Source organism: Chroicocephalus ridibundus, chromosome 8, assembly GCF_963924245.1.
Source record: "Chroicocephalus ridibundus chromosome 8, bChrRid1.1, whole genome shotgun sequence".
NCBI classification, from domain to species: Eukaryota; Metazoa; Chordata; class Aves; order Charadriiformes; family Laridae; genus Chroicocephalus; species Chroicocephalus ridibundus.
Window position 1 is genome coordinate 16,707,795 of NC_086291.1, and position 125,255 is coordinate 16,833,049.

Here is a 125,255-nt window from a genome sequence, read left to right on the forward strand (position 1 = left end):
CTCTAATTACTTGAGCTTCCAGCCGTGCCGCAGCATAATCTGTGTAACGCCCACAGCAAAGACCCACAGCACTTCAATACAACACATTTCAGACAGATATCACAGCGGTGGGGATTCTGAAAGCCCATGTATATTTACGAGATTGCATCCATTTTTCAAAGTAGATTTTTCCTTGTTTAAATCCCCCCTCCCAGCCTTCCTTCTCATTGCTAAAATTTGTTTCCTAAATGCCGTATTCTTCTGCAGAAAAAAAAAAGACTCAACTGTACATAAAAACCAAGTATTTAAAGTCAAACTTCCGGGTTTTTTACACTGAGCTGTAAGAACTAAAATGACTGATTTTTTTTTTTTTAATCTATTTTTGGATGGGCTTAACTTTGTGTGTTTCCAAACACCAGTTTCTGCTCTGAAACACCATTCGCGAGGTCATTTTCAGTGTTCTTCCACTTTTGTCTGGCAAATTCCCCTGTTGTCTAAATAGAAAAGAAACACAGCTAAACAGGATATACTGAGTGTAAAAACAGAATTTGCATGGGAGGGACAAGGGCAGAGGGAAGTCTGAAACTAAAATTACTCCAACTGGCTTTTTCAAACTGTGTTTCCAAGGTGACAGAAACCCCGCTATTGCAAGGTTGCTCATTTGTTTTGAACAGTTGCCAGAATTTTGATCTAATTTTTAGTTCTGAAAAACTAAAATTATCTCCCTCCTTCCCAAAATAAAACTCAACCAACCCAACACAACAAAACAGATTTTAACTGCGTAGAGGCTTCTAGCGTTGCAACCAGCAACAAAGGAAAATCAGGTCAAATTGTAAAGCTGCCAATTTTAGCATCCCTTTGGAAGAGGTATCCCCAGATAGCACATTCTAATCACACACATAGTTCATCAAGTATCACAGGCTAAATTATATGCTTAGACCTCGTTACAAGCTTGCAGCCTTTCTGAGCTGACGCTTCTGGGACAGACAGGGGCAACAGGCACAAACTGGAACATAGGAAGTTCCGCCTCAACGTGAGGAAAAACTTCTTTACTGTGAGGGTGGCAGAGCACTGGCACAGGCTGCCCAGAGGCGTGGTGGAGTCTTCTTCTCTGGAGACATTCAAAACCCACCTGGACGTATTCCTGTCCAGCCTGCTTGAAGTGACCGTCCTCTGGCAGGGGGGTTGGACTAGATGATCTCCAGAGGTCCCTCCAACCCCGACCATTCTGTGATTCTGTCTGAGCATCTGTCGGCAGGTCAAAGCCTGCGGCTGTGGAGGGAAAACTTTGGGGGCCACGCACACAGAGAATGTATTTCTTCACACCTCCATGTTCACTACCCAATATTTAGGAAAAAAAGCAAACCCCCCCCTCAGCAAACACCGAAGACCGCCCCCTGCATCGCTCTGCAAACCACCCCAAAACGGGCAGTTGGTATCAGCAGCTACTGATGCAGTAAAGCTGATGCGCTGTTAACTACAGTATAAAGTCTCGGAGCTTTCACACCTAGAAATCATTAGCACCTTGTCTTAGGATTCAATGCCCTCTTTTGCAGAGCACGTTTTCCTTCTTTAAGGACAAAACCTGTAATGTTCAGTTTCTTCCCCAGTCCTGCCCCTTCCTCCTACCAACACTCTGCTCTCATAGAAAACCCTCCAAAAATTTGACTCGGAGTCATTTTACCCCTCTACTTGGTCTGCTTCTGAAGCACAAGGAATTAATTAATGCTCTAAACCAGCATTTTTTTGCGTTTTAAGCAGCGAATGCCCTTAATGAAGGTATTTACCTGCTTTACCTGAACGACCCCAGAGAACGATGCCCCTAATGTTATCTCCTCTCTCTCCCTCATCACGCCCTTACCCCAACTCTGTCGCAGCTGAGCAGGCTTTTGGGTCAAGTACCGTGACACAGCTCCACGGAGGATTCACTCCCTGAAGTGGGACTTTACCGGCTCTGTCCCTCGCGTCCCCTGCAGCCCTCACACCTCTTTCTTTGACCGTGGAAGGGGTTGGCCCATAACGCTCCCAGGGCCCTGAGCTTTGCCCCGCACAGGAGCGGAGCCTTCAAGTAATTTTGACTTTTAGTTATTTAAAACAGTTTGAACCGCCAGCAGCCTCTAAATGGAGACAGGTTTACGGATCGTTTCAGCAGAAACCTGTGTCTCCAGGATCCAACGCACAGAAGCAGGCCCCAGGCAGGGTTGGTTCCACTGAGCTGCCTCCACCTCCTCTGCCCACGCCATGAAAACCAGCTGGTGACTCACAAAAGCATCCTGGTGGCTTTTCTGGTTCCACACATCATTTGAGAAGGGCAACAGTTGTTGTGGATGGAAGTTAAGGGCTGTTTCCCAAGGCATTTCCTTTGCCCCGTTACTTCCCGTGCTCAGCGCCGCTGCCGTTACCTTGGAGACCAGCACCCACTGAAGCAGAATCTGCTCTTTCAGGGTCTCCTACAGAACTGGTTGAGTCTCAGCTTTCACCATTCAGACGTCCTCATGTTGTAGTCCTTAGAGACTACTGCCAGGCAAGAGAGCCAAGATCAAAGAGAGCATCGATTTCTTGTCCGGAGGCAAAAGCGGCAGTGACCATAGCTGGGTACCGGAGTGCTGCTCCTGCCCCGCGGGGACTCCCTCGCCTCTCTCCAACTGGCTCCCTTCTCAGATGACATGTGAGGCATCAGCTCTCCCTGCTTCTCTAACTCAGGGTACTTCCCAGAAACCCGAAGTCAAACTACTTCTCGTTCGCTGTGCCAAGTCTTGCCAGCACTTAGTGTGCAATGTTTAGGAATCCCATCAGCAAACGTACCCAAAGCATCGAATAAAAAGGGAATGATGCATTTTTAATCTTCAAAGCACTCCAAAACAAGTACTGCTGAATCAATTGTCTACCGCGAAGGACGCTGAACGTGGCCTCTGTGTTTCTGTCTGAAAAATAGATCCATCCCTTCTGCTTGTCCGTAGGAGATAGAGAGGGAAGCTCCAAAGGCTTTTAGCCCAGTCAGCCGGGGCGAGCCCCATCTCGTTAATGCAGCTATGACAATGCAAATCTATGCATCTCAGGCACTTTTAAGATGCCTGTCATACTGGCTTGTGCTCTCCCTGACAGATTTGCCTACAAAATATATATTTTTTTAAATACATTGACAAATGTTAACCCGAAGCAGAATTTTTCTTTGCCTGTCAGCAAAGAGCATCTGGAAATGATCAATCTCTCTCTCCACCTTGCTCAAATGCCCTCAGGGAGAAATTCATCTTTTAAGACAACTACATTGAAATGAAAAAAAAAAAAAAGTTTTTGTAAGCTTGCAAAATTCAGATGCTAGTAAGTTTTCCTGAGAAGAAAGCATGGGGGGAAGGGAAAGGGATCCATTCTTTCTAGGAGTTAAAAACCACAAATCGCTTTCCTTATTCTACTGCTAGGTGCAAAAAGGCTTCAGCCTCTGTCAAGAATCAGAGGCTCAATGCTATGGCCCCCGGCAATGTGAATTCACGTGTATGATTAGCTTCAGATGCAATAGACTTTTCAATGCCTGTCGTGAGGTTCATACACAGCTGAGCTTCATACACACGTATGGATTCTCACAGGAATGAATGCAGCATCTCTAAGAAGAAATATTACCGGTCTGGGAACTGCGGACAAGCAATGATAAGCACTGCAATTTACTCTCGCTCTCATTCTCCACCACCCCCTGTAGTTAATACAAGAACCAGTGAACCAGTTAATTAAAAAAAAAAGAAAAATAAGGCCAGGAAAAAGCTAATTTTAGCAGGCAATATTGGTGTGCTACCAAGAGCACAGACCTTGCTTTGCATACAGTTGTGTTTTTCCCAGCAAGGCGTATTTTTGGCGCGGGGGCACGTCCCGGAGACAGCGTGGCTGTGCGTGTGCAGCGCTCCTCGCACAGCCGGGGTGTGACCGCAGAGGTATTTCGGTTTGGATCCGGAGCCGCTTTTGAAGTGACTCTCCCTATCGGGCGGGCAGACTCCGCTCTGGTTTTCAGAGTGCACCAACTGGATTCCTTTCAGATGAAACTCAAACCAGGAGATGCCCTCCAGGAGAGCATTTAGTGCGCTCGGACTGCTGCTGGGCATTGAGTCTACGAAGCAAAGCCCCCAGCACTGACCAGTTCACGTTACAGGCGCTCTCCTGTTGTGCCAAACGACTTACTAATGTAAATGTAGCTGCAGATTAAAGAGCACCCCGTGGTATAATATCAGAAATAGAATTAAAGCAGTTATATCACATATAGCTTCTCAACAACCCTATAGCATTAATGACGAGCATCAGTAAACCTGCTTATTCTGCAGTAAAACCACAACAACTAGTTATTTAACAAATAAAACCCATATATAATATAATTGAAGAAAACAAACAAATTTTCAAGATGGACCTGACCTTCTGAAATGGATTTTTTCCCAAGTACCAGGAAAGCGAACTGCTTTTATTTCTGGTTCTTAATGCTCAAGTGCATATGCGCTATCTGGGCCAAAAACACAGGACTGATGGAAAACCATATAGAGTTTCCTGGCAATTAGTGCTGTTGTTACTTAATGTGATAGCTTTCCAGATTAATTTCTGCAGAATGCAATTAAAATCTGTGGGGCTTTTGCAGAATGAGAAGGAAAAAGCGAAAATCAGGGCCTGCAAAATATTCCCAACGTAAAAGGACTGCTTCATTTAAGCCCTTTCACATTACTTACTACACTCTGACTTCGCGAGCAGGCAGTGAAGACGACTGCGTAGCTCCCAGCGCTGCTGTTCAGCGGCAGACAAGGCAGGCGCGTGGAGCAGCCGCAGTTCAAGCGGAGCTGCCGCCCACCATGGGGCACATTCGGCCCCTGGCAACCTTCACCCTTTAAGCAAATCACATTGTGTATTTCCACAGAGAAAAACACCGTTAACTTTCAGCTTCGTGTGTTGCCAAAATCCTGTGAAAAATTAAATACGAGGTCTTTTAATTAAAAGCCTAAACACATACAGTGGGTCAGTTCTGTCTCTAGGGCCCCCATTTCTTCTCTCACGTATAATGGTAGTTTCTCTTCGTTGCTTCTGAAGAGTCTTGAGGAAAAAAGTTGGTTTTAAGTGTTAATTTACTTCTGAGTGAACTGCAGGGCCTGACTGTTAAATCCTGTCCAGAGTTACCCCAGTACAACCCAACCCAATCCTCAGCAGAAGTCTGCTCCAAGGGAACTTGGAGGCAGCGCAATGGAGCAGGTCGTTTTGACCAGGCAAACTGCCCACACAAGTGATGTCTTTTGCTCAGATTCTGTCATTTAGCTTAGAGTTATTTAATTTTGTTTTTTAAATGACATAAAATGTTATTTCCCTCTGCCATGCCACAACCAGAGAACCAAGGCAAAACCTGAGATAAACCACATTTTATAACTCAGAATGCATCATCCTGAGCCATTCACACCTATGCTGACACGGGAGTCCTTGCTCTGTACAAACACAGAACTACAAACCATAGAGTTGCTCGAGAGGATTGTAAGTTTCCCCAAAATGGAGAACATAATAAACTCCTTTGTTCAACCACATATTTTTACCGATTTGTACTGATTCGTTAATGCACGGAGCTGCCAGCGCTGGCAGGGCTGGCGGTGCTCGCTGCTCGGCTCTCTTCCCTCCGCGCGCTGCTTTAAAGCTGAGAGATCCGCCAGGAACTGTGCGGTCTGGCTGGCCGGCCTGGGGCAGCTGATGGGCTGGCTGACCTCGGGGAAGGTGCATTCCAGCATTAGTTTTGTAACTTTCTACGAAATAAGTTTATGAGTCCGAGTTAGATAAATGCAACTTTTCAAAGCCAGTTCTTCCTTACTTTTTTATTTTGCAGGAATTGGGGAGTTTGAGTGTTCTTAAATTTAAACCAACCATTACTCTTTCAATCACAAGATGATAAAACCCTTGTTCTTGGGCTTTTCCCCACTAAGTTAAAAACTTTGAAACTCCAGAATTAGTTTGTCCTAAATAGAAATTTAGCATGGCTTTTAACCATTCATTATTTTTATACTGGTTTTCTCTGTTGCAGAAAAATACACCCGACTTAAACTGTGCTTACCAAATTATTTTTTCATTGTGAACCACCAACGTAAGAATTATTTTTGAAAGAGAAAAGATTACAGTAACTCTCCCCAGACTGCATTCAAAAAGTATTTGAAATTTACAGGGCAAAAGCAGTTTAGAAAGCCTTTGTGGTACTACGAAAATCTAGAGCAAGATACCAAGAAAGCAACAAAAAATAGATGTGTACTGATTCAACAGACACTTAATGAAGTATTAGAATGAAAATAAGAAGAAAATAGTCTGTAGTTTAAAGCAGCACCGCAAATTCAAGCAGGCGTTATGGCAGCAGTTAACAAAAGCACCCTCTACTGGAGCAGCACAGCTGAAAAGCCAGCAAAGGTAGGAAGTAAGAGCTAAAATATTGCAGGACTTCATTTGCCCGGTGGTCTCGTGGATGATTTTGCCAACGGAGCAGTGCACGTTTCTACTGCCCACGTGATACTTTACTGACCCATCAGCTGTCCCAAAAAAGGCTGAGAGAAAACAGGGAAATAGGGAATCCCCAGCAGGAGGATGGGGATAATATACACCTGGGATCCTGACAAGGTCAGACCAAATTTTATTTGCTGCTGGCTCTCGACCATTCGAGAAGCCCTGAATTTAGATGTACACAGTCTGTATCAGGTAAGTCTCCCTGGTTCATCGGCATTGGAATCCCTTAATGACACGGATTCTACTTATTTTCATATTGCCAGCTTGAGGTGTCAATTATGCTTCTGTGGGGAAATAATACAAATAATCTAAAGCTTGTAACTGTGCGTTGCCATATATAAGTCTATGCACTGCTTTATATAGATACTTTGAAAAATGTCAGTTTATAAGATGTAAGCAGTATTTCATTACTACGTCAAAGATCATGGTGACATGGCTTATTTAAGCTGTCAGAGAGATATAGCTTATTTACAACCATCCAAGAGGCATGCACAAAGGTTCCTGTGGAAACAAGTCGCTTGACAAGTCACTAATGGTAAGCAAAACCTTGGATCTTATACAAAAATCAGTATTAGTAACTATTAAACCAGCACGTTTTTAAACAAGTCTTTGCCATTGCCAACCTTACAATTACATTAAATAATACAACTCTCTGAAACATTTCAGACAATATATAAGCTCTTAGTCTCAAAAAAATACTATTTTATCAGTCCTAAGGAAGGGATTTGTGCATTTCTTTTAGGCATCTTATAATTACAACAGAAAGCGATACTTTTTCTGGACCAGAAGCCTAACAGAGAGAAGCGGTTGTGGCTTTTTTTTGTAAACCCCTTCTTTAGGTCTTTATTAAGTAGTTGCGCTCCTTCCTACAAAAGAAAGGTCATTAGTAGTCCCTCACATCACCTGGTCTGGTTCCTCAAGGCACCCCTTACTACCATGTGCCACAGAAGTTACTTGTTTAACAAAACTGGATCATGTTCTGCTTCCAACAGACAGGCTCCCCGATCACTTTTGCTGGCAGCCTGCTGCTGGGGTGGGTGGTGGGTGGTTGGTTGGGTTGGTTTGAGGCGAGTATGTTAATCCTCTCCTGGTAAATTCCGTGGTTTAGCTTTAACTCCCCATTACACTTTCCTGGGGTTACCCTGTATTAATCCTGTATTGGTTTGCATATCAGTCCATCTAGAGGAAGAAACAGATGGTGGGAGAAGTTAAGCAAAGGGTTGCAAAATCAATGTTTGCTCCAAAGAATAGGTTCACCTTGTTAGAAGGCAGCAAAACAGAGAGTACTTGCATTGTTGCTCACAGCTACAGCAAAGCAAAGGTGTGATTTATCTTTTGAAGCTACCACAACGAAAGCATTCTAAAGATGAAGAGCACTTCATCTTCTAAATGAAGAGCACTGATAAAATTATTTGATAAGGACCACAACCGCTTATCTCCATTCATTGAATTCATTGCATTCTTCTGCCAATCCAGCTCCGCAGGTCCTGGCTTCCCTGAAAATTCCTGCTTTTTTCAGAAGTGCCCTGAAGAAAATAGTTCAAAGGGACCAGCAGCATAAACCCATTCCAATCTCTGGGGCGACTCTGCCTTCCAGGTCCAACTGATCTTTGCACATTTCTACCAGCAACACAAATTCTGTGGACTCCTCTGAAGACGCCGTTGCTCCCGTCGGTCTGTGACTCTATGCATGAAGAGGTAGCTCGCTGGAATCTCTGTCTTTCATTACCACCATTTCTTGGTTCCTAATGATATGACTTACAAACTTTTCGAATGCAGTCCACTGCTACCAGCATATTTGTGTCAGGAACAGAACCATTTCCTGAGATTCCCATGTCCCACGGGAAGCAATGAAAGCTGGGCAATGAAAACGCAGCGTTTCTTTCAGCAATTTTCTGTATTTTGCCAACATTTGACTCCACAGAAATCCTGCTTTTGTTTCACTCTTGGCATTTTGAGGCAGCTGCAGACTGCCCTGCTAATCGCCGCCTCTTCTTGCGTCGTTCTTTAAATTTCAACACAGCCAAAAAGCGCCTTCAGCAGTAATGGAATCTGATTTCTTAGCAAGGTGCCTCTATTTGCTCAAGGGTTTTCTAAGCACATCCCATGCTAGTCGTCTTCTTGAGAAGTATTTCGCTTTGTAATGTTTGCCCTCCTGTGAATTAGAAAGAGAGAAGTCGGTGTCTCCTCCTGAGCACGCCTGAGCAGCCATTTCCACTCTGTTGCTGCTAGAGTGACTGCTTTCTCAACAAGCTCACCTCCATAGCCCACCGGCACGGCCACGATTCTGCCCAGGCTTGATGGTGCTGGGATTTTCCCAGCTGTTTGGAAACCAACCTTTCAGTATTTTCCAGTCTACCAAGTAATTGTGGGTGTCCTTACACATTTTCTCTCAAAATGGAAATGTTGCAGAGCCGGAGACGTTGCCAGAGGTCCCTCTCAACGGGTACCGCCATTTATCCTTGAAGAACGGACACTGCAGTGGTAATCAGCTTCCACGCTTTTAACAGTCCTGCATTGTTCTCATGTCAAACCCACACCCAAAGCAAAAGTACAAACTTTTGTACAGTAGTCAAAGGGGTTTGGGAAAAAAAATAAAAAAAAATGAGCAAGCTAAGTCTGAAACAGGCGCAAGAGCCATTCAAGCCCGAAAAGAAAACCCAAATTGTATCCTGCTGGTGGCTGAAAGCATGACATCTTTTCACCCAAATTCTGCCATGATTTTGCAAGATTAGCAAGCTGGCAAATGAGCTTCCTGACACCAGAGAAGGTCAGAGACAGCCAGTGCGGCACAGCTTCTGTTTCTTTCTGTTGATAAAAAAATCATCCTCCTGCGCTGATTACAGGTTCAAGATAAATTACCCTTTGTGGAACACACTGCACTTCCCTGGATTCACTTCCAGGTTGGCAGCCTTAAGCTTATCACAATCCATTTGTAAATGAATCAGTTCTTCAATAGAGTTAGCATGTGTCAATCCCTCGCACAGGAATAGCAGACTAAGGGAGGGATACCCTGCAACAGCCTCTCCATTAGCATTTCCAGGAGGAAGCACTGCCTGTTCTGAAAGCCATTATCCTCAACAGTGGTACTTTTATCCCAATGTGAATTCTGCTTTTCCTTCCTGCAAGATCATCCTGCCTTTCTTGGAAGTTCAAGTAACGTAGCTGCTATTGTGCCAGCATCTGGAGGCAACACGATGGATGTGTTTGTTGTGAATTAATTGCCTTCCAGACACCGTTTTTCTAATCTTTACAAATCTTCAAGAGAATTTTCTCAGATCAAACCTGAACACATTTTTTTACTGCCTTTTTCCCCCCCCCCCCCGTTACACATAATGATCACCATCACATTTGATTCATCTTAAAAACAGTGCAATGATGAGTTAATAGAAGGCTCATTTTCAAAGCCAATCTTCCCCATTTGTCAGCGGGGGTGTATGTTCGCTGTCACTGTCTCCTCTGGAAAGACAATCCAGGATAAACTGTTCTCTAGTCAGAGATTTTTTGAACATCTGAGCTATCACTTTATTAAGTGTTCACTCATGCATGTCACTGATGCACAGAGTAGCCAATTTTTCATTATTATCTGCCTAAAACTGAGGAAAACCCACAACTCTGTTTCTTGTTCCATCAAGCTTTGTCCTTCAGCTTCTTCGGAGTCTTTCCCTCTTCTACTTCCAAAACAAATGAGAATATCTTATTGCTCATTTCTTCACGCTTACCTAATCTGCTTCCATTAAGCACTGCACCATTATCAATTTTTCTTGTTTTGTAAATCTGTGTCACTTCTAATCATGCCAAAAGAGGACGGAGAAGACTTGAATCCCCTTTTGGGTACTGTTGGATGTACCCCTATAATTGCACGGCTTACGGTGACCGCGTCTTTCCTCATAGTGCTCTCTCTGGTGACTTACTGAGGAACTTGAATGATGGCTGGTAATTTTACAGCTTCGTAGCTATGAATGCCATGGATGCGTTATCACTAATCTTGACCTAGAAGCCCAATTCCAGATGAGCGTTTATAATTTAGCCTATTGCCCATTTTTCTTAGAACCTGAATAAGACCTTACAGATCCTTGGCAAAATCAGCAGGCTTTCTCTCCTTTTCTTCCTCTCCTTGCTAGTAGCTATATTCTGTCTCGCTCAATCCAGCTGTTTCCAAACAGCCTCTTTGTACAGGCTATGGATACCTTTATACAGGCTTATATAGATATATAAGTACTGCTTAGTAAGTACCATATTATCAAAGCCAATCACTGGAAACGTTTTGTAACTTTCCAGCCATTTTCTCACCACAAATAGGATTTTAGCATTTTTTCCACTACGGGGAGTTCTGTAGTTGTTTGCATTACAAGTCCCTAATGATACAAGCACAACGTTTCTTTTATGCAATCTCATTTACTTCAGTAAAACGCACATGCTGTCTGTTATCTCTGAACTCAGAAAGGTCAGTCCCCTCCCTGCTCTGGGCTTTTTTGTATGCTCTGTACGGCAAGAAATCTGACTTGCTTCAGAAGCTGCAGCACTAAGCACTTCTCTCATCATCTTCCCCTGAAGATGACGCACTGAAGCTTCTCTACCAAAAAACTTGCAGCAGCAGAACCAGCCCACCCAGATAACTCAGCTTCACACAGCCTTGTTTCAGATGTCTCACTTAAGAAAAAGCATAGTTGCTTTTGCCATTTCTCCTGAAGAGGGAAGCTGCCACGGTCACTGTTTACAATGAAGATTTCCTCAACCTGTAAATAATACAATTAAACATTTTTCTTCCAGACTAGCCATGCTGGTTTCCTTGGAAATTGAGTATCGGTGTTAACGTCAAGACAACTGGATACCCCATGTATCAAATGATCCGAAAACAAAAGGAGTGATTAACGCCATAACTTCCCGAGCTGCCCCACAGAACAGCAGAACGAACAATACAAGGACAAAAGCCTCCTGGGTCATGGCAGTCTGGGGATGCATCCTATTTCCACAGCTGGTGACATTAACCTTCACCTGTAACGCTCTTCAAGGAGTGCCTCAATAGCAAACAGAACTGTTACAAGACTTGAGAATTAGGCAGTCCATTGAACTGTGTACCTCATGTCAAATCCCTCCCATTTCGAGAAATAGCACCATTCATCCCACATAACCCTGGAATAAATCCTGTACATATAGGACAGCAGATTTCACAAGAAGTGTCTTGCTAGACATACTGTAATGTGCAACTTGTGCCAGGACACAAACCGAACCTCTGGGAAACTGACCGAACATCTGATCTTCATATCTGAACAGGGGCTCGCTGCTGTTCCCTACCCTCAGCTCTCTATGCCAGCTATAGTATAAACACAGTCCTGTTAAAAAAGGAGCACAAGCAGTCTTTTTTTTTTTTTTCCTACCACATTCTCTGAAGATTAGCATCTTCAACCTAGCTACGTTAGGACAGCAGATACAGAGAAAAAAAATAGATTCATTCAGAGAATCTTTTCATTCAGAGACCTCATGCCTTCCGCTCTGCAAGAAAAACATCCCTCCTTTCCCCATAAGCGAAGCTCACAGAAACAGTCTGATCCCAGACGACCAGGACCCAGAGACCAGCAGCCACCCGAGGAGCTTGTGGCAGTCCACATCCCCAGGCGGATGATGTAAGGCTGCGCCACCTGCATGGAGACAGCTACGGGGAAATCAGCAAGGAGTGGCTGCGGCGTCTGCAGGTAGAGAAGGATCCAGAAAAATCATTATCACACCGCCTGGCTGGAATCGCGTAACTTTTTGCTAACCTCATATACTCACTAAAAATGAATGCATTTTTCGATATATTGAGGTTCAAAAGATTTTTTTTAAAAACAACTTTTAAAAATATTAACATCATATTAGCACATAGACATACAGCATCTGTTCTGCCAAATTAAAGCTAATCCAAGACAGAAGGAAAATAAAAATTATAAATGGCTAAATTAAAAGTTTAATTACATAAGCTTCTATTAGTAGGCCTAATCTCACTGCAGATTTCCTAAGGCACAGAAGCTTTATTTGAAAATAAACCTAAACCGGCCTTCCCCTCAACCCAGCTTTGCTGGTACTTTTTCCATATCCAGACCCAAAAATCCCAGCAGCAGCACATCACAAATGCAACAAATCCTGACTAGCACTTTGAGAAGATTAACAACCGTTCGTACTGAAATAAATACAATTTGGCAGTAAAGACTCTATCGCAGCTTTGTCATATTTTTTTTTTCTACATAAATATCTAGATTCTATTTTCAATTTTAGGAAGAATGCGTTAAATGCTTCAATTCTTCCTGCATCAGTTAGTCTAGTATTTCACTGATGCAGATCACATAACACCAAAACTAATTATCAAATATTAAACTCCATTATTAGGTCCATGGGTTTTTTTCAGTTTGCAGCTGTATATTTATTACAAACAAAACCCTGAGGAATCTGTTGTGTCATAAGAAATACATCACTGAAATGCATACAGTACAGAATTCACCCCTCCTGTTCACCAAGCATGCAATGCAATGTCTATACCGCACACGTTTTCAAATGTAGTTTTATTCCAGTGACATATTTGCAGTCTGTACATACATACATCAAAACAACATTATGCAAACATATCACAGGGCAGTACTTAAAGAATCTTTAGTATATACTCCTTTATAAAAGGTTTTGACACAATGGAAAAGTCAACGTTACCAGGTTTCTTGATAAACAAAATACCACGAAGCCCTGTAACCTGCACCTGCATCAGCACGAGTATCCATCACAGTGGATCCCTCTTCTAAATCCCCCTTTTAAAGAAACAGGTTTAAATTTTGTTCAGTAGACGAGTTCCTATCACAACACTGTCCATTTAATTTTGTGCTTTCCAAAAGGCAAGCATACTACAGAAATAAAATTCCCTACCCGACAGGAGAGAGAAATTCAGTAAACATGTATTTGTTTCCCATTCCAGCAGAGAAATGCAAGTTCATTGAAATTCTCATTATGGCTAAATCCAGCACGCCGTGCTTATAACTTCTTCTTCTTTGTCTGCTCCCCAGCGTCCAGTTTACGTTTCTTAGCAGAGGCTGGTTCATCATCTTTTTCACCATCTTTAAATAAATGATAGAGTTAATCAAAGTCAGCAAAGCCAGTATTTTCCTCTTATACACCATCCTTACCCCAGAACAACTGACTTAACGATATCTGAGAAGCCTAGAAAAAAACCCCGCAGTAGTATTAACTGACAACATCCTCATTTTTGGAATGTGGACAATACATGGGCAGAATAGCAATGATTACTTGTTCTAAGTACCACAGACCAGTGAGGATAACTAAGAAGAGGCCTTATTATGCTGCTGTACAGTACCTGTTCTAAACAAATATTATTTGACTAGATAAGACAAAAAACTAGAAAATGACATTTTAGCAGCAGAAAGTAACATCAAGGTCAATTAATAGTTTATCTTCTTAACCTCTGGATGAAGGCTAACTAAGAGAAATGTGTACAGGGAAAAAAAAAAAGCACACAGAACACACGGAGCAAGATAAGAGTCAGAAAAACTGCCACTGGGGAACGACCACACAGAAAAAAGGAGCAAGACAGCAAAAAAAACCTTCCTTTGGAAAAGGTGTGATGACAACTGGCAAACCAAAGCGTTATTGTGTATTCTGAAAACCCAGAATCTCTTCTTCTGGTTTTGTTCTCTTGCTTGTTACTGGCTATTCTTTCTCCAGCACCTTTTAAAAAAAAATAAGTCCTCCCTCCTGCCAATTATGTTTTTATTTCCTAGACTACCATTACAGCTTGTACCATGCTTAAAAGTGAAGAGGATTGTAAATATTTTCTTCAGTAATCTGTCACATGGACAGGTTTTTTTAATTCCCCTCTCGGCCGCCAAGTTTTACAAACATTATAAAAATAATCTGCCCTACATCGACACCCCAAGTCAAGACAGCAGCGCTTAAAGATGCTCTCACGCCGCTTTCTGTTTTAGTGGTACCATGCCTGAACCTGCTGGTTTCTTATAAGTGCAGTTCTACGCTCTTTAATCGTTCCCCGTTTCCACTAACGCCACTGGAAGGGGAGCAGAGGAGCTGCTGGAGAGACTACGCTGATCCTAGGAAAACCAGAGATCCTAGGGAAACCCGAACGCTTCCAGCCACCCCCGCGGCTCTCCCCTCAGCGGCAGGGGGGATGCAGGGGCGGCCAGCAATAACCTCCTCCCAGCTGCGGGCAGGGAGGGCGCCGCCCGCAGAACCCCCCCACTCCCCGTTTGACCCCCAGCGCCCGTGAAAAGCCCCAGGGCAGGCCCTCACCCGACGCCAGGGCTTCCTGCTCCTCGTCCGGCAGGAACCGGGCCTTGCCGGCCTGCCGGGGCGCGTCCTCCCCGTTGTCCTCGTAGATGTTGGACCACTTTATGGCCATGTCGAGGGCAGGGGTCGGCGGGGGCTTCTTCTCGGGCGGGCTGTAGCTCTCGGGCGGGGGCACGGCGTTGCTCTTCCACACCTTGAACTCCTTGGGGGGCTGCAGGAGAGAGCCGGGCACCCGTCACACCGGACCCGGGCACCCGTCGCACCGGGCCTCGGCTCCCCCACCCCCGGCCTCCCTCCCCTTCCCTCCCCGGCCGCCCCCCGCACCTCCTCGGGCGCCCGCAGGACGCGGCTCTCCCAGTCGATCTGCTTGTTGAGCGGGTTGTAGAGGAAGGCGGGCGGCTGCGACACCCTTCGGAAGAGCTCGTCGGGCGGCGGCAGCCTCGGCCGCCGCCCCGGGCTGCCCCCCGCCGCCGCGCCGCCCCCGGCCCCCCGCTCGTCGGGCTGGGGCTCGTCGGGCTCCGAGTCGGAGCTGGAGCTGCCATAGGCCGCGAAATAGGCCAGCGGGTCCTCTCCCTCCGCCGCCATGGCGGGGCCCTGCCGCCGCGACACCGCCCGCACGGAAACCGGCCCCGCGCCGAGGGTTCCGGCCTCCCGGCGGCACCGCGGCCCGGGGAGCCCCGCCGCCGCCGCCGCCAGCCCTGCTGCCCCCCGGGACCGGGCGGGCCCTCGGAGGAGAACCCCCGGGTTTGTGTGTGGGTGCCAGGCTGTGCGTGGCGAAGGGCACGCAGCAGCAGGAGGTGGAAAAAGCGGCGCTTTCTGCGGCCGCCCTGGGTGGGGGGTGCGGGCTTCACCCCCACTAACGCGGGGATTTTCCTCTCCCGGCGACCAGAGACAGACACAGAAAATCAGACGTGAAACCGAGGCGTCCTCCATTTCTCCTTTTTTACACCTGCGGGCCGAAGTAGAGAGAAAACCCGTTTTCCTTGATGTTCCAGCATCAGCTAACCCAGGGCAGGTGGAGCTTTGGCCGTTGCCTGTCCCGTAACAGCTTAGGCGGGCACGGAGGCTGTCCTGACCTTACCAAAACACGTTTTTCCACTCTGTTGGAAAAAGTTGGTACTAGACTTCCCGTGTCAACAAGGCCCATATCTCTGTTTTTGCATCAGCTAAAATACTTACCAGCGCTGTTCAGGCTACTGAAGGTCCTGTACTACCACGGAAGCGGGACAAGGTCTAAGGAAGGGGCTTTGCTTATAATATGATAAATGCCTTTACTGTAAAGATACTAAAACATGTCCAGCTGATCTCTCAAAATCGATACTATAATCATTATTCTGAAAGAAACCCTACACACAAATTATGATGAAAACAAGCACTGAAGTGAGCCTCCACCGTCCCCGCAACATTTGCAAATCCTTTTTTGAGTCATGCTCCTCCGCACTCAAAGGTTTTGTTTCTCCCCCGCTATTAATAATAATCTTAATTTTAGAATGAAGTCAATATATGCATGGCTGAAAGCAACACTTCTCACATCTTTAAGAAGTTGGGAAATCGAGCCATTTGGAAAAACAAAAGCAAGAATCAGGTTAGCAATACTAGTCATGAACCACAGAGAGCGTAGTTAAGCAGCCGAGGTCTTAATTTCGCATGTGTGTTTTCCCTACGCGCTGCTCCTGAATGCAGTCCTACAGGCACCGGTGTTTCACATTAAGTCAGTCTTTCCACCACAGACAAACCTCTCCTAACAAGAGAGTGAGAACAAACGCCTCCCGCACACACAAAACCAAACCCACACATCCAGATACCGACACAAACTACACTTACAACTACTCTTACAACCCATACATTTTAATAATGAGAGAGGCAGACAGGAAAACAGGCAATTGTACAAAAGAATTTATTCCAAAAGTTGTGATAGAAATATTTCAGTCTTTTAAAAAAAAAAATGCACATTATAAACATTTGGTAAGATAATACATTCATTTAATGTCTCAGGTTAATAGGCTCCATGGCAGGAGCGATCCCTGCACAGGTAGGCTCCCTGGAGTCTGCAGGGCAGGCAGCTCAGCTCTCCTGGTCGAATTTACATCTGCAAGGCTGGCCTCACCCCGAGCTGATGCTCCTTCAGTTAAGGCCAAGCTTGCTCACTCCCCTCCCTTTACAAGAACCCAAGAATGGACCCAAACCTCAGCACAGCTCTTTAGGTGGTTACAGTGGGCATTTAGACAAATTTTCAGACATCCCAAGTATGTGCAACTACACTTCAGTTAATGGAAGAGAGGGATTTAAGCCTACCCTTAATTTAATGTTAGAAAGCAAAATTTGCTTGCATATTAAGGCACTTAACTTCCAGAGTGCTTCCTAAACCAAGCAGTTTTGTTGAAGAGCATTTCCACCGTCCCGACAGTCTATGACCTTAGATGCATACAAGAAAAACAAGGACTTCTATAAACACTAAACAGAAGCCCCCATCTTTATTGAATGTAAGCTGTTTACATACTAAGTATGGAGTGTAGTTGAACATTGCAGTTTATTTTAACCTACTTCCAAAACCAGAGTAAACATGAAAAAAAAATAAAAATTAGACACTATATAGAGGTCCTGCCGATGGCCTGTCTCCACAAAAGGAGCAGTTTAGGAGTATTACCTGGCTTTGAATTTGAATGGAATTACACAGCTATAGCACTGGGTGAGTGCCAAAATAATTTAAAGCCTTAAATACAAAGCTACCCTTTGATATACTGAAAACGTCCCATCGCTTTAAAGTGTAGTACTGCAGAACACAACTATACATGTTTCCAAGTAAGAGTTCGTCTTCGCCTAGTAATTTTAAAGTTAATAAGCCAACTTCACAAAAAGTAGATTACAACTCAAGAGTAGAGTCTGAGAGGAATACAGCATGTTACATTGTGTCAAGAAATGAGAACCTTACCATGTTGAAATAGTTTAAAATGCATTTGACTCTAAACAATTTGAAATGTAAACCTGCCTATCTGCTTTGAAGAGTAGGTATCTGAAGTGCAACGCTTCCAAGCGTCCTTCAGGTATAGATACTTTTTTGCTACAGGACTCCTCCTCTACTTACCTACTGGGACAAAACATACAAGCTTTGCTCTTTAACAGCATCGTACAGTAACATTTTCTTACAGCCCACATGATGCTGTTACAGCAGTTTACATTCCTTTTCCAGTACTACTGAGAATTTACATTTAAAGTGCATCTCAAATCAGAAATCTCTAACTAATATACAAGAATAATATGTTAAGACTTGTGGAAGTATATTTGCTAACTCAAATCACCGTGACAACGAGTGCTTTTTGATTTACTGGTAGGACAGAGAATTAAGTTCAGACAATTAATAGATTTCTTGCAAATAAGTATAGCTACAGATTTGGCCAGATCCGTGTGGTTTCTTGCAAATGGAGCTGCACACACATACATAGAGGGCAGAATTTATCCTACAGAGAAACGTTTAAAATTTGGTAAACGAGTTTAAGCTTTTTTTGGTAAGTGAGCTTAAGCTTTTAGTTCAGAAAGTTATTTTTCAACACTTAATACTTTTCCTAACCATCTTCCCCAATTCACTTGTCACAGGAACTTTAAGAAAAACCCCCCAGATTTCTTAGTTCCTGTAGGAAAAAAAAAAAAAAAATCTCTTTGTTCTATAACTGCATCTTCAATATCTGCAACTAAATGTGAAATCTTAAATACGTTGGTTTAAAAAAAAAACAAACCTTGGCTGGTGTAATACCATGATCTTTTGGAAGAAGGTCCCTAAAGAACATAAAAAAATCAAGCAGCTCCAGAGTCACCCAATAACAGAAATAACTACTCCTTAAAAAACAGTAAATAGCGTAGATTGTTTCCCCTGATTTTGCTAGTTAGCAGTTGAAAACATTTTTTTAACCTTTATAAGACAGCACACAAAGTTTCAGTACCATTTGGATGAACAGACAAAAGTCACTCCGTTCTTCACTGTGGCTGAAGAGAACGTGACCTTAAAGGCAAAAAGCAATTGTCACTTGAACTAGTACATGGTTCTTGCTGCTCTGCCTGGAGCTCTGGGGGGAGAGGGGGTCCGCCGGGGTCTCCAGGCCCTGGAAGGGTGGCTGAGAAAACAGCACTCTCCGCATTTCCCATCTCTGCAATTGGCAAATTCATTGAATGAAGAGAGACAGCAGACACAAATGCGGCGGTGCTATAATCTTCTTCTGGATGATGTATCTGAGTAGATTCTTTGTCTTTTGTTTTATCAAAAAAATTAGATTCATCAGAATATGATCTGGAAAGATTATTCGTTCCTCCATACAATGAGGTCATACAGGTGCTGCAGCTTAGACCTACGACAAAAAAACAGAGACTAGATTCAATTACAGTATGGTGCACTCTTAAAACTGTGCTCTGGTTCAGTATCAGTAAGATTGTCAAAGAACAATTGTCTCTACTTTTAACAGACTAACCTCTTCGTCTCACCTGTGACATCCCAATATTCATGACAAATTAAAAAGAAAACCATACAGGTTATCTAGGCTGATGTGAATGATTTCTCTATATCTTTGTATCAGCTACTATTTGACAAAGATGCATCATAATTTAAGCTTCCTTTTAGGAAGTCACTTTAGTCCTTCGACCCATCTTTTGACAGATTTTTCTCACTGTGTTCTTCAGACTTTTAAAAGCTTCAGCTACACGGTTCTATTCTAGAGTGGACTGCATTTGAAGGCTGTTTTACCTTAAGGTCTTTAATCTCTAGGGTTAAAAACGTCCTTTCTTCCTTCTTTCTTTCTCTTTTGATGGGCGTGGAAGGGGAAGTAAGGTTTTGGGTTTAGAAGGCTTATGCTTTTTTTATCTGCCTTAAAATATGAGTACATATAGTCACTTCAAGCTTTGGGGGTCAAAACGAAAACTCTCTACCTGTAAACGCATGCATGCGTTGTATCATACAGTGTCTAATTTTCAGTTTTTGGCATTGAAGGCATGCAGGAGAATTCCCCTCAGGTTGCATTTGCTGACTTATCTTCTGCAGAGGTGCAAAGTTTAACACAACCAGAGCATCCTGCCACTGCAGTAAATAGCTTCAAGAGAAATGCAAGATGAAAGATAACCACCTATTTTGAGTTCTGAATTAGAACCTCATAGGAAGCAAAACTGAGATGTGAAGACAGACTTATCCGTCATAACAACACATGATAGTGTGGGTTTTTTTGCAATTTGTTATTTATGACGTGTTCAGATCGTAAAAAGGCAAAGCCAGGATAAATGCACTAGTGTCTTAAACCCAAACTGGCAATACTTCCAAGAATGTTGTCCCAGACACTAGAGGATGCAATAAAATAACAAAAAATAAACCTGTACTAAGAAATATGACTTAAAGAGTCTGATTTTGCAGACCCTCAAAATAAAACTTACATCTTAAAAGATATTATTATAAACTTCTCACCTTTGAGAGCTTCAAGTTTTTCATTTTTGACTTTCAACACTACATCAGTTATCTTTTGTAACAGGAAGTTTTGTGTTCTTTCTCGTCTGATAGAGTCAATCAAAGCATCTAGTCCCTTTGGGTTTTCTGCTAAGTAGTCCAGTAACTTTCCAGTTTTTTTCCTACTGGAAGATCGAGAAGAAATTTCTTCTGTGTCCTCTCTGGTGAGTATTTTCTTTGAACGTAGGTAATCAAAGTGTCTCTCAGCTATGATTTTATCACACAGGTAAGGACGCATCCTTTCTAAAGCCTGCAAAACAAAAACTAGTATTAGCAAATCTTTCCATTTATTTAGAAGCCTCTATTTGAAACATATACGATTTTGATACAAGTTAATGAAACAATTTTTAAAGCTGCCACTGCGTTACCTAGCAGAGATTTTTCTCAGTATTAAAAAACCCCACGTATTAAAAAAAAAAAAAATATTACCCAATTTACTTTTCCCTTTCATTAGTTTTCTTTGAGTGAACTCAGGAGTTTTAATGCATATTAAGTAATAAGGTGAATACTTATGAAAACGTTAACTACATCAACTCTGTGATTATCACATTTCAGAACAGTCACCAAGTAGAAATGAAAAGAAATACCAACAAAAACCAATAGCACCTACTCACTGTGTCTGCAGACACACTCATTCTCACTGACTGACTGCCACATTTCCATACTATTTGCATCCAAGAGGCAAAACTACAAAATATTTCACTTATTTATGTTTTATGTACATTGAGTAAAAGCAGTCTCAGAGCAACAGCACAAATATACTCACTGTTTAAAAGGTTTGATAAATAAACAACCCTACTTACAAGTTCAACAGATGACAGGCATCCGAAATACGTGCACTCTCACCCACAGATGTACCTACTCTCAACAACTTTACTAGCTGCTTTTTGTCTTCAAATTGCCTTCTTTTGGCTTAAGATTTTATATTAAACACGTGAAGCAAGTTGCACACCTCTAACATCCTGCACAGACGACAGAGTTAGTGCAACTCTAGCAAAAGGAAATGGACTCTGCCCTCTGCAGCACAGCTTCAGTTTGCAAGCATAAACTGGTTGCTGAAATCCTCTCTATAAACAGCAAAAAGAAAGAGGTGGAACAATCTGTGCATGGGAGGGGACTCCATCATCTAAAGACCCTAACATATAGTCAACATCAGGCATGATGAAGCAGAGACATCTGTCTTGAGCATTTCAGCAGCAGTGTCACTTTGCATCTTCAGGAACTGTAACACCTAGTATCAGATCACATTTCCTCAGAGATCTTCTTCCTGGGGAAACATGCTATCTTTTGTAACCATACTCAACTCTAACCTGACTATCAGTTTATTTCTGAGGCAATTTTATAGGTGCGATGTCAGAACTAAAGACTGCCACATCACCACTTTGATTTCCTCCTTGGAAGATATAGCATCCTCTCCTACACTGACCAATTTATTTTCACAGTTATCAAAATAAACCCCAATCTTCCTCCACCTTGTTCAGAGGCTACATACAAGCACAAACATCGCCAAAATGTAAACAATATTCATCTTATTTCAATCTCTACATTAGCAAGCCTACTTGATATCAACGTGGAAACAGAATTAATGCATGTGTTCACAACTCTCTGGTTTCAGTATCTACTACTCTACGAAGATGAGTCACAAATAACATCTCTGCACTTGAAAAACAAGCTCTCATTTTTTATAATACTACAAAATTGGCAGTTTCTCCTGCCAAGATTTTTCACTGTGCAGAATTACACAAGAAGTCAGATACCCACTAGCTGAATATTACTGATGTCAAAAAACCACCCTCACAAGTGTCATTTGATTCAAAAAGAGAAAAAAAATATTTGAGAGCCAGAAGGAAAAACACCTTTACTTACAAGACATGTGAAGAGATGGAAAGAAATAAAACTTCTTTCCTGAAGAAAGTTCTCAAATATCCTCCTGCTTTTTGAGATTAAATTCCATAACATCAGCATTTAAAAAATAAAATTTGAAAAATGACTGCCTTATAGCCATTTACTAGCTCAGTCAATAGAAGCAGAGGAAAAGCTAGATATAAAGGCATACTCTAAGACAGACTATTTGAAACAGCAAACTACAGTCTGGGATACTGGTGCTAGGGAAAGCACCGATAACTCAAAGAAAAAACTTCCTGGATTGCTCCACTAAGTATAGCAGAGGATAAATGTGTTCTTCTAGTTGCTCTTCAGAATCCAACAAACACTAAGCTATCAATAAACAGCCTGTGGTTACACGGTTGTTAAAGAAAGCATCAGATGAGCATGCACGGAAGGAAAAAGGTGGCTTTTGGCAGTAGACTATCACCACTAGAATGAATACAACATAAAACCAAAAATGGAAGGGTGCAGCTCCTTGGTGGCTGATTTAAGATCAAGAAACACTCCCCGCTCCTCCTCCCCCCCCCAGCCAGATTAATTACATGATCCAGTTTAATGTGCAATCACGTTGGCACTAGTGGTGGCATAACTATGATAAGAGCAGAAAAGTGCAACAGCACAGCTTATATCAACTTAGGTTGCTCTGGAATGCACCTCAAGCATCCAATTGCAACAAGCCCATGCCTGGAAGGTTATGAATGTAGTGGGCAATGCAGATTTCTTCAGTTCCCATGGAAATCTCATCCTACCACCATGAGGATCAACCAACAAACTCTGAAATACAAGAGTCAGTCAACATTTCAACATTAGAAGAATAGGGCGAGTTGTTATTGAATAGAAAGGCTATTGTGTTTTGACTAACATCTTCCTGTAACGAGTCTTTCACTGTATGAAGCGTTATCAGTTCTGAATTTCCCTCTGCATTGTCCTTGTAGGTTAATCGTTCATGAGGGACAGAAAAGAAATGCATTAGAACAGAAGCTTAAATATACTTTGCTCTGTATAAATGATTTTGCATGGCTCACTGCCTCCTTCCCAGCTCTTGAATGCAAAACTCCAACCTTTATAATTCCTCCTCAAGACAAGTTTACCCAGACCAAGTCATCCTTGCAAGTTAGCTTTCTGAGATGTGCTGTCACATAATATACACAGAACTTCTGGTAATGCAGCACTTCTGTTTGAAGTGAACCTGTCAAGATTAACAACTTTGAAACAGCTAAGTGAGTTTACAGTGAACCAGCACTTTGTATCATGAAGCCGCAACATTTAAAATCTGAGAGAAGAAGCTCTGAAGTCAGATTTTTTTGGACTGTATTGTAATGATAACACTAATATTATTTCTTTCTACATAATAGGTTTCTATCAAGTCCTCCAATTATTATGGGAAAACCTATAAGGTTAAAGGCTGAAGCGAGACAGATGCAGTTCTGTGAGATGCAGATGTGAATTAGTCACTGACACAGATTAATGTACATATCATGTTACATATATAGACTGATTTAAGTAGTTCTTATATTTTTTTGGTGTAACTACTGGATGATAACTATTGCAGTATTACCCTGTGGTTCCACAGAAGCAAGTAATAACTTGAAAAACATGCCTCACAAAACTATGACAAAGCGTTTAAAGAAAACTATGTAAGCGTAAAGCTAGTAAGAAACCAAAACTGAACTCCAAACATTCTTTATCGTACTTTAAAGGAACATTAAAAAAACAAATAAGCCACAGAATCGTAGGGTTGGAAGGGACCTCTGGAGATCATCTAGTCCAAACCCCCTGCCAGAGCAGGGGCACCTAGAGCAGGTTACACAGGAACGCGTCCAGGCGGGTTTTGAATGTCTTCAGAGATGGAGGCTCCAACACCTCTCTGGGCAGCCTGTTCCAGTGCTCTGCCACCTTCAAAGTAAAGGAGTTCCTCCTCATGTTTAGGTGGAGCTTCCTATGCTCAAGTTTGTGCCCATTACCTCTTGTCCTGTCCCCAGGCACCACTGAAAAGAGCCTGGCCCCATCCTCCTGACACCCACCCTTTTAAGTATTTATAAGCGTTGATAAGGTCCCCCCTCAGTCATCTTTTTTCCAGACTGAAGAGACCCAAATCCTTCAGCCTTTCTTCATCACAGAGGTGTCCAAACATAAGACATTGTAAATGCCAAAAAAATGTCAAACATAAGACATTGTAAATTAAAAAGAGAAGCTATGGATGGTCAATAAATAATGGATAAACTGTGATTTTTTTTTTTTTTAAGTTATGCTTTTCAAATTAATGAATCACTTGTTGAGGTTGGTTAGCACATTGCTTGTTTCTCAGTCTAACAAAGAGATAAGTAAATCCAGACTGAATCAGGATGAAGTCTTCCCGCAGATTCCAGGTATCAGTGAATAAATATGGGCGGGGGAGAAACCCCAAAACCAGGATAGCGTAGAACAAAAAGCTTAAATATATATATGTTTAATTTAACTATTCATGCTTCGCAAGAGAGAATGTTATTAACACCAGGAGAAGCATATACACTTGCAACTAACTTTTGGATACCGTATTAATTACTCATCACTTCCAGTCCGCCTCCAAGCACTTAGTGTGGGCACAGATGGAGACGGTGAAACCCAAACCCTCGCCCTTAAAACGCCACCAAGGAGCGGAACGCTTCGAAGAAAACAAAAGAAACCGGAACTTTCAGGTGAACACCTGGCCCCAGGGTGAAGTTTCTGACCATCGTTATCGATCTTACACCGGGCAGCCCCCAACGGAGCCCAAGGCGGCGGGCTCGGCCCCGAAGTCGGGGCGTCCTGCCCGGAGCGCCGCTACCGGCGCTCCGGGCAGGACGCCCCGACTTCGGGGCCGAGCCCGCCGCCCCACACAAAACCCGCCCACCCCCGCGGGAAAGGCGGAGGGGAATTCCGTGCGGCGCGGCGGGGGCCCGGCCCCTATCGGCTCTCCCGCCTCCGCAGCGGCCTGCCCCCCGGGCTCTGACAGGGCTTCCGCTTCCCCCCGCCCGGGCCTCAGCCCCACCCCGGGGCACCGCAGCCTGCTCGACGGGGACCACCAGCACTTACGTCCTTCTTCACCTCGGCCATCTCGTCCTCCGTTAACAGCCGCCCCGCGGCGCCCGAACCCGAACACGGGCCGGAGCCTTCCATAGCGGAAACCCCTCCACTGCCGCCACCGCCGCCGCCGGGGAAAACCGCTCAGGGCAGCGCTTCCGCCCCGGGCCCCGCCCGCGCACGCCAGGCCCCGCCCCTCCCACGCACGGCCACCAATGGACGTTCAGGGAAGGCACTCCGCCCCCACCGCGGCACCGCCCAGTGGCGCGTGAGCGGAAGGGCGTCACTTCCCCTCTCCACGCGAAGGCGCTGGTTGAGTGGCGCCGCCTCGAGCCTGAGGGGGACGGGGCCGCGCCGCGGCGGAGAGCCCCTCCCAGGCGAGGGCTGGCTGCCTTTCTACCTTCCTGCCGGCTCGGCCCGCGGCGGGGCAGGCAGCGACGAACCGCCGGGCTCGGCGGCGCGGCTCCCGCCTCCCTTGCGGAGGCGCAGGGAGCGGCCCACTTGACGGGTTTAACCCTGCGCTTTTCCGGTACCGTCACCAGACTGTGGCAGTCGTCCGCGTCTGGAGCTCGCAGCTGCCTGCCGAAGGCGTTTTAACCACCCCCTCCGTTAAAACAGGTGTTTGGAAACCATGAGTGGGTGTGAGTGCCTCGGGTCTGCAGCTCCGGGGGTTACTAGTGCTCAGCGATGTGGTATGGAAAGGCTGCGGTTTATCTGCATGATGACGTACTCCTTACAGCATTTTAAAGATAAATGATTATCATCATCATCATCTGGGGACGGGGGCATTTACAACAGATTTTAGGGGCTGACAGTGGTCAAAACCCACAGCTGTAAAGGGCTGTCTCCCAAGGCTGCTGCAGGTCTCAGAACAAGCCAAGCTGTACGCCATGGAGCAGCCAGTAGCTCCCACTTCACCCCTCCAAAGGCCAGACAGCCCTGCGCTATCAGGCTCGGCTGCAGAGCCTGCTGCTGGTCCCAGCCCTGCCCTGCCCGGGAGCAAACTCTTGAAGAAAGGACAGAAGACAAAACTTAATTCATAGGTATTTTTTTCTCAGCTGTCAAACGTAAAACTCAGGCTACTGCTGCAGTCTTGAAAACTGCATTTCCAGCAGTTAAACATGAAAGCGTATAGAAGTAGAAGCAATCAATACTGGGTTTTGCTGTCAGTAAGGCAAAACTACCAATTTTATGACATTTTGCAAAGTCCTTTTGCTTGATATGCCTTGTTAATGCAATCGCGCTTCAAATATTAACTGCAATGATAGCTGTTTTACAGTGATAGCATTCCCAGCTTTTCAATAAACCCATTGGATAGCAAAGGTCCTGCCCAGAACATTTGAAAAACAAAGGACTAGTCACTGTTCTTACCTGATGACAGGGCTGATTTCTGTAGAGCTGGGTGTTAAAATAACAGCCAGTCTCCGAACTGGTTGCAAGAAAACGCCCAACCAGCTCCGTTCCCTGCCGCTGCTGTGAAGGACACTTCTGCCCAGTGAAAGCTCCTTCAGACGCCATCCAGCCCCGCAGACCAGATTGCTGGTAACCTGGCAGCACACATCTGCTCACAACCCGAATCTTGTGGTATTATTCCCACCCCAAGAAGCCTTTGTTTGCTGCAGTGCATTTGAATTTCTCAAAGCTGTCTGTGTATCTCTGGATTAAACATCTGAAATATAAGGTAAATGAGTATTTATTTCCTGTTTTCCTGCTCAGAGGGCTGCGGGGCAGGCCTTTTTTTTCAAGTCTAAGTGCCTACGTTGATCCTCCCTAATCTGCACAAGGCACCCAAATACACGGAAAGGTTTCAGATTCTCTGATGCTTCCAGCGAGCTGATCGTGGCACTTCTGAGATGGAGCCAGGCACCTCCCCAGCCCCCAACTCCCATCCGTGTTCATTAAACGAAATGCCTTCCAGCTCCTCCTCTTCAAGGTGAATTACGTTGTAGACTTTGCTGGCTCTGTACAATACTGCTGATAAAAATAGCTATTGTGCATTCTGGATTTAGAGAACTTGTTAATAACCTTGCTCAGTGAGAGGCACAGTTCAAAGCCACGCGATGTCTGGAGGGTTAGGCTTCTGGATTCCTGAGCCATGTATGAGACAAACTGAAATGAATTAACTTTAGCAATCAGGAAAAGAGCGTGTGGTTAGAGAATGCAAGAATAGCATATATTTTAGCAGACTTAATGCCAGTAAACCCTAACAGGATTTAACAGTCCAGGCAGCTGGAAGACGACTATTCTCAGCAAGAAACTCATTCCAGGAGGTTAACATCAATTCAATATTAAGAAGTGAACCTCAATGAAGAGTGAGTTAAAGATTATTTCCTTCAAGAGAGCTGGGAAGATTTTGGACACTGCATTGGTTTTATGAGTATGTCCATATGTAATGCCCATCTATAATACATCTCTAGAGTAAATTTCCAAATAAGTTTTGGAAACCGCTTACAACCCAGAGCTGTTCAAATCTTTCACAATATTGGTCTTCGAAGACGTTGTAATGCTGTCACAGTTTGTCAGAAGATGTCTGTGACTGGCTCCAGGTTTTCTTCCCCCTCTGCTCCCATTGATCAACCCCTCTCCAGGCAGCCTGTCCTTACTGCAGAGCAGAGGCCTCCACCTGGGAGCTTCGTGTGCTCCCATCCCATTCTGCCTCCTAGTCCTTGAATAAGGATCTGGGTCCTGCCTCAGGACAACCCCCTTTTAGAGCTGACAGGACCCTGCTGGCCCTGATGAGAGCGGTGGGGCCCTACACCCGCAATTCCCTAGGGAGGGCGAGGAAAGCTGCCAGGCAGAGAGAAGGCAAAGAGAGTTTGGTTCAGTTACAGATGGAGATCGAGGGCCTTGCCCACACTGAATGGATATCTGCAGCTACTGAATGGCTATCTGCAAGTTTTCATCTACAAACCCACAGCAATCAACCTAATTTTTGGGGGTGAGGTTGCTGAGAGCATCAGGATGTCTGGAGTTTATGATGCAGGAGACTGACTGAGGCTTTTTCACGAGGATGTATTTACAGTGGAGACTGAATTCATACACCCAAGTGCAGAAGTCTCTACTTGCCAAACTAACATTCTACATTCTACACTCCTTTTAAAATAACTATTATGCTTTTGCTTTTGAAGGTTTTGATATTCTATGAGGAACTTCTTAATGTGGCAAGTGGGAGTGGCTTGTATAGCTTTTGTTATTTTTAATTATTGCCATTTAGAAACAAATTCAATTAAATTAGTACCAGCTCTCTCCTCTAGATATGGTTACACAAAGATGCATGTAAATGCAGTACTTTACTATATTAATTGCACCAAGCTAAACGTATCCACAGTAGGCATATCACTGATTTAGACATATTAATATAAAAATCATACTTTTAAACAGTGTAGTTAAATTAGTACAAAGGCTGCATTTAAATCAGCCCTAATGAAATTTTTCCTTGTCCCTGCTTCTCCAGCAAGAAGAGTATTAGATTATGGTTTATTTAAAGTCCTATTGCTAGCAAAGTTGTTCAGTTTGGAAGTGATGTAACTCTTTTGCTACAGTACTGTTAATTTATGTTGGGTTTCTTAAGAAGTTGAAGCAGAAATATCGTGGCCTTGAACAATTGGATCTTGGATTGCCACAAGGTGGCACTGAAGGCCCATGAGCACTTACATTCCATGAAGCCTGGAGTAACTGCATTGTCTCCCGAGATCGTTAATCCTAGTATCAAAACCTAACGATATTAGAGCACAAGGGTACAAGCAGAGATTAGCCCCACATGCAGTATTTGTAGCAAATAACAAGTAGTATTTAGATATAAAACATGCGACCATCTGTCATGTTACCACAAAGCAATGTCTGAAATGTAGTCACCTCTCTTGACATCCTGGGGGAGAAAAGACACAAGAGCTACATGAATAATTTAACCATAACGGTCATGCCACCAAACCTTTGTAGTTTCACCTTTTGTAACTTACAATAAATACAGGAACTACAGATAAAATACTATACCACAGTAACATCTGTTTAGTTATCTTGGGTCTATAATTAAATTCTGTCACAATAATTGCATCTAGAACACAGAGGCAATATCCCCTCTATACATTATTCTTAAATGCAGAGTCTAAAATCATGATTTTTCTTGAAGAGTCAAGATTTCTTCTAACAGGCTTAAAGGTTTTAGCACTAGTGTCTATAATTGGCTTTATTTCTAGGCATGTAACAAGCTTCCAAATCAAAAGATGGCATGAAACAGTATTAAATTAAATGCATGTGCTTTCAGTTTCAAAACAAGAGGCAAAAACTACACAGTGCACAGTACAACTGACACTTTATTCCTTCGTGATGGGGATATATAGTATTGAAATTGCAAGAGTCACCAAAAAAAAATAAATCAAAGTGCAAACCTCTATTAGAACAGATTATGGAATGTATTGGTATTTTTGGCACAAAAAGTGGGGAACTATATACTGCAACAAGATTTTAAGTTTAATGAAATGTAACACTTCTGTGTTCAGTAGTCATATTTGTGCACTGCAGAACAATACAATGTAAAACAGTGACTAACACGATTCACATGCAACCCTATACAAGTTACATCATACGTCCAGTTAAAACTTTTCTGAAAATACATGTGAGGTCCAATGATACTTTGTTCACAATCACTTAACAAATACCATTCTTTAAGCAGTCTTATCTTTTCAGCTTCCTTATCGATAAAAGCAAAAATAGAGAATCTTAAATAGTAAATTGTTTTCCCCAAATGGTTCCATGTGAATGTTGATGTTGAAGTAATTTGGCTCTGACTTCATCGATATAACGTATAAGAAGCTGAATGAAATCAAAAGATTTTTTCCATATTTCACCCCCAATTTGCTGTGAACAAACAGCATTCTGCGCACTGACTTTTTGTTTTTAAAACTGGACATAGTGTTGCCTATGAGCTCTGCACCTATCACATGGAAATCAAAAAAATCAGAGCATAACTTCATACAGTGGCATGTATTTAAGACCCAAAAGGAGTATATTAGCATAGGAAAAAAAAATGCAGAAATGGAAGAATTCAAGTTTATCTTATAAGGTACAGTATGCATTCACATTCTCATTGCAGAAGAGAGACACTGTATTCACATTCTGGTGAAGAAAGCAACCCACACATCACAGCTCTCCCTCAACTCTTAGCAAAGATAACACCCGTGAAAGATCTATAATGCACGCTGTAGCTCCTTCATTTGAACTGAGTTAAACTGATTTTTTTCAAAGGAAAAAAAAACAACAAACCTTTGATGAGTAATTCAAGCCCCACTGCTGAGTTATTAACCTCAAGAACTCCTGCACTGGCCTCCTATGTCATATAGCCTGACCGTTGTTATCAACTGTTTTATGTGGGAGCTATTAGCGTTCAGTGTCTCATCTCCTTTTTTGGTTTGGGATTTTATTATTTATATTAATCGAGGATGATGATTTATATCAGGCATCTGAGAAACGTTCTGGTGACAAGATGTACAGGATGCCCATTAGATGCATATGTATCACAGCAGAAATGTCCCCACAACTGAATTCTTCTTTTGGGCAACAGAAAAAAATAACAAACAGCAAGAACAAGAAGCATTTGGCATGATTTTAGTTCTTAGTACCATACTACTAACTGAAGTGCTCTTAATGTTTTTGCTTTATAATGCCAGAACAAAGAATAATGCTAAAAGCGGAGAGATAAGGACAATCCCACTAACCAGCGGAAGTAACTTTTGGCTTTGGGCTAAGATGTAATTTAGAGCGTCTATGTTAGGAGGTTATGATACCTACTGAGACCGACGGAGAGAAAGCAGGTGTGATTTAGAGCACCTAAATTCTGTGCCTGAAGTTACAGTTTGAATACAACTTGAAATCATCGCCTGAGGGAATTCAGGTCCCTCAGCCGCTCCCTTGCTCCTTCTGTATATCAAAATGCAGCCTTGAAGGCAAGGAAAGCTAAATGGCAGTCGGTGAAAGACCAACCTCTCTGTCAACGCAGATGTCCTCAGCTCCGAGATCCTGACTCCCCCTCTCCCTCCCTTTGGGAGCCAGGGGGATTCATTGTCACCTATTCTATTGCTTTCAGGGACACAAGGTATCAACAAGGTCCACCACAAATGTTTCTCTTTTCTGCAGCAAGAAGAGGAGTCACCCTTGTCACCCTCTGGATCTACAGCTCCTGTTGACGGTCATCCTTCCAGCTCAAAATAAGTTGCTCAGGGCCAAAGCAGACCCCTCAGCTTCTCCTCCCTCCTGGCACCTACTCAAGGAGGGAGTGAGTTTAGGATAGTCCAACGTGGTTGGGATACTTTGGAGTGAACAGTGAAGAGGGAGAAGTACAGAAAAAGAAGACTCAAGTAGGAGAACTGAGGCAACAGAAGGCAAAATCACTTGGGGCTAAAAGAGGAAAGTGCTCATCGTGCCATAAACTAGAAATGAGAGTCTGAGGAAGGGAGAGACAGGTCAAAGGTAAGAGAGCGTGGAAGGAAAAGAAAAAAAAAAAAAAACCACAACAGAAAGTCTGAAAGACCAGTTGAATAGAAATCCCACAGCCTAATGCTGTCCCAGTGTAGCTGGATGCTGTGGCTCCCTAGCGAGAGCAGGGAAGAGGGACTGAAGGACATGGATCGGGACCTGGCCCCAGGAGGTGCAGGGACAAGTTGGGGGGATTCTGTTCCAGCTTTTCCAGCTTTGTACGACAGCTCCCACAGCTGCATACATTTTTAACAGAGTGCAGCTCGCCTCTAGAAGGTCACAGTTAAATACTACAGGGCCACTTTTTTGGCACAAAATCTTTGTTTATTGTCAAGTCATTTTAAAATGCAAGATGCTTTATCAGATATTTAAAAAGCACCAAAGGAAGGTAGAAAAAGTTTACATCCTTAGAGTCTAATCACCTGGGTCAGGCTTAAATGGTGGCGCATAGGAATGGAGGAGACCAAGGGGACACATTAGGAGACCCCTTTGGGACAGCACACAGCCACAAAACCAGCGCTTGCTGTTTGGCTGGCTCAAGACTTCCTGTGGGACACGCTGTCTTTTCACATACATTGTATTTGCTCGCCATTGCTCTTTCCCTCGTGATACCTCACGTCATCACAACATACAGTGTGCCCACAAAGCATTAGATGTGTAGTGGCAGCTGCCAGGAGGTTTCCTCCTCATTAGCCACTGAGATGAAGCCAGAGATATGCTGAGGAGTACCTACGGATATGAGTACTTGTATTTCCTCCCTTACGACTGCACAAAAAAGCACGCAGGTTTCCAAAGGACATCCAAGTGTGCGCTCGGTTAATACTGTTTGCTTTCCTGCAGACCAGATTGCCTGAGGCCCACCCCCCACCTCCGGCTCACTTCCTACTGTACCTTAGCAACACACCACCGGCGGTTCAGGAAAGGTGGAGGAGATGTCTAGGAAGTTGATAACATGTTCAGACTATTCGTCAGTCTCTGGAGATTTCCCACTACTGCCTCTGTTTGGGAATTTCTCCATCCTTAGTTTACAAATGATTTAAAAAGAAGCATGTGAACACAATGGGGCATGCTTCACTATACTGTGGTGAAAAAAAAGCATGACTCAGTGGGTAAACATGTTGTGGAATTTGCTGCAAAAATTATATTTGTTTTAACTGAATACCACAGTAAATATTCATGCAATTAAAAAAGATTGTTATTGTTCCAAGGAAAACTGCCCCAAGGACAGATAAAGTACAAATGCCAATCTTTCAGGAAAAAATAACTTCCCTTATTCACAAGCATAATCCAGGAATAGCTGTCCTTCAACTCCTCCTATCACCTTTTTCTTTTGGATTTTGCTAGTAAGTGGCCTCCAAAAGAGGAGTAAACAGAAAAGAGAGACACAAATATATAAAAAAGTAAACAAAGAGAATTACCCCCCCCCCATTTTAGATTACTTTTGTAGGTTTAACTTTTCCAAAACCATCTGTCTTTCATTTTTGTGGTCAGGGTGCTCCCTGGCATCTGGCCTTTTTAAAAACTCCTCTTCCATTCTCACCAAATTGAAAGTCATGGCATTATCAGCAAACTGGGTCCTGAACTTGCAAGATATATCTTGTGTGGCTGCGCTACTCTCTCTTTTTCTGTCATTCAAGTTTCCCAGGCAGACATTGCACTTGAACACTCCCGTTGGAGGAAGCTTTTTCTGCAGTTGCTACCTGGTGTCTGAGACTGATTCCAGCCACGACTCTGCCCAGCAGCAGCAACGTGATATGGCCGAGACAGGGAGCACAGACCATCGTCCACTGTGCCGGCTGCTGTACGGAAAGCTTCCCTACCACAGAAGATACCAAATTCAGGAGCCCACTGAGTTTTCTTCAGTCCCCCCTGATAGCTTGCATCACTGAAAGCAAAGAGGACCGAGGAAGGAAAAAAAAGGTGCAGAGCAAGGAAGCAAGAGAAAAAAGACAGGAGAAGGGAACAGTGTAAAGACAACAGAGGTGCTTGAAATGTTAAGAATTAGTTGGTTTTCATAAAATTTTCACACAGATATGTTAAAACACTAAAGCTAGGGGTTAGCCATTATAATTGTCTTCTGCTAGCCCATGGGACTAACATACTTCAGAGTTATGTGCCCCCCAAACCGTACATCCACCTTAAATACCATCTGCAAGGACATAATAAAAATACACAAAGCAAAAAATTTGTAAACAAGGGTTAGTAGCACAGTGGTACAGTAGATTGTCAATAAAAACAATAAAAGTGTGGATACAGATTCGTCTACCTTGTGTGTAACATTATTGCCAGGTACAAGGGAGGGACTCTGTAAACTCATAATTCTGAAGTCTTGTTAATAAGCACAGAGCAACAGGTGAGTGCCCCGTCTACTTTCTCCAGTTCTGTGTTGGCTATTGGGATCAGCATGTGGTCCTTCAGTTTTTCAAATACCTGTTTAGAAAAGAAAATGGAACAGAAATCGTTACATTTTATGTCTCTATTTTCCCTTTGCTCTAAGTGAATGAACAGAAACGGATTTATCAGTGGGTGCTAAGCTGACTCGTCACTTGTAATCAACACTAACATTTACAGTGTACGTGGCACTCTGGCTATGGGATTCACACATATCAACACTGCAGCGGGGGGAACTGTCGCTACGTCCAGTTATGCCGAAGAAGCACCGGGGCACAAGAGAGAAAGTAATTAAATCAGTAGGCGCAGATGAGAAGAGAGCCCAGGCCTCCCACCTTTCGCCATCTGGTATTTCCACAACGAGATACAAGAGCCCATTCTGGAAAGCACTCGGTTTCAATCCCCACCGGGATGCCGGTGGCCTCCCAGGCTCCCTAAGCGTGGCTCTCACCTTGGCGCTCTCTGGGTACTCCTCCGGGGCTCGGTGCAGCAGGACGTGGCCTTTGTTGGGAATGTTTAAGTAGACGCAGTTTGCTGCAGCATCATCAGGCACCGTCAGCTTGTCATAGCGGTGGTCGCTCATCTGTTGCATGGTCTGCCAAGGAGACACAAAGCGCAGCTATTTAGACCAAACACATTAGCAGCTCCAAACAAATGGGAGAACAGAGCCTTCAAAAAATAGCTAATTGTGATTGCCAAAGCCAACCAAGTGCCGTTTTGATATGCAGCAAGTAAGGAGATCTCTTTTCAGCTCTGCTCTTCAAGGAAGAATCGACTAACCCTAACTGAAATGAGCAGTAGAAAACCTTTGTGAAACGGTTCCCGCAAGCAGCAGGATTAAGCAGGGCACTCAGTAAGCATCCTCCGTAGGGTCTTTTCCTTAAGGAATGCGCATTCAGTATGCAAAACTCCTGCTCACATCGATGGAAACTATAGGTGCTCAGTACCTCCAAAAAAAAGCATCCATCACTCAATATTTATAAAATGAGCGTGAATTAACACAAACGGGACAGGAACAGTTCCCAGCCTGGACATCAGCCCAATCTTAATTCTTTTCAAGGACCTCCTTTCCGCTTTCCAGGCAGTTACTCTTTCACTAAGCACCTGTGCCGGGGAGCGAGAAGGCATGTCCGCGCTAATCCTCGTTCCCAAGGGGACAACACAATAACCTCCTCAGAACAGTAGAGCTGGTGGCTTTCCGAGGTTTGGGTTATAAATATAGAGCTCATACACAAATTTGGATCCTGGCTGGAATTTTGGAGACAGAGACTGTCAGCACACTAGAAGCCTGAGATCCTGTGTTTTGGATCAGGGTCAACTTTTTAATAAAGATGGGAAAAGCCTAGAGACAAGACGCCTGACTCCCCATTGTACCGTTCCAGCTTTACGTCAGCTTCATCCTGACAGAGACCTAGAATAATGCAGAACTGAACAAAGCTCAAAGTCAAAAACTTTGGTCCTACTGAAAGCCTAAGCAAATGCAAGCGTTTCAGTTTCTCGCTTAGCCCCGCTATGTTCCCACATACATTGCAAAGACGCAAACAGAAAGAAAAGGTTTTTTTTTTCAGCTTAAAAATACTCACACTAATATTATCTTAAAAATAAACCGATATTCTCATAACTACATTTTTCAACTAAATTCCCTTCTCAGGGAAACCCCACAGATTTACATCACATAGCAGAGAGCAGGCTTTGACTTCAGGCACAGTTAAATTAATCTTTAAATTATTTGCAAGTTAATTTGTACCGCTTCTCATCCATTAAAAAATATTATACAGAACTGAATTATAACGAGGATCTACAACACACTGGGAAGCAACAAAGCAACTCCCACTTGCACACACCTACAGTAATTCCTTTATAGGTCCTGGATCCGTTTTTCATGTCGTAGCCTGAGTCATCCACATCCCGCGGAGAACATGAAACTCACAACGAAGAATGCCGTGCATTCTTGAGGAAGTGTTATCAGATTGTCATTTCTTGTTCCTTCTGAAATTACGAAACTTTCCCAAGTTCACATCTACCTCCATAAAAGGTTAATGTGTTTTTCTGGGGAAAAATCCTTGCACCTTTACTTCACCGGATATGTTTTTATTACGGTGCTTACCATGGTTGACTTTCCTAATTATAATTTTGTTTCTGTTATGTTGCCAAGATGTATTTTATTCGATTTCCTTGATGCCGCAGACGTCTAGCAGCAGGTGACATGCTTGCACCCAGCGCAACTCTTCTCCCTGATAACCAGAGCCAGCAGACTCATCCTCTACCTGCAGCTTCTCTTTTCTTCCCTACCTAATCTTTTTAAGCCTGGATTAAGGAAACATGTTTATTAAATCTGCACTGAAATACACATAACAGTAGAGGAGAAGCCACCGCGCCTGGATTTCGCTCAGCTCCCAAACAATTCTGCTTTCTCCAGTCCTTGTTGGAAACAGAATTCTGATATTGTAGGTTTTCTGTAGGAACAGCTCATTCATCAGAGATACGTTGTGAATCACCGTGAAACATTTCCATATGAAATTACGAATGAATTCTTAAGCAGAAGGGTAGGGACACATCTCCCATTCATTCACTTCTGCAAAATGCTGAAGTGAGAACAGCAGCAGCAAGCAGAAATGAAGAACAAGTGGCAGGGCTCTAGCTGTGCCTCAGGAACCAGCTTCAGGCAGCCTGGGAGACGATGGCGAGGGCACCTTAGAAGGATTGTTTTCAAGATTAAAAAGCACAGAAATGGTGGCTGAATTAATTAAGGAACAAATGAGAAAAAATGAGCGGGAAAGTGAGATGCAGCAGCACAGGCGTTCGAGTACACAGCTGCGACAGTGGGAATGGGATCTCAGCTGGCTCGAACAACGTCGCAAGAAAGCATTTATTAGTAACTGGAGGTTTGACAATACAAGATTGCCCTCTTCCTCGGCTCTTAAGGTAAGAAGGAAATCATATTTGCAAGCTTCCATCGCTGTTACAACTATGCCTGTGTGTTGAAGTAAAATTTCAAAAAACACCTTCTTGAGAGAGCACCCAGGCAATAACACCCCAAATCTGCCCCCCGGGAGGCTCCGGATGCAGCTGAAATGCACCGATAGGACACAATCAAGTTATTTTAAAGGCCCGTGGGGTTCTCCATATTGGTATTATGTAAAGTCATTGGGCACATGTGCCTGGCCAGACAGGACTCCAGGGCAGAGAGATAAAAGCAAGGTCCTTTGATTGTATTTTCCATCAGATACACCCCAAAAATATATATTTTGGGGGAAACGACAAGTTTACAAAGACTATAGTGCTCGCACAATGCTTTTGCAGAGGGCTGGCTTTCTGCCCACAAATGTTGTACGACCAGCTACGTTAAGAGCCAGGCATTTCCCGCATGCCTAGTTTTTTCTGGGAATTTTCTTCAGCCTGAAAAGGGTAATTTTCATTGCGCATTCTCTCAGCCCTTAGTCATGCTTTCCTTATGTTGAAGTCATTCGCATAGCCTAAAATGCCTTTTCTATAGTTTTTTTACAGTGTGTCCTCAGACAACTGAGGTAATGGATAAGCTAAATAATCCTAAATATGAAGCAGCATTATGCATGAAGGAAAAATGCGTATGCGTTTAGGGCCTATTATCACTGACAGAGTTAAGATGACTGCATGCTCTTTTAAAACAGGCCAAGCCTAGTTACAAATTTTCCCCCTCCATGAGAGCTCAGCCCCTGTCTGAGCTCTGCTGCCATCCGGGACAGTGACCAAACCCACCACACCTGCAAATGCGTCTCTGTATCTCCAACACCCCACGAGCAAAACCAAACACACAGTCAATGTTCCTCTTGCTAATGTGGCAATGAACATCGTGCTTGTAAATGCCCGTGTCGTGTTGACAGAGAAGCAGAAGCGCAGATTTTCAGGGTCTGATTTTTGGTTTTATTAGCCCCTGCTCCCCTGGCCCCCAACATTTATTGCCCTGTCTCTGCCTGTTAGGTTCTTCCTCACTTCTTCATGTTTGGAGAAACAATGAGCACTGGAGAGAGAAAGCAACGGCCTTAGGGTTCGACACAAGAAAGCACAGGACAGAGCGGGGCTGGAGAGCTATGCCATGGTGCTACACGCCTGCATGCCGGGACTCAGCCTGCCATACACACATCGCCACCCAACAGCTTCTCAGAGTCTTCTTGAAAAGCAGCAGTGCCAACAGTCACCATGAAGAGTTGGCCAGGCTGACCAGAGGGGACAGAAGAGCAGAGCTGGAAGAGCCAGTGATCTAGCTTGAATGTCAAGATCTATCAGGAGTGTCATCCCATAAACGCAGACAGGCGGGAGAAATAACAGCGGGGTAGACTCAGCAGAAAGGGGACAAGACAGCCACTTTGAGCGGCATAAATTAAGGGAGAATGATCTAAGGCTTTTTGTCAGGTACTGAAATGTCTACTAGAGATACAGGATAGGATAGACCCTATGGATGCAAATACAGGATCCCACAAACACAACAGAACAACTGCAATCTAGATCTATTCAAAATGAGCAACGCCCCAGTCTGCCATGGTCAATACATCAAATTTCTTATCCCATACACAGCCAGAGCATGACTTTAGTTTCCACCTACCACCCACGTTCTCAGCAGCTGGGCTTTGGGCTCTTCCTCCCTGCTGCACCCTCTCACAGTCATGTTTTCCAGAAGGCAAAGTTCTTTAAGCAACCTCTCCCACCCTGCTCCTCGGCCTTTCCTGGCGCAGGACACCTTTTGCATCACCACAGATGTGATGGGTACTGCTCTGCCCCTCTGAACCACCTGGCGTCACGGCCACCTTGTCACCTGCCAGCCAGCTCTGCCCAAGGACCGCTGCAAAGGGAAACCACGACCTCAGCAGGGGAAAAGGAAGCAGCTTACGTTTCTTCTTGTCAAGAAGGCGAGAGGACGAACATCCTGCCTTTTGGAACAGGAACCCAGCAAGAGAATAGTCAAAGGAAAAAAAAAGCAGCAAAGGAATGGAAACACGGTCCCCATTTACGCAAGTCAAATGACATCTTCTCAGTCAGCCTCTGACCCAGCTGCTGTGGTGACTGCCTTACTGGTGATGACAAATACGTATTGAAAGGGACACTTTTGTCACCCTTTACAAAAGAAAAAATATATATATATAAATTGACTAATATATCAGTCTCTATTCTATAAATATATACTTTTAAGTCTATATCTTCCAAAAGACTCGAGTTTCCTGCATATATGCAAACAGAACAGCACTGACACTTAGTTAAACATAGTACATTTATTACAACATCTAACTTTAATTAGAAGAAAAACACAACTAGTTCCCTTTTTAAAGTAGCAGGTCATCTGGTACTCAGTTAAGACTTCTGTCCTCTGAGATGCTGTACAACCATAGTTCATAAAGTAATGGAAAATCAGGAGCTGGAAGTATGCAATATCTCATAGGAGCTGACCCAGAGCAAGCAAATATGAGCTAAAGGAAAGTGCACAGAATTTTATACATTGACTAATCTTCCTATCTATAAAGTTGAGAGCAGCAAAGTCTCATCTTTTTTTACTTTTTTATTTTTAGGGGCAAGTTGTCAATTGTTCTCTGGACTTCACTAACCTTTCTTTGTTGGTGCATTACAGAAAAGTCAGCATTCATCTGTACTTTCTGCTAATTCCCTACCTGATGTCATCCTCCTTGAGTTATTAATATTAGTAATCATTTCCACAGCAACCCATTGTGATAGCGTAAATAGAGGATTATGACTTCATGCGGGGAATAAGCAGAGGCACAAGTGATGAATTCTTAGGGAAGAAGAGATAATGTTTTCAGGCAAATTTGTGCATTACTAGAAGAGACAGACGCTATCCAAGCAATAGGAAGAGCAGCTTCAGATGAGCTGTTTCACGCTGCCTGGGGGGAAGGGATGCTTTCTAAGAAGATTGGATAGATGAAGTTTTCCCTGAGGTGCCCATTCTGGAGGCGCTTCTGTAGCAGAGCTGGGAACCCCTCAGCTTTGATGCAGGCAAGGGGTTCTCTCAGGCAGGGAAACAGTACTCGGCTTTTTAAAGCTGGCACACTGCAGAGACTTCGGTCATACAAGACAGAGTAAGAACAAAAGGCATTTAATCACCAGAACGGGGGCAAGCGCCAATGCTAGAACAACTCCTTGCGCCCAAGTCTTTGAAAGCACTGCTCTGATCACAGCTTTGGATATAGACCAAGGGCCTAGCTGCCCAAAAGAGACTCCTTCTATTTTGTCCTTAAGATGTGGTTTCAATAAGCCTCCCTTGATCTCTGTCAAAACAGTGTACAGAGCTGCATTTGCACTAGTGTCCTTCAGGGAATAATTCAGGGGATGAATGAGGAGCTCCACTCCCAATAGCAGATACTGAATGGGAGAATCAAGAACAAGGCAGAGCAATTATGTCCAACCTTTTATCAAAAGCCGGAAAAAAAAGAACGGTATTTGCTGAAGTCATCATATTGTGCTACTGTACATATTCCGATACACTCCTGATCATAACAAAATCCCATCGACTAATGAGGTTGGAGCGCAAGGACAAGCTCAGAAGCACAGATGTCACCAGCGCTGCGGGTCCCACTGGGCCAGGTCTGTCCAGGGGACACGAGGGCTTACAAGCTCAGCTGTGTTACCTGCTCTGCCTTGCACCCCTCCTGACAATGCCACTTAGCCCCGACATCTGCCATGGCCACACTGCCTTTGTAATTAGCATCTGTTTCTCTGTATCAACCAGGTGAAATCCCACATTTCACCGGGATGTGAAACTAGCAAGTACTCCATTATCCCAGATCTCAGAGGGAATATCCCAGATACACTGGACACAGAGATTAAGCTCAGGCTGTAAGAAAGGCTGAGAGGGTTTGGGTTGTTCAGCCTGGAGAAGAGAAGGCTCTGGGGAGACCTTATTGCAGCCCTTCAACACTTAAAGGGAGCTTACAAGAAAGATGGGGACAATCCTTTTAGTAGGGCCTGCAGCAAAAGGACAAGGGGCAATGGCTTTGAAGTAAAGAGGGAATTTATTTTTCTTTTATGATGAGGGTAGTGAAATACTGGCACAGGTTGCCCAGAGAGGTGGTAGATGCCCCATCTCTGGAAACGTTCAAAGTCAGGTTGGACAGGGCTCTGAGCAACCTGGTCTAGTTGAAGATGTCCCTGCTCATTGCAGGGGGGTTGGACTAGATGACCTTTAAAGGCACCTTCCAACCCACACTACTCTATGATTCTATATGGTGGGATGAGTGCTCTCTGCGTTGCAGCCCTAGGCACTATGATGGGTTTCCCACCTTCCTTCTAAGTCCTCTGTTCCCTTTTGAGATCCATCAGCAACCACCAGGCACCTGGCATTACCCAGGGGCAGCAGGGTCAGCTGGAGGCTTTCTCTGCCAGTCCCGTGGGGAGACCCTGGGCGTAGTCCTTTGTAGAGTGCCCGACATCAGCCTACCCAAAGGACAGCTCTCATTTCCCAATGGGTGAGAGAACAACTTCATTAGCAGGCACTTGCTACAAATACAACACTGCTTGCAAGGCAATAGTTGAGATTGCCAAAGCTGGGCACAACACGTGTAACTCTCAGATCCTTTGGGATTGCTACCAAGTTATCCAAAGGGTTACAGAATGGTTTGACTGTAGACATGGCTGCTTAAACCAAGGACTGTGTCCACCATCATCTGCTGCTGTCCAAGTCTTCACTCATCACAAAAAGAGGAGGGGATTTGTGCTCTACGAACCAACATGAACAGCCAAGGACAGAAATGTGGCTTTTCAGGATTTAGTATAGAGTGAAAGACTACAGAAAGGAGTGTGTAACAGACGCTGTGTCATGGTTCCCACTGTCATCTTGCCTAGCGTCTGTCTTTGCTGCTGGAACCTGAACTGCATTACGTCCCGGGCCAGTTCCTGCCCATCTGCTGTCCCAGCAAGACCCCAGGGCTGTATTCCTTGTTGTGGAAAAAGCAGAGCAGAGCTTTCGCCCGCAGCACTGCCCCGTCACCTCCTTATACCAGGGCTGTCATCGTCACAGCCCAAATTCGTCCTCATTCATGGTCACGGTAAAGGTCAGCGACTCCCACAGTGCAGGATCAGAGCCCAAAGGTGACATGTTTGGAGGAAATCCTGGCTTTACTGAGGGAACATAAATAATAATCCCAGGCTTTACTGGCTCAACAGCCATAGCCAATGTTCAACTACAGAGTTACGTGTAGGGAATTATGAACGGCTTTAACTACAGGGAATCAAATGCATGCTGAAAACAGCAGAGCAAAGTTTCGGACGTGACAGCCACTACAGGCCCCGGCAGTTTCTGCAGTTAATTTGTCTCTCTCTTTCACCCAGTTTCCTCGAGTGCCACTTTTCAGCTGCAGTCCAAATATTCTATACTTGCCAGAGCCCAAAGAGGATTTCACAGTTAAGATGTTGCTTCTGATTTATTATCTGCTTCTAGCATGTGCTCTATAATCCTAAACTCTGTGCACTCATTTCCCAGCCCACTTGCAGCGCTTTACGTTACACACACAGCACTAACTCATGATCAATTGCACTCTGACATATGTGAGCACCAGATGCAACTTCTTTTTCTACTTGTAAGGCTACATGAGTTGCTCCAGTAAGAACAATCAAGAAAAATTTCTCTTTCAAACAAGACTGTTAGTAGGAAGATAAATAATTTTAAATATAATTGTTAGCATAGCATGACATAGCAATGCACGTGTTGCCTAACCAGACACGCTACAGAACAGGAACAACTCAACTACTAGAGATAGTTAAAGACAGCTTAATCATCTTGCTTGTACAATTGCATTTCCAGAGCAGACATGGAAAACAGCAACAACAAAGGCGAGGTTTAAAATAACAAGCTATCGCAATAAAGGAGTGGCATGCTGGGCTGTGCCAGGCAAATGACAGAGTGGAAGCCCAGGGGACCAAGCTGCCACACAGACTGTGATGGGTAACGAGAGGAGCAGCTGACAGCACTGCCACAGCTCAGTCAATCCGGTGGAATCAGAAAGCAGCTTTTAATTCTGGGAATCAGTGCCTCAGAGATCCTATTGCAATTGCATTTCCACAAGACTGCGAGAAGCTGATTACCAACTCATTTTTTTTTTCCCTTTGGAGGCAAATGAACAAATACAAAGAAACCACAAAGGTCAAAAAGCAAGAATCCAAACATTAGAGGAAGCTAGTGATAAGCAGTGCTGCCAACCCTGTCATTTCCCAGGCAGGTGCTTTACCTATTTGTTTTCCAATAGTTTCTCTGAAGAGATTTAGACTCCTGGAGAAACAGCCAGAGGTTCCCCAGGATGAGAGCGGAATTGGATCCAATACACTGAGGAAGAAACACACTCTGGGTAACTTCATATGCTGCTCTGACTGTGACGTGGTGCCCGATGTAACCCGCCAGCTCACTGGGAGCGCGAGAAGGGCACGTGCTATGGCACGAAACTGCTGCTCCGGGCCAGAGCCCCCAGCCCCAGCTGGCAGGGCGCGAGCAAACACGGCTGTCACGCGCAGGTAAACGTGCTGCTAAATCTCCAGTGCAGAGAAACACGCAGAAAACTGACGCAGTTGATGTGTTTCTTAAAAGATATTCACCAACAAAGACTGCTAGATTATCTTGATAATCACCATTTTCTTTTTAAAATGTATCTGCTTTTTACTGTACCTTGATTAATGCTGGTATTTACTTGACATCTAGTTACCAGCAACATTTAATCAGCTTATCCAAAAAATATTTTTGGCTACAATAGCTAAATAGATGCACTGCAACTTGATTAGCCGAGCTGTGCAAAAGGCTTTAATCAAACTGATGAGTTCTCAGATTAGTCCTGGCTCAAGTTCAAATTGCGGCTCTGAGCAACCAGTATTGTACTTGACTTTTGTTCATGTTTATAAACACTCCATACAAGTGTAGGGCTGTCTGCATATCTGCAAACTTCATCAGGCGGCTCCTCACGATGCATTTCGAGTTTGAGCCTGAATATTTGGGATGGTGCATACTTCACAGGGAAAGATGCAGGGCATTTTCCATCCCCGACTAAATCAATCTCACAGCATCGGAACATCAGACCTTTACAACCAAAATCCAGTCTTCTCAGGGGAGAAGACACGGGTGACAAGCTGGGAATGTGCTCCCAGAGCTTCATGTAGTGGTATCTAATAGAAGAGTAACTTTGACAGCTTGTTCAAATGAATGAGCAAACTTAAAGCCACTCCAAACTATGTGGGACGCCAAGGGACTGTCCTCTTGTTTAGGAGCTCCTCTAAGCTCACGCGGAGCAATCAGGCTGCTATCCTATTCCCTTAATTGCTGCCAGGCTGCAAGTCTAGGCCAGCCAAGACTGCGCTTTCCTCCATAATTCAACCCAGGTCCAGCAGGGGAGATTCTCAGATTTGAAATGTCGGTTTTATCTTAGCTGGGGACTGAGACATTTTAAATCTTGAACTGTCACAAGATAAAAAAGAAAAAAAAAAACAAACCACCGTAACTCTGCCGAGCTCTGATTGTAAAAAAGATGCTGCTGGGAAATGAAGAGTCCTAGGATTATGCCTATAAGGAAAATGTGTAAGATCTGAAAAGCAAATGTGCAATGGAATACTGCAGCATGGCAGTAGGGACCAGAAGTCTCCTGGGCCTTCATCTTGCAAATACTCAAGGATCTTTTAAAGTAATAAATGTCACTAGCTTACTAAAGCTGAGGAGGTATACAAGATGTGCAGGATGGGTTCCTAAGCTCTTTGGGGGCCAGGGATGTTGATTTCAGAGTTACATACTATTTTTGTCGTAAATGTTCTGCCTGGCACAGATTCAGATCAGTAGCCTTGGGCACCGAGAGCAGTACTGTTCTTTAAAATAATTCATGCTTTAGAATCAGGGCAGGAGATATCAGTTGGGTTGCGTAAGTTGCATTTAAACTGAGCAGATTTCAGAGAGCTTTCTCAGTAGTTAAGCAGAGCTATCTCCACCCCTCCTCATTTACTGTAAGGGACACACAGGTGGCTTCCTCCATGCGTTAGTGATCATATTGCATCCAGGAGGCTTCTACAAAGCCAAAGAACAAAGCCTGCACTTAGGTTCTTATTTATTGGCAAAAAAATCAGTGTAATCATAAGCTGAAAATTTGGGACCTGCTGCCATCACTGAAAAGTAGATTTTGGTTTAACCTTTGAAGGCAATTCCTGATAAAAACGTGTAAGACGCTTAGCTGTAATGCTTTCAGACATGCTCTGGATTACCTGCGTCTTAAGCCAAACCCTGCAGGATGGTAGGTCCTAAGTGATCAAGGGGCACAAACTGCCTCAAGCTTCACTTCAAGTGAAGTCTCAGTTGCACTTCACTGTTTTGGTGCCCCAGCCAAAGTTCCTGCCGCAGAGCATCAGTGCCTGCAGCTGTGCTACCGTGCAGGAGCAGAGATGCTGATCTGTCGCGTGAGCTGTCTCATTGCCTATGTGCATAACCACATTCACGGCCTCAGGTGTCTCTGTGCCTACATCTCCAAGAAAGCTTAATTTGGTAGATCTGAACACACCCAGCAGGAAAGCTGGTAGGAAAGTGGCAGGAAAGCCACTGAGCCCAATGTAAACCACAGGAGCAATAAACATTTCCCACTGGGGATGATGGTGGTAGTACAGTGCTGACCTGCTACACAAGAGGTTACTGGTTCACAAAGTCTGCCAGCGAACAGAGACTCAGATTCACAAGGCCTCTTAGCCTGAGGATTCAAACCCACACCTTGCACTTTAAAGTAAAATGTTCAGAGACTCAAATTATTGGCAAGGCTGGGGTGAGACTGCTCTCCCTCCTTTCTGCTGTTCCGAGATCCTGGGACCAGAGATGAAAAAGTGTGACTAGGAAGGAACTGGACTTTGCAGCCAGGTGATGGAGGAAGGAGAGATGGGGCTCCTGCACTCTGGACCCTGCGGCTGGAGTTACTTACCGATCTTATCCAGAAAGTCTACACTGCAAAATGTCTACACAGGTCATTTTCGCAACAGGGATCAGACCCCTCTCCCTCCTCCTTCATGCCAAAACTTTTACTTACCTGCTGGCAATTTTAAAAGCCATGTTTCCTCCTGGCAACATCTGAAATAAACATCTCTTACTGCTCTGATGATATCTTGTTCCTCCTTCCTGTCGCACAAATTATCACCTTTTTAGTCAACAAAGCTGTAAGTAATAACCTGCATAATCCATTTTAACCTGTATAATCCATTTATTTCTGGAAGATAGCTAAAGCTAAATTAACATCACTGTTCTCTTGCCTGATATAAACATTCTTTAAGGTTTGTACACACAGGAGACCCTGAGATGTACTGATTTCCTCTTTCATTGATCTGTATCTATTTTAAAATTCCAGCATACTTGAGCAGAGATTAAAAACAAAAATCCCAAGTTTGTTACTCAGAAAATTTTCTTATGTGCTTTACCTTGAGGGCTTTCTGTGCAGCTTCACTTGATCCAATAGCAATCAAGTTTGGTCCAGCCATGCTGCAAAAGCTCTTCAGATGCAAAGCATCATGAACAGGGACTGTGGAGACAGCATAATCCTGTATGGGAGCAAAGAATGGTTGCTATAAATATTTTTAAATTGTCCTAGTTCCATAATTATATTGAGACAGTCCATAATTAATTTTACTCTCTGCAAATTAACAATAGCAACGTATCCCGGGGCACAGTGTCAACTGTTTAAGTATGACATACCCCTCTGGACCAGCTCGTCTTGTCTGGTGCACTGGAGTAAAACTCAGAACATGTTTCAAATATTACTACTCTTCAAATATTACTACTGTGCTGCAACTGTAAAGAAATACATTAAAATGTAAAACTAAACAGTATGTACATAAAACCTCTCCAGGGACCAGCAATTAGCATATGTTGCCGATACAGGAGAACATTAAGAACATGAGCGCTGACATGCTCTCAATTAGTAACAGCCTCCCACTATCCAAGTTACTTTTATGCAGTGATCTCACATTTCAGATCCAACTTCAGCATCTGTCACTTTACAGGATGCTCAAACCTTTTCAGTAACTTGTACTCTTTTTTTTAAAAAAAATAAGTCCTAAGTAAAGCACTAAAGTATGACAAAGGTCTCGGCCAGTAAAATTTTTAAATTGGTTCAGTGAATGAAAACTTAAATTTCCTGTGACATGAATGAATCTACAAACCTTAAATGTGTCAGCCAGAATTTCTGCACCACGTTGATTTGTCCGCCTGGAAAGACCCACAAAAAATTCTCTGCCTGGAATGAAAAAATTAAGGGCAAAACAATTACAGCTTTTTTTTTTCCAGCCATCCAAAAAGATCACCACATCAGCTCCTTCATCAGAACATACACATTTTAAAAACAGGCCAGCTTTAGAGATATTCTGAAGCAATCTTTCATGGGTATCATTTTCTATCTTTCTTTTCTCCAGCTGAATAGTAAAACTGAAAATTCAGCTTAGAAGAATGCAACCTGCAATTGCGAGCTGATAATTTAAAGCAATTATCTTCTTCCAGAAGACACATTTCACCAGAAGCATAAATAGCTTCCTCTTCTACAGCTCTGCAATGGTCATTGAGTCAGGAAAGAGAACAGCTGGGCTGGATTAGTACTGCACTCATTGACCATCTCCCCCTCCCTCTAAGGTTTTCTCTGGTCTGGAAGGCAGCTCTGCAGCCACTGGCATCCTCCAGCTCCAGAGGAAATCAGTGCTGGATCTGCACTGCATTAGAAAGGCCTCCCTTCCCGGTCCACCTCTTTTGAGACCCTTCTTTCCCCTTGGTGAATGAAGGCAAGCAGCCAGGCTACTGTGATGCTGATCGAAATAAACAGGCTCATTCCGCACAGGCGGGGAGCAAGTGTGCGCGCCGCCGATGTGAGAAAATGCCTAATGGGTTTAATGACACAAAAACCACAGTCAGTATCTTCATCTTTGAAGTCAACCATGCATGTAAGTTGTCTAGCACATGACATCTGGCAGGCAATTCCGCCACTTTCCCCATAAACTAAAAATGCATTTTTTGCATTTGATTCCTTGAACTAGTGACAATTGTCTGCATCAAGCTTTTACAAGTCCTGAAAATGAGTCTGGTGAACGTAGCTGCTTGTAATAAGAAATATAAAACAACTGCAGGCAGTTGACTACCAAAAGCATTTTTCCTATTGGCACTTTACAAGCTAAAATAAAATTTGTATGCACAGTGCTGCTCTTTGTACTACGTGTACTGCTACTTCATTTATTCAGGCATTAGGCAGGACATCAAGGGTTGCATTGAAAATTCATCTCTTGGCTACCTTCATGACATTTAGTAAACAACTGATTTAACAAACCGCACAAACTGCATTTTATTACGCAGACGACAGGTAACATGCGGTCTTCGAGGCAGTCAGAATATGTAAACAGAAAATTCACTATCACTATACCTGTAAATAAGACATCTCCACCATCCAAGGTTGCATTTTCGTCTACCATCTCTACTATATTGAGGTTGAGACTTTCTAGTACTTTCTTCATGGCTTCAACCTGTTTGAAAGAAAGTTGTTTAGAATATATTGTATCATTGAAAAACTTAAAAAACCTACAGAAATACATATCGTTAATAGGAATTAAAGTCCTTTAACACGCCTTTAGCAAGGTGGATAGCAGGGTCCTTTTGTGTCCCTGCCCATCATAGTTCCCCAACTCTCTCTGGAGGTGTTTGTGGTCTGGAGGGGCTGGGGTATCAACTGGCAGTGATCAGGGTCTTGCCTTTCCATGGGAACCAGGCAACATCCAGGGGAGACAGTTGAGAGTTACAAAACACACATTAAGTCTGGTCCCTCTGCACAGCAACAGCCTCTCCTGCAAATCCTGTCCCTTGGATTTGAGCAGGAAAAAGCACCAGCAGAGGAGTGAGGTCCTCTCCTTCCACGCTGCTCAGACACAAGACGTGGCTCTACCAGCCATGGAGGTGGCAGCTCTACCTCAAGCCCCTTTTCAGGCAGGGGAAAAAAAAAAATATCCCCAGATCAGTAAATGATCGTTTTCTTTATAGTCCTGCAATTTTACTGAGCACTAGTTCTCCTTGCATTTTTGAGCTACCTTGACACAGAACTGCAAGACCTTCCGTGTCTCCATGTTGTGGGGCTGGCTGCTCGTTGTGGGGAGCTGCATGCAGGGCAGGGAGCCTGGGGCTGCTGAGCCCATTCCCCGCTGAAAGGCGCTCGTAACAGGAATGGGCAGCAGCTTTAGCAGGATTCTTGTTCCCACTGTGGGCTGGTGAGGACACCTAGAGCAGAACCTGTTTCTACAGAGGCTCATGTCATCGGCACCTGTAAGAGAGGCTAGTGCTCGCTATGTTCAAGCACCATCGTCTTGGTGCCTTGTAAGTCAAAAGCAGCACATACACGCAACCAACTGCTCGCCAAAAGCTGATGAACGTCAATATAAATAGCTTGCAGAATGTCAATATAAATATGGGTTCATCCACAGAAACCTGTGAACCTGATCCCATGCAGCATCATCTTCGTCTTCAGTGAAACCTTCTCACTGTGATTAAACAGAAGTGCCCAGCAAGCATTGCCACGGAAGACACAGTGAAGACCCGCTACACAGCTCTGATTTTTGTATGTCCCACAGGTCATTTATTTATTTGACATGACAAATTAAGCATTTCTAGAAGAAACACAGGAAGATAAAGCAGGTGACACAGTACTTGTCTTCCAGCACCATATACCAACAGAAGCAACTCTAGCAGTGCTGCTCTTGGGCTCTGACAAACTGTATCTAGGGGCATCATCTTATCCAAGACCGATCTGCTCTCTGGAGGTTCCTCTTCCTCTCTAGCACATCCTCCAGTCACTTTACAGAAAAAAAACTTGGACAAGCCACTGTTAAAGTTGGTTTGAAGTTGAGCAGGATGAAGGCAGGTCTTTGTGCCGCATGGAGAATGCTGATACGTTACGCTGCAACGCAGAACTGTACCCGGGAGCTTCCCAAGACCAAGGGACTCATCCTTCCCACACAAAATCCCATCTAAGGCTCTGGCACGCAGACTGGAGCGAGCCTGCAGCATGCCCTTTACAATTATTAACACTTCTTTTTGCTCCTCTGCCTTTCGCTTGATGCTAAAATGACTTCAGGCTGAAACTTGGCAGTCAAGAGTCTCCAGGCTTAGAAGTAAGGCATCATCTTTCTTAGTCTTGTTGCTCCATCTCCGGTGATCTTTAAAATTAGGTTTATAAGGAGGACTGGACCCATGTGGTATTTTAAAAATAAATTGGAAACAGATGAGTTAATATTGGACAACTGACTGTTGTACAAACACAGCAATACTTCCTAACACCCATGTACTGATAGAATGATTTTTTTTGCTTGTGAAGCGCAGTGATTTTTGCTGTGCAGATGCTATGTGCCCGAGAGCTGTAAGACCCCAAAGAATAAAACAATCAGTGAATATGGAGTAACAGAGTTGCAGCATTATATAAGAAGGTTCCCAATCCAAGAACACCCTGACTCACTGTTTTGTGGTGACGCAAAGCAGACACGCAAACTCACCACTGGGACACCTTGACACACGAGTACACCAGCCACAGGCAGTTGGAATAAACAAATATATCCATCACATAGGGTTATTTAAGGCAGAAGGCCAAACCACAGGAAAAAAACAGAATCACCCAGCCTGTTGTGTGGTCACCTATCTCCGGTTAGTCCACCGCCTCCAGCAGCTTCCAAAACACCAAGAAGAGAAAGCCCTTTCAGGAGACCTGCTGCTGATGGGGTGCTCCCCGTTGGGAGTTGTCTGGGCTTGCAGAGAAGCCAAGCCAGCAGATGCCCCCACTGAGCACCTTCTCTGCTCCTGTCTTCCTCCCTGATACTGTCCCCCCACCAGTCTGGAGCATCAGCAGAGCTGCGGATGTTATGGTGGCAGAGTACCACCCTACCTGCTTTCTGCGGGGAGAGTCAAAAGAAAAAACTTCTCTGGGCCACAGAAGACCATCTGAGAGGGGTAACGTGAAACCTGGGCAGCCTAGAGAGAAGACATGAAGGTGCCTCCCTGTCTTGCCAGGCTTCCAGGAATTGTGCAAGTGACATTGCAACCAAGCTAGGCCTGCTGGCTAGAAAATTTGCATCTGTTAATGGTTTAACAAACTTAAAGGTCAGAAGGAGGCGTATTACTGAAGAAAAGCAGCATGCATCTCGGCTATGAAGATGGGGTACGAGCGCCTGAAGGTGGCTCTGCCTGCGAGAAGACGTGCCTGTGACCAGCGCAAACAAACACTAGCCACGGGGCGTGCGTGGGCTCCCTCCGGCAGGGGGGAAACCTATGTTTTACCTGAGCAGTGCAACCATGCAAAATGCTGCACCGTCCTGAGAAGCGACTCCAATGGAGTCGACAAAGGGCTGCCGAGCTCCCTGGGGCGGGCAGGCAGGGAGGCAGGCAGCACCACTTTGCAGCCCTGGGCCAGAAGGGCCAATTAATAACACTTGCGCTAGAGTACCAATTAAGTAAAGTGCCTAGCTAATGAGAACAGTGGAAGGTAAACGCTGACTTTGGATTTGTGATTTGAGTCATATGTATGTTTTAATCACCAGCTGCTGATTACCATTTAACCACCAGGCTACGTCAGAGATGCCTTGAATTGTTTCTTTATTTAATTTACAGGGGTTGATGCAGCTGTAGCACAGACGTTAAGGAAAGTTATCAGAACTAAAAGTTGTCCAAAATCACAGAAAACTAGTTTAATTTGCTTCGTGATTGTTCCAGGCCTTGAAGATATTTATAAGATGCTCAAGATGTTTTTCCCCAACAGTTGAGCTCATTTTAGCCTATGAAACCAAATTTAAATAAATATAATGACTGCCATATAAATAACTGGATCTTTTTTCCATGATGGGTGTTAATAGATTCAAGTCTAAGGTTCAATGTTTTGCAGGGGTTTTAAGCAACCAGTAGAAATTCCTAGAGTTTTAATTGGAAAGTGCTGTTCACACGTCTGGTGACATATGCTAGGAATATCTTTCAATATCCGTTGGTTGTGTAAAATAGAAGTCTCAAGTTACTGTTTGTTTTCTATGGGCAACACCAGGAACTTTATTCAGCAGAAGGAGAAATTAAAAAAAGGAGCACAAACAGAGATGGAGAAGAGCAGAAGGAAGACTTGACATTACTAAAAAGGCAACTGGAAAAAAAAGAAATTGTAAATACAGGATTCCAGAAAAAACAAAAGTGACTAACCGTTCTGCTTTTGCATATAGCTGCATTTCCTGCACAGGGGATAGCACAGACTCACATTACCCCCACCACATCATCTTTAAAGACATCCTGCAGCAGTTTTGCATAGAATCTCCAATGCAGCACGTCCATGGTATGTGTTTGACACACGACCACCCTGGAAACAACGTACTGCATCATTCAGAGTTTGGATTAGTATGTGGTAAAGTCCACAGAAGCAGTTTGAGTCTGTATCTCATCCTTGCAAAAGGGAATCGAGAGCTTGGCTCCATCCTTAAGCCTTCCCACATCAGGACGGATTGTGCCACTTTCCAACAAAGCTCCTACCCCAGAGAGAAAACAAGATACAATCTCTGGCTAAGGAGGGACAAGTGATTGTTGTCCTCAAGTAAGAAGTTAAGGGTGCAGCAAAGGGGTCTGATTTTACAAAGCCCTCTATCCTCCTCACATTTTACCCCCCCCCCCCAACAACTGATATTGTTTTTTCTGAAGCGTGGAGTCTTAACACATACTGGTGAGATTTTTATAATGAATGAAAGACTAATTCACAGACCTGACTTTGATGTATGAACAAATAACTACCTCTTAGGGTTTTTTTCCAGGACAGAACTGAAAAAAGGTGGATGGAGAAAGTCCTCTGTGAAGCCACAGTTACCCAGGAGACACCAGCAGAACACACAAAGTATTTGGACATGACCTGATTACAAGCATATTCACTATGAAGACGACTTACTGCTTGCTTTTATCATAAGTAAGAAAAGTCACCTTCCCTTACTTTATCTCCTTTACTTAAAAAACTAAAATCCCAGGTAGTCAGAATTGTAGCACACAAAGAAAACACTCATCTGTATCCTTTAAGATTTCTGTATCGTATAATCTCAGGTCTGTTTAAGGTTTGTAACACGATATTGGCTTTTATTGTACATGCACCCATTAGTACATCGGTTGAGCATTAAAGCTCGTACGCTTCATGTAGTGGTGTTTTTTCTAATAAGCACATTCCTGGTGTGAGACGGGATGTGTCTAATCCATAGCAAAGCTGATTGAGAGACAATGGGCTCCAGCCAGCTCAGCTCTGTTTCAAGGAAAGAGGACAATAACTGCGTTTGACATTTGTAAGAATCTAATTTCCTTGTGCTTTAAAAATGGAGCTCATTACCCTCCGGACTGGTGCCTTCCACCAATTACTGTAACTGATGTGCAGGGATTTTTCCTTCTCTATATTAGTATTTGATGCACTCTAAACGGAGGCCGCTTCCTAAATTATTTACTGGTCTTCCGTGCACTAAACGCATTATGGGATCTACGTTATTGACAGTAAGAAGGAAATTACCTTTTCAAAAGGCAGTGGAAACAGGGAAGTGATTTTGCGAGCTGTGGGCTCACCCCTGCCAAAAGCAGGGCAGCTTTTCCCCCGGGGTGCCAGGGCTGGGTGGTGGGACCGCAGGCAAGGCGCCACCGAGGCTCCCAAATGTCCCATGGGCAGGGGCACAGCTGGGGCTCGGCATAAATTGTGGATGGTACCAAATCAGGCGTCCCCTAATGAGTGCAATTACCCATCCACCTTCGCCTCCAAGCTCTCGGTGAAAGGGGGAAGACGGCCACAGACCTGTTTCGAATGAAAGGACACGAGATTCGGAGAACAGAAGACCATCCAATTAACCAGAGATTAAATGAGGCTTCTAAAGCAGCAAAGCTCAGCTCAGTTCTCCAGAGACCCACTGCAGCCCTAAGAAAAAGGACTCTCAGCCTAAGACACACTACTGCACTGTCTCCTGGAATTTTACATCCACCACCAATTTCTCCATCACGGTAAGTCACAATTATTGCGTTTCAGTCTCCACTTCATTGTGTTTTGAACTGTCATTTATAGCTCTGCAAAGGAAATGTCAGACTTAATATATGCAGAAGTTAGACTATGATATCTCCGAGGTGACTATTTCTGGAGCCATTAGCTCTGAGTTCACCAAGTGCCACTGTCAATATATAATGCATTTTTCAGCAAGGCTCCGAGTGAAGGCTATAAATAGAGATGGACAAATCCGGGGCCAGGAAAGGGTAGGCTTCAGTTTTGCAAAACCAGATATCAGTTCCGGTCACGATCCAGGTTCTTGCCTGTCTCAATCTGCTCTGTTTGGAGATGAGTAAAGTTTGTCTCCTCCTGACGATAAGCACAGCCCTTCTGGGCTTGCAGAGGCTTCAAAGAGATTAAAGCAGCACTGTAATAGTTTTGAGTTTTTTTGAGAAGAAAAACCCACTACCAGCTTTTTTTCTTGCTTTAGGTAGGTCAGACGCACACCTTTGTGTATCTTGATTTAGGAAATTCGTGGGATGTGGGTTGTGGCAGAGTCTCCCACTCCTGCTCCCAGTGTTGATACCAGAAAGGACTCTGGCTCTTGAGAGGTCAGCAGGAAAGCGGTGAAGAACAAGATGCTCCAGCAGTGCTATTTGATGCAGATCATGCTGTAAGAGTGTGTTAAGTGCAAGACAAGTAAGGTCAGCTGTATCCCACCAACAGCTGCTGGCACAGCCTGCTGAGTACACCCTGTACCTGCCATTCCCACCTCCACCACATGACAGACCACAGTTTGCTTTGGCAATCGATCCCTCTTTCCACCCACACAGGGCCTTTGTGTCCATCCCACTGCCTCTTTTGGGAAGGGGAGAGGTGGTGAAGATTGGGAACCAGCCTGGCCCCAAAGTGAATGGCCTGCTGCTCCACAGCATGCTCCTGGATAGTGCGGGTGGATGTGCCGCTCCCAAGGCACCCGGAGAAGTCACATCCAGACTGCTCAGTTCAGACTGGTCTGAGCATGACTTCAAACTAGGCTGCACGTCACAAACTGTGGAAAACACAGTGTTACGTCAGAACATCCTGAAAACCCTTTTTTGGGAGTTTCAGTTAATCCTACCCTGCCACATTCTGCCAACGTGGAGCTCCAGGGCCAGGTCCTTACCCAAATAGCGGGGCAGCTGCACCATAGCATCAACCAGACTCGTAGTGCCTCGGTGGCCGTGCCAGAGTACCCACCAGCACACAGCCGCCACTCTCAGCTGGCAGACACTGTGCCCCTTCCACCCTGCTCAGCCAGATGCACCGTCCAGCACTCACGCAGCACGGCTTGCCCTCAACCATGTTTTCATTGAACCAGACCACAGGAAGGCCAGGAAGGAAGACCGAGGTACTCCCAAGCCATATCCTCAAGCAGAACGCAACTTGTTCGTTGCTCCCCATACACAGACCCCACACCAATGCTTTTAGGCTGCAGCTCTGAGGCAGCTTCACCCTTACCCAAGGCTTGCACCAACCAGTCACAGCTTTTGGCAGAGCTTGGGTAGTTTACGAACCACGGAGTTGAGCGAGCGCTGCATGGATAATTACCCCATTCGTTATTGCCCACATACTGCTAATTATGGATCCAAACCTGCTTACTGTCCTACTACTGAGAGAGTCACAAACTGTGTGTCTAGAGCTGATGGACCCGGTGCTGAATGTCCATTGCCCCTAGAGAGCACAGAATCATAGAATGGTTTGAGTTAGAAGAGACCTTAAAGATCACCTAGTTCCACCCTCCCTGCCATGGGCAGAGACATCTTCCACTAGACCAGGTTGCTCTGGGGTTTCTTGTCCCACAAAAGCCTCTTGGCCATGCCGGATGGGAGCTCCAGCCTGGAGGGTCTTGGGAGGTCAAGCGGCAACCTCCTCTTCCAGGTACACACGGTTAAAAAACACAATTAATCTGGATGTCCTCGGAGCATGTTGTGTTTTAATAGATAAGCAGAACCGAAGCGTGTGAGAACAACTCTATGCAGCTCAGCAGCAGTAAACCACGCCTGGGCGTCCCCTTCCCCTCTGCCACCACTGAGCCTTTAAAATGCAGGGACATTATTTCCCACAAAACAGGAGCCAGCAACCTGCTCGCTTGCTACATAAAGTTGGGCTGAAATTTCAACCCACAGCAAGTGCAAATAATTTCAATCAGGTATAAAAATTTCACAGAGAAAAATAAAAAGGATGCTTAAAAAGATGGAGATTTAAAGTCGCGAGAAGAAAAGGCTCACTAAGACCCGCTAAGCATAAAATCAGGTTAGTGGAAAAGTTTAGACGGCATGAATGCATTGTTACAGAAAAACAGTGAAGATTTTGCCGGATAAAGACGATGACATGAAATTTAAGTCGTACACAGGCATGCTGAGAAAGTGACATTCTAAATACTTTCTGCTTACAATTACAAAATGATCAATTGTTAAGTGTTGGACAGAGAAATATATTCCCTTCTGCCTGGACATGCACAGCGGGCCAAGAATGCACCTGGATAAGCCAAGCATTCATTATCTCCCAGACACTCAATATCCCATAATACCCCCAGCGACTGCCAGCTTCTTGTCCACCCTTGACCACACGCCATGTGCCCCATTTCACAGTTGAAAAGTATTTAAAATTCATGAAGCCTGTTGAAAGCTCGACTGTCACATTCTGCTCATTCCACAGGGTATGGGAAAACCGCGCAGAAGGGACATTTCAACCGGAGCTATTATGGCTCTTGAATAACCAATATTCCATTAAATTGCTAATAAACCCACTTGAAGATAAGTTGATCACAATCAAACCATACAGTAGCATTCCTTCCCTTTAACACCGAGTTGTCAGGTTTCACTCTGTACTGTACTACTGTTTCTGTGCCGTTTGTTCCTGCCTTGACACAGAGCTTTCAAGATACTCACTTTGTCCCCAGTAATCTAAATGCCCTATTCTAAAGAGGCTGAAAGATCTTTGGCAAGGATAATACTCTGCTTATTTTAAGGTAGGGAACTGTTTTCAAACGAAAATCTATGCTAAAGAAGTGAAAAATAATTATACCTCAACCGGGATATTTGGGGTTTTGTAATTTCTTGAACGGGGTTCTCACAATGTGAACGTAGTGGTAAATGGTACGAGCACCTCCTGGCTTCCCCAGCGCCCAGTCAAGCTTGGCCTGGTCTGAATTTTCAGTTGAGTTTGCCGTTCAGCAACTCGTTTCTTCCTCCCTCCCCCAAATCTTGGTTTTAGCAATCAAAATAAATATAAAAAACTTCTGAACAAAATTCAAGAGGGTTTGCTTTGCATTAAAACAGATTTTGCTTAGATTCCTCGCAGTTAATTGCCAAGCTGCTGGCATGCCTGCTGTTGCCTTCTGATCTTGCTGTGTGCAAAACTCCTTGTGCCAAGAGGACTCCCAATTTTCTAATTTCTAGCACTAAAAAGCATGTCAGTCTCCTTCTCAGAATGGGGTTATAAACTTTAATTTTATATTAACTAACCCGATACTGCTGAAAAGCAGCTCCCACCCAGCTCCATCCCAGCAGGGAACCATCGTCACCACCCAGCTCTGAACTCTTCCCATCACCTCTCTGAGGCGTGGGAGAACCAACCTGCAGATTTCGACTGCACAGATAAATGGCCGAGGATCTTCATCAGAACAATTTGGCCTCATCTAGTCTGCCTGGTGGGGAGCCACGGACAAGATCCAGTGGTTGCCACCAGGTCCCCATTGCCATGTACCGATGACGGGCAGGGAAGAGAAGCAATTGCTCCAGTGGGTGTCTGCCCAGAACTCCCTGGAGCCAGCCCAGCTCGAGGAGCAATGACCATCGTCACAGACAGCAAAGAATATTTTTCTTCACATTGAATTCACTCAATAACTGCCCTTTCACAGAGGAGTATCCGGTTGCTCACGTGTTATTTTATAACAAGGGCCCCACGGGCAGAGGTTATACTAACCCAGCATTTTTTCCCCCTCTAATAATAGGTTTCATTCATCCTTGCAGAGAAGTTGACTTGTCCATCTTATTTTAGCTATGCTAACACATCCTGCAAGAGTGCCCTGAAGCGTCTAGACATATATAACAACAATAATGGCAGAAAATGTAAATTCTGACCATTTTCCATCTCCCAACGAGTTCCAGTAAGGTTTCCACTGCTGGCTAAGAAAAGTGTCGTCCCAGTAGGATTATGGAATTTTGCTGGTATACATGAAATGGAATTAAATCCTTGAAGACGCACCAACAGTTTTAAGTAGTAAAAAATACATCTGAATACAAATAAGCAAACTGGGAATCATCTGTTGAACAAATTGCCCATCACAGTGCTAGGTGGGACATTTCAACCTAAAAATAACCTTTAGCAGCCTAATACTATACTGACGAGTTTTAATAAATTCTTAAGCTTTAAAGAAAAATATGCAGTAAGCATAAGCGATTATCCATCTCCGGCTACTGTTCCTTGAACTCAAGCTGACAAAGGTGAAGAAAGAGCCAGCTTTACCAAGTCCTGCTTCTGCACCGACTTCCCATTTGAGGCTTACAGTCGCAAGGAGGAAAGGAGAATAAAGCAACAAGCCCTAGAACATGAAGAGCACATGCAAGATACAGCAGTTGGTGCAGTCTCTCCATAACCACACATTTTTAAGAGGTAGAAGCTTTTGTAAATGCAGTGCCCTGCCTTTCCTTGCAAGCTCACCAAGTGTTGAGGCTGCTGCCTGTGGCGCTGGGCAGAGAAGAGCCTCTATTGCCCACCCCGATGCTTGCTGTGCGCCCTGCAAAGGCAGAGAGGGACGATGGCACCTCTCGGGCTGCTCTGCCAGGACATCCCTCACCCTCCTGAGCCTCCGGAGACAGATGTATTGCACTACAAGCTCTCTTCTCACCTAAAAGGCCATAAAAGCCATAAAACTCACAGGCATTATTTCATTTAAAGGCATAAACAACTGTAGGTAGATGACCTTCATTGTCACGTACGTTACATTAACGTGATACCAGCACAACAGAGCTCCTACTTTTACAGCAGCCTGCTCACACCCCACCTCCCTGCCAGTAGCGAATATCTTGGGGGATTTGGGTCACAATTGCTCAGTAAAATTACAAGACCAGAGAGTTACAGAATGGGAAGTTTATGGCAATTAAACCTCCTATGTGACAGCATTGCATCCTACCGCCCAAGAGGGGACGACAACCCACCAGAGGCAGAACCATGCCCTCGTCCCCGAGGAGGGAGCACAGGAGCCTTCCCAAAACCGCTCCAAAACCTTGCCGTCAGAACTGCTGTGGAAGGCACACGTCCACCCCATGATCAAGCGCCAACTTGAGATATCAGTGATATATCACCAAAAGTCCTGAAAAATTGTGAATTTCTTGTTTATGACAAACATGCTTGGAAAAAAGGGAACAGCCACCTGCCCTTCATGCAGTGATGTTTCACCCAGACAAAAAGGGCAAACACACAACCCCTGATCTACGCAACAAATATTAATGAAGTACAAGCCAAAGGAACCCCTTTAAGGCCTCCCTGCATTTAATTACCTTGAAGTCTACATGAATTTCAGTGCACTGACATTTACACAACCCCCCCAAACAATTTCTGCAATATACGCACAAGGATAGAGAATTCAAGACATTTTGTAAAGATGCAGCACAGTAACATGCATCCCTTTAGTACTCAACGATGGACGAGTACTGAGCAAGTTCAAAACCAAAACCTAGATTAGAATACTACTCTTTTTTTAAAAAAAAACAACCTGAAATTGCTTAGGTGCTTATTCGAAGCTCAAGTCGTAGTCATTTCAAATCTTGGAGGACGCCGTTGCTTTGATCACCTGCAAGCATCATCAACATAACTCCACACTGAGTTGCCAGGAGAGTATTTAGTCGTGGGTGGGAATCAGGAGGGTCAAGCCTGAGCACAGGACCTGAGCTTTAGGCAGGCTGAGGATGAAATCCCGGCCCCACCGAAACCAGAATCCCCCCACCCAAGATGTCCCTTTATATTTTACACAACAAACGCAGAAATGCAAATGGCAGCATGCCTGTAAGGAAAGCACTTTACCAGCACTAACAGGTGCAGCGCGGTTCATTGTTTTGCTCCTTTTGCTGGCAAACAAGCTGCTACGCACTTATACATACCCCGAGACCACATTCTTCCAATAGAGCTAAATATTGTGCTCAGCTAAGGAGTGCAGGGAAATCGGGGGTGGGGGGGTATTACATTTTCAAAAGAAATTTCCTTCACATGTCTGCAACTCGGTTACTCTGCGCTTTGCTACTGTATGAACATCTTCCACTTGTACATGCATAAAATAGAAGCAGATTTAAACAAAGGGAAACCTGTAATGCACAGAAACGGGGGGAAGTGAAGAAAAGCAAAATAAAAGCTAGGTGAAAAGTAATTGTTTTGTAGAATCTTTTCAAATTGCACAATTGAAAAGATTCTACTTAATTAAAGCTCTTCTAGTAGAAACACACTTTAGAGGTGAGACTCCTAACTCAGCTGTGCTTCTTTGGCGAGATGTGCTTTTGCCGACTGAAGCGTCTCCACTCACCCGTTCATCGGGGACTGTGCTGGAGACACAGCTGCTCCAGTATCTTAGTCCTTTGTTTTCCAAACAGTTACTTTGGGAAGGGAAGTATCTCTCTGCAGGCTTTTAAATGCACCTTAGAAATTAGGGTTTCACTTAGGGTATTATTTAATAAGAGCTACTCCGAAGGGGAAGTGAATCCAGTAAGAACTCTTCCCAGCTGCGCTGCACTAATTAAATTTGATGACCTACATTTCCTAATTATGCCTCCTGTATCTGAGGCAGCACATGACTGTACTTCACCGCATCCAAGCCAGCGTCCTCCGCAGAGTGGCAGCGATGCTCCCAAGGGGTTACACACTGGAGCATCTGAGTTCTGCCCACCTGCCCGCTCCGCATGGACCAGGGGAGGCAGTGATGCCATCCACCATCCTCCCAACAGGTCCCACGTTTGGAGCGCAGCCCAAACCCACTGCTGCCTGGAGCACACAGCAGTGGCACGACTGACAGACACAAGGCAACAGCTGCCTGCTTCCAGACTCGCGTGGGAATAGGGAGCACGTCTGCTGGGCTAACAGCCAAGAGTCCATGATACAGCAGCCTCGAGTATTACTTTATAGTCAGCCTAATGGCTTTTCCTTTCTCTGCACAGTACTACGTAACTTCACTGACATACAGAAATAAAGGGAAATACTGAAATTTATAAAATTATAACTAAATGGAAACTGTTACCTCACCAGATGCTATCAACACCAGCAGAGGTGTGGAAGTAACCTGACAGCTTGTAATTGCAGCCTTCCCAGACAGAGGTGATGCCAGAGCCCACTGGTACCTGCAGGACCTGCTGCAAACAAAAGGTGAAGTTGGGGCTGGAGCAGCAGTCAGTCCTGAAAAAGTTAAATGGAAACCACTTAATGCACTCCTACCACTGAGGAGCTGAACCGTGTATGTCCTTGGCAGCTGTTTTTGGTTTTGTCTGCTGGGGAGGACATCACTGCTGCTGAACCTCCCCAAGGACCGCAATCCCAGCCAGGCAAGCCCCAGCCCTACCAAGAGGGCTCAGCTGTGGACACGCCATGCCATCCAGCCTGAGAGGAGGGAAGCCACGCCTGCACCATGTGCCAACTGTGAGGGAAATTGCCATGGGCACCTGGTCTATGGACAACCGCCTTTGACTGCGGCATTGAGCCCTTAGTGCATCTCCTGCAAGCATCCTGGAGAAAATAAAGATGCCCTAAAACTTGTTAGTTGCATAACCCCATGTAAGGAAGAAAGCTCAAGAGTCCCTCATTCACTCCTCACGATCGCTGGGTTACACTTTGGAAGACCAGAGACAAGCATATATTGTACAGCAAGCTTTTTAGCTTCTTCAGTAGGAAGGGTCTTCTGCTGGGCGGTGTAACTCCACACTGCACACGCTTACAGATCTGTGGGTCAAGCAATAAAGCAGAAACCTGGGAAAATAGAGACTGCTACATTCTTTGTAGATGTTAGCGTTGTTTTTAAAACTTGTCTCTATCTACTGCTGAATGCTTCTGATGTCCTACAAGTGGTAAGTGCTCAAGGGGAAAGGTAGAAAGCCTGTTTTCCTACCTGTTCTGGCTGGGAAAGGAAGTTATAACTGTAGTTACACAACAGTGAGGAGAAGCTGCAGAAACAAATACAGTCTGCAAGGTCAGAGCAGACGGAATACAGTATTTTGTTTGGCCTGTTCCACATCCATCTCCCAATTCAGCAGAGTAAGAGGCTGAAAAGAGGGCGAAGGTAAGAAGCAAGTCTCCAGCGCACTGGAACATGCCAAGTCTTTTCAATACTCACTTGGCTCTAAAGGAAGAAATACAGCTTCTCCTTCAGAGACCACTGCTTACAACGACCAGAAAGATGATGCTCCTGAAAAACCTAACACACGCTTAGCAGATATTAATTTATAAAGGCATGATAATTTGTTCAGAATATGGTAACACTCCATGCTCTTTCAGTTAAAGTGGTGAAGCTAAAACACACCAAACAAGTGACAGATTTCACAGACAAAATGCATGTCCTTAATAAGTAAAAGTAGTTGCATAACAAACACACAGAATTAATAATTTTTAAAAGCCTTATTTTCACAAAGCTGACATTGTTGAGCCAAATCATTAAGCAGCTAATTCGCATGCTAAAAATAAGTGATGCCCAGGAGCAGTTTTAAGAAAATATCATTCAATGTCCAGAAAGCCCGCCCTCGTATGTGAGAAAGAATGCTGTACTAGATTAAGGATCAAAGACAATGGCTAAGTTAATTGGTGTAGAGGGGAAATTAAATCAGATATAGAAGCCAAAACAATTATAAGTAAGTACGTTTTAGTGCAATATATCAGAAATTAAGAGAACTTATAAGAGCAAAAGGACCTAGTGATAATCTCTGGATAGTAGAATCAAGATTCACACGGGCCATTTTTTTTCTCCTTTGCTTCCCTACCTTAGGAACAACAGGAATAGCAACAGTGGTACTGATTCATTACTATGCGGAAAGGGTGAAATTTTCAATATTCACACCAAAAAGGTAAAAGTACCGCATAAATATTTCTGTTCTGCATGGGGAATAAGCTAGTTAAATATTCAGAATAATTTTCATCCCAACCATAACACAGGAGGACATTAAGCAGCAGTTATTAAAAAGTACTTTTAAAACAGCAGGTCAGGATGATTTTCACCTAAGGAGGAGTTCTGCAGTATTCATAATCCTTCACAGCCTAATGGGGACACCAGAAAAATTTGCAAAATGACTGACAGGGGAGTAATAAGAAATTGAAGGATAAAATAACAAATACAACTCAGCATGTGTTTATAGAAAATGAATCTCACAGAGTTTGATACAGCTTTGGGTGAAAGGGTAATGCCAGTCAATAGCAGTGATAGCACTGATGCACCAGGCTAACGTGTGCAAGTGGATACTGCTGCTGGTATGCAAATAGACTGTTTTTACACATGTCTCAAGACCTGCTGAGAATGGAAATCCCTGCTGAATAGGTGAGTTTCAAACAGAAACCCTCTGTGCAAGGTCACTCACGTTTCACACAAATAGCCCACAGGCACACCATCATCACTGCTCAGTGACCAAAGGAGCATTAAATTGTGAGCAAACCAGGTCACAGGCAGGAAGGACGGCACAAGAGGTACAAGCGATCAACTCACGCTGCCATATGGCCACTACGAAGGCTGCGTGGCTGGCAGGAGGACCTCAGGCCACAGCCAGCAGATGGGCCATCTGTTTAGTTTTGTAAACCAACCACCACAGAGGATCATCGTCTGCACGTGGGCTCTAACAGTGACCCTGAAATCAAAGCGAGACCTTTGGACGGACAAGCAGGGGAACACTGTGAGATCCACCATCCCTGCATGTGCCGTTGCCACAGGTGCTCCAAGTACCACTTCCACCACACGGAGAACATCCAACAGTCACGAAGGGCTTGGAGAGGAGCCACCAGGAGGAAGGCATCGTTTCCAAAACCTCAATCAAAGCGGCATTCACAGAGCTCAATCCGTTTCGCTGATCAAAGAGAGGATTATACAGGCCTTCAATCACGTCTGCAAAGACCTACACAAGGAACAGAAATTCAGTAATAAGCTCTGACAAAATACAGCACCTAGAGGTTGAATCCAAACCAGGAGCCATTGGTGATGCAAGGAGAGCGTTTTTATTTTAAAAGGAAGATTATTATTTAGATAACTTAGCAAGGACTGTGTTAAACTCTTTCCCTGCTTTGCAGCCCGAGCAGAGGGCACTCATGGCCGGGCAGCGAGCAGCCCACCCCAATGCAGACAGCATGGGTCTGCGAGAAGATGATGGGAGAAAGGCTGAACCCGGGAGCCTGCTGCTAGTCCGGGTACCAGAAAACACTGACGGACTTCACAACTTTTCCTCTGTGTTCAGTGAAGGAGAAGAAGGTACAGGGCCTGGTGAGAAACTATGGCACTACTCAGACAGTGGCTAATGCCAGTGCAAATGATGTAATTTTAGGAACAGATGAGTCTGAAAATCTTGACTGAGGAACTTTTTTTTTTTTTTTACTTTTTTTTTTTTAATTGCTGCCACACATCCCTGCGCAGGCAGGAGTGCGCTCACAAAAACAGATGACGTACTCGATTTACTACTGACAAACGGATCAATTTTCTTTTTGCGGGTAGTAAAAGGCCTCCCTGGAAAAGCTTGTGGCTATTTAGAAGAGGCAAGGTGGTTAAAGATATCTTACAGCATCACTTACTCACCACTTCTGCCAGTGTACTTAGCAAACAGGAACATTAAATGGTACGATCTTGAATGAAAGCTCACAGCATCTGCAATACGTGTGCAGCACGTCCGAGGGATGGGATAACTGGGGAGGAGCAGCGGAGTTCACTTGGGAGGGGGCGGGGGGCAAGGCGGCTTGGGGAACACTGACGTATTGTCTTTCCATTACTAAAAATTACACTTTGTGAAATAGCATTAGATCATTTTAAGAGGTTTATATAAGGACACTGAAAAACAAGTCCTTTTGCAAACTCTATTTTTTTAACGACTCCCTCCCCTTTCTATTTCCACTATGCATCAGGTCGTGAAAATCAAACATGCAGTAAGTCTACTGTTCCCTGACAGAGGAGACCAACCTCGACCTAAGTTAAATCTTCCAGCTGTTCCCGGCTCCTTCTCTTCTCTCCATCAGACAGGCTCATAGCAGTGCCTTAATTACTTGTTTAGGAAGGATGTGACATGTTCCAATTTAATACATTTAGCCCTTCTTAGAGCAAATGTAGAATTAAGCCTCAGTATGCACTTGACAGATCTCTTAGCAACTAGAGTGCAATCAGCCAACAATGGATGATTCACAGTTTTAGCAAGAGTGTGCAGAACTGCCTGCCAAAAGTCTGAATAAACTCACATTGCTAGACACTATGGTAAAATGTACCCTGATCTCTTTTAAACTATTATATCATAGAGGAAAGTTAAACTGCATGCATTCCAGCAGCTCGCCCGAGTCTGGAAATACAATTTAAACGCAACATCTCCATTTTATGATAACTGAGACTTCTCGGTGGTTATTTTCACTTAATTAGGATAATGGTACCTTTCAAGGGAAACTGCTAAAATCCATCAGTTTGTGTAAATAAGGGACAGCTTCTTCCGTTTCCTTTGCTCTGAAGTGGGAAAAGGAAGAGTCTGGAGGACACTAACGGAGGCAGTCTATCCAGAGTCACGCTGATTAGAAGATGGGCTTAATCTCACGCCTACTGCTGCGGGGCCCACTGGCATTTAAAATATTTAGAGATCTCTGCAATCCGTGAGTCAGAGGGGAACAGCAGGAAGCAGCACAAGAGAGTGCAAATATCCATCCTGACACATTGCTATACTCTCTTTATTGCCCTCCAAAGCCCAGCTGAGGACCAGGCTGCCACAACAGAGACAAGACCGTTTGTATTTCTACAGCCAAATTTTTGCCTTCATTGACCAGTTTCACTCCAGGCTTTGGAAGAGTTTCCTCTATGCTCTCCATGTGGGTATCTTCCTACACAAAAACATACTCGAGCAAATCCTTTACGAAATACTATTGAAAACTGAAGAAAAAACAAAAACAGGAAAAGCTCTGCTGGGATTAGTCCCACACAGTGAGGACACCGAGTGACAGAGGATAAGTCACAGACCCTTCCCTTTTGGCTACAATGATGAATCATGACCAGAGCTTTTCCTGTGACACACGGGACAGCAGAGTGAAACCTCTCGTGAGTAACAGGGTCTCGTCCCAGGAGACGGGGACAGCCCTCCCCAGCATTCTAGCCCCATCTTAATGTCCTTACAGTGAAGAGTCCCTTTGGATCTCTGTCACAAACTTCATCTCCAGGGGTCTGAAAAGCATTTCACTCTATTTTATGGCAATTTATGCATTGCATTTGCTCATATCTCACATTCTGGACTCTGTTTTTCATCATCCCTTCCCTGAGACATCAATATTGACAGCAGAAGAGAGACACCACTGTTGTCCTTTCTACTTAAACTGCCTCAAGCCACTGCTCACTTGATACCCAACTGAACACAACCCCATTTGAAAACACAGACATCTTAGCCACCTTTCTTTGCCACCTTTTCAGCAGGTCTTGTCCTCCATCTCTCTTTTGAGGCAGGGGACGACTTGGTAGGAGAGCCACCCCTAGCTCCATCCAGGCACCACGCAAATGCTCTGACCCCACATCGCTCCCAGGAAAGAATGCCACGGCCCTTAAAGACTGGGCACACACCCAAGACAATGAAAAGCTGCAGCACACTAAATCTGTTTACCATTTCGGCAAGGCGCCCTGGCAGCCCCACACTGCCCCAGCCACCAGCAGCCTGGGGATCTCTCCCGTTGCAGGCAGGAGCCACGCGCCGGCAGCCTCCAGCAGCCCTTTTCCAGGTAAAGCAGATATGTTTGGCTAAATAAGCAGCTTTCTTTGGCACGGAAGAGCGGGGCATCCGCGTCGGTTGGCAGACTTCGCCTCTGAAAAGAGGGTTGTGGTCAGGGAAAGGAATTTGAACACATTGAGCTCCACGCTGTCTTTATATGAGGACAGTCACAGGTTTCTGCTCCTATGGGCTGATGACCCTTCAAAGTGAAACGAAGGCAGCAGGGGAGGTACAGCAAGTGTTGGGAAGATACATTAAGTGCAAAAATACCATAGTTGAGAGTTTCTGTGAATGCACAAGCACAAAAATTAGGCAGGTAAAGAGAGGAGCAGGTAAAAAGTAGAAGGTGCTTATACATTTATTGCTTTTGTAAAGAGAAGCTTCCTATTGACAACGCTCTCAACAGACAAACCACAGCCTAGGAGACACTTCCATTTCCATAAGGATTAGATCAAAGGGATGAAAAGAATGAGACCAGTGGGGACACAGGGAGCAGGGGCACAGGCGTCTTGGTCGGGGAGGGAGCCATGGGTGGGAGGGGGCTCTGGCATTTGACTTCAACGAAGCAGCAATGTCTGATCTGTGCCATGTACCACCAGCATCACCACATACCGTCAGCTAAAAAAAGCACCGTTATATCTAGAAACAAAATCCACCGGGGACTGATTTTTGCCTCAGCTCTGAGCAGGCTATCCTTCGCCTGAACGGAGGCAGATGGGATGTCATTTTTTCCATCCCTGACTTGCTCTGCGGCAGCTCTTTTGGGAGCTCTGCTACCGCCTGGGCCGCAGAGCGCCCGCGGTGGTGTTCCTGCTTTGGGGAACTCGATGCTGCTCAATGGCTGACGTGAATTCCCGCGTCATACGAGGCAGCGGAGCAGAATTCCCTCACTCTCTGTTTTACCCTATAAGGGCATTCGACGACGGCGCCGCGAACCTGCACCTTCGCACAGATTTTCTGCAGCTGCTGCAGCACGGCGAAGCCAAGACCAAGTTTGGATTCTTGCGTGTTGTGATAATCAGCTGGGGTTCGGAAAATCCTTCAAAAAAAAAAAATCTAATGTTCTGGCAACTTCACAAGGCTTCTGAAAAAATAACAGTTTAATATCTGGAACAAAAATACTCTGAGGAAGTCCAAGACCAACAGAGCACAGAACATTTTTCCCCCCCTAACTGTTACTGTACAGCACTTCCTTGTCCCCAGCTCAGTGAAACTGGAACGTTTGCATCAAGATGCTGAAACATTTCATTGGAAGTCAGGCAGCAAGGTAGAAAGATAAAGGGCTATTCATACGCTTGAATATTTTTTTAATTTTCTGGGTTTTGTTTATTTTTATTCCTGTCCCATGAATTTCCTCAGTCTTTTAATGCATCTTAATCTTCATCAATATTTAACTCTGCAGCAGAAATACTGCATACTTTGTTTTCCCGTCTAACTTGAGAGGCGGGGAAGAAAAACATCTATGGGAAGAAGAAAAACAGCCAGTTCTAAAGGAAACGACTTTTCCTTTTTCCACAAGATGTCCTGGAATAGAGTCAGGGAGAAGGATGAAAGAGAAAGGTGGGCAGCAAGAGCACCATGCTATTTCAGAGAGTTAGTTAGGGTCATCATTTAGGACTTCTTCCTACCTCTGGGTCCCAGGTTTAAGACCAGCCTAAGATCAAAACCCAAAATGTTTCTCAATGATGGACTTAACTCTCAGCAGACATTACCACATAACAGCGGTTCCCTGCAGTAATAAAAAAACTACAGTATCGCTCACAATGAACAAGTAACTATATAAATATATATATAATTACATACACTATGGACACATACACGCATCTACACATAGGTATGCATGAGAACCTTTCAACTGTGGACGGGAATGCTTAGTGAACTTTTGCAAGCTAAGGGAGATCTCTCATCATTTTCAGTCTATCCTGGAATAGCAATTTCCCATCGCACACAACAGACAAGTCTGTAAGAAGCCGCCCAGCACAGAGCAGAACTGATGTAACCCCGTGCTAGTAGAGATGCTCCACAGGACACTACCTGGCTCATTATACCACACTAGAGCCTCCAACAGAAAAAGGCTATTTTTGTGTTTCCTTTGTCTCTTACTGAAATCTGTAAGTTCAGATTGTGTCCTGCAAAGTCTCAGTTAACTAATTTTCTACCTGCCCGCTCTGCCAGGGAGCAGCACCCAGAGCAGTGTTTGTAACTGGGACACTGGTGGTCTCCATGCATATAGTTAAAAATAAAGTGAAGAAAATCTCAGTTAAAACGTGTGGAGGGTTAAGCTTTCCGTCATAGTATTTTCAGTGTCGGCTATGAAACACTACAGGTTTTTTCCTTGAGAAAAAAAAAAAAAAAAAGAAAAAAAAAGAGAGAGTTGCTGTGTTTGGACAAGCCCATGCTCTGCCCTCCTTCGGAGTTGCTGGGGCTCATGCTACAGCAAACCAGAGCCCACATAACACCTACTGCAGCATCAAAAAAACCAGCACGGAGCTCCCTGCACCAGTGTCCAGAAGACCCCAAGGCCCCTGAAGAACCTGTGCACACCCTCAGCTCAACCAGAGAAACCGGGTACAACAGAGCTGCTCTAGACCTTGGATACAACAGGAAGCAAACCCAAACCTGGAATACGTTTTTATTTCCAAGTATTGCACAAAGGATTTATATACTTTAATCCTGGTTGTCCTGGTTTGAGTGACACAGGATTCATTTCTTTCAGTAATTTTACTTTTCAGTAAGGTCTTTTCTAACGCTTGGGAAAACTACACTTTCAGAAGACTCCAGTGTCTGAATTTGTGAAAATATTTACTTCATAGCCAGCTATGGTATGTGGATTTCAAGATCTCAGTGTTTTTGAGCTCGCCAGATGCACGGATGAGGAGGAACGAGACCCAGGCACTTGACCCAAGATGGCCCACAGTATTATTTCGTACCATGAATGTCACATTCAATATAAATTAGGAAGTTTGCTGAGGAGTTCCTCCTCTCTTCTATGATGGCTGCGATCCTGAGAACTTCTTGCCCCAGCACCAGACCCCTTCCCCCCCCACCAAAGCCTCAGCGCTTGCCGTGTCCCACATTTGCTGTCCCCTGCTGGGAGGGCACAGCTTCCTGCTGATAGAATGGGCTCAGTATAATCCTTGTGTATTTTATATTGGTATCAGGAACAATACTGGTTCTTTAGTATTATTAATTATTTACTCTTCTTCTATTAAATCTGTTTATATTTCAACCCTCGGCTTTCCTTGTTTTTGCCCTGATCCCCCTTCCCAGGTGGGGAGGTGACAGAACAATTGTCTAAACCACAGTAAGTTGTTGTGGGTTCCTCAAACTGTAACACTGGTGCCTCAAGCTCTCCTGCAAAGGGGACCTGGACCTAGCAGAGCACAGGAACTCAGCACTTGTATCATCCCTCCATGTGATTATTTTTAAGGAATTTCACTAACGTAACAGGAGAGCAGAAACCTGCAGTATTTCAGTCTGTGAACGAACATGTTTGGATACAGTCTGGCTCAGCAGAGGGGGACGATGCCACGCAAAGCCCTGTTGTGCAGGAAGCCACGTAGACTACGGTGCCTTGGGACCCCTCTGGATTAACTGCAAAAACAGACAAATCAAGCTAATAAATCTCACATGCAGGTACACCTCCCAAAAATGTGGAAATACTGAGAAGAGAGGAGTCCCGACAGTGCCACCTGTGGAAGGCTCAGCTTACAGAACCAAGATGTAATTGCGTCTCTCCATTCCCGCTTGCAGCTGAAATCCAGAGTCACATCAACAAACCCTTGGCACATAAAACAACAGCTTCCAAGTGCTTTTACAGAAATTAATGACTCATTTCCACACCTCTGCAGCTCAGGGGGTTCATTATGCCAACCTCATGAAGTTCAACAAGACCAAGTCCAAGGTCCTCCATCTGGGTCGGGGCAATCCCAAGCACCGATATAGGCTGGGCAGCGACTGGCTTGAGAACAGCCCTGAAGAAAAGGACTTGGGCGTACTGGTACAAGACAAGAGGCTCAACATGAGCCGTCAGAGTGCACTTGCAGCCCAGAAAGCCAATCGTATCCTGGGCTGCATCAAGAGAAGTGTGGCCAGCAGGTCGAGGGAGGTGATTCTCCCCTTCTACTCCACTCTCGTGAGACCCCACCTGGAGCACGGCATCCAGTTCTGGAGCCCCTACTACAAGAGAGATATGGACGTGCTGGAACATGTCCAGAGAAGGGCCACAAGGATGATCAGAGGGCTGGAGCACCTCTCCTATGAAGACAGGCTGAGAGAGCTGGGGTTGTTCAGTCTGGAGAAAAGAAGGCTCCGAGGAGACCTTATTGTGGCCTACCAGCATCTTAAGGGGGCCTACAAGAAAGCTGGTGAGGGACTTTTTAGGATGTCAGGTAATGGTAGGACTAGAGGGAATGGATTAAAACTAGAGATGGGTCGATTCAGATTGGATGTTAGGAAGAAGTTCTTCACCATGAGGGTGGTGAGACGCTGGAACAGGTTGCCCAGAGAGGTGGTGGAAGCCCCACCCCTGGGAGTTTTTAAGGCCAGGCTGGATGGGGCTCTGAGCAACCTAATCTAGTGGGAGATGCCCCTGCCCACGGCAGGGGGGTTGGAACTAGATGATCTTTAAGGTCCCTTCCAACCCTGACAATTCTATGATTCTATGATTGTCTGCTGTGGATGGACAGCAAATGGTGTATCTCTGCCCAGCTGGCTCAGCCAAGGGAAGCCATGGGTGCTCCTGTGAGCCCCTTTGGGAGCAGGGGAGCTGCCGGCTCCCCACTGCTGCTCTGCCACCACCTGGGGTCCTGGCACATGGCATGGCAGGGACAGAACACAGCTCCCTGGTGGCACAGCTCTGCTTGAGCAGACCTGGTGAAGGGGAGCCTGGCCACCAACTGGTGGCTGCAGCAGGTAGAGAACCCAAATGCCTTCAAACCCTAAGGAATCAAGCGAGCGAGACACAAAACTCATGATAGAGAAGAGCCTGCACCCGATGTTTTATTGCCCTTAATACAGAAAACCCTGCCCAATTAAGCAAAAAGCAAACTTTGGCCAAAACCACAACAAACAGACAGGACAAAATGGGACCAGAGGAAATCAGTTTTGGTTTTCAGTAAGCTCCCTGCAGAACGGCTGGTCTGACCAGCAATGCTAGGCTTTCTGATGGATTATTTGTTCATTTAAGATTTTCCCTCTCGATCAGAGCAAACAAGATCAACAGGCACTTCAGAAAGAGTACAAACAAGTTTCTTAAATGTAGCCTGGAAAAAATTCCAGGCTTATTATAAATCATGAGATTTATACTGAAATGCCCCTCTCCATCTAAACTATTCCTCTTCTCAAATACAAATTTCAAATACAAATAAGACCCATCAAATCTTCTCTCATTTCAAGCAAAACACCCCCAACCCTATACCCCCCAAAACCCAATACACAATGCTTCGTCCCTGCCTTGAAGCAGAAGTTGGATCTACAACTTAATGGCCCGTGTGGATGCTCCAGTGGCACAGCTGCCCCACTTGGGGGAATCATAGAAGCATTTCTCCAGCGCAGAGCGACCGCCACCAAGGACCCTGGCACAAAAGGTTTTCAGCGGGTCCTTGAAAGTGCTCGTTGCTGAACAGCTACTTGAGAAACCACTCCTCTCCCCATACACACAGAGTTGTGATACAGGGACAAAACCAAAACCAAGCAGCTGGGGTATGACCAGTGCTCCCATCTCAAACCCAGTGCATCATTTTGTGGATTTCCAGTCTCCATCTTCTGGGTTGCTGTTTTCTCATTCCTTAATGAGACTCATATAACTGCACGCCCTACAGGCTTTGCGAAAGCTTGCAAGAGCCAATCCTCTATCTTTTGTGCTGTCTACACTAAACCTTCTTAGAGGGCAGCAGAGGACAGCAAGAGGTCTATCCTCCTACCCACAGGCAGGATAAATGCATCCCACAGATGCACACCTACCCTGCTCTCCAGGACTGGAAAGCCCCTGGACATCCACACAAACTACTCTAACCCTTCACTGTCCTTCCCATTTTCCCCTCATATCTAAACCTGTATCTTGCTCACCGCAGTTTAATCCCACAACTTCTTACCCTATCTGCCATAGCTAATCCCTCCCCTTGGGCAGCTGGCTGCCCAGGGAACACTTCTGCATCTTCACTGTTACACTATACAGAATGTAATGAATCTTTAATTAAATGGGCTTGATGAGGAAAAGTCATTCAAATTAGGCTTCATCAGCAAGACAAAACCCCAGCTGTCTTTCCTAAAGGATATTACAAAGCACAGTTTAGAATACCTGGAATCCAATTTTAGTACTGCAGAACAACAGTTCCCCAAACCAGCATTTGCTAGGTAAGCAGGGAACGGCTGAAAGAGAAAAATCTCCAAGATCTTAAACAATCAGGCACATTTTAAGCCATGCAGCTTTTACGGCAATCCCTTCATAAAACAGGAGATTCTAACAATCTAACAGGCTTAATGCAACCAGTAGCAAGAGTGCAGCTGGTTGCACAGGGGTTGTCACTTGCACATCCAACGTATTACAGAAAAACAGTGCAAGCACCCTGAAAAAGGCACCTCTGGGAAGCTTATTGTAGCACCACGGAAATGGAGTAAATAAAGCACGCATCGTCAGCACATCCTCAACGTGCTTCTCATCCTTTTAGGATGAGAGAAACACTGGGAGCTTCTCTTGTTTAATCTGCACAAGAAGATTCATGTGCTCGGCACTGAATGACTCTTCACATTGACTTCAGTGGGAACAAGCTACCCTGGATTTCAGAAGAAAAAAAAAGCACTAACAGAAAGTTAATGAGGTACAAACCAGGTTATGAATGGACCAAAGAAAAAATTCTCCTAAAGCTATTTCCTGCCCTGCTGTGATCGAATACATGCCTTTTAAGGCCTCACCTTACCCCTCCTCCTTTCTTTAGGCAATGCTTTATTGTACCCTGAGACTTTCTCCACTTTTCTAATCAGTTTCCATTATGTCCTTTTCCTTTAAAGTTTCCCACTGTTACAGCTCCACCAGGAGCAATGATGCTGAAAACGGCAGCATAGACTGGCTACGGCCTTTTAAATAGTCTTGAAATGGATCCAAGGTGGAATAAGTCTTCTGGACAGGGGGGTTAAAGCACCAGGGCTCTCACTGCAGCGCCTGCATCCCTGCTCCTGCCAAGGCAGCTCTGCACACGACAACATGGAAAGTTTTAGAGCAGAGTCTAGCCTAGGGTAAGAAAAAATTCATGACCTACAAGTTTTAAAAAGGATGTTATGAACCAGGGGGCTGGATTTGGCCCCCTTCAAACCAGAGGGAGACCCAAAGGCAGAGCAGCTCTGGCAGAGGAGCGCTCAACCCATACAGTGAGTTTTCCCTATTTCCTCCTCCACTGGAAGGAGGACAATCCAAGTTTGCTTTGTGTTTTCACGTCTTGCTTTCATGTTCAAAACAGAAAACCCACCCCCTCCACACACACGTAGTCTGCTATCACTTCTAATGAACCATTTCACCCACCTTCAAATATTTCTCCCTCAACCACGTTCCCACCTCACCAGCTCACGCTCACAACCAGCAAGGCTCAGGGCTGGCTGGCAATCTCATGAGACAGGCTCTCACAAGAATTTCCTGCTTCTGGTTCAGCCAGACATACTGCAACAACAGACGCTCTCGCAGTATTTTGGCACCTCCACGCCTTGTTCAGGCCAAGACCCAGGAATGCAAGTGAAAAAAAACCCACCACTTTTTAATTTTTAGAATTCTAAAATAACTCAGCTCTTCCCTCTGCTGCCGTGGGTGTCTGGTTGGCTTCCACGCTAAAAGACTGCTTCCACTGAGATTAACTGAAACTGGAAACTATAGCGCTGAAGGTATCACCAAAAAATTTGCTTCCCAGAAAACAGCTTGGTAAGACACCACCACAGTAGGGCGTTGGAGTAGTTTACTCCAGAGAAGCAAGTGTTATGGAAAGAACAAACGACTGACCCTCCAAGTACACTGAATTAGGTTTTCCACGAGTCCTGGGGTACTTCCAGCAAGTGTTTTTATCGAGGTGACCTAGCTGGTGAAAACTGTGTGTAGGAGCCTTAGGCAAGACCTACAGATCTTTCATGCATGTTCCTAGAAGTGCAACTCATGATGGACTGAGGAAGTCACAGTTTCCACATTTTCTAGTCTCGTCTATTGAATTACCACGCAAGCCTGCACTACAGCTAGACAAGGCCATTTCTCAGTGTGACTGATGTCTCACAGTAAATACTTCAGATACTTGTAGGCTTCTACAGCTCACACCTGTACTTCAGGAAGCATCCTTCTAGGCATCCCTGCTGGGTCAACACAATTCCCACCGACAGATCAGCTTGGGAAATAGCCTTGCTGGAAATTCAGAATTTGTGCCACATGCAGATGCACTCAGTCAAATCCCCTCTCCTCATGCTGGGTCTCACCTCATAGCCAGAGCCTGAACGCATACATGAAGGATAGACCATGCTGGACACTGTGGCGGGTCCTGGCTCCTTTCAAGAGGAGTGACCCTCAGATGTTCTTCTAGTTGTTCACTGGAAACACAGCTTCCTACAGCCTGTGCTGATACCAGCAGCAGTCATAGCTTAAGATACTTTCAAACACACTTTTCCTACCTCCTTGGGTGCAATGGCCGCTCCTCTGCCTCACACTTAGCTTTCTTACGGCAGCAAAAGTAGGGGAAGTGGGGGCAAGAATGTCTTTTGTGAAAAACAAAAACTCCGCACCTAGCATACAGGCAGCTCAAGTTTTAAGGATGAGTTTAGAAACAGAAGGCCAAACTTCTCAGTACAAATTGGGCTGGGCTCCTAAATCACGCACAGGCTCAGGAGGAAAGAGTCTGCCTTTCAGAGACGCTGAGCCTGTACTTCCCATCCAGGGCTTTGGCCAGGGGTCAGAGGACACATACCACATTGTGAGCAGTTATTCAGGCATGTTAAAATACTTTAAAAAGATTCTGCTGCTGATCTCATCTGCAGGAGTCATCACCTACGCCGGTGTCTGTGCAGGGCTGGGGTGAACGCCTTGCGCCAGACAGGGTACACCTGACAGGGAAAGCTGGCGTTGATGGCAGCCACCTCCTCATCCTCAGCTCCTCTGGAGCACCTGCCCCAAAAGCTGAATGAGTACATCTATTTTCTAGTAGGTATAAAGGGGTAAGTCTATAGAAAACCTTGTAACTAGAGCAGTTAACACATACGGGAAGCATGTCAGATGCTTTATGCATCAACAATGAAGAGACAGCTTTCCCAGCCCTGGAGGAGCATGCAGAAAGCAAGGCACAAATATTAAGCATTCTTTAAAGATCCAGGCTCCACATGGATTTAGCTTGTTCTTAAAATTCATTGAAGGATATATTTAATACTGCTACATGCTGTATTTAATATTACAATGCATGCAAGTTCTATTGTGTTATTAACCACACACTTTTCACGGGCACCACATTACAGTCTAAAATCTCCTAGTCAATATTTAAGGCTAAGAAACACTTTAAAGCTAAAGCCATATCATCTTGACAAATGTTACATTACGTCAGCCTTTCCACTATTGAAAAACATGATGATGATGAGATCAGCTCAGAGATGGTAAGAAAGCAGACACAGGGCAGGAAAGAGTTTAAGTGCTTTAAACTAAGACGACAGATTACAGGCTCTGCATTAAGCACTGGCACCTTACAGGATTGAGCCCCAGCTCCTTATATACTTGCGTCACAAGCACAAGCCTTAAAGTTAAAAGAAAAAGTCTCTCTCCTTGAATCTTAACATAACACATAGAACGCACAGCAATTGCCTGTCTTTATCCTTTCACTCCTCCCTGGACTGAAACCATCAGCCATATCTACATCCAGCTGCCCTACACTCCTCCCTGCTCCAGATCCCACCAGCTTCAGAGCAGGTAGCCAAGGCTTGCACTTCTCCAATGGACACCTCTAGGCTGTTCCCCATGCTGGATGCCTCCTGCTAGCACTGAGGCTGCAGTCCATTCCATGTGTTTAAATATTTAACGTGACTGTCAATATGTATTTTGTAAGGCTAATAAAATTAAAATGGGTTTTCAGTACTTTTTCTTACCACTCCCAAGAAGTCCAGTTTGTTACCAGCAGAGCACTTCATGGCAGATGTAGGTATGCGGTGAATCTGCTTTCAGGAATGCAAAATAGGGCACTATTTTTAGACATGGGCTCAAGATTTATATAAAACTGAATAAGACCTTACACACAGTTTTATTAGCAGCCCTTTGCTTACATTCCATCCTGGAGAAATACAAACCCATTTCTTAAAAAGTTTTGGGAATACTGCTGCGCGTTGGAGGGCTGGCAGACCTTTAGGAGCTCCCGTTAGGCTTCTGGTTGTGTGCAGCAACCTCGTAAAGAGGGTAAGGAAACTAAGCAAAGTGGAAACTAGGTTAAAATCGGAGAAGCCTGGTGCAGAATTACAAGCAGTGTCTTTAGTCCTTAAGATGAAGCGCAGACAGAGCACATTTCAACTGCACAAAAGCTTTTGGCGGTTTCTGGTGGCTGCTGACATCTGTGCCAAGGTTCCCCTAAGGATGAAGAAATGAGAAAGATAAAGCCATGCTCGGGAAATATCAAAGCCAGGACATGAAACAGCAAGCCCCAGGAGGGACAGGACACACTCGCAGAAGGGACAGTCACGGGAGTATTTTCCCACCAGTACCACAAACCCAGCTGCCCTTGTCAGAGCCTGGATAGCAGCTGTCCTTTGTATTAGTTTCACCTTCCCCAGTGTTTACTGTTGCGGCTCCCCAGTCATCCCGCATGGCCAGGACACGGCACCACAGCAATGCGGGCTGCAGGGCGGCCATGGCTCCAGCTACTGGCTCAGGCAAACCCATTGGGAGTGTTATTGCAGCCAAGCGACCGGCTCCAAAGCAAAGAGAGATGCAGCACAAGAGCCCTTCTTCCCTGCCTGGCAGGCTGTAACGCCTGCAGGTCCCAGGCTCCCACAGCCCCTGTTCAGTCAGGGCATCACGGATGCCACAGGAAGCCACCAGGCTTCCATGCAAAGGGCTGATGGCTGGGAGGACTTTTGTAAACACAGCCACAGAAGGGTGCTTACCATCCAATCCTGTCCCCACCAGTTCTAGTCCTGCTCCTGTGAAAGCTAACCAGTCAGCCCTGCGCGACGCACGGCTGGTTTCACGCTCTTCTGTCAGAAATGTCTTTCAGGCTGCTCGTGGCATTATCTCAGATAAGATGGATGCCACTGCTGGCAGCCTGCCATTCATCAAACCCACCTAGAAATGGCTCCCACTTCTGCTGTTTGCAGGCATAAAAAGACCAGCAGTTCTGCTTTGCAAATTTTTAGTGATTCAATTAGCTGTGAAGCAGGGGTACACAGGCAGAAAAGAGCAGTGCCTTTTCCAGAAATTAACACCTATTTCCTATCACCGGTGCTGGTATTTTCAGGCTCACTTGATCTATATCAGGCTATTCAGGAAAAGCCTGTCCATCATCTCCACAGCACAAACTGGCAGGTTATGAGCTGCCATCAACTGTCCCACAAGAAGATAGACCCCAGGGCCTACGGGAGACTGTCATCCCCGCCCAGCACCTTTCTGCAAAGGCTCTTCTAGGACACTCTTCCATAATATTAAGCCTGGCTCTCCATATATCAAGCCTCTGTATGCCAAATATTCATTGCTGGGCCTTTCTAAGAATCATTTTTGCAAAGCTTGGATGGCAATATGTTTTCACAGCTGATGTGGAAAAACTAGAAACAACATTTCCCAATAAGAAATCTCTGCTTTACAAAGTGTGCACTGTTTCTTAGGGTTAATCTGACTTGCTAAGGGGGCGGGGGGGGAAGAATCCTTTTATACTGTTGACATAAAATATCTCTGACTGTCTTAATGGTAGAATTGTTCAATTTTCTACTATCTGTTCTAGGATACATATACTGAGGCAGGGGAGAAAAATAAATCAACATCTGACCTCAAAGCACCCATTTCTGGTGCTAGTGATGGCCCATCTTATGTCATTGGACACCCTGATTAAGCCTGAATGCAGGTTCCCCTTGCCCGGTTGGACGGAAATACCAGCAAGATCTCTGCAAGGTTAAGGCAGGGCAGCTGCCTCCCAAAGGGCAGTCCCTGGACAACTCATGACCTTCAGGATCACAGCAAGCGTCTCATAATGAGTCTGCTAAACAGCTATCAGTATTACAGCTTATTCATAATACATGAAGAGCTTAAGTGGGTCACAGAGACCTGTATATCTGAGTAGCCTGACTCCAACAGCGGTCAGTACTGGCAGCTTAAGGAAAGAATAACAGAAAGATGACAAGTACAGAGTGCTGCTGTCTCCAGTGTATTTTCCCCAGCTTATTGTGAGAGGCAGTGTACATATTTCCAAAGCCAGATACTGCATCTGGATCAAAGTGTTAAACAGCTATTGATGGATCCCTCTTTCATTAGTTGACGCCCAGCTGTACTCTTGGCCCCCGCAACATCCTGGCAATGAATCTGACAGTTCAGTTGTGCACTGCATGACAAAGTACTTCTTTCTGCGTGAATTTGCTGCCTGGGTATTTCTCTGGATGTTATCAAGTTTCATACTATCACTCCCAGTTCGTTTTCTCTGTACCATTTGAGATATTTCAGAGCTCTCTCCCCTCTCCAAAATAACTTTGAGCCGAAGGCATTTTATCTAATTAGCGTCACTTCATATAGAAGCAGTTCTACACTGCAGCAAGGTCTTCTCATCCACCCCTACCTTTTTTGCTTACACTGCATTTCCAGAATGGGTAACCAGAACCTCACACAGCATTTCAGGTCCAGATGAATAACCAATTTAAGCCCAGTCAAAAAAATGACCTTTCAGCAATACTGGAGGTATACAGAATTTAAAAGAGCTTTGGAAATGCTCATCTAAAAGGGACTGCCCTAACCCAGATCCTTGGGTGGTCAAGGCAAGCTCGTTTCACTGTGTGACAATAAGGCCACATCCCAGAACAAGAGGAGGATTAACAGAAACACTTGCTTTAAGGGTCATAAAAATAAGACATTGCCGTATGGCACTACTGAAGCTCCGTTTCACATGGATTGGAGTTTCACAGTTGGACTTGCCAGCATCAGTGAAGATGTGGCATCCAGCACAATACATAGAGTGACGGCAAGGGCTCTCCCCTACACAAACTGTCGGGTCACCCCCCCACCCTTTTCTTCATGCCAGCTTTGACATCACGTCTCTTCTACTCCGACTTCTGCCCTGACTATTTTTCCTGCATCGGTGGGGTTTTACCTTTCAGACAGTTTCCTTCCTCAAAACCAGTTCAGATCAAAGGGGTCATGAATTATTGGACAAAGACCAGTAAGGCCAACAGCAGAGTAGTATCTGCCTGACTACTTCTAGAAACTACACTAAACCCAGTTGTTCTTTGCACATATTTTGAGCTGCTGCAGCCGGGAGGACTGTGGAAAAGGGTCTATCACAACCCTGCGCTGCCTCCTCCTCCTCCAACACCCTCTTCTCCAGGAAAGCACCACATTTGGAAGTTTCTGAATGCGCGTAGCTACAGGAGTCACCCCATGTCACCTTCACAAAAAAGCATGCAAACTTGTAGAAGACTTCAGTGTTCACTGGAAAAATACAGCTATCTAATTCATATCACCCTCCATCAGTACCTCTTGTTTCTATCAGTTTCTATTTGCCTCTCAGCAGCACTGCTAACTTCAGCTCTTGCAACCACACTTTGCTAGCACAGGCACTGGTATTCCCATCAGAGGCTTGTGACAGACACTGAGCCATGAACTACTGCATTAAACTTCACTGAATACCTAGTGACTAGCAATAGCCACACCACCTCTCCTCTGTACAGCGCTGGAAGAACACGAGATACTTGAGATTCATCGCTTTTACTGTTTTAAGCACAGTGATGGATGAGAGGCACACTCAGCTACCTGCATAGGTGAAACTCTCCAAAACACTTGTACTGTTTGCAAAATTAACTCCTGTAGGACTAGTAAGTGCCTCTCACCTTTACAGAGAGAGACAGTCTAGAGTTTACGGCTAAACACTTAAGGCATTTTAAAAAACATAGCTTGCTATTTCTGGAGAGCAAGCCAAAAAACTAGCTCCATCTCTAAAACACTTGTCTTGCTTGCTTGGGTTTGCCTGGAGATGACCATCTCCACGGCTGCTGGTCTGTGACTCAAAGGACATCGACCATACTGAAGTTCAGAGACATATGCACAAGCAGGATTCTTATCATGTAAGATCACCCTTTCTTTTCACAAGGTATGGGATTCAGCTTCCTTGACAGCTCTTACATTAAGCCTCAGAAAAAGAGAAGAGAAATGCAAAATCAATCCCAACACTGCCAATAGTGCCTAATTATGTGGCAGTCTTGTTTCAGTTTGCTTCAGTGGCCAGCTGGGACTGCGCCGAGACACAGGATTTCATCTTGCCAGAGAACTTCAGTGGGCACGCAGAGACAGATGTGGATAGCCAGTTCCTTTACTATTAACAAACATAAACCTTCCAGAAACAAGTTATCACAATTATTTTTTAAAGATAATGCCAAATGCTGAATTTCTACTGAAGTGAAAATGAGTTCTGCAAGTCTTGAACAAGTTATTTTTGAAACACTTGTCTAGTTCTGCTATTGACTCAAAATGACAGAAACAGAGCACATTACAGTGTGGTCAGATGACTTGTATGTGGTCAGTGGCCTTGGATAAATGCAAGACCTGACTCAGGTGCATCTCAGCCATAAAACATTTTATTTAATTTGTCCTGAAAGAAAAATTCCCAATACTGCTGCAAAAGAGGCAGCAAGAAAAGATATTGTCACCTGACGCTGTGAGTGCGTCATTTGTCTTCACCCTAGAACTGTGATTGCCCAGATCGGATACCAAGAGTAAAGCTCTCTTACACCATAAACTTGAGACATGCTCCTGTAAGAAAAAAAAGTTGGTTTGGTTTTTTTTTTTTTAAAGCAATTAATGACCAGTAATTACTGACAGTAATTCCTTTCTTGGTAGGAACACGTTCTCTGCAGCCACCAGGCTCTGCAAGCCCGCCACAAGCAATGACTTCTACACAGATGTCTGTATGCACTGGCGTAACTTATGGGCAATGAAGACTCTGCTTTGTATAGGTGACTTGTGTTTCAAGTCAGACACTTAATCAGGTCTACATTTTTGAACCAGCACTATTTACCAGGAGACTTTTGACAAAGACAAGAAATCCTCTAAAAACTGAACAACACAGAAGCATATACACTGTTCACCCAGGCTAATCTCACAGAATACTCAGTATGAGTGGACTATTGCAAGTTAAACTTGCTATATGGTCACTTCCCACAGCATCCTCAGTGGTAGAAATTAAAGTCTGCATGTGTTTATTTCAATAAAAAAAGTCAGTGTTCAGACCAGCCATACTTGCTGAAGAGTTGTGTGCCCTGGTCACCTCACCAAGAGGGACAACTGGAGGCAGTGAGGTTGTTAAGGACACAGCCAGCCTCGTTGATCAAATGTAGTTTTGGGAGACACAGTAACAAACCAGAGATTCTTGCCTCTATCACATTGATATTTCTACATCAGAAGTACGTTTTACAACACAGCAGCCTGTCCACTGCCAGAGCCGAGACCCATGTTCTTGAATCAGCATCCAGGGAATCACACTGGTTTTATATCCAGCATTAGGAATTTTGTATAAAATAATCCAGACCCTATAACTGGAGGAAGCTTGACAAGATGCAGCACTGGGGCAGCAAGTGAGCATAATGAACTTGGCACCACAATGTGGAAAGCACCATTCTCATAAATCTGTCCTGGTTTGAGCAACACAGGATTACTTTCTCTTGCAGTAATTTTACTTTTCAGTAAGGTCTTTTCTAACGCTTGGGAAAACTACACTTTCAGAAGACTCCAGTGTCTGAATTTGTGAAAATATTTACTTCATAGCCAGCTATGGTATGTGGATTTCAAGATCTCAGTGCTTTCAAGCTCACCAGGTGCAGGCATGAGGAGAAGTGAGACCCAGGCACTTGACCCAAGATGGCCCACAGTATTATTTTGTACTATGAATGTCACATTCAATATAAATTAGGAAGTTTGCTGAGGTGTTCCTCCTCTCTTCTATGATGGCTGTAATACAGAAAACTCCTTGCTCTGGTGCCAGGCCCCAGACCCCTTCCCTCCCTCCCAAAGCCACAGCACTTCAGTGTCCCACATTTGCTGTCCCCTGCTGGGAGTGCACAGCTTCCTGCTGATAGAATGGGCTCAGTATAATCCTTGTGTATTTTATATTGGTATCAGGAACAATACTGGTTCTTTAGTATTATTAATTATTTACTCTTCTTCTATTAAATCTGTTTATATTTCAACCCTTTGCTTTCCTTGTTTTGTCTCTGATTCCCCTTCCCAGGTGGGGAGGCATCATCAGGTGATAGAATAATTGTCAAAAGAACAATAAATTGTTGTGGGTTCTTCAAACCATAACACAAGCCAACTGCCAGAAGCACCTGCAAAGAAACACAAACACTTAAAAGGAGTATCTACATAGCTAGTCAAATAACACTGTATAAAAACATGAGACACCTCTTCCTAGAAAATGAAGTAAAGGACCTTGAAGTGAGCATTGTAATTTTTTCTCAAGACAGAGTGCTTTACAGCAAAACCTCTGGATCAGCTAAAAGACCTGGCATCCCACTGCTCAGAAGAAATGCTAGATTGCTATATAAACCTATAGTGCGTTGGTTACTGAAGAGTTGAGTGGAAAGGGAAATTAATCAAGTTTTGAGAACTTTAATGAAGTGACAGAGCAGCACCTCCACACATTGTGCTACCGGCAAACAGCTGCACTAACCCTCATCCTGCGCACAGCCCTGCAGAGGTGTGCCCTGCCACTGGAGATGCTATTCCGGCTCCCGTTCTTCCCATGGGAAGTGCAGCCCAGCCATGCTATAGCCCACAGTGGGCACAGGAGCACAGTGGGCTAGGCACATCAGGATCCTGGCTCAGGGGACCAGTACATGGGGGCTATGGGAAGCCAATCTGGAGACATGGAGGGCAAGAGGTGGAGAGACACGGGACTGGAGGTGAGTTTGCAAGTGGAAGCATGTGGAAGACAAAGGAGGGAAAAGTGAAGATATATGCTTCTGTGCACGTGTGTGTGTGTCCTGGCACAGCGCTGGGAGCAGCTACTGTCTGTGCCATTGGTACGGCATGGGGAACCTCAGCTGGGGACTTCGTTCTCCATACTGGAGCATCTTGGAAGCCAACAGGCAGAAGCAGAGCATGCAGGAGCTCTTCTGCATCACACACTCTGCTCCGCCATGTCCAGAGATGCTGTAAGATCCCACGATGAGCAAGACAGCACTGCAGTCTACATACCAATCCTCTGTTCTGCAGAACACGTCGGGAGTTGCAGGCTTGCATAGAGGATAAGATTAAAAAACAAAAAAAGACCTCATCAGGCAACCTACACTGGGGATGTTACACCCACCTTTGAATCTCAACACCTAAATTCCAGCAGTGACTGTGGTAAACTAGTTTTTACAATGCTTTTAAGTGAGTCAGTTACCAAAGAAAAAGATTTAGGTTCAGTTTGAAACCCTGGGCAGAAATCTCGGGGAAGGTGCAAGGTAGCTGCAAGCCATATGTATAAGTCAGAGCAGCAGAAAAGGCTCTTTTCACTTTTTTGAGGAAGTGTTTAGGGTTATGTGGAACCTTTAACCACTACGCATTTGCACTGAACCATAACCTCACCGAGGGCTGTTTATCAGCTAAAGGAACAGTGATTAACAAGGTACAAAAGCTGACATCAGGCTTACACAATACTAATCAGTGTCCACAAGAGATTAAAAAACAGGCATTTAATTTGAGTTCTGCTTTTTTTTAATCTTCTGGTCAGCAACTTCGATATTGCTGAGAAACTTGACATTGCAATTTAATAACAAGGTCTAAATATTGCCTCTGCTAGGAAAGCATGAAACCCAAGTTGCTCCTAGAGTGTCCTTAAAGATTGTTTTACAGTTCTATAGATAGAAACCAATTACAACGAATACAGTCCACTTACATTGATCTGACCAGAAGCTACTTCCTCACATTTTCATTAAATCTGTGATCACAGAAGCAACATTGAAAATGAAAAAATACAATTCTTGGCATAGCCAATTCAGCCAAAGTGTCAGCCCTATCAATGTAGGGTCAGCTACATCAGCAATGAGCTTTAAGACTAAGGAACCACCTACCCGAACCAAGAGGCAGCACTTAAACTGCAAAGCAGATGAAACAGACAGAGCTACAGAAACAAGAGCTACAGAATTAGTCTGCTTTAGGAGGCTGAAATATCCTGTCTCACATCTACTGATACTGCCATTACAGAGGCTCCTGATACAGGTCTACCTGGTACTGTCCAAAGGATTGCTTTTTGAACTTCTCAATACTGTTTAAGAGCAAACTTACGTACTGCTTAAGAAGCTCTTCTCCTCCACTGTGTGCTTTTCAGTTAATTATATGCTAATACCAAAACACTGAAAATGACAGCTAATGAAATATATTAAAGAAAATACATAATTTGCATCAGACAATAGTTTCTTCCTTGCCTTCTGTACCCCATGATGGGCATCACCCTTTTGCTCCTGCAGAAAGCCTCCAAGGGACACGCACTTTGTGGAAGACCATTACATTTGGTTCTGCCAATTAACTGCTCTGCAAAAGACAACGAAAACCGACATTAAAACTCAGGTATACATCATACCTGAAGTCTGACTGGTACTTCACAACTTGTTTGCAGTATAACTGAAAATAAAGCACTGACAATATCTTGCTCACTTTCACTCTAATTCTGAAGTGAGACTGAGAAGATGGTGACAAGGATAGGCTAAAGGAGCATATATATGGCTCAGTGTAGAATGGGAAAGGTATTAAACAAAAACCAATCTGACAAGAGGGTGGAAAGGTACCTAGTGCTATTCCTAATTTTTGTCAACCTTCATGCAAAGCTTTTGCCCATGTTTACTCACCTGCTGTTTCAAGCACTAAGCATGGCACAGTAGTAACCTCCGTGCTCTCTGTCATAACCTTTTAGGCAGAACACCAGTCCCCAACATCAAGGGAAAAGCACAATAAGGACATACAAAGGTGTCAATGCAAGTGTACAAGACCTCCACAATTTTTTGTGACAGTCTAAAGATCTATGAATTACTTAAAGTGGTAATCTCTTGCCTCTCTAGTGATCAGCAAGTGCTAATCTTCCATGGAAACAAGACAGATCTTTACCAGTTGTGCAGAGAGGCTGGTTTAAGCAATTAGTCAGCGAATATAGGTTCTTTTTAGCTAGCATGTACTACAAAATAAAATATAAACCCCATAACCTAATTAAGCACAGGAGCTAGCAGAGCCTTGAAGCTGTTTCTCCTGAGCCTAGCTCTTATTACTTTGCAATAGACATCATTATCCTACAGAACCGTCTAGGACCACAGAGGGAGTAGACGAAGTGTCCAGCATTTAGCAGTAGCTATTTAGTATTACCTGAGTTTATGCAATACAGAACTTAAACTATTTCTGCCTTACGTTTTCTCAGAAGCCTCCACCAACCAGCCTGAGAATCCTTCCTGCAGGCAGTGAGCTGCAACTGGGACTGCAGTGCAGGGTTCAAGCTCTAGATCACACAGGGCTGCGCGTCCCCACAGAAGCTGTACAGGGTGGGACAGGGGGTGAGCTGAGCAGATGAGGGTGCTCAGCACTGAGGAGCAAGCTACCTGTCCCAGCACAGATGGAAGCTCTGCTGTGGACAAAGCCCTGCCACCCAGCAAGCAGGTTTGGGGAAGAGGTACCCAGAGACGCTCAAAAGGCAGTAAGGAGGCTTCTCCAATGCTTGTTGAGAGGATAGGATTTGACAAATATACTCCTTTAATGCTTATCCCATCCTCACTACTGAAAGACTGTCTATCCTCCTATACCACAGGAATGCAGCCCCCCAAGTTGTCCCCAGTGGGTCTTGGGGGTGGGAAATAACAGTACTCTTGGGTGGAAGTTTCCTCTCGACAACTAAGGAAGAAACCACAGCCATCTCTTCTGCAGCAGCTCCTGAAGCTTCCCCAGCACCAGCTATTTTCCCTTTCCTGTGCAGCAGCTGAGAAGAGGGCAGGTCACTGTGGGTGCATTTTGCTGAGCTTTTGGGTTTCCATCTGTCTGCATAAGCACAGAAATGGTGGAAGTTTGTGCTATCCCAAGCACATTAAGACAACTTAGGCAGTAAAAGCAATGTGCTGATGAGGGCTCTTCTCAGCAACTAACCCTGTTGTGTTCAGAAGGTGACGTGAAGAGTTTATACTAGAGGAATAAACAACTGGGAACATACTGCTGGAACAAAAGGTGCTGGAACTGGCAGTCTGATCAGCGATCACAACATTTCCATTGGAGTTACTCAACTTGAGCATCAAGCACACTGGTGACTGCACACGGCTAAACAAAATTATCCACATTAACTATCTACCTCTGGCTTCAAAAGCCTTCACCTTTCTGCCAAATACAAAACTCCCCAGAAACTGTGAATTTTAAAATAAGTTCAGAAGTTGATAACACAGAAACATAATGCCTTGAAATAAGTGTGACACTTGCAAACAAATCATTAAACGCATGACTAATTTTTCTACTTCACTAAAAAAATATTGGGCTGTTTCCCAGTACTGTCTGAACATGACCAAGTTTAATTCAACGCTTTTTTTTCTCCCTACAATAACTTGGAGCACGAACAGACATAGCCCCAGATTTTGCTTCATTTTGTTTTGTTCCAGACAGACAACCAGTAAAGAATCCAATGGTGCTGGAGGGGTAAGCAATAGTATCTATAAAGCCTGAAAGCTCAATCAATGCTATTACAAACTACTGCAGAAGTTTGCCTGGTGCATACAGTGTTACAGTAATTGATGACAAGCCTTCTTATTAAGGAGTCTAGTCAGTGAAAGAACACGCTGCATCAGTTCTTAAATATTGCATTAAGGGCTTTCAGTAGCATGAAACAGGGGAGATGGAGACAGCACTGCTCAGTTCACACATCTGGCAGATAGTTTATCACGAGGCAAAACGCACCTGAAACAGCACCACTCCAGCTGCATAGTCAACCAGGTTGTTGTCTTTGGGATGCACCTTGGCAGCCCCCTGTGTCCTTCAGCTTTCACTGGTCTGACCAGGATCCAGAGCCTGACCTACCACATGCCTCTTGGCAGGTTTCCTGGACACAAGCTCTCCCTCTATTAATTTTTTGCAGAAATGGTAACCTACAACCCGCATTTCCCTTATCCCTTCCTTCCTCTGCTACTCCTGCCCACTCTGGGCAGAATTCCCTTAAACATTTAAGAAGAGATCAGCAAGACAAGCCTGGCTGAGTCCTGCCTTACTGGGAGGCTCAGGTCAGGAGTGCACGCTCAGGAGCTGGGCTTCACATTAACTGGGTTAAGCCAAGCGTACACCAACTGTACTGCTAAAACATTCATGGGTTTGTGCTTACGTTACATAAAAAGAATAAGAGATTGCACTTTGAGAAACTGGTGCTGTATATAGACTGCATCCAGGCTCTTTCCCTCTCTGTCACCCCATTAACCGTATGAGTGACAATGCACTTTGCAGCCTTGGTTCACTTTCATACCAGGCTGACCAAGCCAGCTGACGTAGGAGTACGGTCTTTCAGAGGCAGCATGAAGAACCTGGTTTCACAGGGCTTCATCATTCTGATTTTCTAGAAGTGGATCCATCAGATCAGAAGCCATCCAGATTTAATGACTGCCCACTATCTCAACAGTAAATATTTCGCATCAGTTCAACTGACAAATGCCTGACTCCAGGTACCCTAACGTACAACAGGTTTCATGATCACAGAATAATTCAGGTTGGCAGGGACCTCAGGAGGTTTCTAGGCCAACCTCCCACTCAGCACAAGGCCAGCTATGAGAACAGATCAGGTTGCTTAGGACTTTATCCAGGTGGGTCTTAAAAACTTCCTCCAAAGATGATGACAGCACAGCTTCTCTAGGTCCTTGTTCCACGGTTTGGCTGTCCCCACTGAAAAGCCTTCTCTTTATACCCCACTTAAGCCTCATGCTTCAATCTGTCTGTTGCCTCTTGCTCTCCTGCCACACAACTGAACAGTCTGGCTCCATGTTCTTTATAAGATGCAGTCTGCAAGTGCCAAGCAGAGATTGCAACCACTTCTGTCAGCCTACTGGTTCTACTCTTGTGAAACAGCGCAGGATCCTGTTGACCACCTTCACTGTAGGGACACACTGCTGGCTCATGGCCACTGTGATGATCACCAGAACCCCCCAGGGGGTTTTCTGCAGAGCTGTTCCCCACCCACTCAGTCCCACCTAGGGATCCTTCCTTCCATGGGGCAAGACTTTGCATTTGTCCCTGTTCAACTTCATACGGTCCCTGGGGTCAGCCCCTTCCTTCAGCCTGGCAAGGCCCCTCTGAACAGCGGCCCAGACCTCAAGGGTATTGCCTCTCACCCTTGCACCCCTCACCCCAGTCAAGGCTGTTCATAGCTCAATACAGATGCCCCTATCTCCTCCAGGTCACCAATAAAGACATCTAACAAGGGCAGATGCCAGGACAGACCCTGCAGCAACTTCACTTGCCACCAGCCTCCAGGAATTATCTCAATGGGAAATTCAGAGACTGAACATAAACCTCAGAAAAGACCTTGGGAAGCTACTGACAGCCACCCACCACCGTCACTAACTATGCAAACAAGGCAGACTCACTCGCTAAACAAGTCACCGTCCCAGGGAGGTGAGGCTGCCCCAGGGGATGCCTCGTAGGAGAGAGGGACCAGGAGCAGCCAGGCATCATCCCACAGAAATGAGCGTCTTCATCTTCTCCCTCTCTCCACAAAGCACTGCTGTAATGATGTTCCCAGGAGGAAGAATTGTTGTAAATAATTAAGAGTTACATGTTCAGACAAGCACTACACTGCAGTGTCATGCATTGTTATAGCTTTAAGAGGATGTTTGTTCAATTATTTTTAATTTTTTACTTCACAGAAAACTCAAGGGAGAGACTGCTGCATCATTCAAGAAAACTAATAAGGTTCAAATTATGCTTCAAAGCTTTTTCTCTCCTCTTGATTCATGACTCTGCCTGGACAAGTCACCCATGGAAAGTAGTAAATCTGTTCTGCTGTTCCTAGTAAAAATTTACCATGTTCAGGCTTTACTTCCAATCACTTCCGAACTACTACTTCATGCAAAATAGGGAGTGCTGATCAATAAGAAACTGGTCTCAGGGCCAGCAGTCAAGGGCCAAGCAAAAAACCCAGAATATAAACAGAACAGATTTTGTATTCTTCTCGAACTGACAATAAATTGTATAATTCAATTATAAATTGTTACCATATGCATACCCTGAAGCACAATTCCTTTTAATTTTTGTGGATGCTGGGAAATAACATCTAATTATGGTTTAAAACAATTCAATGTATTTAGGATTACAAAAGTAAATGTGACATCCTGTGCTTTTTTGTTAAAAAAAACCACTTTGCTTTACCTGACTGGTACTATAACAGGCAGGATTCAACTAATTTGGTGCTTAATTTGCTGGTTTTAACCCCAGGAGAGGGCTAATACTGTCAGGTACTCACACCAAACACTGTTTTGCTCAAGGGCCCAGCAAACCTTTTCTCTCTGCCTCACACATCACTAACTCTCCTCCATTACTCCTGCAATCTTGGGTGACGTGCCTTTGTCCACTACTTTTGCTGAACCAGAACAGCTAGAGACACTGAAGGGAGGACGAGAAGAAGTTAACCTGCTTCTTTGCAGAGAGTAAAAAAAATACTCCACATCCTTTGCTTATTTCATGTTTTTGTTTTTTTTTTTTAATTTCCTTACAGCACCTCAAATGGTATAGCACATAGTTACAGCCACTCTCACATTCAGCTCTGCTGCCGTGTCTTGTCTTTTGTAATTCACTGTGTTGGCACAATTTAAGACCTCAAAATGGAAAAAAAAAAACCACATATTGAGCCAGAGCTGATTCCCCTCCCACACACTTGTGAATTTGCACAATTTCCCCTTCAGGAGAAATATCTCAGTTATTGAATTTGCACGAGGTACAATAACTGAGATATTGTGCAAATGACAATGGGATTCACATAGCAACATACCAGCAAGTCATGGGAAGGACCAGCAAAAACTCACTTGGACTCTGGCTGAAAAACAGCTGCTTCTGAGAGCAGCATGTGGCAAGCACACTTCACTCTGATGCCGACACCTTTAAGAGCATTCAGATGTGCTTCCAAGAGTAAATACACATGGGTACACACAAGGAAATGCACATGTACAAGACCTGTGCGGTACCTCAGACTGTTACACTGTTGGACCAAATCCAAGCAAACTTTGTTATTGCTAGAAGGGCACTATATCAAACATACCAAGTGGAGACACTCATCCATTGCTACTGACATACTACAGACAGTGGCCCTGCCCTGTCCCACAGTACATGCTTGTGGAGAACAAGACCAGCAATAGTACCACAGAGAAGATGGTAAGTGGAAGAGGGTTATGTTAAGACATCCTTACAGGAAGGCAGGTTGCCTGTGTAGTAATTTTGCAGCTTCAAATAGAGTAAGGTTTGTTTGATTTGCTACTCAACTCATTGAGGAGAAAACTGGGTGGCACTTCAACGCATGCACTGCCAGATGAAATAGTTTATGAATGGGATGAACGTACTAAAAGAGTCCTAAGAATACCCAAAGTAAGGCTCCCGCAGCTGCGCATCCTTCACACCTCCCTCCGGCGAGACGGCCTGTGTCCCCGGTATGTCCCCACACCTCCAGCCCACAGTGGCCACACAGGGAAGGCGACACTAGGTTCAAGGGCATCCAGGCTACCACCGAGTATACCAAAGCAAATCCCAGCTCTTGGCCAGAGCCCAGCGGGCACAGTCACCGCAGGCATCAGCGACGGGCTGCCTGGCACAGGGCTCAGGCCGAGCATCTCCTGAAAGCGGGGTTCAGACGGGGCAGGGCAGCGCCAGGGACACAAACCTGCACAACCCGCCGCCCGCTCACCCCGCAGGCCCCAGCCGGGCAAACCCGGCTGAGTCACGGCTTACACCCTCCACTTGTTCTCCGCAGCCGGAGGTCACCGCTCCCCGATAAACCAAGAGCCGCTGCCCGGGGCCCGCCGCGCCCGTCGGACCGCGGAGGGCGGCTGCTGCTCCGTGAGCGATGCCCGCCGCCGCCCCCCACACCGCTCCCGCCGGGGCGGGCCCGGGGACACGCCCGACGGCGCGGCCGTCCCGAGCCCACCTGCCCGACGCGGGCACCGCTCCCCCCGGCCCGGCCCCCGCCGCTCCGCTCCGTTACCGTACCGCACCGTACCTCCTTCCTGCGGCTGGGCGCGCCCGGGCGGGTGAGGAGCGCCGTCTCCTCGCAGACCACGGCCACGTCCTCCACGAAGACGCAGTCGGGGAGGCTCTCGTCGGCCGGCAGCTCCAGCACCTGCAGCCCCAGCTTGCCCCGCAGCACGCCCACGTACAGCTGGTACTCCCGCTCCGCTCGGGCGAAGTCTACCTCGGGCCCCGCCGCGCTGCGCAGCGCCTGCCGGCACAGCGACTCGGGCAGCGCCCGCACCACGGCGTGCGTGCAGCGCCCGAAGGCGGTGGGGCCGCCGCCCAGCCCGGCCATGCTGTGCAGCGGGGACAGCGGAGAAGGAGGGAGGGAGCGGGGGACGGACAGCCGCCGCCGCCGGCCCTGGCAGCTGATAAAGCGCCGCCCGCGGCCCGGCCGCGCCCCATTGGCTCCCCACCAGGCACATTTCCATGGGGCCGCCGCCAAGCGCACTCCCATTGGCTGGCGGCGGCGGCCGGGCCGCGCCATTGGCCGCTCCCCCGCCGGGCGCCGCTTACCTGGGCAGCGGGCGGGAGCGGCGACACCGCCCGCTCAGCCCTGAGGGGCCGGGCGCGTCCCCTCAGGGGCAGGGCGGTGGGGCCTCCGCCCTCCGCGGGGCGGCCCCGCCGCTTACCCCTAGGCCTTGCCGGGCGGGGCGTTGGGGCTGTCTGTGCTTGCCCTAGGGCTCTGGGTACCGCTACCCAGAGGGGCGTCGTGGTTTGACATGGTGGTTTCACGTAGTTATGTGTAAAAACACGGCTGCGCCGACGGCATTCAAACACCTGCGTCTGCCCGCATTTCTGTGCTGGGCGGGGGCAGGGGGAAGGCTGCCTGCCCCTGCTGCTCGGCGATGTGTGGGGCTGGCTGCCTGCGTGCCCTCTGTGGCCGCCTGCTGCCTCCCCAGCGGAGCAAGAGGCCGGGCGCTTTATCCATGCGGCCTAAGGAAGAATATCCCGTGATGAAGGCTACTCCACGTGCAAATACAAATGAAATAAGACCAGCCACTTCCTAATCCCTCATCATGGCTACCTCCGGGGCTGCTCACCGGCAGAGCGTGTCCACCTTCTTCCTCTCCTTCATGCTGTCAAATTTCCCCCTCTGCGGGGTAGAGGGGACACACCCGAGTCTTGCTCCACCTCTGCTCAGGAACTGAAACAACAAGCGTTTTCCACCTTTCCCGTCAAAGAAACACTTGCTTCCCCGCTGTTCATTTTCCCCAGGTTTTATCCCGACCGCAGGTTATCCCGGACGAAGACCAGCCCTTTCCAGTGCTCACCTCTGCTGTCCAGGCAGGAGCCGAATGCGGCTTTGGGCTAGACCTCGCGCCGTGGGGATGTCCATAGCACCCGCCCTGGGTTGAGCTGCAGCTGCTGCCGCCATCCCAGGTACCACTGAGGAGACGCCCGAGGTCTCTCCTCACCGGAGCAGACAGGAGGAGAGGAGGAATATGAATTTTCCTTCCAGCTCTTCTTTTGCTGTCAAGGCTCTTCTAAGTGTCCCTTTGGTCACAGAGGGGACCCCACCAGCACACAGCTCCATCTTCCCCCGTCAGTGCTCCGGCAAACCCTGGGCAGCTGCGTTGGCCATGCTGTCATGGATGTCGGCACATGTTCAGCACTTGGGAATACGGTTAATGAATAGCATGAAGGAAATACCAAAACGTGTTTCCAAAATAGCATCTGATGAGATTTTCATCTGCATTTTCCACACGTTCTCCAAATATCCAGTAAAGGCTGCCTTTACTTAACATGCCTAGGCACAGTTGTTTGAATAACAGTCATTCACTGAATAATGTGCAAATATTATTCTCCTTAAAACAAATGGACAGGTAATTGAGTTGTTATCATGTAGGACATTTCAAATTCTTGAGAAACCACTGCAAATGGTATTATACCGTCTCTGGTATAATGATCCTTCCACAGTCATTAAAACCTATTTTTACTTATTACAGATTTGGGATATGGCCATTGTCACACTTTGGTTTTCTTTTTGCTAGCATGACTTTTATCCAGAAGACAAAGTGCTACTATTTGTAATTTAAAAAATTGCCAGGGTTCCTATCTGAAAAGGTATTGAAAAATAGTTGTTCTTGCAGCTAATGGACCGGAAAGTTCTAGTCGGTACAGATTTTTTTGACATCCATAAGTACCCTATGAATTTATAAGTGATGACAATTTTTAGATCTCGCTGAGATTACAGGAATATGAAATACGAGGTGATGCCACAGTCATCTGGTACACACACGATATGTTAGGACAGTGAGGTTTGCCCCGGAGGCATTGTCACCGGCCCAGACTGACCTCAGGTGGCCACGGCTGCTCCCCGGGAGCTGGCCAGGTATCACTTCTGACAGCTTCTCAATACCTTCTGCGTTTGGGGAGAGAAGGCTGGAGGAAGGAGGATCTCTTTATGAGATGCAGTGGCATGAAATAATGGAATGCTACGAATGCAGTGTGTTTTGGAAATACAAAACATTAGCTATTTAGACAAGGTTACAGAAGTAACGACTACAGGGGGAAAAAAAAAAGTAATCTGTATTTCCATACATGTATAAAATGGTGCAGTTCAAATACAAATGAGGATCTGTTTGCTGATTGTGATTGTTCTATTATTTACGTTGAACAGAAAGGCATCATTACAAATCTAGGAACAGATGCAGCCAGAGCAAAATTGTACGTATTTATAATAAAATTAACAAAATATCAGTTTACTCCCAAATTAACGTTACATAATAGAATGTGTTCACACAGTCTTGCGTGAGTGATGTTAAAATTCATCATATGCAGTAATACAAAATGGGTCAGTTACGGTCATCAGCATAGTATTTATTGTCTAACTTGCTCTAAATCCAGTATTTTCCTGTAATTTTGTCCTGCTGGAGCGACAAGTGTAAAAGAGCAAAGCTGCCCCCCCCAGCAAAGAAAAAAGCTGTGTCACACTACAGAATTCATGCAGAACGATGAAAACCATGCTTGCAACAGGGGATGGACTGCAGACTGCTTGATTGTTATCACAGAAAGCTGTATTTAGAAAGGAGAAAATGCTTCATAGAGAAAATACAGAAAAGGATGCAAATCCAGGTGTTTTGTGACTGAGATTGCACAGAGTCATCTGCTGGCAGCGACAGTGAGAAGAAAATTGCTTTGCAAAATGTACTCGAGGAGGCATATGTGAATAACGCATTCACTTTCAGGAGAAAGGAACAGATATTGAAAAAGGAGATATGGTTTAAAAGTTATGACAGAAAAGTCATCAATACACAAAGTGAAGTTTCATCCTTTTGACAAAATCACCAGCAGCATATCGATAGGATTTTTTTGTTGTTTTTTTTTTACTGCCGCGACTTGCGAACAATCTGCAGCTATGTAAAAAGCTGCCACAAAGATGAAGGGAATAATTTCCACAAGGTAGAAGGGAAGCAATGGACTTAAATTATTGCAAGGAAACGTGAAAAAAGCTTTCTAACAATAAGGAGCAGAGAAAAAGATTTCCTGGGCAGAATGTGCAGCCTCCATAACAGGCATTTTTAAGAAGTAGTTAAAGAAATATCTGCCAGGAGCATAAAGCCAGAGCTGGTGAAGGAGGATGGATGAAAAGAGGTCCCTTCCAGTCCTATGATTCTATTACCATTTTTACACTGAAAATGACTGACAATTTTAGTGAGAATAGCTATGGAATGATGAGCCTGATGTCCCCAATAACAAACGCACAAGCTTTATGTGCACCACTAGGTGACTGAAGGTCACGGCCGGTCACTGCTGTTCAACAGTTTGTGTGATGTTGACAAAGGAGCATTTGGATCACCGCCAAATACAAACGCACGCCACATGGGCTGATTGTTCAGGCGTGCGAGATGGTTGCAAAGTTTGAACACGCTTCCCGTCACTTGCAGATGCTGGAAAAACACCACTGGCTCTAAAGCCTTGGTGGACATCTCGCACACTATTAATTAAATGCTACTTGAAACCCGAGACAGTGAAAAGCCAGGCACAGGATCGTGACTGAGCCATGCAGTCACAAGCACGTCCTGCTATGGCGATGGGAATCTGCGCCAGAAAGATGGAGAGATACCGAGTTTCATGTTTTAAAAGGAATAAAAATTTCAAAGATTTCTTCACCTCAATAGAAAACCATGCAACTGCTGCACAGCCAAATGCCATTATTAATAGAAGCAAACACTGCTCTGCAGGGAAAGCTCCCATTGTGATCAATGGGTCGTTCTCTTAGTAAAGGTACAGGATCAGGTCTTACAGCCATAGAAGAGAAAAATGTTACTTTAATCATGCTTTACATAGACGAAAAGTGACCCGAAGGGGTTTTCACCCAGATAGTTGACAGAAGTTTTCAGTTTCTGCTCTAGTCCTGCAATACAAAAAACCACAGTGATTCAGTAAAGCAGTATTTTTACTAAATAATTGTCTAGGCTCCTCATATAGAGGACCTAAAGACATTAGGCAACAAGTCACTTCACCCCACTGCATGGACAAATAGATTAGCTCGCCATCTATTCTTTATGTGACAGATCACTCCTGAAAGAGGAAACCAACCTCTTCTGGGTGACGTAAATCAACAGTGCATCTGCCAGCCTGTAGAGAAATCCTTTTGGGGAGCAGCATTTTCCCTTGCCTGAGTTGAACCCCAGCTATCTCACAGAGTCTTACCAGGGCCAGATTAATTCTATATATAGCTGGTTCAGGGGAAACACAATATTTGTTTTGTCTGCTACGGGATAACAAACTGGGCGTTTTCTCAGCTGGCATTTTGCATCCTCCGGAGAAGGAGGAATTCCCATGAGCTGACAGCTACGCAGTTGTTGGGAGACAAAGCTGTCAAAGGGTGATTCTTTAGAAGTCAGCTTTGGCAGCATTGTTGCCGTGACACATGGCACCAAGGAGCCTGGACAACACGCCGAGGCGCAGGGCATTCCTCACATTTATAGTCTTCCCACGTGTTCTGTTACAACAGGTTACACCAGTGCAACCAGGATCAACTTTTGGATTCACTTGGCTGAGCAAACAGATCAGTCGGGAGAGAGCTGCAGGACTGACTATTTACCTCCTGTGCTCCCATCTCCTCACCCTCACCACGCCTGACATCCACTTCTCCCCTTCTTTCCCTGCAGGGGAAAAGTCACTTGTTGAATTTTTTAAAAAGCATGTGTTAGGTGCCACAGTTTCAGGGGTCCATGACTAAAAAATGAGATTAGTACTCTGTGGAAATTTATGCTGAATTACAATAGTTGACGTCTCTTACAGAAAAGAATAGAAAGACACCATTTGTTTCCCTGATGGACATGCTTCCCACAAATATGCCAGAGCTACTATGCTGGCCAGGAGAGAGAGGAGTCAGGGTAAGGATAAGTGCTTTGTAAATTGTTCTTGTTGTGGCTGCCTTGGGACAACTGGACAACAAGATTTTTCCTGCTATCAGAGAGCATTTTTAATAAAGTGTGCTGTTTTATCAGCTTGGCAAGAAAGCATCAGCTCCAGAGTAGGAGGGGGGAGGTGGCTCGTGCCATTCGCACTTACACAGCTATTGTTCAAGGGGTCTCACGAATCCAAAGCCAGCTGCCGTGAGATGCTGCCGATGCCCCTGTGGGCAGCACAAAAAGGCTGCCTGAAGGAAGTGGAGGATCAAGTCTTTGGTAAATCGTGGCTGCTAAACCGGGCTGCACTGATACAAGAGGAATAATGCACATGCTGGGTTTTTTTCTCCCCTTCAAGTCTTCCACCAAAGCTATACCTTTATTCCCTAAAAAAGCAACAGCTTAAAAATGCTGATCGATGCAGGTTAATATTTTCTAAAGGACCCAAGCCCTTTGCAATGTAACTTGTGTTGCTTTTTAGTGTTTATCCTAAGTCTCCATTTCCCATTTCTATGGAGCCAGCTGGCCAGTTGGCAGCACCCCTCAGGTGTGGCAGGCTGTCCTTCCCTTTCATTGCCTGAAAAGCCCTTGCAAGCTCAGCAGTAAGATGCAATGACATTTGGCTGTGGCATTTCTTGCTTTTCTTAGTTTGCATTTCCCATTCCTTCCAGGAGCCAGCTGCCTGAGAATGAATTGTCAGCCTTTCTTATCACTTAGGCATCTTTTGCCTTGACTTGTAAATGCTTGGTGCATTTTTGGTGTTGACTTGGTCAATAACTTGCAAATGCAACTATGAAACTGTATATTTACATGAAACTTGTTAAAGAGAATATGGAGAGAGAGAGATATGCACATCTATATACTTATATGGATGCACATGAGTCAACAACTTTGTGGTTTCCCTTGTGTACCTGCAAAGGGCAAGCAGTTCTTTTGCCAGCATCCTTGGCACTGAGACTAGTGCTAGAGACAAACAGACAGATTAATACATCACAAATTAAGCTAAGAAAGTGAAAGATTTCCAATAGGCTTTTTTACCCAGTCTATAGATGTGCTGTCCTAAGCGTCAGAGTTAAAAAGCTGTAAAATGTTAAGATACACAGATTAGCTTCAGTATTAATGTATCCAGGCTGGTGGCAACAACTCTTGCTGTAATTCATGACAGAACAGATGTGAAATTATCTTTTCTTCTTCAAAGGGAAATGCTCGATAGCTGTTTGCCCTTCCACAGGGGAACCACGTGTAGTGCTTCCATAGGAAGCAGGTAGTACGGAGGGAGTGGCACCAGTTGGAAGGCTTGAGGAGGCAGCAGGTGATCAGTTTGTTCCATTTGAACTTGTGCTGTTCTTTATCACTTAACCAAGAGGTTGCTGTACGCCTCTAACTCGCCAGCTGAAAAAGAATGGAGAAATGGAGCCGTTAAGGTGCAGTACAGAAAGGGACAGAACTCCTGCTCCCCGCAATTTCCCTGACATGTAGTGCCACTGCACACAACAGGGACCAGAGGCAGCACAGGGGGCGCTGCCTTCCGCAGATAAACCAGCAGATGAGGCACCCTTGATACCACCTCATGTTTGATTCTGAGAGGATGCTGAGCTGAAGCATCTATGGGACTTCAACATCTGTTTTCCGAACGTCAGTAAGAAGGTCAGAGCCTATCTCTGGGTATCCAGTGTTAGGATCATGTACCCTTGTAGTACAAAAGCTTTTCCTAATGTCCAAGTCAAACTTCTGCCAGATTTATCCCCTGCATCTATTGAGAGGAATTTGTCTCCGTTGTGTTTGTAACTGCCTTTCAAGTACCCGTAAGTTGCTATCAGTTCCTTTTTAAACTTCTCTTTTCCAAGCCAAACAAGCCTAGCTCCCTAGATCTCTCCTTCCATGCCACGTGCTTCAGACCCCCAATACCTTGGTGGTGCTCTGCAGGGCGATCTCCAGTTTTTCAATCTCTCTCTTGACCAGGGAGCCCCAGACTGGACATAGTATTCCAGATATGGCCCCCCCAGTATCCAGTAGAGGGGGATAATAATTTCTCCCAGTTTGCTGGCTACAATTCTCCTCGAGCAGCCCACTATACTGTTTGCAGAGTTGCAGACTGTGAACCTGAAGCCCACAGTAACCCTCAGATCCTTTTCAGCAGGGCTCCTGATCGGTTGGTTCCTATGTTGTACAGGTCCACCCACCCATTTGCAAATCTCTGCAGTTCTCCCTGTTGACCTTCATGAAGTTGCTGTCAGCCCAGTGCTCAGGTTTCGCAGGGTTCCTCTGAATTCTCCCACAGCTTGGCACAACTCAAAATGAAGATTTGCACCTCAGCATATTCCAAACACAAAGAGCACAGAGGAAGATCAAACCGAATGACTGCTGTTAAAAACAGCAGCAACTTTCCATATATTATACAAATCCTCCTATACTTTCACTTGATTAATAGGATTTCTACTAAAAATCAGCTTGTCCCATTTAATTCTATGGAAATCGCACATCTGTATTCAGCTCCAGGGAACTATGCCTAGTTACACCAGTAAAAGATCTCACCTTTTCTTGTGTTGTCTTGAAACTGACGGTTCCAGTATTTTTTCCCCCGAAATCCTGAGGACTTGTGATAACCTGTAAATTACTATTTGCCTTGTGCTGCGGCTACTCTGCACTGATGCTCACACTTCTGCCCGATCTGTTGATATTTCAACATCTCTATCTTTCCACATTTGATAGCAACTTAATATTTTGTGGAAATCCAACCGCTCTAACTTTAGGTACACATCCAAACGCTGCCAGCCACATTAATTGAAAGGGATGAATGTTGCCTTAACAAACTGCTAAGGGAAGTCGGTTCACATCGCGAATCTGCTTGCCAATAGCTGTGCTGACCACATGAATTCAGTTCTGTTTGAAATGTGTTTGTGAAATGAAGTGAAGAGGACCAGTTATGCCTTTCACAATATGACTGCACAGACAAAATCGGGACTGAAAGCAGACAGCTCTCATATTGATTTCTCTGAAAGCAGTAACAGAACAGTGTATTTCATGCATTTTGGCAGTTCTACTCCTTACTGCTATAAATACATATAGCCTAGTGCCTCAAAATGCTCATATTCTTATTCCATTCAGGATCAGAGAAGAAATACCACATGGTAATGAGCACAGTAAGTGGGGACGGAAGAAATTTTATTGTGCACCTAGATAAAATAGAATTATTTAATGATTATGGCCATGGTTTTACGGGATCTAAAGTATAATTATCTACTCACTTCAACCACATGCGTTAACGGCAGGAATGGAACTATATACTTATTTATTCCTTTCAGTTACAAGTAATTTAAAACAACTTTTTTAATAGCAGAGAGAAAAGCATTCTTTCATTTATTCTTCACGAGAGAAAGACATCTTTTTAAAGATAAATAATGGTTTCAGGCACTACCACCAATGGATACTCTTCTTTCAAGACCTGAAATTCAAAGGCTTGGGGAAGCACCTTGGAAAAAGCAACATCTGCAGCACCCTAAGTAGGGCACACCTCACCATGAGTCACTGCTCAAAACCTCTCCAGAAACAGTGAAGATGATGAGACAGTGTCATGTGGGAAGTATTTTGTTACAAACAGTAGAACTGCTCTGCGTATAAAATGAGGCTGTAATCCATCACTGAGTAACAAAGGGGATATATCAGTAACTGTTGTATTTTAACAGCTGTCTGAGGTACCAGATGACTTTTGCTGCGTATATTGTCATCTCCTGATTAGAAAGGGAGATAGATGTACACACACACAAAAGTAACACAGCAGTGACATCAGGATTTAAAAATACGCTACTAGCACAAGATGGAATTCAAGATCTAACCAACCAACAGACAATGCATCATTTTCCTATTTTAAATTCGGCAAGTATGAATCTAAAACTTGCCCTTTTTATCTCTACTATCTTGTCCACATATAAGGTTTGCTTTCCACTACGGGCTATTTTAACGAGATTAGTTATTAAAGTCAATGGGAAATAAATCACTGTTTCCAAGAGGTCCTGTTTTAATTTGGAATTATTTCTTTTCCTACTGCATCAAGTTAAATCTTTCTTAAACAAACAAAAAAATCGAGATATGACTATTCCGTGAGTATATTAATCCATGTTAGGCATTTCTTTCCTGGTAAGTCAGAAAAAGCCACTTTTAAAATATAAAACTTATTAGTCGATATTACTTTTAGACAATTACTTTTGAGACATTAATCAAGTACTGCTTTCCTTTTAACTTACAAGCCATCACTTAACTTTACCACACTTACTCGATATTTAGCTATCTGGAGGCCGATTCCGCCCCATCATTGCTGTCAATGCGGAGTCATTCCAGTAAAGTCACTCCAGAGCGAAACATGAGCAAAAGGAAAACCAGCCCCGTATGCGTTTATGTTTCTTCCCGTTTGGTGTATGACTAATTTTGCTAGAATTGGGTACATCTAACAATTTTTACTGTTGACCATGATTATTTTTACTGCATAGTGTCCAATGCCCCTAGAACAATGCTGGACTGATTAGTTGTATACAAATCTGTTTGTGCATAATGATGCTATTTGCATATTTCCATATAATTGCAGCAAGTCTGATTTTTTGATAGCTTTGCTCCTCCTTTGATAGCATTCTACCTCCTCTTTCTCTCTTCTCAACTTTCCCCCCAAAATACCACTTTTTTTTGTTTTTTTCCAATTAAATTGCTACACTTTGTGTCTGCATATGAGTTGTCTCATAGTGTCTCTGCTTCAAGATCATGACCTGCACCAGCTATGTGCCCCTGGAACAATGAAGCTGCCAACGACAGGGCAAAAATGTGGCATTTAGCCCATGAAATTTGGAAGACGCCCCCAAAAGAGATCATGTTGACTATGGACATCTGTGTCTTCAAAGCAAAATGCAAAATCCACTTCTTTGATCTAGTCCTCTGCTCAGTAACACCACATTTATAAACAAACATGCATCATATAAAATAAACATTGCCTGACTCCCGTTGAGCAGAGAGAGAAGAAGGCTCCTTCTGTGCCCATTTTATTTTTGGTAGGCAACTGGGTGCTACAGCAAAGAGACGCTTTATATAAGGACCTAGAGATGTGGAGATCTTCCAAAACTAACAGCACATTGTGCACCAACATGTGGTAAGGAAGGCGGTTTTTACCATTAACGCCTTGCGATTCTAGCCTTATATTCAACTGAACCCCCACCTGAAATCTGCCGATGAAAGCAGCTTTAGCTTGCACACAGCAGCGACAAGGAACGAGGATACACAGCAGGCTGATGAGCACTAAGAAGTAAATTGTTTGCCCAGATGGAAATCAATAGCTCTCTTCACTCTCTTCATTCTTTGGCAAGATCAGGAGCTTTGGATGGCAATTAAAGCTTACCCAGCTGCCAAGCGTCCTAATTACACACACAAGAAATCCCACATTTCTCCTTCTACCTGAAACATCCCTTGCGCCACATTCATTAAGCTCATTACAGTCAAGCCTGCTGCTGTTGCTAGCGCTGACGTTTCTTTTTTACAAAGAAAAAACAAAAGCAAGCCAAAATCCTTGCTTGCACCTGGCTCCACCACTGGCTGATCCCTCCCAAAGCTCGATGGATGCTCTGCCATGGCCACCAGCCCCTGTGTCACCCAGGGATTTTCACAAGACCCTTCCAGGCAGCGTCTTCCCGCTTCCACTCCATTTTCAGTGTTTTCCACCTCCCGTTTAATTTCGCAGCCCACCCTCCCCCGCCCAGGGCATTTTCCATGAAGAATTGCCCTCCCGCCTACTCGTTCATCCAACACTTATTTCTTGTACTTGCACCATACTTCCCTGCATCCTCTCCAGCCATCTCTCGCTCCACCTGGCCGCCCGTGTTTGGAGCAGCACTGGTAGACATCAGGAGCCGGGGCCGAGCTGCCATGCCAGCTAACAGCGCGTGGGATCGTGCACCCGCCGGTGCCGCCTCTGAAGGCCCGAATCAGATCTGCATGCACATCATTAGCTGCCTACACCACTGAGAGCATTCAAAATGGAGCAGACAGCTGTTTCATTTGGACACCCATGGACCTGTCTGGTTCCCCAGGAAATGAAGCCCTATCTTTTATGTATTTTGCCATTACAGCGTTCATCCGTCCTTTGTGAACCGAGGCAGGTCTGGATTCTAAGAGGAAAGAGCAGATTTTACTTCCCTTATAAGGAACAATATAGCAAAAGTTTCTCATAGAACTTTATAATCTCTTTAATTTTCCTGGCAGATTTTTGGTGCTGTATAAATAAAAGTAACTAATGGACAGCTGAACTTGAGCAGTGCAAGCTCACTAATTGTCCTTGACCAAAATATGTGTTTTTTCAGAAAGCTTCAATTATTTAGGTCTGAATATAACGCAATTAGTGAAGCTGTGCAAAGCATACTGAAGAAAAAAGCCACTAAAAGCTCAGGCCTCTTATTTTATCATCATGATTATCACTTTATTATGAATTAAAGTGGGAAAACCCATTAAGTACCTGCGGATCCAAGAGAAAGGGCTCCAAAACGCTCTAAAAAGACAAAGGTAAAATAGCATCCCACTTAGCCTGACAGCTCAAGACCACAATGCCCAAGACATTGTGCTGTATAAATCACCTTGTGTTTGCACAAAATGGTTAGATTATCTTAATTAAGCCACAAGATCAGCTGGACAGGGTTCAACTATATTCACCAAAGAACAAACAAGCTATGGGATACATCAAGGGAGAAAAGAAAGGGTAAAAGGGAATCCGTCATTCCCCTCGAGCCATCCATAACCTTCCAATTTACATGTGAACTTCTGAACAGGAGGAAGGTTAAAGAGAGTATTATGAACATTAAAGAGTATTAACTTGTATTATGCTTTTTTTTTTTAGTCCCTTTAATAGCACTTTGATTCCCATTTATCCTCAGCCTCTGCTGCAGTGCTCTGGAAGGGCAGAGGGGCCTTAAAGGCAGGTATAAATGAATTTACACTGCCAGAGAAGCATGTGGGCACCTTAGAGCTAATAAAAATGATCTCCATTATCAGAGAAAGAAAAAATATTGAAGAGCCGGTACTGCTGTTGATGCAAGAAAAAGTTAAAAATTTCACTTCATCTTGATGCATTACAGTCTGCCAATAAATGCCATCTTCATTCTCTTTTAATACCAATAATTCATATGCACATAAGCTATTGCAAATAAAGCCTGATGGGAACTCTCCTTGAAGGGGAAAAATGCCATCTGTCCTTCATCAGCCAGGCACAAAAAGGGATGCCTCGCTATTTTACAAAAGCTGCCAGTCAATTCTAGGTGTGGGATCATCCAGCACAGCAGGCAACGTGCCATCTCCCGCACTACTGAAGTGCTGTGTAATTTGCAGCGCTGTGAACATGGTTTGTAATTATATTTGATAGGGCCGCAGGACGTAAATTACATAGTTTTTACATTTAGCTGCTACCACAAATTCTTGCCTGGCATTAGCTCCTAAGGGTTTTCAGTAGGGATAAGGAAAAAGGGAGTGGGGGAAAGACATGTTCTGGGCTTTTTAAGAGACTATTATTTTTTTAAAAAAAGACAGTTCTAGGGGAAAAATGAATAACATGTATGTGGGAATGTTTTATTATTATTCTTGTTCTGTTGTCAGTTCAATTGGACAACATCCCAATAGGATTAGGAAGGGAAGAAAAAAAGACACAATTGTAAAATTATTTTTTTTCTTTTTTTGAAGTCCAGGGCTGGCAGTACCTGGCTAGGTACGTCACAGCAAGACCAGTCTTCTTCCCGTATTTGCAATGGTTTGTAGGCACAGCTCCATACAAACGATAGCTTATAACCTGCTAGGTACAAGTTGGGTGCAACGTATGGTCACACTCGCTGACTATTGTGACAGAGGCTCTCCAGGACACAAAGCAAGACGACCCCTCCTGCAGAGACCTTAATGACGGAATTTCAGGAGACAGGTGCTAATCATAGCACAAGAGTACATACTCCGTGATTCCCCGGGGTTTACTGCCATTAAGGAACCGGAGGCTGGAACGGCAGCACGGCAAGGCCATCCTTGAGCGCTGATCCCAGGGAAAGGCCGGATGATTGAAGATTAGCAACTATTTAATCCATTTTGGCCTGGAAAGAATTTAAAAAGAATGAGAAGCTTGAATCAAAACTGGAGTAAGCCTGAAGCTATCCTGACATGTTTGCGAACTAAAATTCCCTCCCGACACTTTTCTATTATTTCGGTTCTTGGATCATCATTCTTTGCATGCTGGGACCAACAATGCCTTTTATTGTAGCCTGCCCCATATTCCTCTTGCACACAAAGGGAAAGCTCCCTTGGCGAATGCCAGAGGCAAATACTGCTTTCTCAAAAAGTTACATGGGAGAAGTATGCATCGGCTTTTGTTTGCGTACTGTAATCTGCAGCCGCGCCGAGAGCAGGCTGAGTAATTCATAAATACGGCCTTTGGACTTTAAAGGTCAGCTATGCTTTTCATCATAAAAAACTGTTAACACAGAATCATCCTGGCAAGCCCAAACATCATTTTTAAGTGACTTTTCACAAATGACCCACCATGATAAACACTCCACCCATAAAATCCTACTCTGCAGTCTACAACAAGCAGTACCAAAACAGGAAAAAGCAATGGAGATAAGAAGGTCTTGGAAAGGTCTAGGAAAATCTGTGATGTTTTTCACATACCATAGCTCGGTGAAGGAGTTTACAGAAATGCCTGACACAGCTGAATATGAGAATACGTGGACTTCTGAAACAGGAGGCCAGCTTAGGAAAGAAGCAGCAACACGCAAAGGATCAGCTCATGAATGAGAAGCCTTGCAGTGAAACGACAAGGGCCAGCTGTAAATAAGAGAATAACATTTGAGACACAGAAAAGAAGCACAAGCTATGTTCCAAACATAATGAAAAATTCAAACTCTTTCAGGGGCTTAAGGGTATTTAAATGTAAATAAGCTTCCTTCACCCAACCCAGAATCGAGAGCTGCTTGGAAATAGTTGCGCTATTTTCTGTTGAGTAATCATAGCTTTTGAGCACCCAGCCAGCGTGCTCCCACAAAGAGCTGCGAGCATGGTGTCTGGATTGTCTCCTGTTACACAGAGGGGATGTCTACTCTACGTGAAGTAGCACCTGCACAGCTGGGTTTTGTGTGCATCCGTTTAGATGAGACCAGTTCCCTTACACATCTGCCGGAACCCCAGCACCCACTGTAAACTTGTTATGGAAATAAGTTAGAAATATGCAGAAAGAGCGGCATGCGGTTGCTTCCGTATGAGAGCCGTAATATATTTTAAAATTTATGCCTGGATTTGGAGCTGATGAAAGGCTACAGATTGACAGAGAGAAGCCAAAGCCCACCATGCTGACAGGGGCGGGGTCCCCGGCCCCTCGCCCCGTGCTCTGTCCGCAGCGGCCCCCCCAGGGCAGCTGACTGCCCACAGCCCTAATGGCCTTCTCCCTCCCCGGCCAGCACCAGCGAGGACACAGCTCAGTGCCCATAGTCACAGGGATGTCGGTGTCCTGGAGGGTTCCTAGGAGATGGCAGGAGTGAGCGGAGGCCAGCAATGCTGAGCTGCACAGAGCACCCATGTAGGACGGACTGAATCCTCACGTTCCTCCTAACCCCCTTCCTCCCGCCCCACTCATGCCAGCATCTCACCACCTCTCCTTCCACTCAAGCACTCGGAGTCGGGTAACTTCTGACTTCTCCATTTCCTTACCTGCTTCTGACCTCCCAAAAACGTGTCTAAGGTCTGATATTTCTTTCTCTACAACTCTAGTGAGAAGTCTGGTCTGACCTGGTCACAACTGCTGTGCAGTGTCCCTTCTGCCACCCCGCTCACCCATAATGTTGCTTTTGAAGTCACCTGACTCTAGGATCCCTCAAAACTGTAGCTCCTCATGCTTCTTCATCAGGTTTGGGCTTCTCAAAGCAAGCCCAAAGCTGGTGGGGACCTCCCTAGGTCCTTCTGGCCTCAGTATAAATGTTTTTACCATCTGCAGATCTACTCCTTGCTCCTCCTTCAAAAATTCAGCCCTGTTCTCATCAGACTGTAATACCATCTCTTATATACATATCCCTGGTGCTCCTTTCAGGCTCACCCAGACTGATGTTTTCGTCTCTTTCTCCTGTGCCACCTCTCCATAAGGAAATGTTTTGCTAATTCTGCAAAATCTCACCAGCCTGCTCACAATGCGAAGTAATGCCTGTTTATTTGCATGAGCTTCTCAAGAAGTTATGTCACAGTGCGATATAACTTCACCTTTCTCCCACGCGCCCACAAGCAGGCTGCCGAAGGAGCTGGCTGGGGGGGACAGAACAGGTCCCCATACATGTGGGAAGGCTGAGGAGGAACAAGAGACATCCCCCAGCTGCCCTGCTCAGATGGTGGCCACCGTAAGCTCCATCCAGAGCTGGTGATCAGACCCCAAAACTGCTGTCTGTGGCTCTGGCCCCGCTCACCATCCCCACTTCTGTCAGAAACACTCAGCTCTTGGTCTTGCTTAAGTTTGGATGATTAAGCTCTGGCCAGGAAACTTGTGCCATCTCCAATAAGAGAATTTTCCTTAAAGCACCTAGCAAATTTCTCACTGCCAATTTACCAAAGGGAAGCCATTTCTATTTCCAAATAGTATGAAAATGAGTGGACTTTGCAATACTTGTTTCTAAAATTTGATAAATATTTACTCGTGCTGATTAGGAACACCACTATTCGTATGGCCAGTCACTTCTGCAGAGCGTGACTAGCAGTATGCATCATTTCAGCTGACTGACTCTTGGACCAACTAAAAAAGCCAATGCTGGAAGCCTTCAAGCGAGCATGTGAAGATGGAAAATGAGACAAGAAATGATACACATTTTAAAATATTTGTGCTAGTGGGTTTCTACTGCAGATACCTAAATACTGAAATGACTCCTACCCTGTTTCTACACCCAAAAAGGCACCAGAGCTATTGTCACGGTTTCTACATTTGAGAGCTTGCTAAAGGTTGCTCTTGTAACCTCTACAGGTTATAAAAAGGCCTGTCCCTGGTGAAATATGTATTTAATTTGTATTTTAAATAATTTTTGGAAACTAGACCCAGACTTGTTTTACACAGAAGAGTACAAAGGCTTACAGCTGACATTTGCCTAAGCTTCAAATTGTACTCCAATGAGCTAAGATTTTATTTTAACTTGCTTATATAGATTTCTGTTGCTAAGTGGCTGTAACGTGTTATTTCATTTGCAGTTAATGACTTGAAAAACAGAGGGTATCAAAGACAGCAATTACAGGGGCTGTTTTCTCCTCTGGTATCGGGGCAGCAGCGAGGAGCTGTGCCGGTGACGCCCGAGTGCATTTACGAGACAAAGTACCGTGAAGATGGAAAATGCGGGAAGAAGTTGCAGGGGCAGGAAAGCGAGCGAGGCAGTGTGGGGAGAGTGCCCAGTGCCCACGTAAGCCACGCCATCGGGCAGCGCTGGCTGTACTGCTGTGAGACTTGGACTGCCTCAGTAATGAAGAACAAGACAGGCATCCCAACCAGAAGAAAAAAAAAACGAGCTGAAAACGGATAGCAACTGGATACAAAGAAAACTTATAAAAGCAGGCTGTAAAGCCAAGCAGAGGGTGCTGACAGCATTTAGAGACCCAGCCTAGGCAACCTGACCCAGACTAGAAGCCCTTCTGAAAGCATAGGTGTGCCTGTAGTTTAGCACACCAAAGAAAAACTCTGATTTAGGGGATGACCCCAGCACATACGCTTGTATCTTCAAGCAGGTTTTTTTCACTTGCAAAACAAGGAAACGTCATTCCCCGCAGAGACAAACTGAGCTTAGGGAGAGCAGACGGCCTTTCTGCCTCCAGCCCACGCGGCCCCGTGCATGCAGGGTCCAGGGCGTGAACCAAGGGAGACTTTCCTAGGAAGAACTGAGAAGGAAGGTGAGGAGTATACAGGTGAAGAAAAACTGCAGCGACAGGGTGGGCATGTTTCGGATGACAGTAGGAGAAGAGAGTTAGAGATGGGTACTTTCTCAAGCGTCAATATCTCTGCAAGAACTGACCTGGAACGCAGAGTTTGGAACTAAGTGCATTGCACTAATGCCCTTTCTGTGTGCCTGCGTCCAGGGAGGAAAGAAACCAATCCCATTTCTGCAACAGAGGCAGGGTCTTTAGCTGGGCCAGCCGGCCCCCCCTCCGGCCCGTGCCTGGGCAGTCACCTCACAGCTCAGCACACGTAGGTACAGCACGGAACTTGTTTTTAAAAGTCAGATGTCAAAAGGACACCTTTTTTTTCCCCCCCCCCCCCCAAAATGGAAAACTCCTCGTGCTGGAATCAAATAATTGAAAAGTTGCTGAAACAAGAGAGTAACAGTTAATCCTGCCCAAAGGGGAGATCTAAATTCTCCCTGGAAAGGCTACTGCATGTGGGATTATATATATTGGTTAACCAAATATTCAAGGGACATTAGTAATTACCATAACATCCCACCACTTACTCTGTCAAATGCACAATTTATGCAACAAGCCCACAACTTCAAAAGGAATTTGTTTACTTTAAAAATAGTTGGAAATACATTTCCAACCCGCAGTTTTTTTCCCCCGATACCTTCCTGTCCCCACCTCAAAAAATGCCTGAAAGGCTTCTAGGTGTTTTGTGCAAACACCTTTCCCAGTGAATTTTCCCCCGGTGCCGTTGGTGTCTGACGCGTGGCATGCCAGGGCACACCGCTCCTTCATTTCCCTGCTCTCCTGGCAGAGGCAGGCGGGCCACCAGCACGAAGTGGCTGCTCCTGCCACCCCACGCACCCACCTTGGGGGACCCCCCATCAGCTTTCACGCTCATGGAGGAAGGTCACAAGGCAGGTGGCTGCCCAGAGAGCAACCGTTACGCTGCCATTTCTTCAAATCTAAGATTTATAAAAAATACACTGCTGGAAGCAGAGAGACACCAGGGAGTTGTAGGTGGGTGTCAGAGGCCAACAGATCCCACCACTCTGCAGCAGCAGCGGTGAGGATGGGGGAGAGTTCAGGCTCCTCTTGGCTGCTTTGCTTCCAACTTGAAACAATCCGCAGCCCCGTCCCACGGGGATCAGCCAGCTCTTCCCCTGGGAGCCAGCAGCTGTCAACGGGAAACCTCCCAGCCGTCAGCCGTCCAGCCTGCACCGAGCCAGGACCCTAAAAATAAAGAGCAGCCTGGTTCCAGCCCCCCTGCTCTTTGATCTCCTGGCCCTAACATCACCCTGACCCATGGCTTCTGGGGCACTCTGCCAGCCGGGCCAGTGGCCTGCCTCGGCTTGTTGTAACCTGTAGCCCCACCACATCATTGATGTGTCAATTGAAAGCTTACTCTTTAAATCTGATACAGGTTTTGGCACCTTCCTTCTTTCTTACGTACACACTGGGAGCACCAAATGCTTTTAGGGACAAGCCATCAGGACGTGACCCTAATAACGCTGTGTTTTTATAGCAGCGCTTCAGTTTCTGATGGGATTTATTTAAGACTGTAGAATATTTATAGTTAAATGGAACTGAGCAATGGAATAAAAATAGACTTTATACGCTATTGACTGAGTCAGTAGTGGTAACCAAGAATGAAGTAGTGCTTGGTAATAGAATTTTGCCTGATCAGTGTAGCTTAATAAACACGTTGAGCTGAACTTAACTGTTTTTTTGAGCTTGTGCTCACTGCCTTCACCCAGACCTCAGCTGCGGTTCACCACCCCTGCCTTTCCCCAGGCACGGAGCTCACTGCTCCTCGCAGGGTGGCAGCTGGGCAGGAGAGGACCTTGGCAGGACGGGAGGCAGCTCCCACGCCTGCAGCCTGCGTCTGTCCCCCTGTCCTGTCCCTGGTCACGCTGCCACCTGCAGAACCCTCCTGGCCACCCCTCTTCCACCCCGCTTGCCACTTCGTTTCGATTCTGCCCTCAATGGCTTTGCAGCTGAGCCTGCGCTGGCGGAGGCTCATGACTAAGCCTCTAACAAGGTTATTTTTTTTTAAAAAAAAAAAGGATCTCGCAAAGATAAGGGAACTGAAAGCCCCACTTTGTTCATATTTGTCTCCCCTTGGCTGTGTGCATGCCAGAGGGCTATCATCTTGCTTCCCGGCTGAAATAGAAATTCAGTAATGCATACTTGGGGAGTTCTGTCACTGCAGTAATCATTTAATAGTGACAAATAAGCCAGGGAATAAAACAAACAGATGGAAAATGGTCATCCCCTTCCCTGGACACCTGCTCTGGGATGCAGTCTGTAATGATCTATATACACTTCAGAGACAAAATTACTATACCACATGTTGGAGAGTATCTGTCCAGATCTGGGAATGAGTTACAGGAAAGACATAATGGGTACCAAAAATGGCATCAAATCAACAGTATAAAAAGTACCTAGTTGTAGTTTTGAAAATAACAGATTATCTCATTCACTAAAAAGCTCTTGAATTGAGAAACAAAACAAGGGTAAAAATATCACTTCAAGAAAAGCAGTATGAGCCCCAGCACTACTCACCCTCTGGATGAGTCACCGACACCATAAGCTTCCAAGGCTTTTTCAATTGCGGGTTACCGAACCTGATTTTGTTCAAAAGAGGCATTCCTCTGACTAGGAGCAAGGTGGAGCCTTCCATGCATTTCATTTCCAGGCTCAGGCCTTAAGGCATTTAAGCAGAAGTTAAGAATTTTAAAGATCTTTAAGGCTTCTGAAGTCCATGTTGAATTTGCAAAACCTACATGCTCAATACTTCCGAAAGGCAGGGCAAACCTGATCGTATGCCTAAACAAGATTTTAGGAGTATAACAACACTGGCAAGCATCCCAGTCTGAGTACGGTTTACAGTAAAAAAGAAGAGCCTTTGCAAGAAGACCTTGTATCTGTTCCCTCAGCAAAAATAGCTTTATTAGATTTTTATTTTTTTTTAATTAGAGAAACGATGCAAAGAAAACCTGCCTCTATTCAACAGCACCCTCCCAGCAAAAGTTTCCAGTCTCCATCCTTCCACCAGAAAGTATTTTCACGCCTGCGTTCTGAAAGTATCTCGAAATGAAGATAGCCAGAGTACTCTTACGTAGCTATGACGTGGCCTCACGCCGTGACGTCACTATCTGGTAAAGTTTCAGCTGTTTCAGTACATAAGTATTTTTAGACTGGGGCTGCTGGTCTTTATTGGTAGGAAGGCCAGATTTAGGTTTCCACAAACCAAGCAGAAAGAATTCTCTTTCCCCACTCTATCCGTCCCCTCTTGGCTTTCAGGGGAAGCAGAGTAGGTCCTAAATATACATTCATTCATTCCCTTGTCTTTCTGAGTGCGTATAAATATGTTAAAATAGCTCACTAGCTTCCCCCCTCAGAAGAAAAGCCTAAGTAGGTGACATAATGTGACAATTAACTTACTAAGACATCAGTACTTTTGCACAAACAGAACAGATATTATTACAGCTCTGGACTTTGAATTGAATCCTTGATGTCCAACAATGCGTTTGGAAAACTTAATAATGGTAAGGAAACAAAAGCAGGTGTAAACATCAAAAGAAAATTGAAAGCAAATGGGCTGAATTTTGGTTGCAATCGCATAAACAAAGTGTAGGCAGGCAGAATATATATATATATATAAAAGCCTTATTGCATGCTTTAACATCAATTATAAACCATCACTCCAAAAATAACTTTCCCAGCAAAAAAACATATCCACAGGAGGAACAGAGGACTGTTATATAAAGGGAATCAGGGTCAAAAAAGAAGGTCCAAGAACAGTGATCTATTCACAAACCCTGAATTACTTCACCTCTTTCATGGAAAAATACAGGGCAAGCGTAGGCTTACTCGCTTCATGTGGTTACAACTATAAATACATCTTCTGCTGACCTGCAGGTATTTACTGATGCCAGGCAGATTAAACGGGAATTCTTGCCAGCCTTTTGCTCCTTTTTTTGATAACAGGTACATGTCCATGTCCCTTAGCCACAGCTCGGTTCAAAAATGACTTTGGGACTCAGGAGTGCGAGTGGCTATTTTTACAATCCACTTGTCTAGATCTGTGGGATTTTCCCCATTAGATAATTGCTATTTTAAGATTAACTTGCCAGCCGACACGAGCCAGAAAGATGAGATCCAAACTTTGCACTGTTTGTATCACCATCTTGAGTCAGCAATCGGTAATGCTGTAAAACAACTCACTTCAGGCATCTGAGGCACGCAGGCAACCTTCGGCCAACCCAACGCCGAGAGTAGCCCAACGCCGAGAGTAGCCTACCTGGCCCAAACGGGAAGGCATTCAATGTGTTTCAGATGCTGCCCACTGCTATTTGGCAGGGAAAACTAATTAATCCCATATCAAGATGCAGACAATATTGCTTCCGACCCGCTGTCTCAGCCCCAGGGTCACCGAGAGCTCGGCGCTGTATCATTTGACTCACCTTTGCCTGCAAAGAGCGTCCCGACAGAGGGCCGTCCCTGCTGCTGCTGGCCATTACTCGAGCTTTGAGCAATGCAGATTGTGAAAGAGCTCAGTTATATGGGAAATAAATTGTTATTTTTCTTCCTGCACAGAAAGGAACGGATTCAGCATGTGCCAGACTTGCCTTTTTTTTTTTTTTTGGTGACAACTTGCAGCCCATTGTTTATCAAACGGCACCCTGAATCTTCTGCGTCATATTTTCTTTGACTTAAATACTTTTCTTTAACTAACACAATGCGTATGATGGCAAACAAACAAATAAATTTTAAAAAGCAGGGCTTCTGCGGAAAAAAGGTTTACCATTTCCCACATAGATTAGATGATGATTTGCCTAATTAAATAAAACACTTCCATATAATTCTGCTGCTCTGTACTCCAGATGAACTCAGAGCCTTGTGCTGCATCTTTTCAGTGTGACAGCTGATTACAAACATCTTGTAATTGCCTCAACTTCTTACCTTTTTTTTTTTTTTTTTTTTTGAGAGAGAGAGAAAGAGAGAGATGCTACATTTCCATTTGGCTTCTGACTGTTTTTAGTTTCCTACAACTGTTCCAAAAAATACCCGTGTTACCCTGCCCACCAGGGAGCTTCAGGGCAAGCCGGGCAGCCCTGGTCCATGCTGGGCTGATGCTCTACCGCACGGGTTCCTGTGCCATCGGCGGGCAGGGAACCTGCCAGCATCTCACTGGACACGAGAGGGTTTTGGCCGGACCCCAGCGCACTCCAGGATGGCAACTCCCACAATTTGTTAATAGCTTGAGCAATTTAGAGCAGTCAGCGCTGCTCCAAATCACTCCAAGGCTGCCGTTGTTATGGCTATCAGAACCCATCTCCTCACTCCTCTCCGGTGAAGCTGTTTTGATTTTTCTTTTTTTTGCCTTCAAGCAGGGGAAATCAACATGAAATTCCATGGGTGGCGTGAGAGCCCAGTGAGGGGCTTCTGAGGATGGGCAGCTACACACTGCCCTGCCGGCACCACCGCCCCGCTGCCTTCTGCGCATCCCTCTCCACCCCCTCCACTCCGACCCATCTGCAAAAAAAAAAAAAAATTAATAAAACCCAAGCCCTCAAAATCCCTACCTGTGAACTATCAGACCATCCCGTGGGCTTTCAGATGGCTGCAGCCCTTCTTGGCTGACAGCTTTGCTGTACAGGATTAATGCACCAAAGGGTTCAAATATTTATGAGCATCATGGAACAACGCCAAGCGACGTGCAGAGGGTGCTGGGGCTGTTACACTCATTCAGCAATTTTAAATGGTGCCTTCTTCTCCAAAAGACAATACTCATGGTTTTTTTTTTAAAAAAAACTCAATAGTCTTTTGAACTTACTTACAATTTTCTTTGGAGATTATTTTCTTCAGGCAGCCAGGTGATCTGTACTTACAGAAGGTCTACAGTGTTTTGCTTTGGTCTTTTTTTAAAGCAAGCTACAGTTGTAAATAAGCCCTCTGATGACTAAAGTGGCGCGGGATCAATGTGTAAACCTTTTTCAGGCTGTTTATTAGAACATCTGAGAAAGCCTGGTTCACTTTTTCCTCTGCACAGGCAAGTTTCCTCTGCCTCTGTGTACAGCAACGGAGGAGAGAAAAACACTGGGAAGATGTTGGAAAATATGATAGTAAAACTGCAGACGCCGACAGGTGGGCTCAGAGGAGGTAAATCTCCCTCAGTGTTTTGTTTATAACGTGCTAGACCTGATATCAAAGCGCTGCCTTGCCCTCTTGTTTAAGAGGGAGCCTATTTACAGGGCCAGGATCATTGAAGGACGGTGTTGGCATTTCACTCGAATTCCTCCTGGCTCTGTGGATTCACTTGAACCATCTTTGCCCGCCCGTCCCCCATACCCTCCTGTCCCCAGGGAGTGTGGGGACCCCTCCGGCAAGCAGCAGTGCACTGGCTCAGCCCTGGGAAGCGTACGGGTTTGTCCCCAGGAGCAGCTCGAACGCCCTTTCCAGATGTGAGGCTTGCGGGCTGCAGCTGGCCACTGCGCTGCTGGCCACCCTCACGGCTGGGCACGGTGCTCAAAGCAGCAGTGCGGTGGCCAGGCAGAGGGGACGGCTCCGGCAGCACCAGGAAGGGCGTCGATGGCACCTCCCCAGCAATAACCCGCCTTTCGGGGGACGCGGTGTTTATGGTGGCTGGCAGCTCCCCGCCGGCCGAGCCAGCGCTGTGCCCGCAGCCTCCCCGTGCGCACCCACGCTGCCGCCGGCCGCGCAGAGCCACGGGAAAGATGAGTAGCGCGGCTTCTTGCTGGGAACATTTGAAAACAATTTTCAGAGAAATGTATCGCATTTGGAAAACTCCATTTCACAGAGCTGTTGCGTTTCGGGGGGGTAAGATGGCAGGTGGGGGTGCCGCATTACACAGGCAGGAGGAAAAGGCTTGGCAGTGCTTCTGGCTCCGCAGAAGCTGAGCTGCCATTAGCGTGTACTGAATGGCGGCCGCCCAGGCACTCCGGTAATTTTTCCCTAGTGATGCTCTTGAAGGGCTATTTTTTCCTTTCAAAGTGTGTGTTGTGCCGCACAGACTCCCCCAGGCGCTGTGTTACCCCCCTCCCATCGCTGCCCTCGGGACAGCGAGATGGAGCAGCAGAAACCCCCCCCGATGGGAACCCAGCCCCAAGAGGCAGCACCAACAGCGGGCAGTGCCCCCGGCCCCCTCCCCCGCCCCTGCTGCGGACGCACACCGTCCCTCCGAAACACCAACACCCCCACAACTCCATTGCACCGCCAATAAGCCACAAAGCTGCCAGCAAGGGACAAGGAAAGGACGTCCCTTCGGGACCCCAGCCCCTCTTCTCCGGCAGCCAAAGGCAGGGCAGAGCCCGTCCCTCGCCTGCGGTGGCAAAGGCTCACCCAGGGGCGCGGGGAGGCATCGGGAGTGGATTTGGCCGCATCTCCATGCCCAGGCTGCACAGCCAAGCTAACCAGCTGCAGTGTGGAGGAACAAGGACTTTTCAGTGGTTTTAAAAGGGGAAATCATTTTTCTGCCAGGCCATCCCAGACTTCCAACACTCCCCACACCATCTGACCGTGGGCTACATTTAAAACACGCTCTCTGGCTCTTGCTCACCGGGAAGAGGATACGACTAGCAATCTGGTACAGCCTTCTTCTAATGCTACATTTTGCTGGTTAGTAAAATCTCTGGTGAAAACACAAAGAAGATCCAGATGTATTTCACCGTGCCAGCACGCCAGACGCAGGCTGGACACCTCTGTAACAACGACGGGCAGCTGGACATCACCTCCTCCAGCAGTGCCCTGGCCTGTGAAGCACCTCGACCTTGGGGAGGTGGAAAGGCAGGGTGACTCAGGGAAGGCATCCGCCCAGTTTCCAGTAGCCCTTTGACCAAACTGAATGCTTGGAAGCACCGGTGGAGCCATGAGCAAGTTGTGGGCAGTGGAACTAATGAGACCTCATTTCCTATGGATTTGTGTCTTGCGGTTGGACTTTCTGGTGTCTGAAGACTATATGAGTGCCAAGGAGACACTTTCTGTGGTCAGGGCGTTCACAGCCTCTCCCTCTGCCTCCCTACCATGGATTCTTCCTACAGCCTCTAACCAGAGCCATACCCAGGCTGCCCGTTCTCCCAGGGCATCGGCAGGGTCTCCCTCCTCCCGCTGGCTGCTCGCCTTCCCGATCCCTGCCTCCGGCTTAATCTCTTGGCAACAAACACCTTCTTTTCATGATTGGCTGAAATTGATCCAATGGATTCAAAAATAGAGGGCAAACTCGCAGTCAAAAGTGAATAAAAAAAAAAATAGAAGCATTTAATAAGAAAGCCAGCATAACAACATTACAAAAACATTATACTATAACACAAGGGCAGCCCACAGTCTTGAGCCTAGCAGCCACAAACGAAGAAGGCTGAGAGAGTTGGGGCTGTTCAGCCTGGGGAAGAGAAGGCTCCAGGGAGACCTTATAGCCCCTTCCAGTACCTGAAGGGGGCTACAGGAAAGCTGGGGAGGGGCTGTTTGCAAGGGCAGGTAGCGATAGGACGAGGGGCAATGGTTTTAAACTAGAGCAGGGCAGGTTTAGATTAGACAGCGGGAAGAAGCTCTTTAGAGTGAGGGTGGTGAGACACTGGAACGGGTTGCCCAGGGCGGTGGGGGAGGCCCCATCCCTGGAGACATTCAAGGCCAGGCTGGATGAGGCCCTGAGCAACCTGATCTAGTTGAAGTTGTCCCTGCTTACTGCAGGGGGGTTGGACTAGATGACCTTTAAAGGTCCCTTCCAACCCAACACGTTCTATGATTCTATGAAAACTTTCTCAAGGCCAGGAGGCACTGGGCACGTTCCACACATCTCCGGGAGCTGAGGACAGGGAGGAAGGGAGGGAGCCATGATGGGGGCTCCCAGTCACCTTCCCGTCCCCCCGCTGTGTGCCCAGCAAGCCCAGCAGCACAGTTCAGGCTCTCCCACCACTGTGGCCCTGAGGATCAGCAAGCATCCCACCGGCCACACGGCCCTGACACAGGTCACCGGCCCAGCAGCAGAGGGTGAGTGGGAGAAAGCAGGTAATCTCCTCTGCTTGGGATACGCAGCTGGGCAGGCTCACATTGCATTTCCCACAGCAAGAGTGCATCTATTTTGCATATGTGTTTACCCTCAATGAGGCTAATTACGTAGCACCGTCAAGGAAACACCTTTGAACTTCGCTGAGCTGCGCGTTCAGTGCCACATCGGCTGCTCCCGCCACAAACACCCCTTCACACCTGCCATTGGCAGGAGCGGTAAGAGTAGGCGCTTCTCCACAAAGACAGAACAAATGGAGCAAATCAAAGACAAAAATGAGAGGCTACCCAGCTCGATCTACAATGTTGGAGGTGTCACATGCCCTAAAGCCACATAATTTTTTTTTTAAAAAAAGACCAAAACCAAAGGCAAACACATTCTAGTGAGCACGCAGTTTGCTGTCTCGGGCAGCTGCAGGACCGCGGCGCAGTCTGGAGCATCACCATCATGGTGCCCGTTAAAGGAGACCAGTGATCCTCCCTCCCGCTCTCCGTGCCTGCAATAGGGGTGAGGAGCGACAGAGATGGCAGGGCCTCCTGCAGCACAGACGGCCACCAGCCTGCCAGGCTGAGGGAAGGGGGCTCTGTCGCCCTGGACAAGGGGAGGCTCTAGAGGGGCCGAGGGCAGCCCCTGGCACCTCCGGGTGGTTATCCTGAAGGCAGAGATGGGCTGCTCACAGTGGTGCATGCAGGAGAGATGCTGGGCATGAATGGGACCGAGAGAGGTGCAGACTGGGTTCTGAATTCCAGCCTGAATTCTCCAGTGACAGGCATTTTCCCTGTGCCTTGGCTTCCCACGTGTAAAATGCAAAGGGACACACAGATAGCATTTCCCGCTGACAGTAGTTTCATGAAAACACACACACTAAGACGGTACGGCACCAGAGACCGCAGAGGTTTAAAAATAAATACCTTTTTAAGACAACGAAGAATAAACACCCATCACACGAACAAGTGCAAAATTAGCTGGGAGCGTGTTGTCTGTGGGATGAGAATTGACTTTGCTGTCAAGCTGGCGTGCGGCAGAGCTGCCCGGCCGCAGGGCGCGATGCGACAGCACATCCCCTGCCGCAGGAGGCCAGCGGGACACAGCCTCGGTCTGTGTTTGCAGCCTAGTCCGTGCATCCCACACCTTCTCTCTTCGCATGATAATCTGCTTCTCAAAATATTTTCCTTCCTAGAACTAACACGAAAATGAGAGCAGAAGAAACCGAGCCTCGAGCTGCTGTTTAAATAGCACTGAGTTACTAAAAAGCAAAGCGGGGGGGAAGGAGGGGGAGGCAAGTCAAAGATGCTATCATCTGGAGTAGAAGAGAAGAGACTGACAGGCAGCTAGAGGCTTCCAGATACGCTGAGGAAAAGCGAGCTCCCATTCACATCAACAGCAAAATGTCACTCAGCATCTGGACGAGGACCCCTTTGCACTGGAAATCAGCTTTCGGATAGGGGCCGGACACTTTTTGTATTGACTTGTCTGTGCCTCAGTGACACTGCTGCTAACGCTTAATTTATTTTGTCCATTTAGGAGACATCTAGTTATCTCAATTATTTAACAATGTGTAAAATTACAAACATATTCAACTACAATATGTTCCTCTTGCGTAAACCTCTCCTCTTGGCCACATACATAATGAAAACCCTGTTGAGTCAGTAATAAAATCCAGAAAGCTTTCAAGTCTCAGAACTGAATGTTCAAATTTTGTAGCTCACTTCCTTTCCTAACCAGACAGCCGGGCTGCCAAGAGAATTTCTGGGCGTTCAGCCCCTTTTGATATACACATACATACGTACACACACACAAATATATATAGCACTCTACCGGGGCTCGCAGAGAGCGGGCACTAATTGTTTTTAACACAGTTATGAACAAATGCATTTTAAAAAGAGATCAGAATACTACTTGTTTTCATCTGACGGAACAGACGGCTCAGACCTGGACAGGGAAAACGATCAGCTCCAGCTCTGTCAATAAATAAATATTTGCATTTCACTCCAGCAGAGGAAAAATGCAGCGCTGATTTTAGGAACCAACCTCAAAAATTCATGTGTGGAAATACCACGGTTCTTTATGGAAACAGGCCAGTTGCACATGCAAATACCTGATTTGCATGAATAATGGCGCTATGTGCATGTACGGGTCAGGCATATGACCTAGCACACCACGTTTTGGGAGGCTAAGGATCCCTCCCATGAAGGGCAGAGCATCCTCATCCTGCACTGGAGCCAAACGGTAATGGGTGAACTGGGCCAATCACTACTGGGAAGACTTTGATAGCTAAATACGAGAGCCTTAAGATTTCATTACACAGAACTCTTGTCTTTCGAGCAGGAATGACCAAATAGCTTCTAAATCCTTTGCACTATTTATAACAACAACCACCACCACAATTACATTTATTTCTTCTCAGAAGCGCTGTCTGCTTTTGTATTTATGCTCTAAGCAGCACATTAAAAAGGAGACCAAATAGATTTCACATATGTCAATGCAATACAAGAGCAGGCAGCAGCCACGTGAAGGGAAGGACAAACATTCAACGAGTTTCATATGGCATGGAAATACAAAGCCAAGTTCAAGTCTGAGAGTTTTCCCACACTTCAGCTAAGTACATTACCAACAGCCACGGAGGTACTCGCTGCCATCGTACGGGAGCGGGATGATACAGGGCACGATACAGCATCCCCCAGCGCACGCAGGTACTTATACTGATGTGGGAATGACGAATAACTGGGCGGTCCTAAATGTCCATGAGATAAACTGGCGAAGGAACATCGGCTAAGAAATCAGACCCTGTGGCTCTTCATTTGACAGGCGGAGCGAGGTCATCCTAACCTACCCTGGACTCTAAAACGGGAGATCTTTGCATCGCTTTCATGATGAAATCTTTCCACTGTCAGTGGGCAATGAGTCAGAATAGGAGAGGGATGCTGTTTACTGAAGAGCTCTTGGAACTAGAGGGAGGAAAAGGGAAATACATAGGAGAGGCTGAGGATGGATTCCAAAAACAAGATAAGAAAAATAAAACACGGACAAAACGTGGGAGTGAGGATGGAGGTGGAGGCAGAAATACCAAAGCGAATGCAGAAGGGGACACACGTGCTAGAAGAACCTGGCCAGAAAGCTGAATACAGGTAAGGAACAGCAGAAGGGTGCGAATGGGAATGAGAGAGATGAAAAGTGGGGCAGACAAAAGGCGGCGGGTTCCCAGGTTGTGTGCTATTGATGTGCGCGTGCCCCTTTTTTAAGGGAACGCATAGCCAAGATGACCCTAGTATCATCAGGACACCAACGACCCTATGAGGGCAGCCAGCCTGCACGGGCACAGGGTATAAAATAAAGGTGTCCGAGTAGGGAGAATCACAGCAGTGACTAAAATGACTGGGATCAAAGGGAAGACCCATCACCCCCTCACCTGCCATTCCTCCCCCTGCGAGGGGTCAACTTGTCCATTGAAGCTGCTCTGCATGTGCACCCACAGCACTCTCACTCCCACCACAGGTCTCTGAGTGCCTCCTAGTCCCCAGCACACCCTCCCGACACCCCCCCAAGTCAGGAAATAATGTTTATCTCCTCCCTACAGAGGGGCATTGAAGCACAGGGAGATGAATGACTTGTCCAAGACCACACTGGCGGGCTGTGGAAACTGGGAGCTCGAACCCAGCTCTCCCAAGTCCTAGGCCAGAACTGCAGCTGCTAATGAGAACCAAGAAAATTCAAAAAATGCAAATGAACCATCTTGAAAGTTTTATGAGTGAAACTCCTGCTGCAGGCATGAATGGAGGAAGCGCAGACTCCAACAGGCAAATTCTTTGCCACCCCATCTCCTGAGTCCCAGAAATCCTGTTGATCTGGGCTAATAAATTTCCCCAAGCCCTAGACGTTCTCTTGGCCCTCATCCCAAGCTCACATAAGAAGCTATTTCATAGGCAAGGTTCTTATTTACAGTTACTCAACTCCCATAATATTTTATCTGAGGTGGCATTTTTAACACTCCCCTCCCCAATACTGGATGAACTGTCTCTTTCTTTGCTTTATAGGTTTGTAACTAATCTAGTTAAAATCCCATAAATATTGGGATGTTTCTGTGCTCCCCATTCAGACGGGAGGCTGGCTGAGGAAAAAGTCCATTAGCATTAAAATGATGGTGACATCCAGACTGAAGCTGACAATTATATATATATATATATTTTTTTTTTTTTTTTCAAGTCTACTGTCATCACGCCAGCTGCCCTTCAGGAGCCGACTGTGCATCAACTGTGTAGTCCTCAACGTGTGATATTTGGGCAAGGGTATCCTGCCATAAAAGCCAGAGAGAGTCGCAAGTCCTTGCCAGGTCGCACCGTGGGTTAACGTGCTGGTTTAGCAACCCCCCCCCCCGGAGAGCTGGGCTGGAGTCTTTGTTTTACTGCAGACCCGTGTGCCGCTCTGACAGCAAGAAGGTGGTCATAAATGTGGGGAAACGGGGCGCCGGGGAGCAGCCAGGGCAGAGCAGGGTGCCTCAGGCCTGCGGGGCTGCTGGAATCAATGAATCTCAGTTTGGGTCTACGATGGGTGAGTTTGCTCCGATCGGTGCTCACAACTAACTCACAGTGAAGAGGTACGAGCGGGCCACATTGAAACACAGGCTGTAGTTCAGCTTGCAAAGAAAGAGCTGCGTTATTCTGCCACTTCTCCTGGACGTGCAATGGCCCCTAGAGCTGTTGTGGCAATGCCCGTGCTCGGCACAGGAGCCCCCTTCTCTCAGCAGCCCCCTTTCACGACGCTGCCGGGTGCGATGGCGGGGTCTGCGCATAGCACTTGTCAGAAAAGGAGCTTCAGAGAGGGAAGCTGCGGCCGGGGCTCGAAGGCATAGGCAGCCCAGTGCCCCTGTCCTGGAAGGCCCCAGTAAGGAAAGGTGCTGAGCTGCTTTTACCAGGATGATGCTGTCCTGCCCTCAGCAGGTACCCACAGGATGGCCCCATTCCCACGTGTCACCAGCATGGCAGGTCACCTGCAGCCAGGGAAAGATGTCCTCCGCAGGTGAAGCTGGTGGGAAAGCAAAACAACCTCACCAAGACTCCCAGCTTTAATCACACGCTGAAAGGACTATTCAATTTTATATATATATATATATATATATATATGGCTATATTTAATCATAGAGTGCGTAGCCAGCCCTACTACAGACATCTACTTCCTAACTCTACTTTTTTTTTTTTCCCCCCAACAGAAAACTTCCCTGAGAAGTTAGTCAGCCCAAAAATCCCTTTTTAAAAGTTAATCTTTTTTCTTCAAGAGTTAAAAAGCTGCCAGCTGTTTAATCGGATCATCGAAATAAACTCACTTATCAGCTGAGGATAACTTCTGAGGAAATCAGAGCCAGCCAGATGCAGCCACCCGTTCCTTGGGAGCTCTCCAGAAACTCAAATGTCCGTTGTTTCAATTAATTAATGTGTGCTAATTAATTAATGCCATTAATTTTGACCAGATAAATCAGTTTTAACTTCAGTATAATTGAGATCAGAAGCTAGCGCCCAGATAAGACCTCAGCCAAGATCAAAGCTAACGTGTAAGAAGTCTCCCTTATGTGGATTTCCCACCATCCCCGTCAGCATCTTGCAGGTGTGGGAGGTGTGTGCATCCCAGCCCGCGAGGAGGGCTCTGCGCGTTTGGTCCCTCTCACCTTTTAGGAACAGGCCTGACAATAGCGTCCAGGCTCTCAGCCATGGTCCTCAGCCCCAGCTCCTGGTCCGTGGAAGACCACCGGCACAGCACACTGGTCTGTGCCCCTACTCTTCCCCTCGCACAAGGTTTGCTGCCCCGCTCTGCTCACTCCTCACCTCCTCATTTCACACCCAGCCTTCATCAGGGGCATTTCAGCAACAACCCTCTTCTCCTGCAAGAAGAGCTGCCACCGTCACCGTCCCTTTCACTGCCTACGTAAGCGAGGAACCATTCCTTACCCCACATCCTCACCAACCACCATCTCGTCCTCTATTTTTGAAATATGCAAGGCCTGAAACGTAGAATTCGGGGTTTTACACCAGCTAGTATTAATAGAAACATTCTCAGGATTTTTCCGCCCCCCCAATGTAAATGGAACACTTTTATTTTTTTCAGCATGCCCCTGCGGTGCTCGCGGGCCAAACACTGCAGCATTGTACCCGCCCGGGGAGCCGGCTATAAACACATCTGTCTTGCTGCTCTGTCAGGCCCGCTGAGCTCTCTATAAACCAGGAAAAGTAAACCTGTACATTAAATATTTACTGTTTTCAGCGCGTATAATCCAGAAGTGGCAGCACAAGTAAGGCGCACTTTTAATCAGTGATTTTTATTTTGACACGGCACTCTTAAACACTGTACGGGTACCCCCTGAAAAAGCCCACTCCTCTCACAGCGGGTTACAAACGTTATTGTGTTATCACACACTGCTTACCTGAAAGACCCATCCTATCTCTCATTTTTCTGCTCTGATCCCAAATTATCCCGTAAGTCTAAAAGTTGAGCTCACGGGGAGTTTCCAAAGCAGACCCCAGGTTGGGCAGTAAGGGAGGACAGTGACAGACACGTACTTGGCTGTGTACAAAAGGATACAGACAAGCGCAAAGCGTAAAAGAATAACAACACAAAAGCAAACTTCTCCGAAAGTAAATAGCCGCCGGCCA

At 45.4% G+C, this 125,255-nt stretch overlaps 3 protein-coding genes across 4 annotated transcripts; all 3 read right to left on the reverse strand.

The window, feature by feature from the left end:
• Positions 1 to 12,991: 12,991 nt before the first annotated feature.
• C8H1orf52 (chromosome 8 C1orf52 homolog) lies at positions 12,992 to 15,446 on the reverse strand. The gene is made up of 3 exons (XM_063343793.1): positions 15,079 to 15,446; positions 14,758 to 14,965; positions 12,992 to 13,550 (listed from the first exon to the last, which is right to left on the reverse strand). Exons 1-3 carry the CDS (start codon positions 15,337 to 15,339, stop codon positions 13,468 to 13,470), a joined length of 552 nt encoding a protein of 183 aa, XP_063199863.1. The 5' UTR covers positions 15,340 to 15,446; the 3' UTR covers positions 12,992 to 13,467.
• Positions 15,447 to 16,635: 1,189 nt separating this feature from the next.
• Positions 16,636 to 25,330, reverse strand: BCL10 (BCL10 immune signaling adaptor). The gene is made up of 3 exons (XM_063343151.1): positions 25,175 to 25,330; positions 20,195 to 20,483; positions 16,636 to 19,094 (listed from the first exon to the last, which is right to left on the reverse strand). The coding sequence occupies exons 1-3, from the start codon at positions 25,256 to 25,258 to the stop codon at positions 18,727 to 18,729; spliced, it is 741 nt and encodes a 246-aa protein (XP_063199221.1). The 5' UTR covers positions 25,259 to 25,330; the 3' UTR covers positions 16,636 to 18,726.
• A 4,127-nt stretch (positions 25,331 to 29,457) lies between these two features.
• On the reverse strand, positions 29,458 to 92,701 carry DDAH1 (dimethylarginine dimethylaminohydrolase 1). Of its 2 annotated transcripts, none has more exons than XM_063343149.1 (6): positions 92,300 to 92,701; positions 48,409 to 48,508; positions 47,168 to 47,241; positions 46,427 to 46,546; positions 34,476 to 34,619; positions 29,458 to 34,063 (listed from the first exon to the last, which is right to left on the reverse strand). In XM_063343149.1, exons 1-6 carry the CDS (start codon positions 92,603 to 92,605, stop codon positions 33,947 to 33,949), a joined length of 861 nt encoding a protein of 286 aa, XP_063199219.1. In that variant the 5' UTR covers positions 92,606 to 92,701; the 3' UTR covers positions 29,458 to 33,946. The 2 variants fall into 2 exon arrangements, with proteins under 2 accessions (XP_063199219.1, XP_063199220.1); XM_063343150.1 differs by lacking the exon at positions 92,300 to 92,701 and adding an exon at positions 77,019 to 77,075.
• Positions 92,702 to 125,255: the final 32,554 nt, after the last annotated feature.

Coding starts and splice junctions, on each gene's coding strand:
- DDAH1 (XM_063343149.1), bottom strand. CDS start 92,605: ATGGCCGGGCTGGGCGGCGGCCCCACCGCCTTCGGGCGCTGCACGCAC. Junction 48,509..92,299: donor CGCCCAGCCGCAGGAAGGAG/GTACGGTGCGGT, acceptor TCTTTCAAACAG/GTTGAAGCCATGAAGAAAGT. Junction 46,547..47,167: donor TTCTGGCTGACACATTTAAG/GTTTGTAGATTC, acceptor GCTCCCATACAG/GATTATGCTGTCTCCACAGT.
- BCL10 (XM_063343151.1), bottom strand. CDS start 25,258: ATGGAAGGCTCCGGCCCGTGTTCGGGTTCGGGCGCCGCGGGGCGGCTG. Junction 20,484..25,174: donor TGGCCGAGGTGAAGAAGGAC/GTAAGTGCTGGT, acceptor TTTGTTTTGCAG/GCTTTAGAAAGGATGCGTCC. Junction 19,095..20,194: donor AAAACTTGAAGCTCTCAAAG/GTGAGAAGTTTA, acceptor TTTTTGTCGTAG/GTCTAAGCTGCAGCACCTGT.
- C8H1orf52 (XM_063343793.1), bottom strand. CDS start 15,339: ATGGCGGCGGAGGGAGAGGACCCGCTGGCCTATTTCGCGGCCTATGGC. Junction 14,966..15,078: donor TCCTGCGGGCGCCCGAGGAG/GTGCGGGGGGCG, acceptor TCTCTCCTGCAG/CCCCCCAAGGAGTTCAAGGT. Junction 13,551..14,757: donor GCAGGAAGCCCTGGCGTCGG/GTGAGGGCCTGC, acceptor ATTTATTTAAAG/ATGGTGAAAAAGATGATGAA.